The 144,179-nt window shown below is 35.8% G+C and overlaps 7 protein-coding genes and 1 long non-coding RNA gene across 17 annotated transcripts; 4 read left to right on the top strand and 4 right to left on the bottom strand.

The window, feature by feature from the left end:
• Window positions 1–9,306: 9,306 nt before the first annotated feature.
• Window positions 9,307–13,755, bottom strand: LOC130050579 (ankyrin-1-like). Its single transcript, XM_056150808.1, has 5 exons — window positions 13,634–13,755; window positions 13,182–13,387; window positions 12,421–12,593; window positions 10,497–12,320; window positions 9,307–10,285 (listed from the first exon to the last, which is right to left on the bottom strand). Exons 1-5 carry the CDS (start codon window positions 13,753–13,755, stop codon window positions 9,671–9,673), a joined length of 2,940 nt encoding a protein of 979 aa, XP_056006783.1. The 3' UTR covers window positions 9,307–9,670.
• On the bottom strand, window positions 13,310–32,929 carry LOC125658370 (uncharacterized). Its single transcript, XM_056149833.1, has 8 exons — window positions 32,493–32,929; window positions 26,577–26,846; window positions 25,590–25,718; window positions 22,339–22,791; window positions 21,296–21,487; window positions 18,221–18,456; window positions 14,271–14,433; window positions 13,310–14,159 (listed from the first exon to the last, which is right to left on the bottom strand). Exons 1-8 carry the CDS (start codon window positions 32,497–32,499, stop codon window positions 13,906–13,908), a joined length of 1,704 nt encoding a protein of 567 aa, XP_056005808.1. The 5' UTR covers window positions 32,500–32,929; the 3' UTR covers window positions 13,310–13,905.
• A 3,274-nt stretch (window positions 32,930–36,203) lies between these two features.
• LOC125659892 (C1q-related factor-like) lies at window positions 36,204–39,072 on the bottom strand. Its single transcript, XM_048891688.2, has 2 exons — window positions 38,726–39,072; window positions 36,204–37,169 (listed from the first exon to the last, which is right to left on the bottom strand). Exons 1-2 carry the CDS (start codon window positions 39,000–39,002, stop codon window positions 36,715–36,717), a joined length of 732 nt encoding a protein of 243 aa, XP_048747645.2. The 5' UTR covers window positions 39,003–39,072; the 3' UTR covers window positions 36,204–36,714.
• A 9,091-nt stretch (window positions 39,073–48,163) lies between these two features.
• Window positions 48,164–86,716, top strand: LOC125657844 (von Willebrand factor D and EGF domain-containing protein-like). Of its 2 annotated transcripts, XM_056149829.1 has the most exons (24): window positions 48,164–48,306; window positions 49,453–49,662; window positions 52,377–52,541; window positions 52,909–52,923; window positions 56,646–56,908; window positions 57,160–57,249; window positions 57,389–57,793; window positions 60,103–60,185; window positions 60,306–60,372; window positions 60,812–61,003; window positions 62,633–62,838; window positions 63,785–64,073; window positions 64,274–64,441; window positions 66,107–66,290; window positions 68,004–68,194; window positions 68,925–69,182; window positions 69,427–69,541; window positions 71,526–71,679; window positions 71,941–73,620; window positions 73,778–78,644; window positions 81,220–81,323; window positions 84,266–84,356; window positions 85,431–85,644; window positions 86,629–86,716. In XM_056149829.1, the coding sequence occupies exons 1-19, from the start codon at window positions 48,210–48,212 to the stop codon at window positions 72,008–72,010; spliced, it is 3,222 nt and encodes a 1,073-aa protein (XP_056005804.1). In that variant the 5' UTR covers window positions 48,164–48,209; the 3' UTR covers window positions 72,011–73,620; window positions 73,778–78,644; window positions 81,220–81,323; window positions 84,266–84,356; window positions 85,431–85,644; window positions 86,629–86,716. The 2 variants fall into 2 exon arrangements, with proteins under 2 accessions (XP_056005804.1, XP_056005803.1); XM_056149828.1 differs by having other exon boundaries at window positions 71,941–78,644.
• Window positions 86,717–88,539: 1,823 nt separating this feature from the next.
• On the top strand, window positions 88,540–93,997 carry LOC125657991 (perlucin-like). Its single transcript, XM_048888986.2, has 5 exons — window positions 88,540–88,817; window positions 89,716–89,819; window positions 92,097–92,187; window positions 92,965–93,178; window positions 93,914–93,997. Exons 1-5 carry the CDS (start codon window positions 88,772–88,774, stop codon window positions 93,942–93,944), a joined length of 486 nt encoding a protein of 161 aa, XP_048744943.1. The 5' UTR covers window positions 88,540–88,771; the 3' UTR covers window positions 93,945–93,997.
• Window positions 93,998–94,654: 657 nt separating this feature from the next.
• LOC125657989 (ras-related protein Rab6) lies at window positions 94,655–107,553 on the bottom strand. 9 transcript variants are annotated; one of them, XM_048888979.2, is made up of 8 exons: window positions 107,317–107,553; window positions 106,384–106,442; window positions 104,515–104,568; window positions 103,988–104,093; window positions 103,724–103,835; window positions 101,812–101,905; window positions 101,169–101,232; window positions 94,655–95,108 (listed from the first exon to the last, which is right to left on the bottom strand). In XM_048888979.2, exons 1-8 carry the CDS (start codon window positions 107,384–107,386, stop codon window positions 95,032–95,034), a joined length of 636 nt encoding a protein of 211 aa, XP_048744936.1. In that variant the 5' UTR covers window positions 107,387–107,553; the 3' UTR covers window positions 94,655–95,031. The 9 variants fall into 9 exon arrangements, with proteins under 9 accessions (XP_048744936.1, XP_048744937.1, XP_048744940.1 ...); XM_048888980.2 differs by having other exon boundaries at window positions 94,655–95,574; window positions 107,317–107,543; XM_048888983.2 differs by having other exon boundaries at window positions 94,655–95,568; window positions 107,317–107,543.
• Window positions 107,554–109,250: 1,697 nt separating this feature from the next.
• On the top strand, window positions 109,251–110,419 carry LOC130050250 (uncharacterized). Its single transcript, XR_008798687.1, has 2 exons — window positions 109,251–110,040; window positions 110,270–110,419. It is a non-coding gene; the product is annotated as an uncharacterized LOC130050250 (long non-coding RNA).
• A 16,010-nt stretch (window positions 110,420–126,429) lies between these two features.
• Window positions 126,430–143,781, top strand: LOC125659097 (DDB1- and CUL4-associated factor 10-like). Its single transcript, XM_048890645.2, has 6 exons — window positions 126,430–126,949; window positions 132,579–132,692; window positions 133,784–133,981; window positions 135,066–135,351; window positions 136,606–136,665; window positions 140,972–143,781. Exons 1-6 carry the CDS (start codon window positions 126,747–126,749, stop codon window positions 142,058–142,060), a joined length of 1,950 nt encoding a protein of 649 aa, XP_048746602.1. The 5' UTR covers window positions 126,430–126,746; the 3' UTR covers window positions 142,061–143,781.
• The last annotated feature ends 398 nt before the right edge of the window (window positions 143,782–144,179 follow it).

Here is a 144,179-nt window from a genome sequence, read left to right as displayed (position 1 = left end):
ATTTTGACCTTCTGAATGCAAGAATAAATGTAATATTTTAGCCTTAAAGGGACTGATTCACGATTTCCCCCAAAATTTTGTTTTTCACTTTTAATGATCAAAATCTACTGTTTGATATGTTTAAAAGATTTCACATGAAAAATAAAGTGATATATTAGCACAGAAGCTCATTTTAGGGAGTTTATAATTTGTTTTGTAAACAAAGATTGTGGTGTGTTATTGCTTACGTAATTTTCAAAAGAAATAGATATTGATCAAAGTTTATCATATCTTTCACATTTCGACCATTCTTTGGGTAAAATGTGTCATCTAAAAGTTAAAATTTGTGACTCTGCAGAATTAAAATGCTTTATATTACAAAATTATTGTTTCACTGGTTTGTTTGTATACATTAAAAGACTCGAATCTCTGTTTACATCACACAGATTTAAGGCTAAAATATTGCTTTTATTCTTGCATTTAGAAAGTCAAAATTTTGGCTGTCAACATTGAATGAGTTATATTTGTAATGTTTAACATCAAAAATGAAAAATATTTTTCCCAAAAATCGTGAACCAGTCCCTTTAAATATGTGTTATGTAAACAAAGACTCGAGTCTTTTTATGTAAACAAACAAACAAGTGAACTATTGATTTTGTAATATAATGCATCTTAATTTTGCATAGTCACAAATTAGATGACACATTTCACCCCAAAAATGCTTGAAATATGAGAGATATGATGATACTTAGATCGATATCCATTTCTTTTGAAAAATTCGTAAGCAATAGCATACCGCAATCTTTGTTTACAAAACAAATAATAAACTCTCTAAAATGAGCTATCACCTTAATTTTCATGTGAAATCTTTCAAACACATTAGACAGTAGATTTTGATCATTAAAAGTGAAAAACAAAATTTTTGGTAAAATCGTGAATCAGTCCCTTTAAAGTATTGAAAATCGGATAATATTCCATCCATTTAATGCCTTCTCAAGGCACTAGTAAGGGTGGAAGTATAGTTTAAACAGTTCCAAACTGTCTATTCCACACCCGCATCATTTTGTCGATGTGCCAGATTCTGTGGAAGGCTTTAATAGATAGATGATATAAAACCATACAGCAGTATTTGCCGTTGACAACAATTTCCGCCATTCTCTCACCAGAGGGCGCGTTACGCAAGCTTCAGTGCGAGGAGCGCACGGAACTCTGGGTAGAGAATGCAATTTCCGCAATACGTTGGTATGTTTTTAAATGTTGGGACACTGTAGACTGTCCGGTAAAAACCCTGCTTGATAGTTTTAAAATTTACATGTATTGTGTGAATGTAGGTAGTTGTAAAAATAATTCTCTTTCAAACATTTTAATTACTAGTATACAACTGAACAGTGACACTGACCTGTAGTTTGAGGTGATAGATGGGTCATCCTTCTTGTATAGTAATATATGGAAGAACATGTGCTAATTTCCAATAATCTGGAAAAATGCGTAGTGATAGCGATTTGTTGAATAATATGCAAATTGGTTTTGAAATGTCTTGTAAAGGTTCCATTTCATTTTATGACTAATGCTGTCAGGACCTACTGTTATATGGGCAGGAATTACCGAAATAATATCTGTAATTATATGTTCTTTTATTTTCATATCTGATATTATTATATTTTAGCTATACATTTAGAAGGTTATGCTTGCCATCATGAAAAGATGAAGACAACGAACAAGCGACCAATCTCATAACCCCTATAAGCAATACAGAATTAATAGTTGGGCACACAAGGATCCCTGGGTATTCCAGAGGTGGGATCAGGTACCTACATCTAGGATTCAAATTCTGTGATGGAAGTGAAATAAGTGTCTAAATGAGCAAAACAGTTTTTGCCACTGTCATCAGTATAATGAATAGGGGCATTTAATGTGATGGTTTAATGGGAAAGAAAAGATCCCTTTCTGCTCAAAGGCCGTAAGTACCGAACATAGACCTAAATTTTGCAGCCTTTCACCGGCAATGTTGACGTCTCCATATGAGTGCAAATTCCTGTATGGGAAGTTAAACAAAGCACGCTTACACCCTCCTCAGTTACCTACACCTTTTGATTCGAGTTACCATGAAATTTCAGCATTTTTGTGAATATATCAAGGAACCTGTGTTTAGATATTAGATATCTGACTAATTTACCATTACAAATTTGACAAGGAATGACATTAGATATCTTGATAGGTCATACATTTTTAGATATCACGCTTTACGACGTCAGCTACTTATACCTGAAATTTAAGGTATTCACGCAAACATAAAAATATCTGTGTACCTTGAATCAAAAGGTATAAGTAACTGATTTCCTTAATCGTGATTTCTGAAAATTGATGGCATATTAAGATACCCAATATCACTCCTCATCCTATGGATAGTTGTAAATTAGTCAGATATCTAATACAAACACAGATGCCTCTCAGTCATTCATGAAAAACTTGAAATTTCAAGCTCGAAATAAAAGACACCACAGAGTCGTCCACTTCTGCTTCATATTTAGATATTTTATTGAAAGTAGATATTAACGGCAAACTAACCACTCAACTTTATGACAAACATGATGATTTCAGCTTCTCCGACGTGAACTTCCCATATTTATGTAGCAATATTTCATTATCACCTGCATATGGAGTTTATATCGCTCAACTGATTCGATACGCAAGAGCTTGTTCTGCGTATGGTCAGTTTTTAAATCGAGACAAGCTACTGAAAAACAAGTTGATGATACATGGGTTTCATTGGTCTCGTTTAAAGTAAGCATTTCGCAAATTCTATTGTCGTATAACGATCTAGTTTGCCAATATCATTGGGTCAAATGCAGTCTGACATGTTTCATATCGATTGTTAGACTATTCGTGGCACACTGATTTTGACTACGGATAACTCCGTTTACCTGATTAAGATATAGGGCTCATGGCGGGTTTGACCGGTCGACAGGGGATGCTTACTTCTCCTAGGCACCTGATCCCACGTCTGGTGTGTCCAGGGGTCCATGTTTCCCCAACTATCTATTTTGTACTGCTCATGGAATTTATGAGATTGATCACTGTTCGTTATCTTCACCTTTCATTCGTTACATATCTAACACAGAGTTCCTTATGGTATTCACACAAATGTTGAAATTTTAGGGTAACTCGAATCAAATTGTAAAAGTGGCTGATATGGATGGTATATCAAATGAATGAAGGTCTGAATTCAATCCGAATCATTGTCAGCTGGAAATTTATATTCGTATTTTGCACTGTAAAGTTAAGTAATTTGAGAAAATTAAGCATGAAGTTTGGAATCCCATACGACTCCTCGTCATGTTTAGCTATAAACCTGGTAGATAATAATTTTCAAACCCAGTAACCTTTATCTGGAAGCTGGCTATCAGTAATTATAACTTTTAAATCTTGTAGTAGCTGGCTTCGAGTAGCTAATTTTTCTTACTTGTAGTAGCTACTAGTAACTAGCTAACTTTGCCTGGTTCAAGTAGCTGGCTACTAGTAACCAACTTTTCTCTTTTCAAGTAGCCAACTACTATTGTAATGTATTTACCTAACAAATGATTAGAAAATTTATATGAGTTCGCTTAGGTTTCCTTCCTAGGAAATTAAATTCAATTATAATACACTTACTGTCACGTATCTATCTTCGTTGCAGACGAACAGGAACAATAACATTAACGTTAATAAATAAACCAGGATAGGCTAACTGACTAAAGCCCGGAATAATATTTTCCTGGATGATCATTAAACAAACCATGAGCTAATAGTAAAAAATAATCAGACTAATCAATGCGAGAAATCAGAAATATAACTTAAGTAGTTACAGACTGAGTGGTATAACAAACAATTCTGTTGTTTCCCGACACAGTCTGCAGCCACCTAATTTAAGCTCTCTACCGTCCTATCACCCGGGAAAGTCACCGAGACACTATCCCTGAAACAAGTCACCAAGACACAGTTCTAAAGTCACAAAGACACAAAGGACCAAGCGTAGGAGCTGAGTGGCCTAGCTAACAATTCTGTTGCTTTCCGACATAACCCCAAGCTTGTCCTGAATACCAACTCAATACTACCAGTCAAACGACCTCAATTGAGTTCGAGTACCAACAAAACTAACTGAAGATGACAGGACGGCTCTATTTATACCCTTTGTTCTTAGGTTGCTCAACAATGATTGGCTACTTATACCAAGATTATGATTGGATGGCTATACAATGCTGATTGGATAAGAATTATACCATCTGATTGGTCTATCATAAAGTATGTTTCAATCCACTCTACGATACTTTCTTGACACTATAGTAGCTGGTTACGAGTAGCTAACTTTACCGATCTATGACTAACATACAATACACCAGAATCTTGCATTTGTATGTTTTCAGCAATGACAATATGGGATCTCTAACCATTATTACCGTTTATTATTGTGGGTTCTTTTATAATATTTGATATTCTACAGTTGTTAATGATACTGTGCACATATATTTCGTAAGAAGTAGTGAAGTTAAAAATCAATGTTAAGGTCACCAAGTATTAGGTACGTATATTGTACGAGATATTCACTTGCTTTGTCAACCGACCAAGATAACTTTGCCAGAAATTACTATTTGAATGATGTGGGCGATAAATACAACATGAAAGTAAATTAACTATATTTTGTGGTATTTCTATCCAGATAATTTCTGTATCGGTAGGCTCTGATTCTTCTCTACGACTGGCTTGTATTTATTTTAATATTTAGGGGAAAGATGGGTGGGTAAAATTTCTTAAAAGACGTTAACTTCGATCTATAAAACAGTGTCTCTGAGGGACTTGGTTATACTGTGCAATGTATATGAGATTCATGGTCTCAAGCATGTTTGACTGCGAACAAGGCTACAAGGCATTTATCACAATATGGTGATAAATGCCATTTTATTAGAATACAGAGTAAAATTTTATATCATTTGGTTTGTTGTTTGTTCATCTGCAAACTTGGGTACACTATGTTTAAAGTTCTATACCTTTACTCTTTAATAGAAAATTCGAAATCAAGCGATATAACTGTTTGTGATATAAAGAAGAGAAAAAACATTCATCAATTACACAGACGTTTTCCAAGTTAAAGCAAATAATGATATTCCGCCTAGACAATTTATTTCCGATAATGGTACCAATATGGTAGCGTTTTCAGATAAAGAAAAAAAGTATTAAATAGATATATTTCTTCAATATCAAATATCTTTTCCGTTTAACGCAGTGATAGTTTACGTTTAATCGCATTCTTTTGCATTTAATCGAAATAAATTTTGCGTTTAAAAGCAATGCGTGTAAACGCAATCTTTTGCGTTGAAAAGCAATGCGTGTAAACGCAATCTTGTGTGATTAAATGCAATAATTATGCTTTTAAACGCAATAAAAGAAAATTCTCTCTATGTATTGGCCTCGACAGGCTTACGTAGGGCTGGTCCCAGTATATAGTACGGCTTACAAAAAAACTAGGTCTTCTTAAAAAATCAAAATTCTCTTTAGGAAGAAACACTCTTTTAAAAATGTACACTACTTTCATAAGACCAGCTTTAGAATAAACCTCTGTTGTTTTGGGATGGATGTAGCTCATATGACAGTTTCAAGTTTTATTTTGTCTCATTTGCTGTTTACACAACATGGAGAACATATTAAACAAGCATTCAAAAACAATATTCACGCATGCATAAGTAATTCATATAAATATATATATCACAATATGGATAATGAATAAGTACAATAATAGACTATATACATTTAACCCGGAGGGTTTACTCTCTCAGTAATTAATTGTATGTATTTACACAATTTTAAAAGTAATTTTTCATTTTTGGTTGTGAATGGATTATGAAATGTTATAACATATTAGGTCTAGAATGAAGTATTTCTGGTATACAATGTCGCCTAATATCATATAAAGCAGAACAAATAAGAATATAATGCATCTCACTTCCAATATCAGAACTGCAAATGTTACATTTTTTTTTATTTCGATCTATATATCTAGCCACCTTCCCATTTCTATGGGTAATTTATGACAATGATCTGTTAGAAAAAGTCCAATTATGTGCAGCACGAATTATTACTGGCCTTCCTATACAAGGCTCTAGAGATTCTCTATATTTAGAAACTGGTTTAGAACCTCTATCTTCTAGACAAACAAATGCTAACTTAGGCATCATGTACAAGATTCATAACAAGGTTCCACAGTATCTAAAAGAAAGGTGAAGATAACAAACACTGATCAATCTCATAACAATACATAGTAAAATAAACAGTATGTCCAAATGTAATCTCCGTTATGGAGATACTGTAACTATTCAATACCAAAATGTAGACTCGAAGTTTACAAAAAATCATTTGTACCAGACGCTTTATTAAAGAGGACTTCTCTTAGTATCGAATGAAGACAGGCTTCTTCAATTAAACACTTTCGTAAAAGTGTTAGCTCTAATATCAGCAGTCCTCCCCTCCCCCGCATACTTTTCATATGGTTCTCATTTTTAAAAAATATAATACACACTAAACTTAATCACACCTGTGTTTTAAATTATGATCTTTATAGACGCAATATTGTTGATCCTCCATTATTTTCCTGTGGCATGCGTGAAGACACATATAACTTTTTCTTTATTTGTAAGAAATATTCAATTGCTAGATACCAATAGTTATTAAATATTTGATATCATTTTTTACATGGTTTCATATCATTTTATTCAGGTGTAAAATATCACAGACTATCATGATTATAAATTTAAAATCACAAATTGAAACCTGACATAATCTATAGCACTATACAATTATAACAATTAAAGAATAAGTGACGTGGATGCACGACATAGAATGATATGATGACATAAGGATAACCCATAAAAGCTGAAATTAGTTTATTTCTAATGCGGTCCATGACAAAGGATTCATCTACCAACATTCACAAATTCATGGGCTATACCTTATTTGGAGAGAATGCATTATTTAGTTTTGAAAAATCTTTTTCATGACTCCTGGCTCCGGGATCATGAAACTGTCTTAAACTTTAAGATTGTTTTAAATCAATAAAGTTGCACTTGAATCTTAAAACTGGTCTTAAAGTGGATCACAAAAAAATCACTTAGACTTAAGATTGGTATTTTGTCTTAAATTTTAAGACTGCCTTAGAGCTGTCTTAACTTTCTAAGACTGTCGCCAAGTTCATTCAAAATGGCCCCACTGGTTGCATTTTTGAGGCGAGTATCCGTCGTTGAAGACGTCTGCCCCGACCAAGAAGAGGACAAATCATTTCTTTAAGAAAAAATAGACCATCGGTAGATCGTAAACACAGAATCTTGACGTTAAAAATCATATAATGAAAAACATTGTAACACCGCTAGCCCGGAAAAATTGGGAGCGGGTGTATTCAAACATATAGGCATTTATAAAAATGACTTCTGTGATCAAAATATCGCAGGATTGATTGTCCGTTTCACTACCTGATCGTAGTTCGTAAAGTAGATGTAAACGTGAAAGTAGCACGTACATGCACGGTTGTTTCACTAAAAAGTTACGACTACAAAAGTACATGTATTTACCTGACTGAGTTTGTTGACAATGTGGAAGAAGAAAACAATCATTACTTGCAGACTGCATTTGCACACGAATAATGTGGAGTCCGAGCCCGAATTTGAAATAAATTAGAGTTATCCTTCTTTGCTACGCAAGCAGTCAACAAAATAAATACAGGCATTGAATCTAATAAAATTATCGCTTCAATCACTCTTACATTTCCACTTTCATTCATTATTACATGTACTTTTAAAAAGAGGGAGGCGACGGGGTCAATTCATCAAACTTTGTATGTAATAACGAAAAAAGTTTTGCTACATGTATGTGCCTGCGTCAGCAATAGTGATCATAAACTAGACGTTTTAGACACTGCCTATGTTGTTTAAGTCGTATATTTTTTATATCCTATTGTTACCTCTACACAAAAGAGTTCCTTGTTGTCATAGCAATTCAAGATTCTAGACTTAGACTTAAGTTAAGACAATCTTAGTTAAGATTTGCTTAAGTTCGTTTTGTGATCCATTTAACGTAGTTCCACACTCCTGTGACGTCATAGGATTTTGCAAAGTCAATGATTTAATGACAGGAACATAAATTTTGTTGGAGCCTTTTTCAATAGTTATTGTAAAAAATCTTGTTAGCCATAAAATATTTCAAAAGTCTTAGTTATATTTGAAAAGTCAATGATATGTTTCAAAATATTGAATCCAAGGACAATAACTCTGTTTTCATTAAATTATTTTATCAAGTTCATTATGTGATAGATTTCCTTTATTTTTGACAAACATTTTACCAAGGTGATAAGGAATCATTATCTGTGTCTTTTCATGAAATTACATAAAATTTTAATCCCGAGTGATTTTGAATAGCTCAACTGTATGGTGCCAGACTTCTTTTTTTTATGGGGGTATACATACTCTGGAAGCTATAGATTTGAAATTATTAAGGAAAGGTATGGATTTTTTTTCATAAATAAATATAACAGATGTACATCTACTAATATAAACAGAAAAAATGATATGTAAACCATGCAATAAGGAAAATGCGTCCACATTTGTTTGTTTTTTAACAGTTTGGAGAATAATGCTAATTCAATAATTTTGCACATATCATTCTAAAACTTGATGAACATATTGAAAATGACATGTGTTTTAGTTATTGACATGTTTCCCGATAAATAAATGCAATTCAAAAAATATTTTGTTGTTTTTATTTTAAAATAACAACAAAGAACTGTTTCCAATGAATTTCATAAAAATCTACATAGGGGTACACGACTTCAGTAGTGTCTGTAATGAAAATTAATATGGAAATCCTTAACTGTTTTGCCTTTTTTCATTACTCTGAATGTTAATTTATTGATTCCAAACAAAAAAATGCTACCTAAACCCCAAAATTCCAGGACTAAGGACCCACCTTAAGTCATCAATCTTAGCTAAGTTCAAATCTTAATTTAAAGTCAAAATTTTTACTTAACTTTAAGACAGTTTCATGATCCCGGAGCCTGGATATGTATATCTGGCACACGGTAATGATAAAGAGAAGCTGCTACCAGAATTATGAATTCAAATGACACGCTCGATTCCAACACTCAAAAGGAAAACGGACAGGAATATGATCAAGATACTCACGGGACACTCTGCTCACCTGAGAAAATTATCTGATACATATCGGTAGAATGACATAAAATCTACATTGAAATTAGTTAACATAGATACGTTTATTATAAAACAAAAATTGTTTCTATGTTAAATTTAGAAATTCTAGCTATTGTGATCCTGTAGTGCAATTTTTAAACTTTATGTATCATTTCACCTCAAGTACGAACCCAAAGGGAAATGGGGAACATGTGAATACACTCCAAAAGGTTTTTTAATTAGTTTTTTAACCTTAATTTTTAAATGAATGAAACAATATTGATCTGTAAAGAACCCGTATGTACTGTGTAGTAATGTGTTAATGCAGATTGTGATGGCGCATATTTGAAACCATATTATGACCACATCTAAGACAAACGGGGTCAAAATTTACTCCAACTTAAATTCACACAACCTCAAAGAAATCAATTTACTTGAATTTGTGCTTTTACGATTTTTAATCAGCTAAGACATAGTTTAAAAAGCTAACTACAGGATGGATTACAGTGCGGTGTAACAATGTCATCACTAGCACCATGTTCTACTAAATGTTTGACTATCTCAGTGTGTCCTTTATATGATGCCATATTGAGCGGTGTAACATTCTCGTCATTACAAATATTGACATCAGCACCATGTTCTACTAAATGTTTGAGTATTACAGTGTGTCCATTTTGTGATGCCATATTGAGCGGTGTAGCATTCCCATCATTACAAATATTGACATCAGCACCGTGTTCTACTAAATGTTTGACTATCTCAGTGTGTCCATTCTGTGATGCTATATTGAGCGGTGTAACATTCTCGTCATTACAAATATTGACATCAGCACCGTGTTCTACTAAATGTTTGACTATCTCAGTGTGTCCATTTTGTGATGCCATATTGAGCGGTGTAGCATTCTCGTCATTACAAATATTGACATCAGCACCATGTTCTACTAAATGTTTGACTATCTCAACGTGTCCATTCTCTGATGCTATAAAGAGCGGTGTAACATTCTCGTCATTACAAATATTGACATCAGCACCGTGTTCTACTAAATGTTTGACTATCTCAGTGTGTCCATTTTGTGATGCCATATTGAGCGGTGTAGCATTCTCGTCATTACAAATATTGACATCAGCACCGTGTTCTACTAAATGTTTGACTATCTCAATATGTCCTTCCTGTGATGCCATAGAGAGCGGTATAATATTTGTTACATCCGAAATATTGATCAGCACCGTGTTCTACTAAATGTTTGACTATCTCAGTGTGTCCATTCTGTGATGCTATACAGAGCGGTGTAACATTCTCGTAACCACAAACATTGACGTCAGCACTGTGTTCTACTAAATGTTTGACTATCTCAGTGTGTCCATTCTGTGATGCTATACAGAGCGGTGTAACATTCTCGTAATCACAAACATTGACGTCAGCACCGTATTGTACTAAATGTTTGACTATCTCAGTGTGTCCATTCTGTGATGCTATACAGAGCGGTGTAACATTCTCGTAATCACAAACATTGACGTCAGCACCGTATTGTACTAAATGTTTGACTATCTCAGTGTGTCCATTCTGTGATGCTATACAGAGCGGTGTAACATTCTCGTAACCACAAACATTGACGTCAGCACCGTATTGTACTAAATGTTTGACTATCTCAGTGTGTCCATTCTGTGATGCTATACAGAGCGGTGTAACATTCTCGTAATCACAAACATTGACGTCAGCACCGTATTGTACTAAATGTTTGACTATCTCAGTGTGTCCATTTTGCGATGCCAAAAAGAGTGGTGTAATATATCTCGCATTACAAATATTGACATCAGCACCGTGTTCTACTAAATGTTTGACTATCTCAGTGTGTCCTTTCTGTGATGCCATAACAAACGGTGTAGCACTTCTGACATTACATATTTTGACATCAGCACCGTGTTCTACTAAATGTTTGACTATCTCAGTGTGTCCATTCTCTGATGCAAAATTGAGCGGTGTAACATTCCCGTCATCACAAATATTGACATCAGCACCGTGTTCTACTAAATGTTTGACTATCTCAGTGTGTCCATTCTGTGATGCTATACAGAGCGGTGTAACATTCTCGTCATTACAAATATTGACATCAGCACCGTGTCCTACTAAATGTTTGACTATCTCAGTGTGTCCTTCCTGTGATGCTATACAGAGCGGTATAACATTCTTGTTATTACAAATATTGACATCAGCACCGTGTTCTACTAAATGTTTGACTATCTCAACGTGTCCATTCTCTGATGCTATTAAGAGCGGTGTAACATTCTCGTCATTACAAATATTGACATCAGCACCGTGTCCTACTAAATGTTTGACTATCTCAGTGTGTCCTTCCTGTGATGATATACAGAGCGGTGTAACATTCTTGTTATTACAAATATTGACATCAGCACCGTGTTCTACTAAATGTTTGACTATCTCAGTGTGTCCTTCCTGTGATGCTATACAGAGCGGTGTAACATTCTTGTTATTACAAATATTGACATCAGCACCGTGTTCTACTAAATGTTTGACTATCTCAGTATGTCCTTCCTGTGATGCTATACAGAGCGGTATAACATTCTTGTTATTACAAATATTGACATCAGCACCGTGTTCTACTAAATGTTTGACTATCTCAGTATGTCCTTCCTGTGATGCAGTAAACAATATTTTTTGAAAGGAAGGATTGATGCGACTGATGTGGTATCCATGACTTAATAAACACTTCAATGTAGATTGATGTCCTGTTGAAATATAATGGCGCAAACAGAGAGAATGCCAGTCCTGGGGTAAAGAATTATTTAATTCCGACATGGTGAGTACATCCAAAAGACACGAAAAGGGTTTGTCTGTTATACTGGTTGGTGTAGTTTCGGTTCTGTAGAATTTATCACTTATCATTTGTATTAGTTCTTGAATAAGCGTTTTGCAAAATGAGGTTGTATTTTTACACTGTGAGATGATCCGTGGTATTATGACGTTTGTATTTGATTTATTTGCAAGTGTAACGGCCAATATTCCATCCTTGTCTACCAAAGTTGTATCGTCCTTCTTCTCAACCAACAATTTCACAATATCACCAGAACCTCTTTCTTTTGCTTCATGCAATATGATTTCTGCCCACAGAGTCAGCTATATTAACATCACAGTTGTTCTGTATCAATAGCCTCACTATATCAGTTCTAGACATCCGTGATGCCCAAAACAATGGCGATCTCATTGTACCACTGACCTGGTTGATGTCTGCCTTGAAGCGTAAGAGTGTTTGTACCACTGTGGTATACCCCAGTCTGCAGGCTGTGGTGAGAGGGGTGTCCTCTTCAGCTGTGTGATCCTGCAGGTTTACGTCGGCTCCCTCTTCAACAAGGAATTCTATCACTGATTCATGTCCAGCAAAAGCAGCACCTGTTAAGGGAGTGAAACACAAGTGCTCATTGTAGGGATCATGTTTTTTATTTCGCGATCCATTGAGATATAGCATACCTAACCAACTGACAAGTCGCTGAACTACCTAACACCTTCAGATTCCCTTATGTCAGACAGCTGTTGCCTATCATCAAGTCTATCAAGAATATAAGACAGAAGTCTAATATGCCCATAATGAATCATCCAACTCAATGCAAGTATGCTATAGGGAGAACCATCATTGTTCTGTATGTACTTGTCATTTCCTTTTCCTATGATTGTACTTCTGATTATTTTTTCTCCTATGAGCAATTCAATTCTTTCCATTGCCTTTCCACTGTACTGAAGTAATTTCGAATCAGAAGGATGAACAGTTAAAATCAGATCTACAAGGTCATCTGTAGACACTGTGTCGAGATATGAAATAAAGAAATTCATGAACTCTTCACATTTTAGACTTTTCCCCATCAAAAACATCATGAAAATGTACATCTTTGATATCCTTTAAAAGTCTTCTTGCAAGGAATTCATAGTGTTTCCTTTTCAAGCAGATACATAAATTTTCATATCCCGATTCTGTAGTCTCACTCGTAACATGAACATTGTTTGCAATGTAACTACTTGGCAGTGAATCCACCACCTGTTCAGGGAATTCCAAAGCATGTAGGTAAGCAATGGTTTCAAACAAACGGTCATGTGATAAAGAATAAGCATCGTTATTCTTCACAACAAATGTTCCTGTCAATTGCTCAAGAGACTTCTGAATACAAACTGCATCAACATCAAAATTGGCACTGATTAGACAAATAAATTCAGCAATAGCTGTGTTTGTTAAATCATTTTCTCTTAACATACACAAAACAAGTGCTGCATATTGTGACTCCTTTTGATTTCTCATTTTCTTGAATTGGTCAATGATGCTTTTATTTGCCTTTTTAAAAAAAGTTCTTCCATATTTCTGATTTTCTCCATCGTTTGCAAATAAACGGCACAAAAGTGGGAACATTTTCATACCAGGATTTAGCGAAACGTTTGCATACCTTTTCTCCTTCACTCCTGCACGTTTGCAATGAGAAGCTAGCATGTCCTTCATTTCTTTTTCACTCAGCATAAGATCTAAACTTCCAATATCGATAATATTTCTAAGGAAACTGTGTTCCATATCTTTGCATTCATTGTAAACAGCTTTTCTGCAGGTAAAAATAAATTTGGTTGTATCTGAAGGAGAGAAAGCGTCAAATATTCTTTTTATAGCATTTGATGCTGATCGATCGAATCCAAATACTCCCACAGGATCGTCTAGAAGAAACACCTACTTGATACTGACAAGGCGATAGCTAGTCATCTCGTCTACGTGTTGAACGGGGATGATTTCCCAACCTTCATTTTGTAAATGAAGACATATCTGCTTAGCAATGAATGTTTTCCCCATTCCTGTGCCGCTTATTATTGTCACGTTATTTTTGGATTTGGACTCGATTGCTGATTTCACTCTGTAATAAGCTCTCGTTTTGCATAGCACTTCATATTCCTTTTCCCATTTATTCAATATCTCTTCATGTTGTTCTGCAAAAAATTGTTATTCTTAGGAGTAGCATATAAAATAACCAATCTAAGTGATGTGTATCTCTTCTTCTGAGTTGAAATTTTCTATTTTTATTAGATAACTTGAAATACCTCGGACATTAAAAGGAATATGTCTTCTCTCTAATTGTAGCAGCCTTTTTTTTAGAAGCAGGAAGTCATCCAATATGACCTGTTTCTCAGATTTATCAAACTTCCTTGTTGCTAAGGAGGCGACATCACCATTAAGGGAACCGCTACTCAGTCGGACAATCGCCTGTATAAAATAATTCACTATTAAGAAGACAAAAAGTATTAAAAATATATATACTATGACTTATTTGTGCTATATTCACCCATCTTTTTAGACTTGCATATTGTTAGTATTATAGGTGGTTAAATCTTTATGGTTTCTTTAACATCATTTTAACATGACTTTTTCAAGTGTATAATTGTATATTTATTTCAACTATTGTATTTTATATCATTTGATTGTACGGCGTGGAACTTTTTTCATGCATGTTTTAGATTTCAGTAATTTTACTTCACATTATTGATGTTTTTCTAGCATTGTTTTGATATTATCTGTCTTAATGCTATTATAATTTCCTTTTACTACGTTTATAACATGCTGTATCATTTTTGTTGTGTGCAGCGCTTTAGAGTGGTTATTTATAGTCATATAGGGCGCTATATAAATAAATATTATTATTATTATTATCCCAGTGTATATATTTGAAATTTCAGACTTGGTTTATTTTTTAATTCAGTCATCAGTTTATGGATTGACAGATTCATTTATATTAGGTTATGTTTCATTCCAATTGGTCAAAATACCTGTGTTAATTAATATTGATTACATTAATTGTTATGTTTAAGTCATGAGTGTACGGTTTCTACAGTTTTTATAAACAAATACGATCTATCAAGGAGTCTCTACAATTTTGTTATATTCATAGGAGTCAAAATCCACTTTTGTTTCCTTAAAATAACTTAGAGAATCTATGTCTCCCGCTTCATAACAGAATAAGTGAGTGGAATTCCAATAAATTATCTATTGGAGAGATATAATTTAGCCATTGTAACCCACATTACCAAATTACAAACAGTGGGGACGCCATTAAATCTGTTTATTAATGTATTAGGGTATATAGGGTTAAACACATTGTTGTTGAGCATCAATTATCACGATTTTCAATGAAAGATTGTAAATGAAAATCATTCCAATGCTGACTTAACTTTAGTCTGATCACCTACCCACAATTCCGTTCGTACATTCTACATTGAATGTAGAGAATGTGTGAACGAACGTATGGGAAGGGTACCAGACTAACTTAACTTAAAACTTGAAAAATGGGTAACTTCCGGTTTATTGGGGTTTGTTAACTTTTTCATCAATTAAGTAAGTGTTAAGTAATGTAAGTAAATAAGACTTTCCAGTTTGTAGATTTTCTTTAAACAATTCATCAATTTGATTACAATGTCATTTGGCATATTCAAACTTTTTACTGATGTATAAACTTTATTATTATTATCCTTTTAGTAAGATATGTTTGTAAAACGCTCGACCTCCAAGATCAAGGTCATTAGGTAAAATATGTTGGTATGAAGAGAAAGTCTTGTCACCAGGAATACACATGTTAAAGATGAAAACTCTAGCAATGACAGTTCAAACATTATGGTCAATGTTTTTCAAAAGATTGCTTAATTGACCTCTACTGCCGGATGATTGATGAAGTCGCTACATGTACCCATATCTAAAATTTGACGCTACGCCGGGATCAAGAATCAAATACGAGATAGACCTACTGGATGTTAAGTGAGCGCACGAACCACTGGGCCACCATAACCGGTGTTATTAATGTAATGCTTGTAAGAACAAATATCGTACTACCTTTCGTAGCCTTGTCATAGAATATGCAATTATCATGTCTGTTATTAGAATAGTTCATCAAATCGCTTGGGTTCAAGTTCCGCCTGCAATGGAATAACCCACTAAAAAGGTACTGTTTTAGCCGTTCCCTTTTCGAGTTCTTCGGAATTTAAAATGATCTTTGAGATGAGACATCAAAAGCCGGATACGGAAACCCATTTAGGACCTTTCAATAATATTTTTTGAATTTGAAATAACGAATTCCAGAATTCGTTACTACAGATTTAATTTGTTATTTCAAGCTTTTAAATCCGATATAACGGATTTTTTTTAACGAATTTGTTGAATTTATTATATCACATTTCAAAATTTGTTTTTACGAATTAAATTTGAAAACACGAATTTTAGAAATGGTTGTATAAAATTTTCAAATTCGATATAACGATTTATTAAACCGTTGATATCAAATTATAGATTTTTCATTAACTAGGATTTTATTTCGTTAATTAATAAAATGTAGTTGAAAGAAGATGTCGCAAGATCAGGCAACCGTTCTTTCCTTTGGTATATTCAGGGGTTCGTGTTTGTCCAACTAAACAATTAATTTTGAATTCGTTATTTGAGTTTTGAGATTGACCGCTGTTCCTTATTTTCACATTTTCATCAGAACATTTTTTTTTTGAATTCGTTGTAATGAATTAGGCAATTTGATAAAATGTATTTTAGATTTCATTACTTCAAATTTAATTCGTTATTTCAAATTTGAAATATATTTTTACGAAGTTTACAAATTTTGTTTTAATAGATTTAATTCATTGTAACGAATTTTAAAGTTTGAAATAACGAGTTAAAATCGAAATAACGAAATTCGTTATTTCAAATTAGAAATATATTTCTGAGAGGTCCTAAATGGGCTCATGTGTGGCTATTTGCAAGATAAAGAACCATTACCACAGTTCAACTCTAACAAACTAGATTTATGTTTAGGTGTTGACATGATAACTACAGTTCTGAGGTACTGTATCAAGAACATAGATGTAGGTATGATATAGGTAGATACAGTATGTTACCTAATTCATGGCACAAAACATGAGAACATGTTCTGCGTGTGACCATTTTTCAAATCGAAGCGTGGTCTAGAGGTTAAAGCGTTCGCCCCGCGTGCAGAAAGTCGGAGTTTGAATGCCGGCCGCAACAGACCTAAGTCGTTAAAACAGGTAGTGACAGTTCCATCGCCAAACGCTCAGTATCAGGTATGAATGTCACGGGTCCTCGGAGATGACCTTAAAAACGGGTGTCCCGTGTCACAGTAGGTGTGGCACGCTAAAGAATCTTCACTGCTCAATGACAGTAAGCGCCGAGCATAGGCCTAAATTTGAAAGCCTTCACCGGTCTTGGTGACGTCTCTATGTGAGTGAAAAAACCTCGAGAGAGAGAGAGACGTTAAACAAGATACAATCAAATCGAAGGAGGCTACTGACAAATAAATTAAAGCTATAGGGGTTTCAACATTCTCGTTTAAAGTCGACATTTTGCATATTATGTGGTCGTTATAATGATCTAAATTGCGAATACAACCTGCCATTGGGTTAAATGTTGTCTGACGTGTTTCATACCAATTGTTAGGCCGTTTTTTTAATTCAGATTTTAGCTAGGGATTACTATGTTTACCTTATCGAAAATACGGCAAACGGCTGATGTGACCAGTCAACATGGGATGTTTACTCCTTTAGGAACCTGATCTTACCTCTGTTGCTTCCAGAGGTCTATATTTGTTCTGTATATTTTATGTGATTTATGAGATTGATTACTCACTTTTCGTTATCTAAAGCTTCACGTTTCATCTAGTTGTGATGTTATCATAAGAATCATTTTATTCCCTATGGAATGTTTAACTACAGTCAAACAAACCCGTTATAAACAACTCACTTTTCTAGCATACACAATCGTTTTTATGGGATTAATCAAAAGCCACTCTTAGGTCCTGAATTCGGAATGTTGCTCCATTCCTTAAACGTTTATGTGTTATATTCTGGAATAAGTTTGAATGTTTCACCCCGTTACCACGATTACAAATTGCTTGCCTATAATACATTGTACGCACATGTACAAAATAAGGTTCATATTCATCAAATACCTCTCAAGGTGAATTCGACAGATAGAATGGTTTACTGAAGGAAAGAGCACAAACCTGAGAAAGACATGTCCATTTTGAATTGAATGTTGATTGATCCATGAACGTTTTACCATGACATAAAGAATTCCTAGCGAATCTTATTCTCTCCACATCGTCCCCTTGTGAGATTTCAGAAGGACTTGGTTCATTATTCCATCCACTTGTTGGAGGTGTGATTTTCACTGTGTTGCGCAGCAGGGTGTACAGAAGAGATGTATCAAAGTCTGCTGAGGTCACAGGTCCTCCGGCAACTACAGTAAATGTACATAAATGTACAAAAGAAAGAAATTAAAGTTCGTTGAGGTAACGGGTTCATTTCCATTTTCGGTGTCGGTATGGTATACACAATACATTTTGGGCCCGAACTCTATGATGCCATAAATATAGAAAGGGGTCTAACTCTGACCCAGATAAAAAAAACTACCCACTCGCTTCAAATGTCTAAAGAAATCATAAACATGGTGTGATATGCGTAATTTGCCGGTCTCGTTGAATAGATTAATGTTTTAACTACTTGCATTCCAAATTTCAAGCCACAGGTTCTTAAAATAACAGAGATATACGTCATCGTTTTTTCGATTTCACGTGTTTATTTTACAAGGACATTTAACAGTCCAGGTCACGGGGTCGTTTCTCGCCTATGACAGCAGCAAAATTCAGACAATGAAAATTTCACATCAAATGTACGCTACTTACTTCCTCGTACTTTAATAAAGTTCTCTATGTTTGCCATATCTGGGTCGCTTATTTTACAAAACATCAACTTCTGACTCTATCTGCCATTTTGAGAAAAGCTTATGTTTAAATTCATAATCAGTTAATATCAAGTTTGCTTAATTAATAAGCAAAGCTTGATAATGGGGGAAATTTACTGGTATTAACATACAATACTGTAGGAATGAATTTAATGTGATTTGTTAAGGGGGTAAGGGATATTACATAATTTTCTCATTAATCGAGTGATAATCGGAGTAAAATTGTATAAATCTTACAATTATACATATACAATCATTATGTATTCACTAAAAAATCACTTATACTTATAGACAGAATCCAGCAGTTGCCCAGAACTTCATTACCTTCAGCTGAGTGGAGAGAATCGGATTGCATTGATATCAATGGTATGGCATAATTACATTTATATATTTACATGTAAATTTAAATTCCTTAACTTGCATGTAGTAATAGTATTCTATAAGTATTTATGCAGATGACATGTAGTACAGTACTAGGTCTCTTAGAGTCACAGTATTTTCATGGTTTCTATCCATTGTTGTGGAAGATGCCCACTGCAATACATATTCTTTTTTATAACTGTACATGTACATATGTAGGATTGATTGATTGATTGATGTTTTCCGCCACACTCAACAAATTTCAGTTATCTGGTGGCGCCCAGTTTTTATTGGTGGAAGAGAGAACCCAGATACAATGTAACTGGGAAGAGACCACCGACCTTCCGAAAGTAAACTGGCAAACTTTCTCACGTACCGGTGCGAGCGGGATTCAAATCCGCGCCGACAGAGGTGAGAGGCCGTGTGATTTTGAGCGCGATGCTCTAATCTCTCGGCCACGGAGGCCCCTACATATGTAGGAAGAAAAACAATAAATATGTAGGAATAAAAACAATTGCACAACAAATTTATGATCCTCAAGACAAAGCTTACATCACTCATGATAATTTATAGGAAGAAATCCATTTATCAAATAACAAAATATTTCAACTAATAATGAATCGATAAGGGAATATTCAATATTAATTTAAAGAAATATCTCCTGTGAAACAACTATATCTGAACAAATGAAAACAGATTGAAACCGTTTGAAAGACCTTTAGGTCGAGAGAGAAAACCAAAGGGCGAAAACATCTTTGAATACAGTACATGTACACCAATTTATTCCTACGTAACTGAATCATCAGCACGTAAAACAGGTGTAGAATGAGGACATCAACGTCGGCTGAGGTGACTGGTCCACAGGTATACACAATAACCTATCTACTGATACCCACAGTCTGTTGAGGTAACTGATTCGCATACATCTTCATTATATCTTTGAAAAGACACACAGGTATGTTAATAGTAGGTTTGGGTAACTGTTTCAATGGTTTAAACAACAACAAACACAGCCATATGAATAATCAAAGATTCTTTTTATGAAAACAGTGTATCCCCAGCTCCCCAAAATTGGAACTGTTCCAAATGAAACCTCCTCCCCTTAATATACCGCATGATATGAAAGAGAAAACATGAGCAGGAACATAGACATTATAAACTCCGATAAGCCACATAAGAGAAGTGTTCACAAACCTCTATCCCTCAGATCCACTATAACTTTAAGGATAACTATTCGATCCTCCTGTCCCTAAAATATGTACATCTGCAAATGACATTAAAGGATTGCACAGTATTTCAATTCTATGGGATAAGCCATATAGGAGGAGAAGCGTTCACAAGCTATTTTAACATCCTCTACCCCTTACTTAAATCCACCATAACTTTTAGGAAAATAATTGGATCCCCTTGTCCCGACAATATGCACATCTACAAATGGTAATGACACATTTTACAAATTTTCAAATCTATCTGATAAGCCATATAGGAGAAGTGTTCACAAGCTATTCTATATCATCCACCCCTCTTAGATCCACTATAACATTTAGGAAAATAATTCGATCCTCCCGTCCCACCAATATGCACATCTTCAAATGGCAATGAAGCATAGTATAAAGTTTCAAATCTATCAGATAAGCCATATAGGAGGAGAAATGTTCACAAGCTATTTTACATTCTCCGCCCCTTTTAGATCCACTATAACCTTTAGGAAAATGATTGAATTCTCCTGTCCCACCAATACGCACATCTACAAATAGTAATGAAGCATTATATAAAGTTTCAAGTCTATCCGTAAGCCATATCGGAGAAGCGTTCACGAGATTTTGTGACAGACGGACGGACGGACAGAAAGTACAAAAACAATATGTCTCCCCCTTGAAAGAGGGGAGACATAATTATCACACTGTTCTAAATGAACATTAGATACCTAGATGTATTGATAATGGATTTATATATTCAATTATAAACTTCTTACCCGGATATAGGATGTCCTTCTGTTGCGCTGTACAGTGTTTTAATTTTGGTTTGAAATTCTGTAGGTGATTTGTCAGAGACATAGGTTTGACAATTGAGTCGAACAGAATCCGCAAGGCCTGGGTACCAAGCTGAGCCAGAAGAAAGTATCGTAGGAAATTGTTCTCTTCACCTGTAATTGTGTTTTGTGTACCTAAAATACATATGTATAAAGTACTATCAAAACAAAGACAGTGAATACTGTAGATGTTGTTAAGAGACGAATTCTTATAGATCGCATTTAAATATACTTATTAGGTTTCAAATACTTGAATTAAACTTTGTATCTACTATAGTAACTGGAGATAAGTAATTCGGACACTATTCTGTAGGATGGCTATGGTTTTCATTTAAATACACACACAAATACCCTGCCGTTAAAGGGACATGGCTGACATGTTAATGGGGCATGGGCACAATATGAACTGAACATTTTCTAATTTTATTTTTCCATTTTTAATGCTTACAATGCTTAATCAAGGTATTTATAATGGTGAACAAAAAATTACAAGAGAGTTACAAAAGAAATATAGAGTTCACAATTCTTTGTTATGTAAACAAGGCTCGTCTCATGTTTTTGTTTACATAGGTAAATATATAAGTAAAACTTTCGTTTTAAGCAGATTTTTCAATTTACAAGTTAATTTTGAAAACGATCAAACAATTTCTAGTGATTGTCACATCTCATTTTGTTTTAAACATGCTATTTTCTATGAAGCAATTTATATGTAAACAAAAACATGGTACGAGCCTTGTTTCCAAAACAAGGAATTGTGAGTGCTGTATTTCACTTGTAACTCAACATCTGACATTCAAATGTTTGTTGACCATTAGAAATACTTTAGTTAAGCATTATAAACAATAAAAATGTGGAAAATAAAATTTGAAAAATTTCAGTTCATGTTGTGTCCATGCCCCATTTTAAAACATGTCAGGAAACCTGGTGAAATTGAATCAAATTTGAAACAAGTCTGAGAGAAATCTCCAAGTTCTGTTGCTACTCACAATGTACGCAGATGGCAGGAACTGGTAAAACATTGCTTCCTGTCAGAGAAATTGACGATGCTGAAACACAAGATGAGCTGCATGTCGTTATTGCATGACTAGGTGTTGTTGTGTTTGTCAAAAGATTGACTCTAGAAGTTATGACCAGAGAGGGTGTTGTTGATGAACTAAATGTTGTTGTCGGTGCTGTTACGGAGGGATTCTGTATTATTGGCATTGCTGTTTGCACTGAGCAACCAATTGGTGTTACAGTCGTTGCTGTACCTGATAAAGTTAACGCTGGGATTGCTGTATTTCTTGCTGCTGATCCAACATTCAGTGAAGACAAGGAGGTATGTGTCTGAGAGGACTGACGTAGTGTCGTCTGACAAACAGAAGGACTGCTGTGTGTGACAGACGTGTGAGGCTGTATACTGGAGGCAGTGGAAACTACGACAGGTACTTCTGTGTGAACTACAGAAGTAAAATGTTTCTGAGATTTATTATAACATTCATCTTATAAACCGATAAGAAGAAGGCGAATACATCCTTATGGCAAGGGAAGTACGTTATTATACGGAAATAGATATAAACTAATGTAAAAATTGGTTCCTGGAATGTCGTATGTTCTGTTCTTCCAAACCTTTTCACTCATATTAGACGTCAACAGCTGTAGGTGAATTGCCTCAAAATTAAACCCATGCATGGCGCTCAAGACCACAATAGGAAGTGTCTTTATTTTGCCGATATCTACTTCGGCTTTTCAGTGTCATCAGAAACATCGAAGACTCTCAATTTTACATGCTGAAAATTTGTTACAGGAAGTCAAAAACTAATTTTACGTCTTAGACTTCATGCAGCCGGTTCGTAAAATGGAAAAATGAGAGAAAATCGTATGGCTGATCGTCATTTAAACTATTTCTACAGTTGGGAGTTTGGGTTTCTAATTTTAACATTACATAGTTGAATGTGTGTAGCTTGTAGATTATCTTCTCAGCTACAGTGTATCAGGGTTTCCAGTGTAACAATTATTCAGATAAATCAACTAATTGATCTCAATACAAAAGAAGGATATATTCTATCATTGGAGGTTATAGTTATTTTCAATTCCGTTCAAAGCACTTTATATTACAATGCACCACAAGTCATTTGAATCTACATCTTGTCTCGGCTCTCAGATTCTGTCTGGGTTCAAGATTCCAGTTGCTTCTCACCGAGGTATTGTTTTGAAGAGTACTAGTTGACCAAGTAAAACCTTTGTTTACAATAGGACATTTCAAAAGGATAAAGATGTAATCAACAACATGACTGAAGAATATATGAAATGTCGAAATGCACATCTGGTGCATCAAAATTGGTACCGTATAAGTTTTACATTATGACCCCTGGGTCGAGGCCTCTGCTGGTAGACTGTTAGTCCCCGAGGGTCTCTACAGCCCAGTAGCTAAGTACTTCGTTACTAGCTTGAAAATACGGATGTATATTTAATTGCTGTTACAAAATTTAGAAATTCATTTCAAAATTAAGGATTATCTCCCTCATGCATAGCTCTTATCCTTGGACGAATTTGGCTCCACTTTTTTGGCACGCTGGTTTTGGCTATATTTAGCTCTAACACTTCATAGTTATTTCGGATTTCAAAGATTTCGGTTGAGCATCACTGAAGAGACATTATTTGTCGAAATGCGCATCTGGTGCATCAAAATTGGTACCGTATAAGTTTTACATTATGACCCCTGGGTCGAGGCCTCTGCTGGTGGACTGTTAGTCCCCGAGGGTCTCTACAGCCCAGTAGCTAAGTACTTCGTTACTAGCTTGAAAATACGGATGTATATTTAATTGCTGTTACAAAATTTAGAAATTCATTTCAAAATTAAGGATTATCTCCCTCATGCATAGCTCTTATCCTTGGACGAATTTGGCTCCACTTTTTTGGCACGCTGGTTTTGGCTATATTTAGCTCTAACACTTCATAGTTATTTCGGATTTCAAAGATTTCGGTTGAGCATCACTGAAGAGACATTATTTGTCGAAATGCGCATCTGGTGCATCAAAATTGGTACCGTATAAGTTTTACATGAAGAACATTGCATTTCCACACTTTACAGTGTTGTGTCGGGTTTTATGTTGTATAGTTTCCGAAAACATGAATCTCTCGCGCATATCCATTGCCTTAGACACGTATCACGAAGGAGATGTTCAAAGGGGGTGATTTTAGCAGACGAATACATATCAAACACACATCGTCACAATCTCTAATTAGTCGTTGTTTTCTGGTCAAGACATCTCGAATTTTGTATGATTACAATTGTTCGGAAGTAATATTTTCATAGTAGTTACAGCGTTCACTACGTAACTGGGAAGTTATGAGTTCGATTCGTTGGTTGGTTGTTTTCCATCCCTTCGAGAAATTTTCCCTTCTATTTTGACATCATCAGTTGTAGGTGAAGTACCATAAATTTAGACCTATGTTTAGCGCTCAGGGCCGTAACAGTAAGGGTTTTGTAACGTGGAAATCTTAAACCTAACAACGAGACGGGATATCTGTTTTCAGGGTCCCGTGAATCTCACTTCTAAATGTCAAATGTTTGGTGAAGGAGCAATCACAATTCTATGTTTATGATTTAGGTTTGACGCGGTCATGGCACAACCTCCCTGGCACAAAGTGAACGCTCCACTACTGAGCTACTGTGACTCCCTCGTGTAAAACCCAAACGTAAAAGGTAGTGACCGTTTCTTTCGCCAAGCACCAACGTTATGGGTCTTTCGGGTATAACCTAAAAGTGGAAGTCCCATGTCATAAAAATGTTCGACGTTATTCAAGACCTCATTTTTATGACCTTGGGAACTAATCATATGTCTAAATTTGTAGTATTTCAACTACAACTTGTAACATTTCAATATGAGTGAAAAATTCTCGAAGGGAAACAACAAAATGAATTCATATACAAGAATAATGCGTATGCAAGCCCCGTCCGTCGCCTCAAATGACATATACATCGTTTGACACATTTCAATCTGAGGTGAATGAATCAGACGCATAGGTACATGTACGTACGTATCAAATTGGTGAATTACACATATAGGTGCATAACGAATCCAAACACTCTGGACTGGGTTGTTTCACAGCTCGCATCTGGTGCCCATTTTCCAGTGAGACAACGGAGTGTGATCAACTGATATACGCAATACCTATGTCCTTGAGTAATCACGACAAAGACAATGTAAACTGTAGACTTGTGTAATGGTTATAACAGCTAGTTAAACGTTACCATTTCTGACTCCTAGTCTCATTTTCTTTGTGAACAAACTTTGGTTTTCCAGCTTCCGTTTTCGCCCGGGACACGTGGTATTGAAGGGATGTAGTCTACATCGACAATTTGTGTTTCTCTGTCCTCTCTCTACAATGTTAAGTATTCTGTTTAAACACACAGGATATTACAAATATTGCGAGGCGTTGGTATTTGTTAATCAAGTATTCTTTCAACTTCCGTTCGTTGTGGATTCCTCAATAGGGCAAATGACCATTATGATGGAAATGACATACATTATAAGTGTCTATGTGTCCATTTTAAACACACAGAAGATTACCATTATTTGATGCTTTGTGATTGGTGTCAGTAAATCACGTGTTCCTTCAAATCTTATTTCCTATACAAGAGCAATGAGTAGAAACTGTTTATGATCGAAATGACACGAAATGTGTGTCAAAGGTAACGTAGAAAAAATATTATCATCCATTTATTCATGTATATAATTTCTAGACTCAGAAATTCATATATATCTCACTGATTTTGACTATAGATAACTCAGTTTATCTGATGAAGATATAGGTCTGACGGTGGGTGTGGCCGGTCGACAGGGGATGCTTACTCCTCCTAGGCACTGGATCCTACCTCTGGCATATCCAGGGGTCCGTGTTTGCCCAACCCTCTATTTTGTATTGCTTATTGGAGTTATGCGATTGATCACTGTTCGTTTTCTTCACCTTTCAACTATTCTAATACACGTATTTACATTTTCAACTGTTTTCTATGTGATCAAATGTGTTAACTTTCTCAGTTCATACAAAATGAAAGGTGAGTAGATGGGGACTATAGAAATCGACATCAAATGCAAATTGTATTTCAATTTTATATAACATTGTATATAAAGAATTACTGTCTAGTTTACATGGTATGCGAAGTCATTAAATGCAATGGAAAACGTGATTATTTAACGGTTTCGCGATTCCTTAAAATATATCCATATACATTTACCTCGCTTCAGTCGTGCTACATCCGTCAATATCTTATGTCTTTGACCAAATGTGTCGACCCCTACTTCACGAAGATCTGCATGACTTAGATCCATTAAGATCTCCATAGTGATGCATTGTTGGGAAAACAAAGGAATTAAACTTTTTTCACCCATCCTCCTTAAAAGTCTAGTTACGGCCTTGTCTTCAAATTCAGATTGTTTCCTCCTGTCCTTTGCATCATCGTCTTTATCATCGCTCGCTTCATCACTTTTGTTGTTCTCCATTCCACCTGTAAAGGAAAGGACGAACATACAATGGACAAAACAGAAATTTAAATTCGACACCAGGTCCCAGGATCATGTAGCAAAATCAGACTTAAGTCAGAATTTCAATCACCTGTAAGATGTTCATTGCTTTTGGACTGAGACTCTTATATTTACAGACACTAGAAATTTCATAAAGCAATACAGAATATCAATTTTATTTGGGATGGTTGTCTTCTCAATCATTTCATTGCAATATTCAGATTTTGACTTAAGCTTAAGATGTTTCATGATCCAGGGGCCAGGCCCCTCTGGGTATCTAGTTTGGTGTTCTACCAACTGAGGCATCTGGCAACAGGTGCTCAAACTTGGCTGACCTTTACACGAATAGAAGACCGACCTGTTATTGTTATAAAATGAAGATTAACAGTTCAACGTATATCATAAGATACTGGCTTGTTGCAGGGCTGGAAAATATGACTAGAGGAAATCAAGCCAGACTTAGATTATAACCCCTAAATGATAACCTTCAGAAGAGGAACAAAGCTGTAATTATACAAAAAAATTCAACTGTATACTTGGATTAGTGTAACAACCAGAAAACGATTGAAATCGATTTGATACATTAGGCCTATGGACCACAGCGCGCACCTGAACCTCGGAAGTTGCTAATATATCCTGTTATAAGACCACGGAGTGTTGCGTATAATTTTCACAAACTGTGGAAGTATCGTATTGCTGTTGGAAAAATTCTAAAGAATTCTCAAAGCGATCTTTATATATTTACTGTCATAGGGGGTTGTCCTCTGCCTTGTGGGGAAAAAGTAATAAGAGGCTCTTGGGTGTTAACGGTCACCTGGCTTCATTTGACTAAAAACTGATACATGTAATAGACTTAGGTCAAAATTTGGATTCCCTATATCATCAGATTTATCTAGCACATATGTTTAAAAACTGCTGGTTTATCAAAAAAAAAAAAAAAAAAAAATCAAATACAAACATATGGTGAAAATTTTATTTGTTCATGAAAATTCTTTCAAATGTTAATCTAATTCGAGATTTAAACTTAAATCTATTCTCAGTTTATGGTCTTGAGACCTGGGTATGTAAAATGTTTGGTCTACTGAAATCGTTGTGTTGCCTTCTTGTTTCTTATTCTTCTCCATTCCTATACTTTGAACTAGATGACAATTTTTTTAGAAAGACTATCATACACAATTGCTAATTATGTTCCTTAAATGAGGTCTTCGGAACGTAGTGTTTTTACTGTTTCTCATCATTATCATTTTTCTCCGGCACTTTTTTGTCCGGTGTTGTTCTTAGAAATTGCTCAAGGGATTTAGATGAAACCTTTTTAGGATGATAGTATATCATTTGTAGATAATTTTGTGTCCGCTTACACTACGTCATAGCCGTGGGTCTTTGATTAAGAAAAGCCTTGAATTCATGAATATTTATATTCACACACACATTTTCCCACCTCTGGTGTGTCCAGGGCTCCGTGTTTGCCCAACCATTTGTTGGTGCGTTAAAGAACCTCACTGTTACGGCCCTAGGCGCTAAGTGTTTGTCCAAATTTGAGGTACTTCAACTACAATAGATGACGTCTCAACATGGGGTTGGGGGATCCCCGAAGGTACGAAAAACAAACAACCAATCTGGGCGTACATGTACATGTGCTTTATTTTGATTGAATAATGCTAAAATAACTGTCTGTATCTCTCTTATTGATAAAGGGAATGGGAAGACATTTACAGCATTGATAGATAATGTAAATATCTATAGATGAATGTTACAAAACATGTTAATGCGTGAGCGCATGCACGTGCATTAATTTATATCTTTTGAACGTTCAATTCTTTGAAAGACCATAACGTTAATGTTTTATTACAATCTTTTGAAATTTATATTATATATGTAGCTTTGTACTTATTATGATTTGTTATGGTCAAAGAACCTGCTGGCCAGCAAATGCATGCACGTGTGCTAAATTCCAGTGGCGTAGCTTCCATTGAGGCAACCGAGGCAGCTGCCTCGGTAAAAAAACAAAAAAACAAACACCTTTTACGTTGTTAAAATGTCGATAGCTTCTGGGGGGCGCAGCCCCCCAGACCCCCTGCCTCGGTAATATTCGAACCCAAGCTACGCCTATGAATTCTGATTGGAAGATTTTAAAATCACTATAACTTTTTTATATCTGATACAAAAATGAAATTCCTACTATTTGTATATGATTTGAAATTCTGTTGATTTCATCTACATAAGTGCAAAATCGTATTAAAGTGGAGGTACGAGATTGTGAGTGCTGTATCTCACTTGTAATTCAAAAACGGATATTCAACTTTTGGTTACCATTAGAAATAATTTAGGTAAGCATTGTAAACATTAAATATAGAAAAATAAACTTTTCAGCTCAACCGTGTCCATGCCACTTTAAGTAAATGCTTGATATAGAAATTTGTTTAATAAATAGCTTATTCTCTTTTTAAAGAGCTAGGCGCATGCGCAAAACCTTAATACAATCAGAACAGGGAGAATCATCGTTCGGTCACATTCCTCTATGAGCCAAAAATACCTCAATGTAAACAAATGGAATTCACAATATTACCCCTTAACCTTGAGACATGTGGTAACACGATAAAGTTGAGGAATAAGGACATCAGGCAGAAATTCTAAATTCATTTAGAATACATGTACCACAAATGGTTGTAGAAGACAGTATAGATTGACAGACGATGATGTACTAATAATTAGATTATAATTATCAACACCAAACGAAGAATATAACGTCCAACTTTCTTTGGGTAACTATTGGTAAATTACAGAGTGGTATACCGCTTTTATATAAATAATTGCGTACAAGGATTTGGAGTTGGTCATGTGACACCATTGAATTTGAATATCAATGATATGTGTGGAATACCTGCTGCTCAATATACACCCCCTCTGTTATTCAGATTTATAGCATGTGGTTTTCATTGACCCATTCTAAGGTTAAAGGTCAGGTAAAGTTCCGCATTGAAGTGATGTGATTGATATACAATCACATCACAGCTACTGTCGTAAGATACATTACATTATAGTGAGCGAGATTTTATGTAGAAAACACCAAATCATCGAGTAATATTGACATTGTCGGCGAAATCAGTCTTCACGAAAACATTTAAAACTTGCTGGCCAGTCGAACCAGTGAATTGTCTGAATTTACTGGCCAACAGTGAAATTCGCTGGCCCCCCAAATTTGCATAGTACATGTTTATCACATACATTATGGAATGCATTGTAAAACTGTAGAATTAATTTACTGAACCTATGCTTATTACTCATATTCATATCCACCCTAAGACATCCTTTCTGTCGATAACAGAAAAACAACACCGTACACGGTATTTTCTCCCTCTCTTCCGCAAACAACAAGACTACAAATTCACGTATTTTTCACAAACATGAAAACAGCCCAAGTGCACCTTAGGAAGTAGCCTTCTCTACCAACATCAAATGTAAACGATTGATTAATTCTATAATTAAACTATTGAAATTGCATAAAATCAGAGATAGCTGCAATTGACGAAATTCATTTTAATTTGACAATGCAATAAAGCAGCAGTTACCGGTGTGCTGTGCGATACAGAACGCGGCTGTTTTTCTTGTTTCAATAAGTTGTTCGTTGAATATTCACGTGATCAACGTACAAGTTATCTTGACAATTACAAGTATAGACATAGTTATCGTTCTTTACTTTAAAGAAATAAACAAACCACGATGTCAAAACACTTACTTTATGTGCTATTTATTGATTGATTTTTATTTTGATGGTAAGTTAAGTAAATAAGACGTTTAGAATATCTAAATCCAACATTATTAGTTACACAGTTAGTTAGTGACCTGATACGGAAAAATACACGGTGTGAAATTCGCCTCGCCCGATACGGGTTTTCTTTTCACACCGTGTATTTTTCCGTATCAGGTCACTAACTAACTGTGTAACGAATTTATCACGTCGAAGACCTCTAACTGTATATGTGGGGGTCTATATCATACAACTTAGTCAAATGTCTTTCCTTTTGACACGGCTGCAAGTCGAACCCGACGATAAATAAAATTACTCGCCCAATACGGATTTTACTCGCATGATACGGTTTTTTTCACGGCGTCATGTGACCAAGATCTGACCAATTGGATTTCAACAATTTTGTCTGAGGCGTGATAATATATTTAATTTGACATACAGAAAGTCTACAAGCCCATCGGACTTCCTGATTTTTTATTTTCACTGACCCGACCCTAAATGTTTTCGTGAAGACTGCCGAAATGTTAAGACTTAAATTCTTAAATTTGAAATATCATTTTGATTTGAACATATTTTATTCCCAATTAAAGAGAAGGATTATTTCTTGGATGACGCTGATCTAACCACTGTTCTTTGACCAGGAGTGAAAGCTTGGAACTTTTTTATTGATGTGCCACCTTTTTTCTGATGGAGTGTTTTACTATGACTGGTAAATTTTGATATGCGGCTGGGAGGTCTTAGAATGTACGATCGATATTTGTGAAAACCTTCATCTCAGTTACTATGTTTTATTATATCATTGTTTACGTATAGTGTTGATGGGAGGAATTATTTGGAGTCTATTTTCAATGTCTCTTATTTATGTTAACCCCACCTCCCAGCTTTGCTTAAATTGTCAATTATTATTCAGGTATTTATTCAAGTATTTCTCTACAACCCTTTTATTTTTTAGTGAAATGTGTTGAAATTTGCTGTCTGACGTGTTTCATACCGATAGTTAGGCCGTTCTCGGCACACTGATTTTGACTACGGACAACTTCGTATACCTGATGACGGGTGTGTCCCATCGACAGGGGATGTTTACTTCTCCTAAGCACCTGATCCCACCCCTGTTGTGTGTTGTGTCCAGGGGTCCGTGTTTGTCCAACTATTTATTTTTTATTGCTTATAGGAATTATGAGATTAAACACTGTTCGTTATCTTCACCTTTCATTCAGGTTGTAGATATATTTTGTGACTTTACTGATCTGCGTGGTCAAAATTACTTACCAGCACGCTCAAACATGCACGTTGCATGTAGCCTAAATTATACTTAAACATCAGTCATTGAATTGTTTCATTATAAAATGGACTGAAAGTCATAATATAAACACACATTTCGGACGCATAATTAATTGGCATGGTCAAAATCATTTGTATCAATGCGCATGCACGTCCCTTGACGTTTAATTGGATAATTCTGAAACGTGGAAAACTTTCTTGCTTTCAATGAATTAGTTTAGAAATGATATTGTAGATATATATGGATACGTTTAACAGATTGACATGGTCAACATTATTCACCAGCAAGTGCGTGTACGTTCATTTCATTTGACAATCCTTTAACTTACATAGCTCTCATACAACTCAAGGAAATAAAGTCAAATTCATGTTGTTCTTCATTCAAGTATATGTTAAACGCTTCAATATAACTTAATCATACAAAAATGGCACCACCTTCTAAATGGGGGATCCAGATGTTCGAGGAACATTTGAAAGAGTCTTTTTATAAATATATTTTTACAGGAAAGTAAGTTTCATCACATCACAGCTGCACAATGTTATTTCATTATATTTTTAAAAAAAACCCCAGAATATTCAATACATTTATTAGAAAACCTACTGCTCATAAAGATGCATATACTAGTAGTGTGTGTACTTGATGTACAGGAATAAAGAAAAATTGGAACCTGGGCCTCAATCCACGTTCCATGGGTTTCAGAAGTTTGGTAGAGCAAACAGGGTTCATTATATGCCCAATTGTATCATACAAATAGTTGGACTGTTAACTTCAGAATTAAGGACGTCTTTTAAACATAATGCATCTTCATAAATGAACATCTTAGCCCCAACTCGGCCCTGAAGGCAGGACATGAATTTTTACAACCATGATCAATCTTCGCGGCATTTTTTATTCAGTTTAGTTTGAGACAATCAGGACGACGACAAATCATAAATCTAACGTTACAGAAATAGCCACTTCTACAGATCTAAGAATTACAATCTGACGTTACAGAAATAGCCACTTCTACAGATCTAAGAATTACAATCTGACGTTACAGAAATAGCCACTTCTACAGATCTAAGAATTACAATCTGACGTTACAGAAATAGCCACTTCTACAGATCTAAGAATTACAATCTGACGTTACAGAAATAGCCACTTCTACAGATCTAAGAATTACAATCTGACGTTACAGAAATAGCCACTTCTACAATCTAAGAATTACAATCTGACGTTACAGAAATAGCCACTTCTACAAATCTAAGAATTACAATCTGACGTTACAGAAATAGCCACTTCTACAATCTAAGAATTACAATCTGACGTTACAGAAATAGCCACTTCTACAAATCTAAGAATTACAATCTGACGTTACAGAAATAGCCACTTCTACAAATCTAAGAATTACAATCTGACGTTACAAAAATAGCCACTTCTATAATCTAAGAATTACAATCTGACGTTACAGAAATAGCCACTTCTACAATCTAAGAATTACAATCTGACGTTACAGAAATAGCCACTTCTACAAATCTAAGAATTACAATTGACGAAGCCATCGACAGGAATCGGCTTCACTTAAAAGAGAAACAGATTATGTTTCGTATGATTCGATTAACGTAAAAGTAATAGGTTTACTTACCATATAAAATGCAACATCACAATTTCTATGATGACTATTAGGAAATTACAGAGTGATAGTTTCGTTTTACACAAGCATTCCTGATTTAGTCATTCAGCACGTTAGATTTAAATATCTGTGACGTTTTCGGGATACCTTCCACCCGATACAGACAATTTGTAAATAAACTGATCACTGTGTACACGGGGAATGACGAGTATTAAGGTAGCTCCATCCTCATGTGACTTATCAATATTAATTGTTAAAAGTGGATAAACTTTATTAATTCCCACTCAATATACTTTAATTCAATTAATAACCAAAGAAAATGTATATGTTGCCACCTTTTTAAAGATGTCAGACATACAAAAAAAAGAAGAATATATCAACATCAGAAAATCACACATTTTCATTAAACAGAATAATAAAAATAGATAAAAACTTGTTGAAACGACAAAATTTAAATATCAACAGTTTTTTAAAAAAAACACCTGCTAATTCATAAATATGTATAGATTAATCATGGATATTAGGGAAACCAATCTATAATAGACATCCAGTTGAGGAAATTCCAACACAGGAGTTATTGCCCTTGACAACATTTTTAAAATCATAAATAATTGATTATATATGGAAAATATAATTTTTTCAGTATCAATAATTTACCAGATTTTTTATTATATCCAGTGAATAATATTCCTCAGAAAGATATATTTCTAACATGCGCAAAGTAAAAAAAAACTATCCAAACATACTACATTTGAAATGTATACATATGGTTCAAAGACCAAAATAAAGTCGCTGCAGCACCAATTATCACAAATGACGTTTTCTCTGCACGACTTCCGAATGAGGAAACAATTTATACCGATGAAGCAAAGGCTATACAGCTTGCGTTTTGGTACATTAAAATTTCTAATGACGAACATTTTACTATATTATCAGACTCCCTATCATGTCTGCAGTCAATAAACAACATGAAAAGTGAAGATAACGAAGAGTGATCAATCTCATAACTCCTATAAGCAATAAAAAAAATAGAGAGTTGGGCAAACACTGACCCCTGAATATATCAGGGGTGGGATCAGGTGCCTAGGACGAGTAAGAATCCCCTGTCGAACGGTCACATCCGCCGTGATCACTTTATCTTGGTCAGCTAAACGGAGTTATTCGAAGTCAAAATCAGTGTTCCACGAACGGCCCGACAATCACTAAAATGTTACTATTGTTAATAGATAAAACGTAGTTGATATATTTAAATGTCGAATGGAAGGCCATAGCAAGAGATTTTTCTTCACACGTAGAAGTCTGAGAATAAAATTCTGCTTAATGTGAATATAAAAACAGGTCAACTAACAAATTCGTACCCATGCACTGAAATGTCAGGTACTTCTGGACAGCTTTCTATGATTTGAAATTGTACAATACATATACAATAGTATGTTTCCCTGGACACTGAATTTTAAAACATAAGTGACCTAAAGTCATTTAGGTAACCTTTATCTGATGTATAACCATACAATAGCATATATTTCCGGGACATTTCGTAAAAACAAGGATGACTTAAGATCATTCACAAATTGAAATGTCTTTTTTTTCAAGAATGGTAAATTTTTAGCAATTTCTATCCCGACTATTAAAACCCGGATTCAGGAATCTTGAAAATTACAATTTATATGTCCCTTGTCCCAAACATGCTTCATGCCAAATGTAAAAAGAAATAGAATGATGGTTATTAAATTACCACTCTGTAATTTGTCTTTGGCAAATTCTATGGTCGTTTTAACGATCTAGTTTGCCAATACAACCTATGATTGGGTCAAATGCTGTCTGACGTGTTTCATAATGATTATTACACCGTTCTTGGCACACTCCTTTTGACTACGAATAATTACTTTTATCTGATCAAGATATAGTGACCAGTCGACAGGGGATGCTTACTCCTCCTGACCCCCATGTCTGGTGTGTCCAGGGGTCCGTGTATGTCTAACTATCTATTTTGTATTGCTTATAGGAGTTATGAGATTGATCATTGTTCGTTATCTTCACCTTTATAGGAGTTATGAGATTGATCACTGTTTGTTATCTTCACCTTTATACGAGTTATGACATTGATCACTGTTTGTTATCTTCACCTTTCATGGTTGACTTTAGGACACCCTGTTTTAATTAAGTATCCAGGGACATATAGTATAATTTCACATTATAGAAATGCGTCCGGTGACATATCAGTGTAAGGATGACCTTAGGTCACTATCATTTATATTCCTACTGCTATTTCAAATACATAGCCAAATAACAGGTAGTAACATGACCAACCTCCTGCTTTGTTCGAAATTAATACTTCCCGTTATCTCTTATACACATCTCACAAACACACCTTTATATCTATGCTTTAATTTCTATTCACAACAATTTTTTTCTTTGAACAACACAAAGTCAAAACATGACATAATTTAGACAAAAATACCCATGGACCATCTGAGAATGAATGTAGACCTAACGTTTGGTGAAAATATGTCCAACAGATAAAATTTTAAACTTTACAAACGGATAGATAAATGGGAAGTGATCAAAAAAGCTCTTATCATTCTTTTGGCTTAGGTGAGCTAAATGTTTCACCTTGACAATGCGGTAGTGCCAAAAGATCATACTATCTTAAAGTTATCTATAGATAAAGGACAAAAATCAAATGAATAAGACGATGGTATTCCCAGTTTGATATCACTGCATCGTATCGTTTATATGTTATGTTCATATCACATTCTGGTATTTTGGAAACTTTGTAATGGGAATGCTGATAACAATGAATGCTCATTCAAATTAGTGTATTTTTGGTTTTGTTTTTTGTTTTTTTTTTGTTTTTTTTTTTGTTTTTTTGGAAATGATGACATAAATGATCTATACAGCTTTGCTTACTTATTAAAGCTTAAGCAGGGTGTATTATCTTCGCAGATATCTGCATTGTGTTTTCACTTTTATCTGGGACTATTTTTATAGCTTAGTAAACTGTGTTGAAGGTAGTTAATAAAAATAGGGCCATACTAAAATAGGGTGACCCTGCGTCCTACTTTGGGTCCGAATTATCTCCATAAATTTAACTTTAAAATATTAGTAAAAATTGAACAGTCTAATCCGCGTGGTTTTTTATTTTTCAAAAAGCAAATCCCGGAAAAAATCTTTTAAAAAAGCTGTGAATGAATATCTAGATTTATCATTTTAAAATCCACCTATTTTCCATCCAGAAAATGTAGTTTTAGCCTGCCCAGAGCTCAAAACAGTGGCAGTACTTGCTTGAGTGGTACGAACATTGACGCTATCCCCGTTATTGAGAGAAGCAACAATAGTTGTTGTTTCGGAGTCATAGTCACCAGCGTCTTGAGTATCACTTATAGATCCACCATACATGTCTTCATTTACGAAAATGTTTAACGAGATGGCACCATGAACGTGAGAATATACGGTATATGTGAAGACGTATACCCCCGTCTCGGGAGCAACAAATGTTCCACTATGCTTATTATAAGCGTTTCCCACGTTGGTCTTTACGACGTCGAATTTGAAAGTGAAGTGATTACTTGGAGGTGCTTCATTGGCTGACATATAGGCATAAAACGCCACGGGCGTGACGGGAATCGTTGTCGGGGTATCTGTGTTCGGGAGGAGCAATCGCCCTACAAAGCAATACTCGGATTATAGGATTGTTTTTGTACCATATCGTCTAAACAGTGCATGAACAAGATAGGGCGCATTCTATTCATGTCTCCATCACGCATGTAGTTTATTGCAAAAAATAAGTATTAGTTAGTATAGTATAACAGTTGTTTTCACGAATTGTGTAATCTATTTAAAGGGATGGGTTCTCTGGCAAATTCTAGTTTTCACTGCTCGAGACTGGTTGGTCATTTCAGTGCTCTATATAATTTATCCTGATCTCACATCTCTGTTTTATGGATCCAACACCAAGGGGGGGGGGGGGACGGAGGATTCGAATCTCTTTAACTTCGACACAAAGAAATTCTGGGGAAAAATCTGAAGGTTTTGGAATCATTTCTAATTTTGCGTCAGTATAACATTCTGTAACTATCGTGTTAATAACATTCTGTAACTATCGTGTTAATAACATTCTGTAACTATCGTGTTAATAACATTCTGTAACTATCGTGTTAATAACATTCTGTAACTATCGTGTTAATAACATTCTGTAACTATCGTGTTAATAACATTCTGTAACTATCGTGTTAATAACATTCTGTAACTATCGTGTTAATAACATTCTGTAACTATCGTGTTAATTTTGTTGAAGTATAGAGGTAAGTGTGATATTTAACTCGGTATATGATAATGTCCAGACTTTGCCATCATTTATATACGAATGTGAAATTGAAATAAATAATGAGGGGTTTTTGTCTGCATCTCATAATTCAAGCCTGAACTTCTTCGCACTAGTAGAGTTTGTGGTAGAATGATTGATACCAAGTCCCGCCATTAATATATGTATGCTGTAAGATCATAGATAGTTTTCCCGATAAGATGGCACTTGTATGGGAGAAAATCCTCTTGTTTTATAAATGCTGGGAAAGTAGATGAGGATAGCTACTGGATTTCGTTATGCCGTATGTTGTCGTAGTGATAAAGAAGGCCTTAAGTGCTCGGCATAAGTCTGCGACACTTATCCTACATTTGTTGACATTCCTATAATAGTAAAAAAAAATCTCGAATGGGACATATAAACAACATACAATAATTTTAAATGCTTAACAAATCATTTCTCCGTAACCAGATATATAATTTTGAAGATTTATTGATCTAACCCTTTAAAAACTTTTTTATATATTAGTGCTATTTGTGGTTTTAGATGGTTACATTAGGAACTTATCGTTTTAGATATATATATATATAATATGCCCCCCTTTTTCTTGTTGTCAGATTAAAGGGCATTAAAGTTTGAAAACGTTTGCTTCTATAACATATTTCGGAATATCTATCTTACTAAAAATACATGTTAGACACAGTCCCATAATTCTCTTATGAACAATCGCTTTCAAGGGCCAATATATTTCTCCTCAATAATGTTCAACAAAATACAATTCCGTAATGAGGTATAAAACTTTGAGGACCTAAGGATCCAGCCCCTTAAAATCCCTAATTTTAAAGATTATGTTATTCTATAGGTTCTTATTAATTTCTTAACATCTCTTCTAGCAATTTTTCTTCCATAAACACTTACGTGTATCTTTCTTTGATAAGGTTTGCGATCCCGTCCAACCTTCGCTCTCGTCCTCTTGATTTGGGATGTGTTCACTAAATTTAGCCACAGTCTCTTTTAGTTCACCTACTTCCTTCTTCAAAACTTCGTTTTCGTTTTCGAGGATTTTGATTTTCGCGTTTTGTTTCTCCAAAAGTTTCCGAATCTCTTTAACTTCATCTCGAATGTCAATATCTGAATAAGCTACCGAGTACAGTATATGCCAAACTAAGAGAAAAAACGAAATTAATATCTTCATGTTAACAAGCTGTTCCGAGTGGCTCGTCTGATAAGAAATGTATAATTGTGAAATAATGGGTTGTGAATACGTAGACAACGGACGCACATAGATAAGAGATACACATTAGATATTGGATATTTGCCAAACAACCTATCATTGGGTCAAATGCTGTCTGACGTGTTTCATACCAATTGTTAGTCCTTTCTTGGCACAGTGATTTCGACTACGGATTACTCCGTTTACCTGATTAAGACATAGGGCTCACGGCGGATGTGACTTGTCGACAGGGGATGCTTACTCCTCCAAGGCACCTGATCCCACCTCTGTATATATATTCAGGGGTCCGTGTTTGCCCAACTTCTAATTTTTTATTCCTTGTATTGTTATCTTCACCTTTCATGTTAACGGCAAACTAACAACTCAACTTTATGACAAACGGTCTGCACGGAACGGAACGAAACGCTTTGGAGGTGTAGTAGCACGCGTCAGGGTCTGTAACCGATTGTTTATGTACTTTCTGGAATTTTACGGATTTCGTCTGTAACCGATTGTTTATGTACTTTCTGGAAATTTACGGATTTCGTACTCTCTGCTCTATAATTTTTGAGGTAAAAGGTGCCTGATATTTCGATTAAAAACAAAATTAAATCACTAAGATTCTCTTCATTTGAACACAACACTGAGGAACTTAAGAAATGAAACTTATAATTCTTTGTTTGATGCATGTATCAAACGAAACATTGGACGGAAAACTACATCAATGCGCGTAGCGCATTGATGAAAAAGTTTTCCGTCCAATGTTTCGTTTGATACATGCATCAAACAAAGAATTATAAGTTTCATTTCTTATCATTTAATTATGTTTTTAAGATAGAAAAACAAATAGTTTCTCCCATCAAAAAGCTTGAATTAACGTTTCTGAAATGGCGCGTAGGAATACATATAGGCAAGAATGAAAACAAAAACAAAACGGCATGGCTGTGCGTTCAGGGCAGGAACAATTACTGTGCAGATTTAAATGGATTATACGCCAAATTAAAGGTGCAATGGTTAAAAGCTGAATTAAATATACAGGAAGATAACAAGCGGTGACTGGATTTATGCTGCATCGTGTTGGAGGAGACGTTGAACACTGGTTGTGTCGTTGGAACGGTGGAATGCAACTCGGCTCCATTTCAATATCGAGGAAAACGTTCAAAACGCACTCGTTGACTGAGCCCCATATAACGCAGTTCAATTTCATTGATATTTACCAGATCAGAAGTCGCCACTTGCTCCGTCATGTTATCGATCTCGTAAAGCAGACGATTCATACCGGGAACTCGTGTAATCTGTCTACTTCTACCAGTAAGTGGTCTACGACATCAAATATTGACTATTCTGCTACGTCATCGCCTATGTATGTTGTTTCTTTAAATTAATTTGTATTTTATTCATATCTTTAGTTGTGCTGAGTTTTGATAGCAATGAAAAACAAAAATGAAACAAATGCATTTCGTTATATATAATGCTTGTGTGGAAAATCCCGTTCTATATAAATAGCGCTAAAATTAGAACGGGGAAGACGCATTCCAGAGAAAAGTAGTCCCGTGTGCTTAGTGCAGATGAACTCCGAACGAAATTTTGACAGAGAAATCAAACGAATTTTTCAACCAATCAGCATCGTTTATAAGTCATCACTTTAAAAGTTATTAAATGATAATAAAATTAAACATGAATTCGAAATTCATTTGGAATACCATTAACGGCTGTACTGCAAATGTAGAGATGAAATACGCACAATGAGGGAAACAGTTTGAGTACTAATTTTAACATTCTTTGTGTCATTTTTGGCTGAATTTAGAAAACCAACCTCTCCTCCTTCAATTACATGTTGTAATAGGAATTTCACAACTCTGAAATAAGTTTAACTTAGTATCAAACTTTCCGTCATTGATCACTTAGAGATACCTTATGTACAGTGGTTTACACTATCTACTAGTTTGACCAATATTTGAATGCTGAGTCCCCTTGCTATTGTGAGTAATGGACGATAATTAGCTGCAATAATGTAGCCCTATCCTATTTTTTTTATTCTGGCGTTTTCGGGATAGGGTTACAATTCCATAGGATTTCCGCAAAGGTGTAAAATAGGATTTCCGCAAAGGTGCAAAATAATTTGATGAATAACCGATAATAAGCTCCGTGTATTAGTCTCAAATGTTGTTTACACTATAAATGGAGAAACAACTTTGTGCTCGGGCATGTCTAATAAAGGTGTTATTCATTAAATATCTTGCTGTGGCCTTCAATTCGACATTTAGATATATCGATGACGTTTTGTCTATTAACAATAAAAATTTTCATTCATATGTCAATTCGATTTATCCCTGTGAACTCGAAATAAAAGATATCACAGAGTCGTCCACTTCTGCTTCATACTCAGATATTTTATTGACTTCAGCTTCTCCATCGTCAACTTCCATTATCTATTTAGCAATATTTCATTATCACCTGCATATGATGTTTATACATGTATATCTCAACTGATTCGATATGCCCCATATCCTTTTTTTTTATTCTGATGTTTTTGGGTTACAATTCCATAGGATTTCCGCAAAGGTGCCAAATAATTTGATGAATAACCGATAAGCTCCGTATACCAACGTTGTGCTCGGGTATGTCTAGTAAAGGTGTTATTCATTAATTATGTACAGCACGCAAAATTTTTCGTCTGCTCTGCCATGCTTGTTATCGTGAGATAAGGTGGATCAACTGAAAAATCTTAATCAGTGCGAAAATGTAGTTACTCGAGGCACTCCGACAAAGAAAGGAAAATCATATGGTTGCACTCTGCTGTTCCTTTTTTAACGTGGTATCAAATTTAAACTTTTTCAATACCGACGAAATATATTTCACCTCCTTACTCGCCAATGATGTAAATACTACCTTATATGGCATATGCAAATAACTTGACAATCGGAAGTTGAAACTTCAGTACATCAAACATGTCGCACAATATGAATCGAGAAATTGGAATATATCGAAATTGTTAAAAACGATAGAATAGAGCCTCTCAAATCGTAAGTTGTAGGTTGTAAATTTATATATTGACTAAAAAACATAGAATATCAATTCATTTACGTAAAGAAAGCCAGCAAATGTTTAGAATGATAAAAAATGTTGTGGGAGTGAATCACATATCCACCATTACAGAGATCTTGACGAGTTGTAGCCCTCTCCCACCAAAAAAAAAATCGGAGAGGGCTACATTATTGCAGCTAGACGATAATCACCGCAACTACGCTGTATACAGTCTGTTATCGCGAGTAATCAGTGATAATCACCGTCAATACGCTGTATACAGTCTTGTTATCACGAGTAATCAGTGATAATCACCGTCAATACGCTGTATACAGTCAGTTACCGCGAGTAATCAGTGATAATCACCGTCAATACGCTGTATACAGTCTTGTTATCGCGAGTAATCAGTGATAATCACCGTCAATACGCTGTATACAGTCTGTTATCGCGAGTAATCAGTGATAATCACCGTCAATACGCTGTATACAGTCTGTTATCGCGAGTAATCAGTGATAATCACCGTAAATATGCTGTATACAGTCAGTTATCGCGAATAATCAGTGATAATCACCGTCAATACGCTGTATACAGTCTTGTTATCACGAGTAATCAGTGATAATCACCGTCAATACGCTGTATACAGTCAGTTACCGCGAGTAATCAGTGATAATCACCGTCAATACGCTGTATACAGTCTTGTTATCGCGAGTAATCAGTGATAATCACCGTCAATACGCTGTATACAGTCAGTTACCGCGAGTAATCAGTGATAATCACAGTCAATACGCTGTATACAGTCTTGTTATCGCGAGTAATCAGTGATAATCACCGTCAATACGCTGTATACAGTCTGTTATCGCGAGTAATCAGTGATAATCACCGTCAATACGCTGTATACAGTCTGTTATCGCGAGTAATCAGTGATAATCACCGTAAATATGCTGTATACAGTCAGTTATCGCGAATAATCAGTGATAATCACCGTCAATACGCTGTATACAGTCTTGTTATCACGAGTAATCAGTGATAATCACCGTCAATACGCTGTATACAGTCAGTTACCGCGAGTAATCAGTGATAATCACAGTCAATACGCTGTATACAGTCTTGTTATCGCGAGTAATCAGTGATAATCACCGTCAATACGCTGTATACAGTCTGTTATCGCGAGTAATCAGTGATAATCACCGTCAATACGCTGTATACAGTCTGTTATCGCGAGTAATCAGTGATAATCACCGTAAATATGCTGTATACAGTCAGTTATCGCGAATAATCAGTGATAATCACCGTCAATACGCTGTATACAGTCAGTTATCGCGATTAATCAGTGATAATCACCGTTAATACGCTGTATACAGTCAGTTATCGCGATGAATCAGTGATAATCACCGTCAATACGCTCTACACAGTCTTGTTCTCGCGAGTAATCAGTGATAATCACCGTCAATACGCTGTATACAGTCAGTTATCGCGAGGAATCAGTGATAATCACCGTCAATACGCTCTACACAGTCTTGTTATCGCGAGTAATCAATGCTAATCACCGTCCATACGCTGTATACAGTCTTGTTATCGCGAGTAATCAGTGCTAATCACCGTCAATACGCTGTATACAGTCTTGTTATCGCGAGTAATCAGTGATAATCACCGTCAATACGCTGTATACAGTCAGTTATCGCGAGTAATCAGTGATAATCACCGTACATACGCTGTATACAGTCAGTTATCGCGATTAATCAGTGATAATCACCGTACATACGCTGTATACAGTCAGTTATCGCGATTAATCAGTGATAATCACCGTACATACGCTGTATACAGTCAGTTATCGCAAGTAATCAGTGATAATCACCGTAAATACGCTGTATACAGTCTGTTATCGCGAGCAATCAGTGATAATCACCGTCAATACACTGTATACAGTCTTGTTATCGCGAGCACCGTAAATACTCTGTATACAGTCTTACTATCGCGAGTAATCAGTGATAATCACCGTCAATACGCTATATACAGTCTTGAAATGGAAAAGAAACAAAGGACGTGTAGAACTCTTGCTTGGTCTTTAAATGTTTCTCTGCTTAGATTTGCAAACAAGAAACTGTTCAATAATCCCAAATAATGTTCCGCTGCTTTGTTTCGTAAACAAAAACTCTTCGATGACAACTGATGAGGCACAGCTTCAAACTGGCAGTTGTTTTCAGCAAGAGGGAGGGGGTGTTCAAAACAACTTGAATTAAATTATTTTCCCAGCAAATCAAAAGCATATTTAAAATTTGTCTATATGATAAAAAGGCATATGGAAAATTGTCTGTTGTTTTTGTTTGATTATGATCTGGTTTAGTTTTCCTTAATTTCTCTTCAATATATGTAAGACTGGTAATATTCTTTACACAAATTCATATTTACTTTGTAAGTATTCTAAATTTGATGAGGTATCGATGTATTTTCATCCTCAACTATACTAACCGTTCAGACATATCTGCGTCTTGGTATCCGATATTGTTGGGTTTTTCCACTGAAAGTAAGTAACACTTTTTATGGGAAGCACTTTATTGTGAATGCAGTATCTATATATATTGTTTCCAAATCAGAGTTATTCAGAGAGATAGTACATTTACATTGTATGTGAAAGTACAATGGTCATGTCCCTATTCCACGTGCTAAATCTTTACCTTTGATATTTAAACACAGAAAATATTTTGTTTAGATTTAGCTGAGTATCTTTAGGATTTCGCGGCTATTTTGCAATATCTTTGAAACATACATACGTTGAAATATAATATTTCTCTCTATGTAGCTTCATATAAATTTTCCTTGCTGTTTTTTTTACTTAATTGAGAAATCAACGGAATAAATTACATTCAGTTCGGTAGGTTGTATTCAATTTACTTAAAACACATATATTTAGATTCCTTTTCTTCATTCGGCTTTTTAAAAAGTTTGTTTGTAGTAAGAAGTGTATACAGATTGAGTTTGATGTGTAAAAATTATATTGCCACTCAAAAAAGACGGCGTACATTAGTAGCTTTAATTGACATCTGGCAGTTCCTTCAGCAATTACGCAGTGAAAACTGCACGTATTTAGGATGAGGGCTGATTAAAAGATAAGTAAGTTATGTAACACACTAAACAACAATCAACTACAGACAAGAGCAGATCTAAGTACCCTGTCTAAAGATACTGATGAAATATAGTATACATTAAATTTGGTTGTAACTGCTTTTATAAAATGGTCTTGTTGGTTTACAGCTCTACCAATGACAAGTGCTTCCAATTTTCAGAGACATTTGCGAATTGCTTTCAGTTTTATATTCTGTGATATAAACCTAAACATTATGAACCATAGATTCCAAAAATTATGCATACTCTCACACAGGTTTTGCCAAATTAAATACAGTGTACCAATGTTTGGAATCTTGATTTTTTTCCACGTGTTACAAAGAAAACCTAGATTTTATGTCATCAGTATTTATTCAAAATTTGATCGCCGGCGGCTAGATACCTCAGTTGGTAGAGCACCTGACTAGAGAACTCAGGGGTCCGGGTTCGAATCCCGGGCTGGTCCGTTGCATTTTCTCCCTTCCTGTTACATTTGGTGCCGTAGACCAGCCCCTGGAACAGACAGGTGAAAATGTCTGCCAGGGGATAAAGATCCTGAGTTGATATCTTCAGGTGTGAAGACATTTAAGGAGGGAGGAGCCGTCAGCCGGGATCGATCGCCGGTGGCCAGATAGCTCAGTTGGTAGAGCACCTGACTAGAGATTCAGGGGGCCCGGGTTTGAATTCCGGTTTGGTAAGTTGCAAATTCTCCCTTCCTGTTATAAATCTGCATAAAATGGTAAATATGGGCCTAGTCAAAACTATTATAAGTATAACTAACACTGAAACACCGACACAATTTTATGCTGATCGTGTAAACATATCGCAACTTCTCGGGTTGTTGATATGATATTGCCTCGTTCTGTGCGCTTCGTTCTGGAAATTCCCATAAACTGACTCAAGACTAAATCACGGAATGAAGAAACGAACAGTCATATTCTGTTTATTCAACGATTAGAAAAACATATTTCTCAGCAAGATCAAAATCAAGCACCGATAAACAACGGTCTTCTTCATATCGTATTAACTGGCTTAGATCTGCCAAAGCGTATCCGCCACCATACTCTCACTTTTGCTATTTCAGTGTACTTTATCGAAAACGAAAGCAGGTTTTTAATTAATTATACGATTTTTACAAATCAAGTAAGATTCAATTATATAGCTTACGGACTTTACCTTACATATGAAACAATATTAAAGGTGCAAGCAGTAATTCTTGGGCAAGCGTTTCGGAGTTTATAGGCAACATTTGTTAATTTGGAAATATAGAATCAGTAGAGCGTTTGCTTCGTAACCGGAAGGTCGTGAGTTTGATCCCCGCACGTGTCATGGCAGCGCCTAACCTAAGACGGAAAATAGGAAGTGATTGTTCCTTCACCATACGTTCGGCATTTAAAAGTGAGAATCACGGGTCTTTCGGATACCCCATTTAGAATACGGAGGTGCCGTGTCGCGGCAGGCGTTGACATGTAAATAACCTTCACTGCTACCGCCCTGAGCACTAATTTGTGGTACTTGATCTGCAGCTGATGACGTCTCAATTGCAGTTAAGAATTCACGAAAACAAATAAATAAACAAAGCTCTCTTGTACACCATACATACACTATCTGTACATTGTATACTATAACTGTACACATGTACATTGATCTATATATAGTATCACTACCTATATTTGACTGGCAATCAAAATTCAGATCTTCTCAAACAGTTACACTTGAGAAGGATCTGACTGCGTTTGAGGTCATGTTATTTAACCTTTCACACTTGACCAATCAAATGACAGTTTTCGCTAACGTGAAAATATTGCTGTTGTATCGGAACTGAGAAGCAATGGAGAAGTGAGGCTTTTTATCGTGCCCAACGCGTACCGTGACACGGGACCAGGTGACTTTCACTTTTAATGCCGCGGGCACTTGTCGTCGGAACTGCCACTTACCAGTTTTACAGGGCTTTGGGTTTGACGTGGCGATGGAGTGAAGAATCGATCCCCGGACCCCCTGTTGCGAAGCGAGCGGCTAAACCACCAGGATACAACAATTGATGTATTTACAAACTACTTGTAGACTGATACACGAACTGGGCTAATATTGTATGCAGTAGATTTGAACACCGGGCCAATTGTTGTTGGCAGTAAATTTGAACTTCAGGCCAATATACAGTAAATTTGAACTCCTGGCCACTAAGCAGTAAATTTGAACTCCGTGCCAATAAGCAGTAAATTTGAACTCCTGGCGACTTAGTAGTAAATTTGAACACCGGGCCAATTGTTAGCAGTAAATTTGAACTCCTGGCCAGTAAGCAGTATATTTGAACTTCGCGCCAAAAAGCAGTAAGGTTGAACTCCGGACCAATAAACAGTAAATTTGAACTCCTGGCCACTAAGCAGTAAATTTGAACTCCGCGCCTATTGTTAGAAGAAAATTTCAACTCCGGGCCAATTGTTAGCAGAAAATTTGAACTCCAGGCCAATAAGCAGTATATTTGAACTCCGTGCCAATAAGCAGTAAATTTGAACTCCGGGTCAATAAGCAGTGAATTTGAACTTCGGGCCAATAAGCAGTAAATTTGAACTCCGCGCCTATTAGTAGCAGTGAAATCAAGATTTGAAAATAAAAAATCGAACTACAATTGACATGCTTTACCGAGTTGGGATTTTCTTGTATATTATATGGGGGAGGGGGTAAGGGTTGTAAATATGATGTGTATGTTATTTGCAGTTTATTTTTATGCAAAGTATGAGATTCAATAAAACTGAAATCAGGCTGAAACCCGACACGCATACGTTTAAAGTTCACTGTGATAATAACTGTAATTCTAATGGTCTACGTTTTAAGAATTTGATTTTTTTTTTCATTTGAAAGCATACTGGTCAATCATCAATTAATTAAATCCAATGCTGAGAAAGGATGGTCGGGGGCTCTTATTTTACGATATGCGATTTACATGGACGGAAATATTACTCATGCTTTTCTCAATCGAAAAAAACACAAGTAATGACAGCAAGTCTATTATGTAATCTGCACACTGCACATGCGCGTCGGCTGCTCTTTAGATCGCAAATGCTATATTTACGCTTCAAAAGAGATTCTCAAACCATGGATTTCTGGTGGTGTCTATTTTTGATGATAACGAGTGTCCCAGTGCGGAGCGATGACGGTAGGGTTTTGTTTTACCTATCGTGGAATCAGCACATTTTTTCCTACATATCATGCATGTATAGCAGTGTTACCTGTATTTCGTATTCATTTTTGATAAAAGCATGTCGTGATGATGACTTTCTCATACAGTACAATTTCGTGCATATTATCGAGGCTATGCATGTCCACTCTTCTAAAGAGAATGTTTAATGCATTCCGTATTTTTCACAGTTATAGAACAGCATTGTATATCATGCGTATAAAACCGTGCTTTGAAAATCAAACATGCAGTATGAGTAATTTGATAACATTTATCGATCACGGCTTTTTTCTTTCTCTCCAAACTTTCTATTTTAATTCAAGCGACGCGGCTTCTGCTGTTTGTTTTGCGTTTCTCGTTTTGAGTTGGCACTAAAGGGTAACAACTACTACACAGTAAATAGTATACCGAAATCTGAATCATCTAACGATTGTACGATAATAAAATCAAGCAGTACATTGTACATTGCATTACAAGAAAACGTCTCAGTATTTTGAATTTTTGTTCCAGCACATTTCCGCTCTGTTTCACACAACCTCTTCACGTGTTTCCAAGATAAATTCATGTGATTATACACAGAACACGGAACAGAGTAAGGAATTTGTCTGCCTCCCACTAATTAGTAGAACTCCTCCATAATGATAAATAGGTCATAGATCAAAATTATAAATGATGAACACGAACAAAATAACACAGTAATCGTTACCTCCTGCGTTAAAATCATACTATATTTGTAAACAGGCTAACCGTTCGTGGAATAAAATGGTACATAAAAGCATATTACGCACTACCAAAACAAAACTATCTAGAACATATAAACATTAATGTTTTACCATACAATAATTGGGAATAGTTCATCAGAGAGACTATACTCACAGAACTAGGTGATCATTTGTTTCCCATGCCCACAGCATGTTTCTCTTGTCCTAAACCACTTATATATGTAATTTCATATATATATATATATATATATATCTGTGTGTGTTTTTTATTTTGTTGCCTTTGGGGTGTTTTGTTTTAACAATCTATATGTTGTATTTTTGAAATAGGTAAGTGATTTAGATAGATTAATTAAAACGTATTGTAAAATGAAAAATCAATACTTGTTCCATTCTCTGTGAACAGAACCCGTGGATCCCTGCACCACGGCCCACGTTCTCGATAAGATGGATCTCAGGTTTAAAGATAATATCGCCCCCAACGCCTCCATGCTGTTGTGTGATCGCTTCCGGTTGGGAAGTGGGACATGGGTGAGGGCAGACGGACAGGACCTGCTTCAAACAGAACCAAAACCACACGAAACGTGCGGAACTCGATATCCGATCTGGATGAAAGGTAGAGATATGAAAATATCTACATTTCAAATGTTTTTAACATTGCTATCATTACAAATTCTAATGATAGTTACATCCTAATGAATGCGCTACAGGTGTGAACTATCTTGGTAAATATAGTATGTCTATTTTAACGGCTGGGAATCCGACAAAAATAACAAAAGCCCCATGGGCCACATCGCTCACCTGAGTCACCTTGACCCATATGTAAAGATTTTCCCTATATACAGGTATTCGCAGGTAATACTTTGATCCCTATTGTGAGCCCAACCTACTCCCGGATTCATGATTTTTACAAACTTGAATCTGCACCATGTCAGGAAACTTTCATGTAAATGTAAACTTTTCTGGCCCAGTGATTTTTCATAAGAAGATTTTTAATGATTTTCCCTATGTATTTGTATGTACAATTTTGATCCCCTACTGTGGCCCCATCTTATCCCCGGGGACCATGATTTTTGCAAACTTGAATCTGCACAATGTCAGGAAGCTTTCGTGCAAATGTAATCTTCTTTGGCCCTATGGTTCTTACGAGAGAAGATTTTTAAAGATTTTTTGTTTTTATTATTTATGAGTTTCACAAATTTGAATCTGTGCTATGTCAGGAAGCTTTTACGTAAATCTCAGCTTTTCTTGCTCAGTGGTTCTTGAGAAGAATATTTAAAAAAGACTTTCCCTATATATTTGTATGTTAAACGTTGATCCCCTAATATTGCCTCATCTTACCCATGGAAGCCATGATTTTAACAAACTTGAATCTGCACTATGTTAAGAAGCATTCATTTAAATGTCCACTTTCCTGGCCCAGTGGCTTTGAGAAGATTTTCCCTATATATTTGTATGTAAAACTTTGATCCCATATTGCGGCCCCATCCTACTCTCATGGGCCATGATTTTAACAAACCTGAATCTACGCTTTGTCAAGAAGCTTTCATGTAAATCTAAGCTTTTCTGGCTCAGTGGTTCTTGAGAAGATTTTTAAATGACCCAACCCTATTTTTGCATTTTTGTGATTATCTCCCTTTGAAAGAAGCATGGCCCTTCATTTGAATAAAATTGAAAGCGCTTCACCCAAGGATTTTTTTTTTTTGGCCAAGTTTGGTTATAATTGGCCTTGTGGTTCTGAAGAAGTCGAAATGTAAAAAGTTTACAGACAGATAGACAGACGGACAGAGACATACAGACAGACGACGGACAACAGACGATCAGAAAAGCTCACTTGAGCTTTTAGCTCAGGTGAGCTTAAAATAGAATGTATGCATTAGAATAGTGATAAATTTCATTTTTGAAAATACATGAGGCTATGAACTGCAACATTTCACACAGGTACGTCATACCCTCACACGTCATACTCTCACACGTCATACCCTCACACGTCATACCCTCACACTGGCACGTCATACCCTCACACTGGCACGTCATACCCTCACACTGGCACGTCATACTCTCACACGTCATACCCTCACACTGGCACATCATACTCTCACACGTCATACCCTCACACTGGCACGTCATACCCTCACACCAGCACGTCATACCCTCACACGTCATACTCTCACACTGGCACGTCATACCCTCACACGGCATACCCTCAAACCAGCACGTCATACCCTCACACCAGCACGTCATACCCTCACACCGGCACGTCATACCCTTACACGTCATACCCTCACACGACATACTCTCACACTGGCACGTCATACCCTCACACCAGCACGCCATACCCTCACAGTGGCACGTCATACCCTCACACCAGCACGCCATACCCTCACAGTGGCACGTCATACCCTCACACGTCATACCCTCACACCGGCACGTCATACCCTCACACCGGCACGCCATACCCTCACAGTGACACGTCATACCCTCACATGGCATACTCTCACACTGGCACGTCATACCCTTACATGTCATACCCAATCGGATCACGCGCTCGTCATTTTCTGTAACCGGTAAGAAGACTCGGACGTGGATCGGCGCAAGAATTGCATCAAATCGATGCATTTCTTCGCCAGAAGCGCGCCCGTGGTTGAGTGTTAAAAGGCCAGAACCGAATCCCTGAATAATATGTTATTTATATTTTCACCACAGATTCACTTTTGGTATCATTAACGTCTTATTCACTCTAATACATAACATGTAAGTGGAAATTGATAGTGGTGCAATACCTTAGATGTGTATAATATCTTAGATGCATTTGAAAGTTCACGTTTCATAGTGTAGCGTACGACTGTGACGTCAAAGTTACGTTTATGTATACGTAGCAACCAACTCTGATGGCGTCGATCCACATACGAGGTTCATTTGCGGTTACGGAAATAGCTGAGTAGTTACGATTGACGTCATACCCCCACATCGACACGTCATACCCTCACACCGGCACGTCATACCCTCACACGTCATACCCTTACACCGGCACGTCATACCCTCACACGTCATACCCTCACATCGGCACGTCATACCCTCACAATGACACGTCATACTCTCACACCGGCACGTCATACCCTCATGTATTTTCAAAAATGAAATGATTTCAAGATGTAAATTACATGTATTCCAAATGAAGTAATACATGTATTGTCGAATATTAGATTTATACCTTAAAATTTTAAAAACTTCGTATCTTATTTTATCTTCACACAGGATTTGTACCTGAAAACGAAAGAAATATTTGATTGGTTGAGTTATAGATATAATTTTTGTTTTAATCCGCAGAACCTCTGCCCGATACTATTGGTAACCTGATAGAGACGGACGCTTGTGTTGTGGGCCTCAAAGGAACATGTACAAAAACACTTCCTATCAAGATTAAGAAATGTGTGGGATACAATGTCTATTTCCTGACCCCGCCCACTTCCTGTTCCAAAGCTTATTGTTTCCGTGAGTATTACGTCCAATCGTGTTTCTCGTTTGTTACGATTGGCGGGGGGGGGGGGGTGAAATACATGTATAGTTTGCTCTGCAACCCCCCCCCCCCCAAATGGTTCCAATGATATGTCCTGTCATAATCCATCAATCTTAAAAGATCTGCAATTATTGGCATTTTTAAAGAATTTATTTTGTATATCGTAATAAACTGCTGATCTGTATGTATGATCTGAATTTTGATTAAGTAATAGTTTTAAACAAATAATTTTAATTACAGCTGATTTCTTCAATTGTTTTTATTTTCTTCACTTTTAAGCACTGTACTGTAAAATAACTGGGGGGAAATGATTTTCACATTTTATAATTTTCGTATTTCCAGAATATGCTGCAAAAGGTATGTGAAACTATTTTGTACTCTGTGATTTCCCGCTCCTGCTAGCTATAGAGCGGTTGTAGAATGAACATTTAACGCTGACTAGTTGTTTTATTGTATGAAGTTTCAACTCCTGTTCTATGCAACGATTTGGGTGTATAAACTCAAATTATATTAGTTACATATGTAACTCTTTTGTCATGTCCATGTAAAACAAACACTTTCTCCTGCATTAGATAATAAGATATTTGGATTGAGTCATAGTTTTGGTTTGAATCGTTTTATAGCAAATCTGAGGAACTATCCTACTTTCTAGGTTACCTGAGTTACTTGGGTGACCTATTTTGAAATTGCTCTACAATTGAAGACTTAATTTCTTCTTAATAACTACCATTCCAGTTCTTGTCAAATTTTGTATGGACATCTTTGGGACGATGAAGGGGGGCATAACTTGGGAATTTCAGGACTCTTGCACCCAGAGGGCCTTAGGTGGGACAAAAGTGATGTAGAGCAGGAGGGCCTCTACCAAAATTGTAAATTTCATGATTCCAGTGTAGAGGTTCTGACTGCAGGGTGAGGCCAAACTTGGCATGTTGTGTTTATGTGTAAACATTTAAAAGACATCTTCTTTAAAGATATTGATACTAAATTGAAATTAAATGGTTTAGAAGAAGGTGCTAAAATTGTCAATTTCATGATCCAGATGACAGGGGTTTTGGTTCTAGGGTGGGCTAGCATTGTGATAGATATTATTGTAAACGTTTTTAATTTGTCATATGAAAGACTTCTTCATCCTTGCTGATACTGTATGAAAACTCAGCGCATATCTAGGAAAAACAGAAAAGGATGTACCAAAATTGTGAATTTCACAACCACATGATATTGACCGTAAGGCGGGTCCCAAAATAGTTATATAGTTTTAATATAACATATATAAAGTGTTTCATCGGTATGGACAATTAGGGGAGGGGATATTTGTGTTTTAAGAACACATCTTGTTTTATACTGCTGCTGAATATTAGAATCTACATGTAGCTTAGATATGCAGAACGGGTAAATTATTCAAATGCCATACATGTAGCCCTTGGAGCTATTCATACTTTTAACCAATACTCAGGTGACCGATAGGGCCCGTGAGCCATTTGGTTTGAATTGCAATCCACCTACTCTTATCAAAAAAGTGAAAATAACGAACAGTTATCAATCTCATAATCCTTGTAAAAATTAAGAGTAGGGTAAACACGGACCCTGGGCACACCAGAGGTGAGATCAGTTGCCAAAGAGGAGTAAGTTTCTACCGGTCACATCCGCCGTGATCCCTATATCTTGATCAGGTAAACGGAGTAATCCGTAGTCAAAATTGATACGTAAAGAACGGTCTAACAATTGGTATGAAATACGTTAGACAACATTCGACCCATGAGGTTGTAGAACTATTTGTAAATTAGATCCTCATGACGACGATATACATTTGCGAAATCCTGACTTTAAACGAGACAGTTCAAACCCCTTTAACATCCAACGTATTTGTCAGCAGCCTTCCTCGATTTAAAAACTGATCGTACGCAGAACATGCTCTTGGGTATATCGAAAACGTTGACAGTTATTAACACCACATGCAAGCAATAATGGAATATTGCTACGTAGATATCGGAAGTTGACGATGGAGAAGCTGAAGTCATCCCGTTCGTCATAAAGTTTATTGAGTTATTAGTTTGCCATTAACATTTATGTTCAAGAAAATATCCAAGTATAAAGCAGATGTTGAAATCTTTGTGGTGTCTTTTGTTTCGAGTTCACTGGTCTGGGATGTATCGAATCAAAACATCTGAAAATGTACACTTCAACTTGAATTGACTCGATGACTCCTTTATTTGTGATCTCTGTGAGTCTCATTGATATGTCTAGAGAATTTGAGGTGAATCAGGCCTTCTTTTCTCCCTTATAAAGTTTTTTGACTTCGAGAGATTTTGTGTGATAATTACACATCATACATAGGTTTGTTTTGTTGTTTGAGAAATAGTTATTACATTTTGTAGTACAATTTATCAACTTCAAATTCCATAGAACTTTAACAAAATCAACCTTGTAAATTGTAAATAAATTGTGAAAATCTAAATATTTCAAAATGGGAATTTCTCAAACACATCAACATGAAAATGCGTCGGTACGAGAATCCTTATTATTACAGCCCTAAGCAACATGTTTTGGTACATTATACTTCATCTACAGCTGGTGAAAATTTCTAAAATGGGACGTAAAACAAATATACAAACAGATATAAATACATGTAGATACTTTGCTGAATATCAACTGTCCGCTAGAGGTCTCTGCTGTATATCAACTGTCCGCTAGAGGTCTCTGCTGTATATCAACTGTCCGCTAGAGGTCTCTGTTGTATATCAAATGTCCGCTAGAGGTATCTGCTATGTATCAATTTAACTGTCCGCTAGAGGTCTCTGCTGTATATCAACTGTTCGCTAGAGGTCTCTGCTGTATATCAACTGTCCGCTAGAGGTCCCTGCTGTATATTAACTGTCCACTAGAGGTATCTGCTGTATATCAACTGTCCGCTAGAGGTCCCTGCTGTATATTAACTGTCCACTAGAGGTATCTGCTGTATATCAACTGTCCGCTAGAGGTCTCTTTTGTATATCAACTGTCCGCTAGAGGTCCTCTAATCATCGTGGAGATTTCAACTAATGATAATTGTATAAAAAAACAAAAAAACAACAACAAACAAACGTATTTTTGAGCATGAAATCTTAAAGCAATTTAAAAGACATTGAGGAAAAAGATAGCATCAAGTACAGTCAATCATAAAGAAACCAGATGCAGCCAGCATACGTTTCAGCCAAAATTACAGTAATTTTGGTATTGTAAAAAGCATGTGGAAGATCCACTTCATCATCCTGATAAGGTATAATTACGAGATAGTTTTACAACAGCCTAGAAAAGTACATGTACTTAGCGAAAATCAACCCCGGTTGGAGATTCTTTAGTCTTCCAGGAGAGTTCTGTAAACGCGGACCCCTGATCTAAGTTAAAGTCCAGGACCGCTGTCTCCTCACTTTAGTCTCGTGGACCCCTGATGATAGTGAAAGTTCAGAATCGCGATGTACTCGTTTAACTTGCATACCTATTCTGTTCACGTTTATACCTGTGTCACTCCTCTCTATTTAATCATGGAGGCATTTGTCATCATTCAAAATAGAAAAAAAAACCCACCTTAATTTAATAATAGCTCGGGAAATCACTCTTATCAGTTCATGTCATATTCATTGATATGTTGATGAAAGTGTTTACAAACATGGGGCACTTCAAGTAGAACTGGTGACGTCACTCCTACATGGGAGTGAGAAAATTGGAATGGAACATAAAGCAATAAACAAGGAAAAATACATTTTGGACGTGTACAGTCTACACAATTTGGTGGCATTTTGATGTTCTTTCTGAGAGACATTAATATATTTTGGAATATATATACAAATGATTAGGCTTTATTGTATTGCAAAAGAAATATACGTAGTAATTTTCCCCTATTCGCGACTTGAAACATTTTCAAAGTAATGATTGACTTTGTACATTCTACTATTTCATAATTTGTATTAGCACGTGAAGAATAAAATTGTTCTCTAACGTATGTTAAATTTTTGAACACTTTTTGTTAATTAAAGCGAAAAAAAAACTGAGTAAAAGAACCTACGTTTGTCCAAGTTATTTGAGGCCAGTGTTATATTTAGGTACCCCTCCAACTGAGGTGATTTCTCAGCCGGTGGTGAGGTATGAGTTGGTTACAAAGAAAAAGTATATAACGTACCAGGAACTGCAATTCTCGTGCCACTTCCCGCCGACAAAGACGGACTACTACTACCAAGTGATATGGTACGTAGAGGACACTCCCACCGTCATAACGGAACCCCTGAAGAAGAATGACCTGCGGAAGACAAACTTGGGCTACAGTGAAGGCGACCCCACCAAGGGATACACAAAGCTCGGAATAAACGTATGATCCACTGTTAAATCGGCAAAATTTGTGGGGGGGGGGGGGGGGGGGGGATTTACTGTTGTCTTGGCATGGACATATCTCGCAAATTCAAATCTTTTTTCAAACCGGTGAAAGTGATATACCATGAAATGAATTATTCTTTATTTAGGAAATAAAGATCACAAGAACATAGTATTTATATATTTCATGTGTATATCACATGCTGTTCCCATTGATGATGCATTAATTCAGAATATAAATTGCTTAAGGTGAAATGTTCCGTGAGGCTAAAAGTGACCCCGGAAGGGCCCCCAGGCCCTATGTCCAAGCTCAGTCAGAACTTCTTCGCCGGAATTGAGGTATGTATATCACGCCCTTTGAAAATCTTGAGTCAAAAGCCAATTTAAGAAGTCGATGTCAAAATATTCTATACAAACGAATACACCAGCACAGTGTTTTTGGTTATGATCAAAGTAATTTTTTTAAACGGATCTCTAGGTAGTTTCCACAACAGTGAACATAGACAGAGACAAACCTATGGGTAAGATTTTCGTTAAATTGACCGTCCCCTTCGGTTGTCCCATCATGCCGGATGGCAGTGTGGAAAAATGCGGGCTAGATATCGAAATGAACGTCCCCAGGGATCCGATGAAGTGTTCATCCGAAATCAAAGCTGCGAAAGCTGTGGACTTAATAGGCAAAGGGAGAAACTGTGGGTGCAAAATATGGAATGATGAGTGGGATGATACGAAGTCTATTCCTATAGCATTCATCGACAAACCAGAATATAAGTTAGACCTTCCAGACTCCGCAGATGGCGCTTTTCGGATTGGCTTGGTTACTGGCGGGAAGGAGGAGAATCCTGCATGGAGTGGAATTGAGCTTCAGGATGTCCACGTGCATGTGAGTACAAATGTATATCCGGTCTTCCGCTAAAAGGTAGTCCACCTGAAAGGATCGTGTGATATTGACATTAAATCATGTATCCTAAAAATTGTCTACAATGATTAATTTTGATCTATTCTTATTCTGCAAGTGAATATCACGGAAACCATGATGGATTTAGTATTTCGGTTGTGCATGAAGGGTCAGTTACAAAACTTTCTATTGCGTTCTCTGTGTCTGTCCTTTATGTAATTTATCTCGCACGCCCATGGCTCATACTGATATTCGTTAAAGTTGTATTTAAACACATCGACAGTGTATAAGGGAACAAAATTTTCAATTTGCCTTTTATGTGTTCAGCACTGGAAAGTCTTTTTAATGTCCTTAACAATGAACCTTGCGATCACAAGTTCAATGTACAGTTAGTACTAATTAAAGCTGACATGATTTTGTTACGTATTTTTATGTCGTCGGGTCGGAGTTGGCATCAAACTTTAAGGGGTAAACTTAAACCTTGACAATATCTATTGAACCAGTGAAGACAGGACTTCGATATTTCACATATACATGTAGATGCCTCATAGTCGGACCTTTCATTTGGTACCAAGACTTGGCTTTTATATTTCATAATGACATATATAAATTTCTCATAACCAGGTTCCATATGACCAAAACTAAGGAGAAACTAAAATCCAAAATTATATATTGTATGCCTTCTTGACTTGTTTAAATTACACAAATACTTTAAATGATATTTTAAATCGTCAAGGTACTATAGTATGCATAAAAAGGCCCAAAATTTTCTCTCTATAAAATGTGTTTTTTAAGAAAGTAAAATATATGCCAGGTATACTACGCCAACAAAATCAGATGATATTCCTAATTGGATAGCATTATGACATCATGAATAAGACATTTTCCGCTCTTATCAAAGTAAGCCTGAAAACTGTCAAATGCCATACAGATTATTGCTCAGGAAAAGATGTGCGCATTTGTCGAGCAAAATGAAAATGATATATATTGTGTATTATTTTAAGATGAAAAACATACTTGAATTAGAATTTGCTCGACACATGCGCTGTATGTTTTCCGATAGGAAAACCACCTGACTTTGTAGATATTTTCATTGAAAATGGCATTTTTGCAATTTTATGCCAACTTCTAGCTCTCGTCATAGACACAAATCATTTTTCTGATCAAACTGAGTGGATTTTGGGTTTGCTAATATATTCCTTATTTGAATTCCAGGGTTTGAGCTCCAAGTGAAATCATCGATATTTTGGGCCAAATGACTTTAGAAACTTCTTTGTTCTAAATATAACTTTCATTGGTTTATCAATATTTTATGGATTGATTCTGTTTCAAAATTATACTTAAGTGTATTCTTATTTTATGATCATGGAGCCAGATCGCTCATTTGGTACAATGATGTTTGACCTAGTGATGTTGAACTTGGACTTTGGTCTATAGCTACATTTTAAGAATTTTAACCTTGACAATATCTATTGAACCGGGGGGGGGGGATGTCATGTTTCTTCTAACAACTCTTGTTATTTGCATTAGTTTGCATGTTTACACATGGATTGAAATAGACAAAGGCAAACATTTATGTTTTTCAATATGAAATATACAGGGTCTCAACAAAATAACCCTAAATCAAATTAATGATTTCGTTTCTTTAGTTGCAGATTTTCAAACAAAAATGTCAATTGATCCATTCGTTAATATTTCTGTTTCATGACCACAATTAAGAACAACAGTTTCAACATTCCCAATAGTTTCAACAATCTCATTTAAAGTGAGTATTTCGCAAATTCTATGGTCGTTATAATGATCTAGTTTGCCAATACAACCTATCATTGCGTCAAATGCTGTCTGGCGTATTTCAGACCAATTGTTGTGCCATTCTTGGCACACTGATTTGACTACAGATTACTCGGTTTACCTGATCAAGATATTGGGCTCACGGCGGATTTGACCGCTCGACAGGGGATGCTTACTCCTCCTAGGTACCTGATCCCACCACTGGTAAATCCAAGGGACCGTGTTTGCCCAAGTCTCTATTTTGTATTCCTCCTAGGAGTTATGAGATTGATCACTGTTCGTTATCTACACCTTTCTTTCTTCTCGTTTGGTTGCAGTTTAAATATTCCAGGCATTATTATAGAAGATGATATGATCTAAATATGCTATATAGGTGCACGACATGTGGTAGGAAATAGAATGTACTTCATAGTGCTTTGATATTTTATAGGACCGTGATATATCTGATGTTTGGAAGGGCCGATATTATACCGGATGTTTAATAGTGTTTTGTTGTTTTACAGGTGCACGACAGTTCTGATATTTGGCAGGGTCGAAAGTGTGCTGCTTTAAACGATCCACACATGTATACGTTCGACGGAAAACCGTAACTATTAATATTCAACTACAATTTACGGAATGTGCAGAATTTCCAAATCTTTAGAAATAAGAAAAGCTTTTTAAAATGCAATTTGATGTTAGAATGACTTTTCTGTGTGATTTACAGCTACGAGAATCAGAATCCGGGAATGTTTATTCTTTATATTGGAAAGAGTGTTGAATACCCCATAGAGGTAAGTACATCAATACCCCACAGAGGTAAGTACATCAATATCCAACAGAGGTGAGTACATCAATACCCCCCCAGAGGTGAGTACATCAATATCCCACAGAGGTAAGTACATCAATACCCCACAGAGGTAAGTACATCAATACCCCCACAGAGGTGAGTACATCAATACCCCCACAGAGGTGAGTACATCAATACCCCACCGAGGTGAGTACATCGATACCCCACCGAGGTGAGTACATCGATACCTTACAGAGGTGAGGACATCAATACCCCACAGAGGTAAGTACATCAAACAAATCATGAAGAATATACATATACTGCATGTTTCATCTGTTCTATCAGATATGATTAAATATTTTCAAAGTATGAAACGTTATTGTGTGTAGGGTTTTCGTCTTACAACAGAATCATTGAATACATATTTTTCATTGGTATCTTAGGTCCAGATAGAAACTACTCTGTGCAACAAAAACCCTTCCAGTAAACCATTCTGTGTGTGTGCTATAGCAGTGCGAGCAGGGGGTGATGTTTTCATCATAGACAGATGCCCAGATAGACGCATTCAAATAAAATACTTGTCTTGCAGAGAGAATCTTTTAGACGCTCGTACGGAATCGGAAATGGAATACAAGGTTTGATATCTTGTGTGTATTTCATATATAGGGAATACCGTATAACGGGTATTTTCCACAGCCACCTGAAGTGCGGATAGCTTGTAAAGATCTTGTGTACGTAACACCCCCTCTAGAATGAATTATTTTATACAGAACCAAAAATGTACCCAAAATATGTTATTTTCCCACCGATCACCCTCATAAGTAGTTCTGGATAGTCAGTTTGTACCTTCTGTAAGCTTTTGAGATGATCACTTGTGAGATACTAGTTAATATATGTAAAGGTGTGCATTAAATCATGTAAACAAACAGGGGGTTACCTACTTCGATACCTATTCACGGGGTATAAATCAACTTTATCGAAGGAATTTCTGCAAATATCTCGTCAGGCTAATGTAGTTCTACTTATGTCTTTCGTCTAAACCCATGCCATCCGTTTTATTGTCGTATTCTGCCATTTATTTCATCGTACCCAAGCTTTTACGCCCATTGACAGCCTTAATGGAGGTTTTGACATCCCTTTGCGTCTCGTGTTATCAGATTGGCTCTTCAATCTTCCGACCACCTTGGCCTTTTTCTTAGCAATAAACGAAAATATATGAAAGAGCTATTTAAAATTTGTCAAAGGCGCCTGGTTTTAAAAACGAAAATAACTAAATAGAATAATCAATCAGATTATTTCATTGTAAAAAGCTAGTTTTGATATAACTTTATAGAATTAATTATTTGAAGATGATAATCAATCGAAATTATTTCAACTGAAATGCTTATCTGAAGTGTATTTTAGAAAGTCCATGCCAATCAGATAACACGAGACACAAAGTGATGTCATGACCTCCTTTAGGCTGTCAATGGACACAAAAGCTCGGGTACAATGAAATAAATGGCAGAGTACGACAAATAAAACGGAGGGCATGGGATTTGATAAAAGACATATAAGTAGAACTACATTAGCCTGTTGAGATATTCGCAGAAATTCCTTTGATAAAGTTGGTTTATACTCCGTGAATAGGTATCGAAGTAGGTAGCCCCCTGTTTGTTTACATGATTTGTTGCACACCTTTACATATATTAGTATCTCACAAGTGATCATCTCAAAAGCTTACAGAGGGTACAAACTGACTATCCAGAACAATTTACGAGGGTGATCAGTGGGGAAATAGCATATTTTGGATACATTTTTGGTTCTGTATAAAATAATTTCATTCTGGAAAGGGGGAGTATGTACTTAAGATCTATATAAGCTATCAACACTTCAGGTGCCTGTGATATTTTCTGTACTTGTCCATTTTTTGCAGAATTTTGCAAATAAGAAAAATCCGCAAAAATTACAATCGCAAAATATGTACATGCATACGGGTGCATATAGGTATATGCAACCGCAAAAATTGGAGACACGGAATATGATTTGCTACCATTAAAGCATCAAATCGAAGAAATATATCCGTTATACGGTATTCATTTGAGGAAACGTATTTCAAACGAGAAGGAAGGGGGGTTCGCTGGATCCGATCACAACCATGGGTCCAAATTTCTGAGTCATATCGAATTTATATTTAATACATCAGCTTCCATCCATGATATGTGGACTGTGATTGTTCATAAATGGATATAACATTGTTTTCCAGAAACTCGATCTGTTTGTAGATATATTTTCCTAGTGGTACATACGTCCACGCAATGTTACAAGACTATACCGGAGTAAGAACAATCAATGTTCATATTTACCCATCCAAAACCGATAAAGACGAGACTCTGGGGTTGTGTGGAACTCTAAACGGAAACCAGAACGACGACTTCATGGACAGAGATGGAAATTTATTAAGCAGAGAAAACTTTATTAAACATTGGAGGTAAGCGTTCAACAGTCTCGATTGAAGTCAGCATTTCGCAAATTCTATGGTCGTTATAACGATCTAGTTCGTCAATACAACCTCGCATTGGGTCAAATGCTGTCTGACGTGTTTCATACCGATTGTTAAGCCGTTCTTGGCACACTGATTTTGACTACGGATAACTCCGTTTACCTGATCAGGATTTGGGGCTCACGGTGGGTGTGACCGGTCAACAGGGGATGCTTACTCCTCCTAGGCACCTGATCCCACCTCTGGTGTGTCCAGGGGTCCGTGTTTGCCCAACTATCTATTTTGTATTGCTTGTAGGAGTTATGAGATTGATCACTGTTCGTTATCTTCACCTTGCATGTTCGTATCGAATGTGATCAATTGACATTTCCATCAAGCTAGGATTCAATTTGCTTGTTTCGATGTATTAGTGATGCAGTAACTGCCCTCCAAGTTCCAAGCTACCAACATTCCTTGTATTATTTGCTGTGGTTTAAAATTTACGCACTTGAATATTTCTCATTATTGCCATGATAGCATTAGCAATATTCGATATGGGTATGATATCACAGAAAAATCTAAACCCTCAAAACACAGTGAAATTTCCAAAAAGTACTTCTGTGATTACAAATTTACAGTATGTAAATGTTATCGTTTTGTATACTCACGGTAAAGTACGATGCTGTCTGAAGTGTTTCATACCGATTGTTAGGCAATTCTTGGCACACTGTTTTACCTGATCAAGATGTAATAGGGTTCACGACGGGTGTGATCGGTAGACAGGGGATGCTTACTCCTCCTAGGCACCTGATTCCACCTCTGGTATATCCAGGGGTCCGTGTTTGCCCTACTCTCTATTTTGTATTGCTTGTAGGAGTTATGAGATTGATCACTGTTCGTTATCTTCACCTTTCACAGTATGTAAATGTTATCGTTTTGTATATTCACATGACAGTATCACTAAGGAGGACTTTTTGGTGCTTATGAATGAAGATAAACTGTATGATCTGTCACCTTGGAAGGCCAGTGCACTCTACTGTACCTGTCCGCACGAAGATGTTCCCGGTGATCGGCCGGAAGACATTGGACAGTGCTCAGAGGACACCATTGTCAAGTGCGCCAAGGAAGATAACCCAGCTCTCAACAGGAACAAGTGTAAAATCCGTTCTAGACGGGCTGCCGTAAGACCGTTCTCCTACAAAATGGTGGAGATCTCAGACTATCAGTTCACAAACAAAGAGGAGGTATCTTTTATCAACATTTTACCCAATGAGCTTTAATATGTTTGGTTTTCTGGTGAGCAAATCACTTCATCAAAATCTGATTGTGGAGTTTTTTCAAAATGGAGAATCGACTTTTCCATTTCAAGTGATATATTTCAATGCAGTTGTTCTGTATTATACTGTAATGAATACATAATGTACTGCATTAAACTAACTCATAGGTAGACGTATATCGTAGTAAACGAGAGGCAGAAGTCCACTGGACACGGGAGACAGCCACGGAGTTCTGCAATACCTACATGAAAAAGTCACAGACATTCAATGCTTGTAGTGAGGTTCCTAGTGTCAGTTCTGACTTCTTGATAGAGAACTGTGTGCTGGATATATTGGTAAGGTATTCTGAAATAGTACATATCTTGTAGCGTTTGTTTTCTGGTTCAATGCCCGATCCTTCATATGCTGGTCAATAAATCTTTCATGGTGTGTGTCACATGATGAAACATTTTTGACGACGCATACCCAGTTGGAAAATTGTAGTAAATGTAGTAAAACTGTCGAAAATATAGTAAAACTGTAGTAAATGTAGTAAAACTGTATTAAAACTGTAGTAAATGTAGTAAAGGAACACATTTCGTGGATTTTTCACTACAATGTAACATAAGAATGAATGGAGACAAGCTTAATTTGCACTTCATATAAACAGAATGATTTTTAATTCATACAAATAGTGGCGTGCTGAACTTTGGCATTTTAAAACGTAGGTATCTTACATTATACAGTTACGGTTTATGTGATATAATAGTACTCTCTCGATCAATCGATCGATCGAACGAACGAACGAACGGACAAACGACAGAATGAAATGTGGTCTGCCCTAGAATTTGTAACCGGGAACTGCTTTGAAATCATAAATCCCAGAAACTTGTACATTTAGGAAGCCCATCATAGTTCTTATCAGCCGTGTATATACCCATTATATAGTTAACAAGTTCACGGATTTTAAAGGGGCATGGACACGATTTGAGATGAGAATTGTCAAATTTTAATTTTCCATTCTATTGTTTATAAAGCTTTACTAAAGTATTTCTAATGGTCAACCAAAATTTGAACATCAGTTGTTGAGTTACATGTGAGATACAGCCCTCGCAATTCTTTGTTATGTAAACAAGGCTCGTGTCGTGTTTGATTAGCATGCTTAAAACAAAATGAGATGTACTAAATACCTGAAACTATCTGATTGCGTTCAGAATTAACTTGTAAAATATAATAAATGAAACTTTTACTTGTATATTTAATCTATGTAAACAAAAACATGACAAGAGCCTTTTTTATATCATAAAGACTCGTGAGCTTTGTATCTCCTATGTACCTTGGCAACTAACATTCAAATTTTTGTACCATTTGAAAAACCTTAGTTAAGCATTCTAAACAATAAAAACGGAAAGATAGAATTTGAAAATTTTCAGCTCAAATCGCATCATGTCCCTCTAAAAAAGGACTGGTTCACGATTTTTGAACAAAAAATTTGTGAAACATTAAAAATATAACTCATTCAATGTTGAAAGCCAACATTTTGACCTTCTGAATGCATCAATAAAAGCAATATTTTAGCCTTAAATCTGTGTTAATTAAACAAAGACTCGAGTCTTTTTATGTATACAAACAAATCCGTAAAATATTAATTTTGCAATAAAAAACATCTTAATTTTGCACGGTCACAAATTCTAACTTTTAGATGACATATTTTACTCGGGGAATGCTTGAAATGTGAAAGATATATTAAACTTAGATCGATATCCATTTCTTTTGAAAATTTCGTAAACAGTAACATACCGCAATCTTTATTTACAAAACAAATAATAAAATCTCTAAAATGAGCTTCTGTGATAATGTATAACCTTAATTTTTATGTGATTTTTTTAAAACACATTAGACAGTTGATTCTGATCAATGAAAGTGAAATACAAAATTTTGGGGAAAATCGTGAATCAGTCCCTTTAAAGCTGATTAAAGAGAATATTACGCTTACCACTAAGACTTGTATCTATTCGTAGTTAACAAACTCCACTGTTTGGTCGGCTGGAAATCGTGAAGCCTTGCGGACTACTTGCATGAAAGAACTTTCCCAAAATACGACTCTCAAAGAGGAGAAAGAGGAAGGAAAACCGTCCATTGTACAACAGATCAAGAAGATAGCGTGTTTAAACGAATGCAGTGGACACGGCACGTGTGTTAATGGTAGATACATTCATTCTAACTCAAAATTAATATCAGTAAACTATGAATACCTTATATGATTGTATATTGTTTAATGTCCCTCTCGAGAATATTTCACTCATATGGAGACGTCACCACTGCCGTTGAAGGGCTGCAAAATTTAGGCCTATGCTCGGCATTTATGGCCTTTGAGCAGTGAGGGATCTTTATCGTGCCACACCTGTTGTGGCACGGGACTTCAGTTTTTGTGGTCTCATCTGAAGGACCGCCCCATTTAGTCGCCTTCTACGACAAGCAAGGGGTACTGAGGACCTATTCTAACCCGGATCCCCACGGGACTGAATACCTTATATACCGGACAATTGGTTTTTTTAAATCGACAATAATGGTCTCCCGATAAGCGACAAAAGCAACTATAAAGGGGAAATTTAGAAATCAACGGAAATTTTTTTGAGTTCATTTTGGTGACTTACTTGTAGTTACTGTTAAACATGTATCTCAGTCATAGACTGGTACAATTTGTTTATTTGAAAGGCATGTCTTTTATAGTAATTGTTTTATTTTAGCAATGGTCTAGTAATGGACTGGTATAATTTGTTTGTTTCAAATTTCATTGATATATGTCAGTCATGGACTGGTACAACTTGAGGTATATCCTGCTGGGGTACAAAAGACAGAGGTCCACGAACACATTAATGTTACATGTATCTAAGGAATGAATTTTAAGCTTGTCGGTATTATGGAGTAGATAAAAATGGAAGCATGGGATGATTTATATACATGTAAAACTTGTACGGTACCAATTTTGATGTACCAGATGCGCATTTCGACAAATATTGTCTCTTTGGTGATGCTCAACCGAAATGTTTGAAATCCGAAATAACAATAAACTTGTAAGAAATATAAAGAAAACAGAGTGCCAAAGACTGTTGTCAAATTCATCTATGGATCAGAGCTATGCATGAGGGAGATAATCCTTAATTTGAAATGAATTTCTAAATTTTATCACAGCAATAAAGAAAGCAACCCCCTGTTTGTTGCAATTGTTTTTATATTTCTCATGATACAAACAGCCTAAACATTCGTTCCATATATTTAATATATTTTACAATTTAACTTATTAGGATAGTATCTTTATCGATAAATATAAGGCATCTAATCAGAAACAAACCTAAGTAAATGCACATGTAAATATTCATGTTTTGAATTTCTAGAAGTTTTGTTCGTGTATAACCAATAGTTGGTATCGAAAAATGAGATTCTTCTAAATATTTTCAAATATTCACATTTCCAACTCTGTGATAACTTTTTAAAGTTACAGTATGTTAGTTTTCAATATATGTAAATTCTTCACTTGCTTGCAAATAAGCAACTTCTCATAAGTCAGTGGGCGGGGGCTATGGAAATTAACGTAGAATGCCATGTTGATTTCAATTTACAGAAATCACTGTCTAGTTTGTTCGGTATGTGAGGTGATTGTCTACGATGGAACACGTGATAATTTATGCTTAACGGCTATGCAACCATCACCTCACATACACTGTACCCAGCACACTAAAAAGTGATTCCTTATATACATAATGTATATATGTAGCACTGGACCAAATTCGAGTCATGCAAAAATAATGTCTTGTTGCTGAATGAAGACAAATTTGTAGATATATATACACCAGCATAAAATAAGTAGTTTGTATTTTTCCTTTGGTATTACAGATATTTGATTTAATGTTTAAGGAACATGTGATTGTGAAGAAGGCTATGGGGCAAAGGATTGTTCCATGGATTTGAACAAGCCCCCTGTTGTATATGGAGTTAACATGGATGAAGGTGGTCTTTGTGATAAGAGAACTTGCCAGAGGGCTCTGGTAGAGGGCTATGGATTCCTGGATCGGCAGACTCTGCAATGTTTACTGACGGTGTTCCAGGTAACCGGCAGAATTTTTCAGTTGCCAAATACAATTCAAAATTTTCAATATTGAATAATAAAATTAAAAACAGGATATTTTTCCCGTTTAGTAATCATTAATAGGTGTACGACTATATTTAATATTTAATGACATGGTTAAGACAAACCCTTAAATATTGAAATTGTAAAGCATTCATTGGTCTGGTAAAAGAATGCAAGATATAATTTCGCGTCACGAACTACGTCCAGGATGCTGCTTTCCACAAAATGATATATTTCGCTACAATATATACTGTGATGATGCATGTATTGCACTACATTTAGATATAGCGATATCGTTTCTTATTCCAAATTGAGTAACCAATAGCTTTTCATTTTTATGAAACCTTTTCTACACTATGTAAAACACCCAATACTGGTTATCAAGACTTTCTTCCATATACTGTAAATTTACTGAATATACTCCTCCTAGGCACCTGATCCCACCTCTGGTATATCCAGGGGTCCGTATTTGCTCAACTCTTTATTTTGTATTAATCCTTTTGGAAGTTATGGGATTGATCACTGTTCGTTATCTTCACCTTTCTTTGAGCATAAATTAAGGTTTTGCTTGTTTAATGTGGATTTTATTTTATGTTATTTTTTGTTTGTTTATTGCAACTATACCTAAGTTCTCTCTCTCTCTCTCTCTCTCTCTCTCTCTCTCTCTCTCTCTCTCTGTATGTTTCATGTCATGGTATAAATTGTAGGTGACAGAAAACAAGATGCTTGTAGGGGAGGTAACTCAGTATACAGTACCAGGTGAGCATGACAGTATAGCCGAAGTATTTTGTCCCCTGGGACCAGCAAGGAGAAGACGAGCTGTCAGTCAGGGGTTCGTGAGGGGGATAAACATCTCTGTAGCTAATAATGGCCGGAACTTCAGCTCCAGTCACGCTATTTATGTACTGGATGGAATTTGTCAGGACACCGTCAATGTATCAGGAGACATTCAGTTTACTCTTAGGGTGAGTTCACGGTTTTCACGAGTTCCTTCCAATGTTTGAATTGGTTGGTTGATTTTTTGTTTGTTAAATTACGTTCTGTCGAGAATTTTTTACTTATATCATCAGCTGTAGGTCAAGCAACACAACCTTCTTATACATTATAATTGATATCTAAATTGCTAGTTCACGAAAAAACTTCGATATTTATTGATATCAAACAGGTTTTTAAATAGTATTACTATGAATATAAATCTCTGTTTTGTAGAGAGGATACTGTTACATAGGAGGACGGTGTTTTGTGGATGGGACTGCTCATGAGACAGAAGAGTGCTTCAATTGCAACTTCAGTAAAAATACAAGAGGGTGGAGTAAAGTGGACGGTAAACTAATTTTTAAAAACATGTATAGAATATAATTTAATGTACCCTTTTCAATGTAAGTATGTGTCTTTTTAGATCATCTGAGTCATTTAGGTGACCACCTAGAATTGGTAGTTGCCTTAACATTTGAACATATTCACCTTCTTCTCTGGACATTTTTCATCAAATGTAGTATTGAATATCTGCGGTATATGTGGAACTAAAGTTATGAATTTCTTGGTCACCCCTTCGTCTTAAAGGGTGGGTCAAAACATTTTAAAAGGATGTAATATTTTTTTTTAAAAATCTTTACTCGGAGACATTTAGCAGAAAAATTGTATAGTCATGATGAGCAAAAATACTTCTACCAAACTTGTAATAATATATATATATATATATATATATATATATATATATATAAATGTATATATATTCACAATATATAACAAATAACACAAATGGTGACAAGGTTAATATATTATCACCGTGCTAATAGCAGAACTGTTGACAAGGTTGACATATTATCACCGTGCTAATAACAGAACTGTTGACATATTATCACCGTGCTAATAGCAGAACTGTTGACAAGGTTGACATATTATCACCGTGCTAATAGCAGAACTGTTGACAAGGTTGACATATTATCACCGTGCTAATAGCAGAACTGTTGACAAGGTTGAGATGTTATCACGGTGCTAATACCAGAACTGTTGATAAGATGGCATATTATCACAGTGCTAATAACGGAACTGGTGACAAGGCTGATATATTACCACAAAATTAATAACAGAACTGTTGACAAGGCTGACATTTTATCACAGTGCTAACAACAGAAGTTATGACAATGTTGACATTTTATCATAGTGCTAAGAACAGAACTGGTGACAATGTTCACATTTTATCACAGTGCTAATAACAGAAGTGGCGACAAGGTTGACATATTATCACCGTTCTAATAACAGAACTGTTGACAAGGTTGACATATTATCACCGTGCTAATAGCAGAACTGTTGACAAGGTTGACATATTATCACCGTGCTAATAGCAGAACTGTTGACAAGGTTGACATATTATCACCGTGCTAATAGCAGAACTGTTGACAAGGTTGACATATTATCACCGTGCTAATAGCAGAACTGTTGACAAGGTTGACATATTATCACAGTGCTAATAGCAGAACTGTTGACAAGGCTGACATATTGTCACCGTTCTAATAACAGAACTGTTGACAAGGCTGACATATTGTCGCAGTGCTAATAGCAGAACTGTTGACAAGGTTGACATATTATCACCGTTCTAATAACAGAACTGTTGACAAGGCTGACATATTGTCACCGTTCTAATAACAGAACTGTTGACAAGGCTGACATATTGTCACCGTTCTAATAACAGAACTGTTGACAAGGTTGACATATTATCACAGTGCTAATAGCAGAACTGTTGACAAGGTTGACATATTATCACAGTGCTAATAGCAGAACTGTTGACAAGGTTGACATATTATCACCGTTCTAATAACAGAACTGTTGACAAGGCTGACATATTGTCACCGTTCTAATAACAGAACTGTTGACAAGGTTGACATATTATCACCGTGCTAATAGCAGAACTGTTGACAAGGTTGACATATTATCACCGTGCTAATAGCAGAACTGTTGACAAGGTTGACATATTATCACCGTGCTAATAGCAGAACTGTTGACAAGGTTGACATATTATCACAGTGCTAATAGCAGAACTGTTGACAAGGTTGACATATTATCACCGTGCTAATAGCAGAACTGTTGACAAGGTTGACATATTATCACCGTGCTAATAGCAGAACTGTTGACAAGGCTGACATATTGTCACCGTTCTAATAACAGAACTGTTGACAAGGCTGACATATTGTCGCAGTGCTAATAACAGAAGTTGTGAAAAGGTTGATACTAATTTTCATTTGATGTGTTGTCAGAAGGAACACTTTCTGAAGAGTGTATCATTTCCCTGGTGCACTATATTGTAGATTGCCATGGTATGATGGATAAAACTGAACCAGAACCGGAACCGGAAGTAGAAGACTTTTCAACAGTAGTTATTGTAATAGTGATAGTGTGTGTTTTGGTTGTTTTTGCAATTGTGGTGGCAGTTGTCTTGTTTGTAAAGAGGAAAAAATCAGCGTACGTTGTATCAATTTTCTGAAATATGTTTAACACATAATGACTCGTTAGAATAAAAGTTTAGTTTAGATAATCACTTTTCTTTGTATGGAATTTTTTTAAATCTGAAAATCTATTAGTATGACAAAATATCGATATCGTTCAAGAACGTAAAACGTTGAGGGTGAAATATTTCATATAACAGTGTTCTTTTACATGAATGATAGATGAAATCAAAGGCCACAGAAAATTTAAATGCAGTTTTATTGAATTGTTTTGCAGACAATCATTCACAATAAAATCGGAAGAGAAAGTTGCCTACAGCGAGGTGGCCACGTCGGAGGATACCTGAGCCTGGGTGGTGCTGGGAGGAATCTGCTGTAGTTCTCCCACACTGAGCTTATAGCATTTTAACATTCGTTATATTGAAACTGAAAAACTAAAGAATCTGAAAGATTCTAAAACTGAAATAAGTGGGGGATAAAAAGTGTGAGAAAGGGAATGGGTGTTTTAAGTCTACGTGCTTGCGTACTACACATTTTATTCATTAATTAAGATTATGCTCGATCTAAATTTCGTCATGGTGCTTAAATCCTTTTATGAATTGTTTTCCAAAAAGTTACCTTTGGGCTTTCGTGGATTTGCATTGGTCTCTCATCAAGTAATTAGTTATAATATTTACTGTTGATAGCTAGAAAAATCATTTGTAAACATTTGTTCGTCGGTAATGTGCGTTACAATGAATGTTATTGGTTTTGTAACCTCAACTATTTGTTCATTTTTCGTGAATTAATCTCCTTGTACAGTGTATGTGTCAGTCTTAAATGTTAGGATCTAGATATAATTCTCCCAACTTCAAAACTTGACATAACTCTATATACCAAGTTCAAGAAATAGTCACCTAACATCATTAGCTCTCATCACGAATTTTTGCAGAGGGTGTTTAAATAAATTTCGTTTAACATGACTATAAGATCGAACTTTTTCTGAAGAACAGCTTCATGTCCTCCAGACTTTACAAACTTATTAGTCTGATCACTGATAGACAAAGCTTCATGTATTCCAGACTTTACAGACTCATTAGTCTGATCACTGATAGACAAAGCTTCAGGTACTCCAGACTTTACAGACTCATTAGTCTGATCACTGATAGACAAAGCTTCAGGTACTCCAGACTTTACAAACGCATTAGTCTGATTACTGATAGACAAAGCTTCAGGTACTCCAGACTGTACAAACTCATTAGTCTGATTACTGATAAACAAAGCTTTAGGTACTCCAGACTGTACAAACTCATTAGTCTGATCACTGATAGACAAAGCTTCAGGTACTCCAGACTTTACAGACTCATTAGTCTGATCACTGATAGACAAAGCTTCATGTCCTTCAGACTTTACAAACTCATTAGTCTGATTATTGATAGACAAAACTTCAGGTACTCCAGACTTTACAAACTTATTAGTCTGATTACTGATAGACAAAGCTTCATGTCCTCCAGACTGTACAAACTCATTAGTCTGATCACTGATAGACAAAGCTTCATGAACGCCAGACTTTACAAACTCATTAGTCTGATTACTGATAGACAAAGCTTCATGTCCTCCAGACTCTACAACTCATTAGTCTGATCACTGATAGACAAAGCTTCAGGTCCTCCAGACTCTACAACTCATTAGTCTGATCACTGAGAGACAAAGCTTCAGGTCCTCCAGACTCAACAACTCATTAGTCTGATCACTGAGAGACAAAGCTTCATGTCCTCCAGACTCTACAACTCATTAGTCTGATCACTGATAGACAAAGGTTCAGGTCCTCCAGACTCTACAACTCATTAGTCTGATCACTGAGAGACAAAGCTTCATGTCCTCCAAACTCTACAACTCATTAGTCTGACCACTGATAGACAAAGCTTCATGTCCTCCAGACTCTACAACTCATTAGTCTGATCACTGATAGACAAAGGTTCAGGTACTCCAGACTCTACAACTCATTAGTCTGATCACTGAGAGACAAAGCTTCCTGTCAGACTTTACAAACTCATTAGTCTGATCACTGAGAGACAAAGCTTCAGGTACTCCAGACATTACAAACTCATTAGTCTGATCACTGAGAGACAAAGCTTCCTGTCAGACTTTACAAACTCATTAGTCTGATCACTGAGAGACAAAGCTTCAGGTACTCCAGACATTACAAACTCATTAGTCTGATCACTGATAGACAAAGCTTCCTGTCAGACTCTACAACTCATTAGTCTGATCACTGATAGACACAGCTTCCTGTCAGACTCTACATCTCATTAGTCTTATCTCCGTTGGACACGGGTTTATTTCAGTTGTCTAGAGGTTTTAAAGGTGTCCCTTTGCAACTGGTGGCCCGGGTTCGATGGACCTGGTGATCCTGGTGACACGTTAAATTTAAGATCTATAATCTAGGTAGTGAGCATTTTTTCGCCAAGCGCTCGGCATTAGAAGTGAAGGTCACGGACGAGGACATGATCTTAAAACGGAGGTCTTATGTCACGATTTGTGTTGGCACAATGAAGAACCCTCATTGCTTTATATTATTACATTTAATTGAGATCAGAGAGAAAGTTACTGTTGTGTTGTTGTTGTTGTCTTTATTAACATGTACATGAATTTTATATCTTTGTATGGGTGTATAATGAAACCATATTCGTAGTGTATATGTGTATTTACTTTTTCTATTGCTCTTTGTTTCAATATCAAGGGACCGTAATTTCATTCGGACTTATCTCACTTTAGCAGTATTTCGTAAATTTATTTTCAGGTTGAGAGTCACTTGGACGATTTATTGCGAATATGTTTTTTCCGTTTATGATGGTGTGTTAGCTTGTAACATGAATTAATTTCTTAAGTCCTGTTTCCATTGATTGTTAGGAATGAGATCAAACTCCGCGTGTGTGTGTTAGGAATGACATCAAACTTCGTGTGTGTATTAGGAATGAGATCAAACTTCATGTGTGTGTTAGGGATGAGATCAAACTCCATGTGTGTGTTAGGGATGAGATCAAACTTCATGTGTGTGTTAGGGATGAGATCAAACTCCATGTGTGTGTTAGGGATGAGATCAAACTCCATGTGTGTGTTAGGAATGAGATCAAACTTCATGTGTGTGTTAGGAATGAGATCAAACTTCGTGTGTGTGTTAGGGATGAGATCAAACTTCGTGTGTGTGTTAGGGATGAGATCAAACTCCATGTGTGTGTTAGGGATGAGATCAAACTTCGTGTGTGTGTTGGGGATGAGATCAAACTTCATGTGTGTGTTAGGAATGAGATCAAACTTCGTGTGTGTGTTAGGGATGAGATCAAACTTCGTGTGTGTGTTAGGGATGAGATCAAACTCCATGTGTGTGTTAGGAATGAGATCAAACTTCGTGTGTGTGTTAGGGATGAGATCAAACTTCGTGTGTGTGTTAGGGATGAGATCAAACTTCGTGTGTGTGTTAGGGATGAGATCAAACTCCGTGTGTGTGTGTTAGGAATGAGATCAAACTTCGTGTGTGTGTTAGGGATGAGATCAAACTTCGTGTGTGTGTTAGGAATGAGATCAAACTTCGTGTGTGTGTTAGGGATGAGATCAAACTCCGTGTGTGTGTGTTAGGAATGAGATCAAACTTCGTGTGTGTGTTAGGGATGAGATCAAACTTCGTGTGTGTGTGTTAGGGATGAGATCAAACTCCAAGTGTGTGTTAAGGATGAGATCAAACTTCGTGTGTGTGTTAGGAATGAGATAAAACTCCGTGTGTGTGTTAGGGATGAGATCAAACTTCGTGTGTGTGTTAGGGATGAGATCAAACTCCATGTGTATGTTAGGAATGAGATCAAACTCCGTGTGTGTGTTAGGAATGAGATCAAACTCCGTGTGTGTGTTAGGGATGAGATCAAACTTCGTGTGTGTGTTAGGGATGAGATCAAACTCCATGTGTATGTTAGGAATGAGATCAAACTTCGTGTGTTTGTTAGGAATGAGATCAAACTCCGTGTGTGTGTGTTAGGGATGAGATCAAACTTCGTGTGTGTGTTAAGGATGAGATCAAACTTCGTGTGTGTGTTAGGAGTGAGATCAAACTCCATGTGTGTGTTAGGGATGAGATCAAACTTCGTGTGTGTGTTAGGGATGAGATCAAACTTCGTGTGTGTGTTAGGGATGAGATCAAACTCCATGTGTTTGTTAGGAATGAGATCAAACTTCGTGTGTGTGTTAGGAATGAGATCAAACTTCGTGTGTGTGTTAGGGATGAGATCAAACTTCGTGTGTGTGTTAGGGATGAGATCAAACTCCATGTGTATGTTAGGAATGAGATCAAACTCCGTGTGTGTGTTAGGAATGAGATCAAACTCCGTGTGTGTGTTAGGGATGAGATCAAACTTCGTGTGTGTGTTAGGGATGAGATCAAACTCCATGTGTTTGTTAGGAATGAGATCAAACTTCGTGTGTGTGTTAGGAATGAGATCAAACTTCGTGTGTGTGTTAGGGATGAGATCAAACTTCGTGTGTGTGTTAGGGATGAGATCAAACTCCATGTGTATGTTAGGAATGAGATCAAACTCCGTGTGTGTGTTAGGAATGAGATCAAACTCCGTGTGTGTGTTAGGGATGAGATCAAACTTCGTGTGTGTGTTAGGGATGAGATCAAACTCCATGTGTATGTTAGGAATGAGATCAAACTTCGTGTGTTTGTTAGGAATGAGATCAAACTCCGTGTGTGTGTGTTAGGGATGCGATCAAACTTCGTGTGTGTGTTAGGGATGAGATCAAACTTCGTGTGTGTGTTAGGGATGAGATCAAACTACATGTGTGTGTTAGGGATGAGATCAAACTTCGTGTGTGTGTTAGGGATGAGATCAAACTCCATGTGTGTGTTAGGAATGAGATCAAACTCCGTGTGTGTGTTATGGATGAGATCAAACTTCGTGTGTGTGTTAGGGATGAGATCAAACTTCGTGTGTGTGTTAGGGATGAGATCAAACTCCATGTGTGTGTTAGGGATGAGATCAAACTCCATGTGTGTGTTAGGAATGAGATCAAACTCCATGTGTGTGTTAGGGATGAGATCAAACTTCGTGTGTGTGTTAGGGATGAGATCAAACTTCGTGTGTGTGTTAGGGATGAGATCAAACTCCATGTGTATGTTAGGAATGAGATCAAACTCCGTGTGTGTGTTAGGAATGAGATCAAACTCCGTGTGTGTGTTAGGGATGAGATCAAACTTCGTGTGTGTGTTAGGGATGAGATCAAACTCCATGTGTATGTTAGGAATGAGATCAAACTTCGTGTGTTTGTTAGGAATGAAATCAAACTTCGTGTGTGTGTTAGGGATGAGATCAAACTTCGTGTGTGTGTTAGGAATGAGATCAAACTCCATGTGTGTGTTAGGGATGAGATCAAACTTCGTTTGTGTGTTAGGGATGAGATCAAACTCCGTGTGTGTGTTAGGAATGAGATCAAACTCCATGTGTGTGTGTTAGGGATGAGATCAAACTCCGTGTGTGTGTTAGGGATGAGATCAAACTCCGTGTGTGTGTTAGGGATGAGATCAAACTCCGTGTGTGTGTTAGGGATGAGATCAAACTTCGTGTGTGTGTTAGGGATGAGATCAAACTCCGTGTGTGTGTTAGGAATGAGATCAAACTTCATTTGTACTTCTTTGTTGCGTTGTCTCAATTTGTAATTTTTGGGGGTATATATTGTGTGGTATGAAGTCTCAAACTCATAAGAAGAAATAGTTTGCAAAATTTACCTTTGCAGCAGCTTTGATGCAGTGCAGCCTATCAGCCTTATAGGAAGTGGGTGGGATCATTATTAAGTGATTATGATGTCATATTTCACTTTTCATAAGAATTCTAAGTTGTACATAATAATATGTAAAATGTTACTTCAATGTGTCCTAAAAGTACGCTTTGATGTTATGCAATTCATGTGTTCGACTCGCCTCTTTCTCGCTTTAATCATTCGTACTCATCTGTCATCACACACAGCTTTTGACAAATTCATGTTTCTATTGTGATGAATGTAATCTGTAACCGGATAACAATAAATTCTTTGGCAGTCATATTTAGTCTTGATGGATGATGCAGTTTTGTACTTTATGAAAAAGTGGGTAGTTAGAAATTTTGGAAGCACATTTACGTAAATCTTAAAGTGTAGGAAACTTTTTATTGAGACAAATGGATTCTTTATAGGAGTTATCAGATTCGTCACTATTCGTTGTCTTCACTTATTTTGCAAAGTAAACAGTATTTGTCAAATTGTGTTTCTTGTGCTTTGTTTGCCATCAAAGAACAAACGTAACATACGGAGACAAGAAAGAAAAGTTTTGATTTTATTATTTCAGTATTTGTAATGCTTCATACGCTGGTAGATAATTTATCAAATGTTTATACTGAGTAAGTGTCAGTTACAAAGTGATACAAAGATATTCAGTCTGGTAGATTTGTCTTCAAAACAACAAAATGTAATGACTTCCCTTTAACATTTTAGGAATATCCCTACACCTGTACTTTTCATTATTTTCTTTTCTAACTCCAAATATCCAATTTGTTTCATGCCGAATTCGAAATGTTATTAGTGTTGAATCCAAGACCGCAAAAAGAGCACTTTTCATCACTCAGGAAGGGCAATTTGATATCGATTATATGTTACATTAAATTGAAATGCGCAAATGAAGTCATTTTAACTTCTTTACTTTTAAACACGATGTGGTCTCATTTACAGAGCTACGATGGAGATTTCTCTTCATCTGAAGTATAACTGGGTTGTTTTATCTACATGATGTGAAGATTCTTCGTAAAGAGTTCATGTTCAATATGCTAACTTGCACGTTTCAAGAAGGGTTGCATGCACTACGAAATAAATCACGTGACTCTTATCATGTTAATGCACAAAGTATAGCACTATAGTTACTATGAATGACTCCCGTTAACATGGGAAGATTTGTGGTTTTATTTCTTGTCATCGTTTGTGGTAAGATTTTTACAACATTCAGTATTTGATAGAGTTTAGTGGAACGATTTTGATGAATGACCACGACTAATGTATAGTGCAAGATACATGTACACGTGTCCCTGAGATTGAAGATCTGGAACACTTTGTTTTTGTTTTGTCTGGCTGTCTGTCCCAGTCTTTAATCTTAGCTGTAAATTTTGAATTATGCAAAATACCTATTTAGGGTTGGTTTAAAGACGTTTGTTCCGTTGTTGTCATTAGTCACTCTTAAAAATTAAACTCTGAACAAAAGTGAGAAAAGCGGTCCGTTTATGATTGATTGATTGAATATTGTTTTACGTCCCTCTCGAGAGTATTTCACTCATATTGAGACGTCACCACTGCCAGTGAAGGGCTGCAAAATTTATGCCTATGTTCGGTGCTAATGACCATTGAACAGGGAGAGATCTTTATCGTGCCACACCTGCTGTGACACGGGACCTCGGTTTTTGCGGTCTCATCCGAAGGTCCGCCCCATTTAGTCGCCTCTTACGACAAGCAAGGGAGTACTGAGGACTTATTCTAACCCGGATCTCCACTGGATCGGTTTGTCTAGCTTTGAGGATAGCTGTTTAGCAAAGGCATAGTAGCATTACTTGTTCATCTGTACTGAGTATGAAATATGATGTCACAATAGTGGTGGGTTTTCATATTTTTGTAAAATGTGTAGAAACATGGGGGTGTGTCAACGGATTTTTAAATATTTAACAAGGTCAATTCATCACAGATTTGAAATACAATGCATATGCATAGTGGGACAAATGCTATTACATATGAAAACAGTTGGTAATATGATGCAGACCTATTTCAAACCCATTGTATTAACTGTCTAGGCTATTGTGGTAAACATTTTTCATAATTATGACGTCACAATAGGAATATTATTACGTGTAAATATACTTCAATTATTGTGCATACATATTTATTTCACTGTAAAGTTGCTTGAATCTACTGACTTCACATTTGTAGTATTTTCGGGAGCAGATTGTTATATTCATTCATCGGTTGTAAGCTATCCCTGTCATCATAATCAACAGCATGGACTGCATGCCACATAACACCACTGTCTAGTTAAAATACTTTTAAAAACTATCGACAAGAATAGTTTTATTCTAAAGTATACATTTTGACTACGGATTACCCCCTTTACCAAATAGGCTTCACGATGGGTGTTACCGGTCAACAGAGAATGCTTACTTCCTAATAGACACTTGATCTTACCTCTGGTGTTTCCACGGGGGTCCGTGTTTGCCCTACACTCAATTTTGTATTCTTTATGGGAATTTTGAGACTGTTCACTGCTCGTTATTATATGCCCACGGAATTTCCAACAAACCGTTGGAAGACCTGATCACAAAAAAACGATGTAGATGTTGTCAATGAGGAACTCTAGCACCTTTTTAATATCAGCTTTATAATACTTGTGCGTAGAATCAGAATGCTGTATAACAAAGAAATTTTCTGGATAACTGTTTGAAAAATAGATATGAATTTCATTTTATTGAAGAAGTAGCTGACTATGATATCTAGTATTTAATGTATTATGAGGAATGGTGGCATGAAGTGTTGAAAAGTCACCATTTGATATATTTTTTTTCATTTTGAAAAGATTTCGAATTTATTAAAAATTATTTGAAATGTTTAATATTCCACAATTGGTTTACACCACTTCTCGCTTATGTTGTGGACCAATACGTCTGAGGATGCCCGTAAGAACAGTTTTATAAAATATTTTGTGAGGAGTAAAAATAGTAAAACAGTCGCTGTATTGACGGCATCTATTCCTTTGTTACTGAATATAAGTTAGGGAACTACTGCATGATTCGGAGGAATGATCATCCATACCCTGCGCTGATTTCAAGAGCCTGTGATGAGCAACATCGATAATCACATAAATCAGTCTGTATTCTGGTGTTGAACATTTTACGTTTGGACTAGCTTCAGCTTCTACTGTAGAGGTGTGTTGTATATGTAAATACTCCTTATCTAGTCTATCACAGGAACATCTCATCATTGTGTCCCGATCTATAGAGGTGTAAATACTCCTTACCTAGTCTATCACAGGATAATCTCATCATTATGTCCCGATCTATAGAGGTGTAAATACTCCTTACCTAGTCTATCACAGGATAATCTCATCATTATGTCCCGATCTATAGAGGTGTAAATACTCCTTACCTAGTCTATCACAGGACAATCTCATCATTATGTCCCGATCTATAGAGGTGTAAATACTCCTTACCTAGTCTATCACAGGACAATCTCATCATTATGTCCCGATCTATAGAGGTGTAAATACTCCTTACCTGTCCATCACAGGAACATCTCATCATTATGTCCCGATCAATAGAGGTGTAAATACTCCTTACCTAGTCTATCACAGGACAATCTCATCACTGTGTCCCGATCTATAGAGGTGTAAATCCTCCTTACCTAGTCTTTCACAGGACAATCTCAACATTGTGTCCCGATCTATAGAGGTGTGTGGATATGAATAATCTTTTCACTGTACTTAGTCAATTTCAAGGTACTTTCAGTGTTTCGTTTCTTGTAGAGGTGTGGTATGTGTCCGCGGATTGTCCCAATAACTGGACTCGACATCTCGATTCCTGCTATCTCTTTGTCACTCGGATCCCGTTGAAGTGGACGGCAGCTTGGGTATTATTACAGTTATACTTATTTTGATAACTATGATAAAAGTACTCACAAATAAAATAATCTCTATGATGTACATACACGACGATCACTTTAACAATAAAGTAACATAACAACCCTTATTCAATCATTGACAATTGCACAATGCGACTATCATATATACATTGTTTTACATATTCTATGAAACTTCGGAATGCATGTCATTTTACATTTGCATTGCATCCACTGCATGTACATTTTATTTCATGATTTATTACGCGGGTATGTTAAAGCGAGTCATGTTCCATTTATGCACGTAAACTGCATAATTTTTAAAATCTTCCAACACAGAGAGAGGGAGCTACTAACTTTTAAAAACTATTTTGGTTGTTTACATGAAAACATTTTGTATCATAACATGACAAACATGTGCTTCCGTATGACGTCATCGCATGGCTGTTATAAATAGATCACGGATGTACCTTAATAGAAAATGGAAAAGTAGCACACTACTCCAGGATTTAAATATTGGTCTGACTGGCGATAATGACGATAAAACACCCATAGTATATCAGAATTGCTGATAGAATCCTACCACTTTCAGTAAGAAATAATTATTAAACATTTAAAAACGAAACCATCTAGCCCATGATTTACATTTTGCAGCGAGATGAAAGGTCTAATTTTAATTAGATTGTGACCGGTCAACAGGGGATACTTACTCCTCTTAGGCTCTGGTGTGTCCAGGGTCCGTGTTTGTCTTACTCTTGATTTTGTATTCTTTGTGGGATTTATGAGATTTATCACAGTAAAACACTGTTTGTTATAGGAATTATATATATCTTATTGCATACAAACATACTGCTGTGTGTACATCTTATTACGTGTACAATGAAATTACTTAATTTACATCTTATAACATGTACAATAAAACTGCTCAATGTACATCTCATAACATGTACAATAAGATTGCTCAATGTACATCTTATTGCATGTACAATAAGATTACTCAATGCGCATCTTATTGCATGTACAAAACATGTACAGAGTGTGCATCTTATTACATATACAAAGAAACTATGAATGCATATCTTTTACCTGTACCTCTACAGTGATTTTACCTCTGGTTAACTGAATGTATATCTATTACTAGCTAATCTTTATAGGAAATTGATCATTGCCATTATCTTTATCCTTTTTAAGGTACAACGAATATACTGAGTGTATATCTTATTACGTATATATTGAATATACTGAGTGTATATCTTATTACATGTACATTGAATATACAGAGTGTACATCTTATTACATGTACATTGAATATACTGAGTGTATATCTTATTACATGTACATTGAATATACTGGGTGTACATCTTATTACATGTACATTGAATATACTGAGTGTATATCTTATTACATGTATATTGAATATACTGAGTGTACATCTTATTACATGTACATTGAATATACTGAGTGTATATCTTATTACATGTACATTGAATATACTGAGTGTACATCTTATTACAATTACATTGAATATACTGGGTGTATATCTTATTACATGTATATTGAATATACTGAGTGTACATCTTATTACGTATACATTGAATATACTGAGTGTACATATTGTTACATCAATCTAATTAAAATTAGATGTTAGATCCGCTCACATACTCGCTACACAAATATCTAACAACATCCCACAGAGGGTCACGTCAGAGGTCAAATTTGCATGAAAAAGTAACCAATCGCTAGAAAGACGAAAGTGATATCGGCATCCAATGAGAATCATCATTGTATACTGTGTTTGGTTACTTATTAAAGATGGCAACCGAAGAAGAAATGGAAGCGATTAAAACCGCTTTGAAGATATTTGATCTCGAGGCTTTGAAAAATGAACAAGAACAGATACTTAAATGTCTTTTTTGTTGAAGTATACATGAAAAGATCCCCCGATTTCGCCATAGTTTAAAATCCAAATAAAAACACGCGATAAACAAGTCACAATCGTGGGTGCCAACATTTTTTTACTTCCTTGCGTAAACAATACATGAAATTGTGGGATAATACCCTATCGATATGAAGAGAGAAATTTGATTGGCTGTTGCACATTTGACCTCTGACGTGACCCTCTACGGGATGTTGTTAGATGTTTGTGTAGCGAGTATGTGAGCGGATCTAACATCTAATTTTAATTAGATTGATTGTTATATGTACATTGAATATACAGAGTGTATATCTTATTACATGTACATTGAATAGACTGAGTGTACATCTTACTACATGTACATTGAATATACAGAGTGTACATCTTATTACATTTATATTGAATATACTGAGTGTACATTTTATTACGTGTACATTGAATATACAGAGTGTACATATTATTACATGTACATTGAATAGACTGAGTGTACATCTTACTACATGTACATTGAATATACAGAGTGTACATCTTATTACATTTATATTGAATATACTGAGTGTACATCTTACTACATTTACATTGAATATACTGAGTGTATATCTTATTACATTTACATTGAATATACTGAGTGTACATCTTATTACATGTACATTGAATATACTGAGTGTACACCTTATTACATGTACATTGGAAATACTGAGTGGACATCTTATTATAATTACATTGAATATACTGAGTGTACATATTGTTACATGTACATTGAATATACTGAGTGTATATCTTATTACATGTATATTGAATATACTGAGTGTACACCTTATTACATGTACATTGAATATACTGAGTGTACATCTTATTACATGTACATTGAATATACTGAGTGTACATATTGTTACATGTACATTGAATATACTGAGTGTATATCTTATTACATTTACTTTGAATATTCTGAGTGTACATGTTATCCCATGTACAATTAAACTACTGAATGTACATCTTATTACATACACATTGAAACTTCTGAATGTCAATTTTTAAGGACTTCTGCAAGAACTACGGAGGAGCGTTAGCAGAGGTAGACTCCATATCGGAAAACAACTTTCTCAAAAATCAGGCCAAGCAATTTGGAGGTTTGTTATTGTTTATCTTTAAAAATCTAAATCTGCAATATTTTCTTTTTTAAAGGGGGGGGGGTCAAGCTTCTGTTTTGTAGTATTGTCAATTTTTTGTTAGTATATTTTCAATTTCTACACTGAAGGAAAATTATGAAAACAAACAGAAAACCAGCAGTCACAGTGTCGTTATTGAGCTACAGTGTATTGAATTTGACCTTTTTGCACTGAGATCTATTCGCATGAGCTAGTTTTGTCAGTTGATGTCAACACAATATAACCAAATACAAATCAATAATTACAACAAATTAATAAATACTCTTGGGTATGATAAAAAAAAAAATGATAGCTAATATCTTCAATTTTTACAAAACGACCTATTTGCAATTAAAATGCAAAATAATTACAATATAGAATTTGATAGTTAAAAAAATTAATAGGAGTGTTGTCAGTTTATTTCTAAAATTTCGCACAAGTCACAATGTCTTATCTCAAAATGTAAGATGGGGTAGTTATGAATCAAATCCAGTGTATATCTCATCAGTGGTCAAAAAACTAAATCCTCATACAAAATTTTGGGCGAATTAATGTAGACGTGTCTGAAGGGGCAATATATACAAACAAAATTGATGAATTTACAACATTTTGATTTGTTCCAAGTCTCCACTTCTTTTATCCCAAATTACAACATTGATATACATTGTACATATCTATGGGTAAAAATATACACAATGAATCAGAAACGATAAAATCGATTAGATGTTAAGTAATACCAAGAGTAAACGTTTAGTATATTCGGACCAATAAAATCAGCATTACATCTGTACATACACAGTCATAGCAGCATGTGTGGTTAGGCTCAGAGGCTAACTTCCTTATAATGTAATGTAAAGCTAACTTCTGATCGATACTGCTCCAGGGGATGCATATGATCGGTACACTTAATTAAGATAAACTTAACTGTAAATTCATATCACGTTTGTGCAGAAAACTATACTTGCTATGCAATATCAAAAAAGTTTATCCATTCCATAGTAGTATTGCTATGAGATACACGCGATACTTATTATTATGTGTGGGGTTTTTATACAGGCAGTTTTTGGCTGGGAGGTACAGACATTATTGTTGAGGGGGAGTGGGAATGGATGAGCAGTCACAGACGCGTCTCTTTCACAGACTGGGGGCCGGGGGAGCCCAGTGACTCTGGAGGAACCACTGACCATTGTCTGGACCTGCACATAGGTCTTAACGAGGCCTGGAACGATGCCTCGTGCGGCACTAAGAATTATTTCATATGTGAAAGACTGTGAGTTTAAAGCCTAAAATGGTGTTACTTGTCAAGATATGATAGAAACTAACCTTTTTGAATAGCATTTTGAATATCAATTGTGCAAAGTTTCTGTCAGCATTTTGTTAACCTAAATCCTCCTGTGTCTGACATTTTGCTAACCTAATTCCTCCTATGTCTGACATTTTGTTGACCTAATTCCTCCTATGGCTGACATTTTGTTAACCTAATTCCTCCTATGTCTGACATTTTGTTAATCTAAATCCTCCTGTGTCTGACATTTTGTTAACCTAAATACTCCTATGTCTGACATTTTGTTAACCTAAATCCTCCTATGTCTGACATTTTGTTAATCTAAATACTTCTATGTCTGACAATATACAATTATTGCTGTTTTTTTAGGTCAAAACGATGATTTAGACACCTTCGATGTACAATATTCACCTCGCCCTTCGGACTCGGTGAATATTGTACTCCTCAGGTGTCTAAATCATCGTATTGACCTCAAAAACAGCAATAATTGTTTTATTATATGATTAAATGATTAAAAAAAAACTTACCTCGCCATTTTTCTAGAATTGCTGAAATCTTAGCCGAACCCAGTGAGAAACGCGGAATTTCATTGGACGGCAAAAATAAGTATATAATCGATCGTGTCAAATTGGAAGTTCACGACCTATTTTTTGGTCCTATGTGGAAAAAATAATTCCTTATGTTCACCTGGAAGGTCACGTGCAGGTAAACATAACGTAGTATGATTTCTACATTGTTGGATCTCAGCCAATTAGAGAGCTAGGAATTATTCAATCATATGATAAAGACTCTTATCTTACACTTATCTTGTCACGTGCTCCCTAAACTCAAGAAAAGTTTTGTTTAAATTCTGGTGGTTTGTTGTTGTTTTGGGTTTTTTGTTGGTTTTTAAAAAAAAAAATTTTTTTTTTTTTTTTTACGAATTATTAATCAAACTAACACCAAATACAATGAGCATTTTCGTTTCAGAGTCGAGCTTGGTGACGATTGATTGGATGGATTGTCATAGTTCTGAAATGAGGTTTTCCTAATGACAATAAACACGTGTGTAAATGTCTTTCTCTAGTGTTCCATTTCTGTTGCTCACATTCATGATTATTGATTAATCAAATGAATCTACAACTTTATATACTGACAAACAGTCCAATTTCAAGGATTGTGAAGCATTATGGGTAGGTGAGATGTAAGGCATTTCATGTTTTTTTTTATAGTCTATTCTAGTTTCTCGTCTACAAGTAGGTAAACCATCAGCCAATCTTTTGTAAGAGTTTTACTGCACCAAAGAAGTATGCATCAATTTCTCAGAATATTCGACAACAGTTTCCATAGTTACCGGCATATGATAGAAGTATAAAGAGGTGTGTCTTGAACGAAGATTTAATTATGCAGCAAATTTGCCTTAACCTGTCTTAAATATTGTATTTGGATATCACACTGGTATAGGATAGATTGGGAAATAGTTAACAGATGAAATACTCTGCTAAAAGCTCACTCAGGGAATGAACTTATATGTACATCAGATTCCATCAAACAGACTGGACTGCTTACACATGCAGTAACTGCAAGACAATTGATTTCAAATTTAATACGACTAAATGTGGTAAACGAAATCCTCTTTCTACGCGATGTTTCCAATAATACTTTTCCTGCATCACCCATTGAAAGAGGTTGGACCTATCATGTAGCCATCGAAAGACACTTCCCTACACATGCTGCCATGGGAAGAGGCTGGATTTCACAAGTAACCTTTGGAAGAGGCTTGACGTCACATATGTTGTTATTGGAGTAGGTTTGACGCCACATGTTGCGTTTGGAAGAGGCTTCATTATATGCACAGCTTACATCAAAAGTAGCCATTTGAATAGACCTAATTTCTCAGCCTCCATTGGAATAGGCCTGACTTGACGGCAGCCATTAGAAGAGGCTTGACTTCATAGCAGCCATTGGAAGAGATCTGACTTCACGGCAGCCGTTGGAAGAGGTCTAACTTCACTGCAGCCATTGGAAGAGATCTGACTTCACTGCACCATTAGAAGGGGCCCGACTTCACGGCAGACATTGGAAAAGGTCCGACTTCATGGCACCCATTGGAAGAGGACCGACTTCATGGCAGCCAATGGAAGAGGCCTGACCTCATGACACCCATTGGAAGAGATCTGACTTCATGGCATCCATTGGAAGAGATCTGACTTCACTGCACCCATTGGAAGAGGCTTTATTTTATGTGCAGTCATTTAAAGAATTCGATCTACTCTTACAGCTACTGAACATTAGTTCAATGGAGCCAATACGGGCCAATTGACATCAGATGTTAATCAAGTTATGCTGTGGATATTCAATCCGAGTTCCATAGAATCAGAGTAGGCAATGTCTTAATTTTACACACTGTGTTACTACATTGAGAACAACCTCAATAGACGTTACAATGTAACGGCAAATTAACAACTCAATTTTATGACGAAAGGCATTACTTCAGCTCCTCTATCGTCAGCTTCCCATATTTACAATAGAAATATCCCATTGTGACCTGCATATGGTGTTTACCTCTCAGCTGATTCGATACGCGAGAACATGTTTTGAGTATGATAAGTTTTTAAACCGAGGCCGGCTACTTACAGAATATCGAAACAACTGGAAGTTATAATGATTTCAACAATCTCGTGTTAAGTCAGTATTTGCGAACATAGTACTAATAGCATTTTTTAAATCACTATGTCAAGTGGTATTAAAACTGGTACTGTATGCCATCATAGCTTCCCTTTAAAACATTTCTCTAGAGTGAGCTTAAAAGTTTAATGGAAATACAGATGGAATATTTTCTTTGAAGTTCTCTTTCTTTATAATAATGGGGCGCAGGGTATCAATATGGATTTAGTGCTTAACAATACAGAGACAAACAAGTTACATACAAGCTATTTTGAATATACTTGTACTTGTATTTGGCAATGTTCGATAAAGATAAAACGTACGGAGAGGAGCTGCATACGAGTCTTATCTATACTGAGAGGAACTGCATACGAGTCTTACCTATACTGAGAGGAACTGCATACGAGTCTTATCTATACTGCACGCTTTGGAGTCAGTCTGCAGTTGGGAAGATAGAACTCGTGCAATGGACGTGACGAAGTGCATGGTTCTAACGTACTTCCTGGCTCTCGGTAAGTGATCGTATAACTAAGTAGAATGGCACTGTCCTGTGCATGGAATTACATGTGACCTAAACAGCCTGTTTATTGATTAAGGTGACGAACATGTAACAAAGACTATCATTTTAAACCGATGCTGTTGAATTGCAAACTTTCGCATGTATCATGACAGTTTTGTGGAATAATTTCTTGGACTCCCACATATTCAAAAAATGAAATGACGTTTCAGTGTACACAAAAAGTATCCATGAAATTGCTCCCCTCCAATAAAAAAACAACAACAAAAAAACACTAAGCAATCCATGAAAATTGACCCGGCACGAATATAAACCCACATATGTTATTGAGGGATATTTATCAAGGATATAGAAAACAGTTTAGTAATACCTTGTAGCAGTTTGATATGCTCATAAAAATGGAGGTCCCGTGTCGCCGCGGGTACGTTAAAAACTCTCACTGCTGCGGCCTTCAGCGCTAAGCTTAGGTCTAAAGTGGTATTTCACCTACAGCTGGCGACGTTTCAATATGAGTGAACAATTCTCGAAAGGGCGACAAAACCAAAAAAAAAAAAAAAAAACCCATTATGTTTTCTGTAGAGCTGTGTTGCGAGTCCATGAATATTCCTTCCGTGTGATACATACCACCTTGTTTTCTGTAGAGCTGAGTCTCGTGTCCGCGGAATATTCCTTCCGTGTGATAGATACCACCTTGTTTTCTGTAGAGCTGAGTCTCGTGTCCGCGGAATATTCCTTCCGTGTGATAGATACCACCTTGTTTTCTGTAGAGCTGAGTCTCGTGTCCGCGGAATATTCCTTCCGTGTGATAGATACCACCTTGTTTTCTGTAGAGCTGAGTCTCGTGTCCGCGGAATATTCCTTCCGTGTGATAGATACCATCTTGTTTTCTGTAGAGCTGAGTCTCGTCTCTGCGGAATGTCCCAGGAACTGGCATCGCCATGCGGACTCTTGTTATCTCTTTGTTACGAGGATGCGTTTGCAGTGGAACGAAGCATGGGTACGCGACATTCTCTCTCTCTCTCTCTCTCTCTCTCTCTCTCTCTCTCTCTCTCTCTCTCTCTCTTACATGATACTATTTGCTCTTTATGATACAGCATACACCAATTTATCTGTGAAAAGTGCCTTCTCAGTAAATCTATACATACACAGGCATCAGACGTATGGACTCGCATTCCATTTGATTGTCCTTTCTTTAAAATGTGCAAAACAAAACTAATCAAAATAATTTCCTAACAATCTGTGACTCTACTGATCAATTTTCCAATGCCCAATGCCTTTTTGCTCTTTTATTAAACTCTGTATATACAGGTTCGTACCTATTCATATTTTACAATTTGTCGATTAGTAAGAAACCCCAATATGTATGGAGCGCCAAATTAACATAAACTCAAATAATTGAAGATATCTTCAATTATTTGAAGATATCTTCAATTATTTGAAGATATCAATTCAATTATTGCTCTCTTTAATTGAATTAATGCGCGCTTCCATTCAATTATTGCTCTCATCAATTGAATTAATGCGCGCATCAATTGAATTAATGAGAGCAATAATTGATTTAATGTGCGCATTTATTCAATTATTGCTCTCTTCAATTCAATTGATGAGAGCATCAATTGAATTAATGAGAGCAATAATAGATTTAATGTGCGCATTTATTCAATTATTGCTCTCTTCAATTCAATTGATGAGAGCATCAATTGAATTAATGAGAGCAATAATTGATTTAATGTGCGCATTTATTCAATTATTGCTCTCTTCAATTCAATTGATGAGAGCATCAATTGAATTAATGAGAGCAATAATAGATTTGATGCGCGCATTAATTCAATTATTGCTCTCTTCAATTCAATTGATGAGAGCATCAATTTCGTAGAAATATTGCTCGCAATAATTGATTTAGAGCTCGGTATAAATAATTTGATGATCTCTTTAATTCAATTGAAGATATCTTTAATTATTTACAATGCTTTTGTATAAGGGATTAATGCGCACATCAATTCTTTTAAAAAGAGCAGCAATTCAATTAAAGAGATCATTAATTCAATTTGTGGATATGTTGAACAACTATATAATTAAAGATATCTTCAATATCTTTAATTATATAGTTGCTCTCTCTAAAAGAATTATTACTCTCTTCAAATGAATTAAAGATATCATTAATTCAATTGAAGAGAGCAATAATTGAATTAATGCGCGCATTAAATCCATTATTGCTCTCATCAAATGAATTAATGCGCGCATCAATTCAATTATTGTTCTCATCAATTGATTTAATGCGCGCATTATATCAATTATTGCTCTCTTCAATTGAATTGTAGCGCGCATCAATTCAATTGTTGATATCATTATTCATTTGAAGAGATCATTAATTCAATTAAAGCGCGCATCAATTCAGCAGAAGAATTAATGCTATCATCAATTCATATAAAGCGCGCAATAATTCAGAATTGAAGATATCATTAATTATTTGAAGAGATCTTTAATTAAATTGTTGTGCGCATCAAATGAATTGATGATATCTTCAATTATTTGAGTTTATGTTAATTTGGCGCTCCATAAATATGACACGATAGTACACCATACTGAGCATTAATTTATTTGGTCGATGATACATAATCTGAAAGATACACATGTATAGAAAGATATTAAGGGGGCATTAACTGCTAAAGTCATATTTGCTGATTGGAACCCAAATGACTAGGACAGCTTTTCAGTACATACGAATCACCACTGCCATATTAAAATTCTGACCTCTTGCAATCATTTGTTGTTACTTTAACATTACCATAATTTTACCATTTCTTTTTTGACCGAAACATTGTTGTGTGGAAGTTAATAATTTATTGTGGAGAAATTTTAAATAATTTTCATAAAATTCGATTTCAATATTTTTTTCTCTTGTCTGGGTTTTTGGTTGTTTTTTTTTTTTTTTGGGGGGGGGGGGGGGGGTCTTGTCTGGGGGCTTTTCAATTGTTGGGGGGGGGGGGGGGTGGGTGGGTGGGCAGGGTTTACTCTCAGATTTATTTTTCTTCGTTCTAGTATTTCGATCACGGTCCAGAATTAAAAATTATTTCACGGCGTAGTTAACAGATACAATCTAATTAAAATCAGACTTCTTAAATCCGCGCCGTATACTCTGCGTATCGATTGTGAGGGAATTTTAGGATCTGATTTTAATTAGATTGTTAATAGATAATGCCCCTTTCATATAAGGTTTTGGTTAATCAGCATCCATGTTAGCTTTTAAGATAAAATTTTGCATGTATTGAAGAACTTCTGCAAGAACTACGGAGGAATGTTAGCGGAGATAGACTCAGCATCGGAAAATACATTTCTTAAGAGTCAAGCCAAGAAGATCGGAGGTGTGTAAAAGTATAGATATCTTCTTATCAAAATGTAAATAGTCTTGTGTGCAATGATCATATCAAAAACGTCTAATACTGTTGATAAGTAATTTGCTTTTTAATTACCAAATGTCATCCAATTTAACAAATATATAATGAGAAGAGTTTTCAATATTTCATTTATCTCTTGTCTCAGTTGTGCTGAAAATGTTTATGAATTTTACGCTTCAAATTTCTATATTGCTATATATTATCAAACTTGTAAACTATTTTTTGAAACTTATATAATTAACATCGTTATTTCCTAAAAATAAAATCAAGGGGTCCAAATTTAAATTATTGAAATAGAGAGGTGAGATTCAATGGTGAAAATTTACATGAAGGCTACATAAACTCGGGTCAATAATAATTTCTTAGTGTCAAACCTTTCTTTAAAGTATAAAAACATTTTACTTAATTCGAAATCCAAAGAATTCATCTTATCAATATCTCCACATGGAGGAAAAATAAAAAATGAATGAACTATGAAAGTGAAAATTGTACCAATTTCCGCTGGAGATGCTTTCTTCCAGTCGATGATTCAATGGAGGTCGATTTATCACACTTACACTTTATGCAATAATTAATCATATAATTATCATAAGAGACTATGACGCCTGCGCAGTTGAGTCTATAGAGCGAATAGGTATAGGCTATTTGGTTACGATAACATAATATCAACATACAAGTGCTGATAATCTGATAGGAAATCCCCATTATCTTTTATACTGTCTGTACAGTGTGTTCGTTTTACAGATAGTTTTTGGCTGGGAGGTGCAGACATCATTGTTGAGGGGGAGTGGGAATGGATGAGCAGTCACAGACGAGTCTCTTTCACAGACTGGGGGCCGGGGGAGCCTAGTGACGCTGGAGGAACCACTGAACACTGCCTGGATATGCACATCGGCTTACACGAGGCTTGGAACGATGTGTCGTGCGGCATCAATTATTTCTTCATATGTGAAAGAGCGTGAGTTGAAAGATAACCATTTACTCAGATCTGGCGATAAGAATGCCGTACATAGTGTATAAAGGTCCAAAACATTTGGAAACACCGAGTGCTCGAGTATTAATTTAAGTAGAAGTCAAAAGTACCATAATTCAAATACATTATCACATGTATAGTGTTTCAAGTTGCGTGGGCCGGTCTGAGGTGATGTCACGTAGTGTTGATAGCACGTGGATTTTATTGCCTCCTGCTTCACATCATCCACAAACACTGAACATATTGTCGTCTGAACGTCAATTCCATTACTAACAATAGCTAGCACACTGTTGCTAGCACATAGTCTGAACGTCATTTCCATTACTAATAATAGCTAGCACACTGTTGCTAGCACATAGTCTGAACGTCAAAAGATTGAAAAGAAAGAACAGGAATTAAACGTTACCCAATTCTTCGTATTTATTAAGTCATCATTTGCACCCGGCCCGTTTGAATTGTTACTGAACCAAATCCAACATTCTCGTGCTTTCTAGCCCCGTGAATCCCATATCATAATTAACCAAACTCAAATTAAAATAAAGCATTTAGACTTGCATCGACGTTTTGTACTAAATAGAAATGTAGAATAGCAAAACATTTTGAAAAGCGACTGTCCACAAACCGTTTTGGACGATCCTCGAATATACGAGTAGATTATTATGTATATATAGCAAAACATTATGTACATGAATATATACAGTACTGATTTTTTTTTTTCAGAGTCGGGCTTGGAGGTAATATATTTGGATGAAATTTCACTTGAGAGTCATCCGTGACGACAATAAACAGGATTTTGGTACTCCTTATCTTTGTCTTATATTGCAAGCACGTGGTCGTCTATCATTGCCAATATGGATAAATTCCACTTGAAGTTTTCCGTTTCAATTCGCAACGGCGACAGACCTAATTAAGTCGTTAAAACAGGCAGTGACAGTTCCATCGCCAACCGCTCGGCATCAGGTGTGAATATCACGAGGTCACGGATGTCCTGTGTCACAGTAAGTGTGACACGCTAACGAACCCTCACTGCTCGATGGCCGTAACCGCCGAGCAATTAGGCCTAAAAAGCCCTTCATCGGTATTGGCGACGTCTCCATTTATACGAGTGAAAAATTCTCGATAGAGACGTTAAATAAGACACAATCAATTAATTCGCTGTCATGTGTACAAAATTTCTAGTAGAATAAAGTATTTACTTGCATTTATGGCATCACTTTATTATATAAACACACCGTACTAAGTAGTACAATTCAGTGCGCTGTTGATGCCATCATTGAGGATATGACAGTATTGTAGGCTGGACACGTTTGCTTTGTATATCATCAGATTCTCAATACCAAAAAAATCGGACCTGCATCCCCTGGTCGAGTTGTATTAACGTAATCTAATATTGACCACACATATTACCTCATCCTGTACGCTAATGCACACGGAGGATTAGACAAACTAATAGCAGCATTGTTTTCAATTAATGGTTAACTGCTTTATTTTGGAAAATACAACAAAGAATGTTATACGATAAAAGCATAAAACTGTATGTCTTCAAAGAATTTGTCCTGTCTAGACTGATGGATAAATAGCATTACCACTTAGCGGCTTAGTGTCCCATGGACATCACAATGATACAGAGATGGTAGTCTGAAAGACGAATAACAAAATACATAGCCCTATAGAGATCAACCAAATTCTCCACAGAAAAGAAGAGTGAACGGTCAAATTCACAGAGGAGAGACTTAATGGCGTACTCGGCCAACGAAAGATGAACCACCAGAAGAGGATTAACCACACGTGCAGCATCCGGAAGAGGCTTAACCACACGTGCAACAACCGGAAGGGGCTTAACCACACGTACAGCCACCTGACACCAGCTCCGCAGTGCCTATAGTTCTCAGGGGCATCGGTTGCAGCTCCACATCTAGCAACAGTCAAGGATTAGTTCTGAATATTCATCGTAGATTTCACATAACACACAATGCAAATGGAATTCTAGACATATCTATATTTCATAAGATGGAGACAAATATCACATGATATTCGGTGTGCATACAAAACACTGACACATTAATAGCAGTAAAAAAATCAAACAGATACACACTCTCACACTGTTTCCAAAACAGCTTCCATCGTCACATCCGACAATTCCATCATTAACGATTGCATACGGTCAAATACCAAACTAGTTAACGCGTGTAACTTATGGTTTTAAAGCGTTTGGCACAAAACACAAATATAACTTTTTGTCTGATTGGACTCTTTAAAACAACTGTTGTATATATGACGACAGTCTGCGCACGCACACTGCTTTCAGCAGGAACATCCACCCCCTTCCGGTTCTTGGCCCACGTGGTCTATGGACGACGGAAGTAGTTCTATATCTGAAGCTGTCGTCAAGGATATCATAATATTTCAACATTAACATTAATTTGGGGGTATTTTACTCCATGCAGGAATTTAAAATCGACAATAAAATGTATTCTCAACGGCATGCAAAGGAAAACTCGTGTTTGATGTTCCTATCCTTTTTATTAATGGACAAATCTTGTAATGTTTATCGTTTAGGTTTGAAGGCTTGCACAATCAAGAAAGTGGTATACGATTTTATGTAATACAATGTAGTAATGTTCCTCGTGTATATATGAACTTGTGGTCATCTCTGGTCAGCTTTTTAATAGCAATTTCACCTTTGCCGTCTTGCTGATGAAGAGTACATCACATTACCCATTTCCAGTTCAGAGCAAAATCAGCAGACGACTCAATAATTTTTTTTATAACAACCCTGCTCTACGTCTTATACTACCCATGTGAATTTCACATTTCTCTCATGAAATTTTTATGACACTCATGTGAATATGAACATCTATTCCATCTGGTCAACATGTGCAACGCAAATTTTCCATTACAAAGTCCATGCTCTTGGGAAAACTTAATCAATGCCAGTTCCATGAAACCAGAAATATGTATGGCTTTCATGGTAAGTATATTGAGGCGTAACCAGCTAAATATGTGAAGGGTCACATAGGTCATCTTGTAGTTCTGACCCAAATGTACAACAGCACTATTTCCACTTTTATTTAAGGAGGTGTGCTACACCAGAGAAATTTGATGTAGATGAAAAGAGGAGGATATGTACAATATTTTGAAGTTGAAAATTTTCAAATTCACTTTATTTTGTCAAAAAATGCAGTTTTAGTAGAAGATATTCTGAAGAAAAAAATTAAAATCCCTGCTAGACTCGAACCTGCGACCTACAGTTCACCAATAGGTACGCTAACCTACTCGGCTAGGTATTTACACTGTAAATTGAAAAGGAAAAGTCAAATATTGCTGATATTGATTTTTTCCTCCATGTTTTTAATGGAAGTCAGTCATGATGACGATGTAGAGTACATCCTTAAACAATAAAATGCTGTCTTTGTTGTTTCATCGGGTGATGAAGGTAGCTAGCACTGCAGAAACAAGAGGCCCATGGGCCACATCGCTCACCTGAGTCACCTTGGTCCATATCAGAAGATTTTCCATATCTATTTGCATGTAAAACCGTAGTCCCTATTATGGCCCCAAACCTACCCCTGGAGGCCATGGTTTTTGAATCTACACTATGTCAGAAAGCTTTCATGTAAATATGAACTTCTTTGGCCCAATGGTTCTTGAGAAGAAGATTTTTAAAGATTTTCCCTAGATATTTGTATGTAAAACTTTGATCCCCTATTGTGGCCCCATCCGACCCCCGGGGGCCATGATTTTAACAATTTAGAATCTGCACTACCTAATAAAGCTTATCTATAAATTTCATCTTTTCTGGCACAGTGGTTCTTGAGAAGATTTTTTAATGACCCTACCCTATTTTTACCTTTTCTTGATTATCTCCCCTTGGAAGGTGGCCTGGCCCTTTATTTTAACAATTTAGAATTCCCTTTACCTAAGGATGTTTTGTGCCAACTTTGGTTGAAATTGGCCCAGTGGTTGTTGAGAAGAAGTTGAAAATGTGAAAAGTTTACAGACAGACGGACGGACGGACGCCGGAATACGGGTGATCAGAAAAGCTCACTTGAGCTTTCAGCTCAGGTGAGCTAAAAAATATTACGTAACCCGCGTACTACCTTCATCGCCCAACGAAACAACAAAGAAATCCATTTTATTGTTTACATTTTTATGCTTTTCAAAAAATATAAACTAGATTCAAAAACTAGATAAAATATCACATGGTTGACCCATTCATTGCGTTAGAGCCAATGTACCCTTTGACCTTGATGACGTTCCACATTTTGGTAATGATTACAGACAGGTGGTACTAAAAACCAGATCGAACTAGTTAGCAAGAAACATACATTCATTGTCGCAGATGAAAGCAATTTCAATAGAAATATGAGAAAAGATTCGGTGAATGTAAATATTACCAATGGAATCAATTGCAGCCCAATTCAAAAACTTTCGTCTTCGTCTATCGTAGCATAACCTTCTGATCAAAAGCCAGCTAGTATATATATCTGTAAGATTAATGACTGCTCTCAGCCACAAATATTCCATAGCCAACAATGAAAGCCTACAATTAGCGTCTTCATCGAGAAATTATTGCCCGAGAACGGAGTGCGACATGTACATATATTAATAAAATACTTCATCTTTGTTAAAACAAGGCTATCTATAACCCCACCCCGTCCCCAAATCTAATTCAAAGCACTCAAATTGTTTTTCACCCTCGACATGAAAGACAGGAGTAGGGCGATACTGCTTTTATACCCATTCTTGTTATATTTCATCATGTAAAACGTCATGGGGTTACAAATGTAAGTCAGGTTAAGTCAAGGTCATATCAAGTGAAATTATAGCGAGTCTTTTGAATCGCACAAACACATCTTGTTAAAAAGCTTCCCGTGCTGTTAAGGACTTGGATCTACTCAACAAAAAACTTTAGTGTATCATCAACATTAATCTGCAACAACCACATGAAAACATAATTTAATAATTTCAGTAATTTTTCAGTTGATCACAAGCATACACAACATACATGCTAAAAATGCAATCATACAAAACAAATATATGTATTAAATAAACGCATTAAAATCAAAACTGATGCTTAGGACGTTAATGAAAAGTGATAAATGCATAGATAACGATAGTGCATTTAATATATGTTCTGAATTCATTCACAGAATTTACATGAACGTGGACAATATTCAGATTCGCATCCCCCTATAGTACCATCAACACGATTCTGATTATCAATTACATAATACCCATCTACCATTGCTTTAACAGCAATTAAACAATTGTTTAACAGATAAAAAATATTCTTTTATATATGTCAAATACTGTAAATTTAACTAACAAAAAAATAAACAATAAGAATTCTCCTGAAGGGATACTGAATTATCATTGTTTTATTAATTCCAGCTGCTGGTGGTGACAAAATAATGAAACACAAACTAAAATGAAGCACAAAAAAAAAACTTAGGGAGCTTTGTCATATACTTCCAATCTGATGAGAAAATTCTGCTTTAGGCATACAGCAAAATTAGAGGGATATTCTCATTGTTACATTTCTTTCAGCTGATGGTGGTGACAAAATTAATGCCACACAAACTAAAGTGAAGCAAATTACTTGAGGGAGCATTGTCAATACTTCCAAATTAATGAAAAAATAAACACATACATTTATAATTCAAATATCACTGCAGGAAAAGAGATGGTTGCTTCTGTATTTCTTTTGTGTAATCATAAGTTACTATGTAATCATAAGTTACTATGTAATCATAAGTTACCATGCTGGTGGCACTATTAACAGAATTTGATCACTGTTTTTAACATGCAAGGAAGAAATGGTTGTATACATCACAGGCATAACATATACAGGCAGTATTATGGAAAAAGAGTATGTACTATTTTTTCTTCACATAACAGCACCTATTACAAAATTTCATTATAACAACTTAGCAGAATATCGGAGGGTCTGTTTAAATAGTCTGTCTAGTCTCTCCATTTAGCGGGGTTTTCCCGACTGAATTCCTTTGTCACATACACAGTTATCCTCCCCTGCCCAGTAACTACACCCACAGCACTAAGGTCTGGCCTCAGCACGAACACCCGCCTTCTTTGTGCTCCGGTTCTGTGGGGCCAGTGTCCTTCAGTTTAACCTCCGTCACTACGGTAACAGGTTAAGGAAACAAAAAAGATAAACAAAAGATATATAAGCGTTCAAAACAAATAGTCCACAACATCTGACCGAGGTTTCTACATGTTTATCTCCAACAGTTTCTCCAATGATCTTGTAATATCAATTCTTTCTTTTATAATCTGCAATCTTTATCATGCCACACTGTAGTGGGACATGCAAATCTGGGTACCCTTAACCAAAAGCCTTTATAGAAATATTGAGCAAAATTTTGTAACACACTACAGTACTTTTATAAAATAATTCTTTTGTGGAACATAAATACCCCTCGAGTTTGAAGTTTTATATTTATTTTCAAAGGGTGTTAAACTTCTTCCCAACAATTCAAGATATCACTAAACTTCTTTAAATTTCAGAATTTGGTTTGATCTAGCGCATGCACAATCTAGTTTTATGAATGTGTTGCATATAATCAGGCATTTGATGATCTAATACAGTAGAATATTCAATTTCCATGGGGTCATATTTGCATGATTTTCAGAAAAATAAGCATGATTTGGTGGTGAAGTTTCTTCTTTACAGAATTTTAATACATAGTTAAGTGTATACCATGAAAACAAAGGAAATTAAAATCCCATGAAAATTTGATATTCTACCATATCTATGGATGTTCATGAAAATGGCCATGCATAATGAAAACAAAGCAACTGCATGCAAGATTGCAAACCATTACAACAACAAAGTATATTTTTCATTCACCGATGTCTCCAGCAGTGATTAAATCAACTGTTCGTTTGGTGCTTCAGTTCTTAACCACAAGTGATTTTGAATTCTTGTAAGATGCAATCCATGTCCGCTGTAATGCACTACAAATAATCTATTCTTATTTCCATATGAAAAAATTATTTCCCCAAAATAACATTCCACCATCAGGCATTGACGTTTTTCAGCAATGTTTAAGATTCTCATTTCAAATCCCTTCTATAATTGCTTTCACAAGATCAAATATGCAGCACTTCTTTTAATGCATTAAAATACAGACATCCAACTTTCTCAACCAATTTCTGAAAATCCTTTGTTTCACAACTACTGTAAATGTATTACATTTGGCTGTGTATTCTATCTAGCGCCTTTGGCGGAATGCAGCTTCCGCTAAATTTAGTACATCGCTAAATGCCATCCGTAAATCTAGATGTTTAAAGTAATTCAGGAATGCGCTAAATCAAATCTACGCTAACTTGTTGAAAAAACGATTTCTGCCAAATATCGTACACGCCAAATATAATACGTTTACAGTAATTTGTATTTGATATTTTGTTCAAGGCTTTTATGTAGCCTGTCCTTCAGCTGTTTTTTTGTTCTGTTTTTTTTAAATATATTTTTTAACATTGAAATTTCTCTCTGTTTATATCATACACATGCTTATTGCTTAAACCTTCCTGACTTACTGGATGCCTAATCATTGGAGGTGTATAATGATAAAAATATAGAGTAGCTACTGGATGGATATCAAATGTGAAAGTAGTTTAAACTGAGATCCAACACAGCATATGAAACCAGCAGGACTCCTCCAGCACCAAACAATACCTACCCTGAAGCACCTGAATGACCAATGATTAATGCCAAGGACCCAATCTCAACAGTACCTACCTTTAAACACTTGAATGGTCAACTCTAATAATAGACAGTCATTAATGCCAAAGACCCAATCTCAACAGTACCTACCTTTGAGCACCTGAATGGTCAGCTCTAATAACAGATCCAGTAATTAACATCAAGGACTCATACTACACAACACAGGTACCTACCTCTGAGCACCTACATGACTAGCTGTTATAACACAGTAATTAAAGTAAAGGATACTTTCTCCTTTCTTTGTCTCAGTTTGTTCCATTCCTGGTAATGCTGCGGCCACTCTCCTGAACAACTGTTGACAAATATACATCTCTTATTTCACAAAATCAACAAAATAGTACTCCATTATCAAATGACTGGACCTGAGTGGACCAACAGGTGAAATATTTTCCACACATCTATGCTGATAAATTGTATGCACAGTTTTTATGCATGTCATGTATGATTCCATGAATATCAAATATACAGAAGGAGAAGCAGACATATATAGCTTTGTGCATCAGTTTTATTTTCATACACAGTAACACAGAATTTTGAGAACATTTCTTAAATGAGCAATTGCAGCTTTGTTGTGAACTTGTACATGGATTTAGCAAAATGGGGTAACTTAAGATGCATTTGAAATCTTGTTTTCACACAACAGAACATCATCAATAAAATAAGACCATCACGAATACTATTTTGACCAACTACAGGACAAGAGTATAATTATACAAGTCCCTGAAAATCAAAAGGTACCTTAAAATACCCCGTAAGTACTAAAGATTGACATTCTTGACATCATGACCCACCTTTATAAATTAATACTGAAGGTTCCCAGAATATTTCCTCTATTTGACAAATTGGATTATACACAGTTTAAAATACTTGCCTGCTTGACGTTGTAACCAGCTTTTGCGCTTGTCTCAATAAACATGACACTTAGTTCTTTTGCTTTCCTCTCACCTTCCTCCGTAGTGATTTGCCTGAAATATTATAATGAAATAATCACTACAGGGAAATCACCAAAACAAACTGTGTGCACATCGAAACATAATGTTAACATAATACAATCCATCTAAAGATATATAAAAACCACACAAGGGTTCATAACAATGACTGGATACCACACAGACAAAACCACATCAAGGTTCAAGATGGCTTACTCGGGGTCACACTGGTAAACCCACAATAAGGTCAAGGTCAACAGCTTGTTTGGGGCATTACAGACAAAGCCAAAGAAGGGTTCATGACAACAGCTGATTGGTGGCCACAGGAAACTTTAGGACAACAGTTTGTTAGGGACCACAAGGGACAAAGGCCCATGGACCACATCCACATCATTCATCTGAGTTACCTTGGCCCATATGTAAAAGATTTTCTCTATATATTTGTATGTAAAACTTTGATTCCTATTGTGGCCCCAACCTATCCCCGGGGGCCATGATTTTTACAAATTTAAATCTACACTGTCAAGAAGCTTTCATGAAAAAGTAAACTTCTTTGACCCAGTGGTTCTTGAGAAGAAGATTTTTAGAGATTTTATCTGTTTTATATTTGTATGTAAAACTTTAATCCCCTATTGTGGCCCCATCCTACCCCAGGAAGTATGATTTTAACAAACATGAATCTGCACTATGTCAGGAAGCTTTCATTTAAATATAAACTTTTCTGGCCAAGTGATTCTTAACAAAAAGATTTTTAATGATTTTCCCTATAATAGTGTATTTCTATGTAAAACTTTGATCCCCTATTGTGGCCCCATCCTACCCCCTGAGTATGATTTTAACAAACTTGAATCTGCACTATGTCAGGAAGTTTTCATTTTTAAAATGTAAACTTTTCTGACCCAGTGATTCTTTAGAAGAAGATTTTTAATGAATTTACCTGTATATTTGAATGTAAAACTTGGATCCCCTATTGCGGCCCCATCCTACTCCACGGGGCCCTGATTTTAACATACCTCAATCTGCACTATGTCAGGAAGCTTTCATGTAAATTTGTAGTTTTCCAGCCCAGTGGTTCTTCAGAAGAGGATATTGAAAAGATGTTCTCTATATATTTGTATGTAAAACTTTGACCCCCTATTGTGGCCCCATCCTACCCCCAGGGGTTATGATTTTTACAAACTTGAATCTGCACTATGTCAGGAAGCTTTCATGTAAATTTGTACTTTCCTAAACCCAGCGTTTCTTGAGAAGATTTTTAAAGCTTTACCCTTTATATTTGTATGTAAAACTTTGATCCCCTATTGTGGCCCCATCCTAACCCCCAGGGTCATGATTTTTACAAACTTGAATTTCCACTACATCAGGAAGGTTTCATGTAAATTTCAGCTCTTCTGGGCCAGTGGTTCTTGAGAAGAAGATTTTTAAAACTTTTCACTATAATATAATTATGTACATGTATGTAAAACTTTGAACCCCTATTGTGCCCCCCCCCCCCCCCCCCCCCCCCCCCCCCGCGAATCATAATTTTAACAAACTTGAATCTGCACTATATCTTTCATGTAAATGTCAGTTCTTCTGGCCCAGTGGTTCTCAAGAAGATTTTTAAATGACCCCACCCTATTTTTACATTTTTGTGATTATATCCACCTTGAAGGGGGCATGGCCCTTCATTTGAACAAACTTGAAAGCCCTTCACCTAGATGACTGACCACAGGCGATCAGAAAAGCTAACGATCTTTCAGCTCAGGTGAGCTAGAAACCCTAGAAAAGTTCAAACAAACTCCTATGAGACAGAGGCTTGCTCCTGTGGCTGCCAACAAGCTGTTAATCTAACAACACTTGGGTATGTGATACCTTTTGTCTGATAGGTCTGTTTTATTTCCCACCAACATAATTATGACATCACTTCCCCTTTCCGTCCTAACATCATCAATCCATTTTGATGTTTGTTGAAAAGAGTTAGCATCTGCAAAAATAATATCAAAACCCATACAATCTCTTAATATACTGTAATCATAGACATTAGCAATCCCCAATGTTAGTCAAATAAATAATTTTCTAATTGTGAGAGGAATCCCTCATATCTACAAGTCTATCGCTATATACTACACAACTCACTAGTTATATCATAGACCACCACAGCTACAGAGGAATCCCTTATATAGCTGGGAATTAAACTTCGGAACCGCTCCTGTCCAGCTGTGTCCCATAATTGTAGTCGTATCTAAAAATACAAACAAACAAATAAAAACATGCATTCAATTTTCAGACATATCTTTTTCATGATTTAACTCTAAATTTTAGATAACAAATCTTGTTTGTACATAGAGCCATTGTTTGTAACTGCCAATATCATTGAAATTGGAATTGTATATGCCCCTCCTTTACAGTACACATGTATTGAAGTTGAAGAGGAATGGAATATACAACTTCTAATTTTATTTAGATTTGTATAACTGTCTATCAAACACAGAATATACAAAAGTCTAGATCAAACATGTTAATAATATACTGAATTGTAAATAGCACTAAGAATCCTGCCACATAATCTACAATTGAAATTGTTTAGATTTCGTATAGGAACTTAGTGAAGAATTTATCATGGACTGTGGTTTGCTTCGTTCTGGGACACAAAAAATACTTACAGTTCTGTCTTCCAGGTACATTGTTTTTGATAAAAAGTCAATTCCAATTGTTGCCTGGAAACACAAACAGTAATACATTAGAATCAGCAACAACATATCGTTCAATGAAAGGCGAAGATAACGAACAGTGATCAATCTCATACTTCTATAAGCAATACAAAATAGTATGTTGGGCAAACACAGACCCTGGACACACCAGAGGTGGGATCGGGTGCCTAGGAGGAGTAAGCATCCCCTGTTGACCGGTCACACCCGCCCGTGTCTCGTTAAATCACCAGGGTTTTTTTTGGGTTGTTTTTTTTTTTTGTGATTTGGAAAATGCGGTATGGCGAATTTCACAATGAATTAAATGTTGAGAGTATCAATTGCTGGTTTGTCTGTACAAGTTATGGGTACACTTCAAAATTTATTTGCCCATCGTTTATCATACATATGCTTACAATAAACATATCTATTATAAATTATGTAATATATTTTGTTCAACAACAAAATGCATCTGCTGTTGAATCTAAAATAAATGTTTCACCATATGATTTATCCAAAAAATCAATCTTTATTAACTATGCTGGGGTGTTTTTTTTCACAATGGAATTTAACATGTTTTGTGAATGATAATACAGTAAGGTAATTTAACATCATGTTTTGTGAATGATAATACAGTAAGGTAATTTAACATAATGTTTTGTGAATGATAGTACGATAAGGTGATTCAACATCATGTCTTCTTAAACCCTGTTACCCGTCCTATCATTCTGTCTTACACGAAAAACCTAGTTTCAAAACATATTTTGCATAATGGAACAAGTATTCAGTGACACATTTATAATATTTCCTCTAAAATTCAAAGCACTCACTTTTGTGATAATGCATCTAGCTGAAATTAAAAAATTTCTTTCCAAAAGAAAACACTAATCCTTATAAAAAAAATACCTCATCAAGTCTTTAACAAAATTATCTGATAACTAGCCTGTTTGACATTTCACCCACGATCTAAGGGAGCAACTAATTAACAGCTTCACTGCATGCCTTTGACAGTATACAATTGACACTTTAATTATAGTGTTAAATCTAAAGCAAACTAGCATGGTGTCGCGCCCTGCCCTTTTTAATTACAACATGCCCTTTATTCTCTATAAATTTTTTTAAAAAAAAAATATTTGTTAATATAAACAATTGTTCTTTATTTCACAAGGTTGATTGAAAAGTTTAAAATCAAGACAGCAGGTATTAACTTTTAAAGAGGCTAAATGATTATTCTATTACTATCATAGTATGATACAATGAAAGTGCCCCAAAATTGTCTTGCCGGGACAAAAAGTGCTCTTTTGAACATATTATATGTGTGCCCTCTTCTAGATCCTAGATTTAACACTAAATTAATAAGGACATCTATTTTGAAAACAAGGTGGCTGGTGGCAGTAAGTGAATTTGGTGTTATAGCACGAGAGTTACACAAAGAGAAAAACATTTCTGACAAAACATGGCAGCATAGTGAAAATGGCAAATTGAGTGGCAATAACTCAAGAATCAGCTGTATTTAAGCCATTGTGATATAAATTACCTTAATTATTCATAGACATTGAAATTTTTCAGTATTCAAAACTCATGACAAAATTGTTTTTTTTTTTTAAATCTTAATCACCTAAATTTGATATGTGAAATAATATGAATGTACAGCAAGATTTAAATACAGATACATTGTGATCCCAAATCTTCAGCAGATCTATCTAAAATGCAAAAAGCACATACAGACTTATCCATTGATTTTTCTAGAAGCATGCAGTAAATTTTTAATCTCTTCCCTTCCTCAATTCTTGATGGAGGCTTGGGCCTCAAAATCTCAAATTTCATTGTATCAAAGTAGCATACCTGATAGGTGTTGTCGAAACTGTCATACATAAATCTGGTGATCAGGGAGGTCTTCCCAACTAAAAATAATACTGGTAATCTCAATACAGAAAATAATACTGGTATTAAATCTCAATACAAAATGAATAGCAAGTTCAGATCAAGGGAAAAACATCAGAAAAGGAAGAATGTGTTAAGATTTCTTAAATATTTTCAAAGAAACTATCTATGGAACCTTTCAAACTTGTCATATTTAACATATGATAATTAAGCAATTTCAAACTGTAACATCACATGCCTTAACACCCCCTCAAGCCACATCGGACCCTTGAAAGTCAACACAAAAATCTTTAGGATAATATTTGGATGTTAGTAGTTACTGGGCTTTTAATACCTGAGGAATTTCATAAATAATATATGTAAAAGTGAGAGAATATTTCTCATTTACCTTACTTTACTAAATATTGACACATGGTATATGTCAATGATCATTTCATCGACATGCTTTGCTCCATCCAACAATATTAGTCGAATATATACATTCACTAGTTAAATGAAATCTATCTTAAAGAATTTTACAAGTGATTTAATAAGAAGAAAAAAAATACCTTACCTCCCATTTCACCAAATAATGACAATTTGAATTTGTTAATTCGACTCCAAGTGTTCATTTTGAATAGATTATAAACTTTCTGAGAGTTTACTCATGTCTCCACGCTGGAAGTAGGCAACGAAACACAAGCTTATGACTCACAACTAGCTCGTGTTTTGTTTACAAAACAGTGTCCTCATTAACATAGAGAATTGGGGCATCCGGAGTTGAAATATTCCAAACCCTTCTATTTCTTCTGGAGGATCGTAAAAAATGACTGTGAAGGACCCAGCCTTTCGCTGGAGACGTAGCAGGATACATGACGGGGAATATTTGACACATAAATTGACAAGTCTACTTACCACTCTGTTCTCCCAGAAAAACAAGCTTGAATTTCCTCAACGGGTTCCCAAATTCACCCGAGGAACTCATTGTAAAATTTTTAAAATGTTTTTATCACAGAATATGGCACAAAATTTACAAATAAGTCACAAATCTCATATATATTAAATTAATTATAATCAGTATTGACGTAGACACGTTTGGGAACCAATTCCTGTACAATGCGCTTGCGTACAAAATGCCGGATATCCCGTCTTAGTCATTACAGCGCTTGGAATGTTTTAGCAGCGCGAAATTTAAAAATAGTTTAAAACTCCTCTCGAGGACTTATTTTATATCATCTTCCCACGCTAAGGGTTTTCGAACCATTCTGCTTTTACACAATTTATTTCAATATGTTTTACGGTGTGACCGTGTTTGAGGGCGAAGCAAACAAATTTTGGCATTAGTATCTATCCTGATAGGGGAACCAGGGGGCTTTGCACCCGAAAGTTTCTGGGTTTTACTACTGAATGAAATTTAAAATGTTTAAATACCTATTTTTTTTTTTTCTACATCGATACAGTGTTTCTTGTCAATCTCCAAAACAAAAAGAATTCACCAAATTATTTTCTAAACTGTTTGATATATTTTTTTGTAGATACTTAATTCATAGTCTTGCTTGGGACCCTAGCTGTACGGAAATTGGAATATATATAGTGGTCCCTGCAACTCATTCCTTTGGTGTCCGGATAGGGCCATTTGCAAAAGCGTGACTGAGCGTAAGTCACAACACGCCAACAAGCTATTAACGCGCCTTTGAGCTCTCACGACAACAAGCAACGCGCTTTCGCGCAGACAAGCAACGCGCCTAGCTTAAATTCGCGCTCTCATGCCAACAAGCAATGCGCCTTTGCGCAGACAAGCAACGTGCCGTCACCCCAACAAGTAACACGCCTTCGCACCGTGTTGCTTGTTAGCGTAACGGCGCAAAGGTGCGTTGCCTGTCGGTGCGAAGGCAAGTTGTGTTATCATGAAGGCGCGTTGCTTGTTGCGCGAAAGCGCGTTGCTTGTTGGCGTGAGAGCTCGAAGGCACGTTGCAATTTGTTGGTGTGACGGTGTGTTGTGACTAAAGTTACAATGGATCTAAGGGAGATGGAGGATGTAAAATAGCTTATGAACACTTCTCCTATATGACTTACCAAATTGATTTGAAACTTTGTACAATGCTTCATTTTCATTTGTAGATGTGCATTGTCGGGACAGGAGGATCCAATTATTTTCCTAAAAATTATAGTGGATCTAAGGGGGATGGAGGATGTAAAATAGCTTAATATGAACACTTCTCCTATATGATTTATCACATAGATTTGAAACTTTGTACAAAGCTTCATCGCCATTTGTAGATGTGCATATTTGTGGGACGGTGGATACAATTACTTTTCGTAAAATTTATATAGTGGATCTCAGAGGGATGAAGGATATTAAAATAAAATGTAAACGCACTTCTCCTCCTATATGGCTTATCAGATAGACTTGAAATTTTGTACAATACTTCAATGACATTTGCAAATTTGCATATTGTAGGGACAGGAGGGTCCAATTGTTTTCCTTAAACTGAAGTTATAGTGGATCTGAAGGGTGGAGGGTGTAAAATATTTTGTGAACACTTCTATGTGGGTATGGGAGTTCACAATGTCTATGTCCCTGCTCATGCTTTCTCCTCGATACCATGTAGTACATTAAGGGGAGGAGGTTTCATTCGGATTACTTCTATTTTGGAGAGCTGGGGAGACATTATAGTTTTCATAAAAATAATCTCTAGTTTCCTTCCTGTTTGGCGGCCTTCGTTCCTTGGCCAAACATCATGAACCGTTTTTTCACTTCCTCCTTCGATCTGTTTCGGATGATTTTGATTTTTTGTTTCCGAGTTTTTGAATTTGGCAATAACTGGCCTGGTTTTTCCTTCTGCCCCGGGAATCCTGTGGATGGCTAGTACATCTGAAGGGTCGATTGCCACGCCCACCGTTTCTTTCAATATGGCGCGTAACTCTTCACGAAGATTTCCCTGCGCCTTTTCCTTCCACCCTAGAAATTGGATGTTGTTTTTCTGGGAATATTGCTGATAAGGGTTCGCCAAGGTTAATGCAGATTCTGTCAGTGTTTGATATCGTTTCATTGTGTTTTGCAATGATCTTAATTCTTCCATGTGCTCTTGGAATTTTTCTCTAATGTTCACACTAAATCTGTTATCTCTGTAGTTTCAAACACAAACTCTTTAACTTTTAGGTCAATTTTGTTTTCTAATTCATCTTTAACCTGGGCTTTGACACTATCTACGATTTCTTTTTTCAATGCCTCTTTAACGTCTTTAATAATTTCTTTCTTTATGTAATAGTGTTTATTAATTGATTTAAATTAATAAATCTACACAAATTTGTATATAGATTTCAAATTAAACATTATATGAATAACCACTACATTGAGATGTGTTTTATGCTCATCCAAGTAGAACAGGCAGTACCTGTTCTGATTTATTGAATTTTGCCTTAGGTCATTATAATCAAACTTTTGTAAATAGGTTTGAAAGTGTTCGAAGTTCCTATTGGTTTTAGTGTTGTTAGCTGGTGTTTTATTGGTCAGTTCTTTTTCCCTCCAAAAGTTCTTGGTGGTGTTCAGTCATTCTTTGTCTAGTTGGTTTATAGAGAAGTTGGTGAAAATATATGACAGATATTTGACTGTTGACTGATCATTTCTTTAACAAGGTAAGCTTATTTTCTAACTTTAATATTATTTCTAATTTGCAGTAAACGTAATAATTTGGTAGATTTAATTCCATAGCACTTGCACAGTGAGAAAGATATTTTGTGAGGCATAAATCAGTTGGCTTGAAATAAGTTAAATTTATGTGTTTCACAGATTTGGTATATTTTTAAATACATGCTTGATATTTTTATGATGCAAGTTTATTTATGTAAACTTCATAATTTACAGTCAATCTCCATGGACATTTTTGTTAAATGAGGGATTATTGCCACATCACTTATTCCCATAGAATGAGTGTCATACACATACATATACATGTATATCTAAAGCTTAGATTCTGGCAATAAAATGGAGGTGATCGACATCTAAGAACCCATACAGGACTTTGTTGTTTAATTCGACAGAAACCCTGTTACAAAATGGCGCCCACGTTGGGACTCCTCCACCTGTAAAATCCCTAGAGGACTTTTCTGGAAAAACAACAGTCTGCGGAGGTGACGAGTGTTCGAATAGTAAGACCGGTCCTTGGCTTTGGTGCGGTGTGCTACGTTCAGTAGACGACCTACATAACTGTCACGCGTGAATGGACACAACTGTGCATTGTTTTGGAACATCGTCCATGACTTACTTCGTCAATATTCATTTTGGATATTATATTTGTGACGCATGTTGTAAGCATTGTGTGTTATATGTGCTGTGTGATGTGTGTTTTCATTCTTTGTGTTTGTGCAATTTTGGTTTACGTCACGTGACATCTGAATCAGCTGATCGGTGAGTGTTTCAATTGTTACATTTTTCATTGTATCTTCTGTTTATACTGGTTTATTATTACAAAGTGTGTGCAAGCTAGTTTAGCTCTTATATAGACTTCGTATTTTTACTGCAGTATAGAACCATGTAATTGATCGATCAAATAAGCAAACTTATATAAGATTGTCAGGGTCAAGTTTGACAAGAATATATCTTTTGTGGGTTTTTTTTTTAAGGTAATATCGTAGAAAATTTGTGCAACTATAGGTACATTTTTTTTAGTTTAAAAAGAAATAAGTATATAATTTTTTCTTCTGAATTCCGAGTGCCACCATCGAGAGAAAGATGGGTAAGTGAGGTATCACGTATTTGCACACTAATTATTACCTATATATCCTTATCAGTTACTAAACCGTAATATCATAGTGTAATATCTATATCTTTTGACCAAGACACCTTGACAATTTGACAGATTATATTGATTTGGTTGAAGTTGTTCAGAGCCGTAGTTTCGTTTGATTCGCAGTACTTTATTTGTCTGGGTTGGAATGTAGTAGCAGTTGTTCAGTTATCTATATAGCAAGTTAGATTTATTGGGAGTTGATCTGAGTGACAAATTGTTCATATAGTAATTGTCAGTTAGTATATTTATATTATTTTTCTCAACAGCTATTATTTAAGAATTTCGCGCTTCGCGTTTCGGATTCATAATTCCATCGAGATCGGTTTATTTTATACTGCGCAATTCCAGTCGAGCTCGATATTCGCTTTAATAGTTACACCGGAAAACGTAAGTTTGTATACGAGAAATCAAATTTGAGCTAAATATTGCTTAATAACTCTAGTGTTTGTTGTTTATTTTACATAAAAGTTAAGCCTCAGGTAAAGGGTCTATAGTTCAACACACTTGTAGTTCCTTTGTAGGAGAAACTCGGTACAATATCAGTTATTTACACTTCGAACTGTGTGTCAGCTGATGTGTTATTTTTCAGATCAACCATTTCCATTTCAGCAGTATGCATTGAATTATTATAAGTATTTGTATCTGCGTTTCAAAACCCGTATTCGTCGTTCAACTATGAACGCCCCACTGTAGATAACTTATACGTATTTGATATTATTGCTGTTACAAGTCTGTTTTCAATAGTTCAAAGTGAACTACCCTCCTATACATGCAATTTCCTTTATTTTTTGTACATATTTGTTTCTTATTTCAATTGTACTGCATTACAATGTCAAATCCAAGTATAGACACGAAGGATACAACTAATACTACAACAGAAACTAAACCAGATGTCAAACTGCCAGTCACTGACAGTGAAATGTCAACAGAGGATATGAATCAATTTTGGAAAACATTGGAGAAAATGAAAATCAATCCACAGAAATTCATGCATTGGGCAGTTAATCATGATGAGGAAAAGCATTCTGTGAAAGAATCTATGACGACGTTTAAAGAACCAATGGCAGCAGCATCGCCGCTAGCATCTGGCTATTATAAAGCTCCTTTACGGATTTCCACTTTCTCAGGTGATGGGAAATCAGACTCTTCATATGACTTGTGGAAGTATGAGGTGACTTGTCTAATGAAGGAGTCTCAGTCAGAAGAAGCTCTACTTCAGGCAATTAGAAGGTCTGTGAAGGGGGAAGCAGCCAAAGTTATTATGCGACTAGGTGTTGGTGCTTCTGTTGAAGAAATTTTATTCAAATTAGACAGCATATATGGGAATGTTTTGGAAAAGGAGGATATATTAGCTGAATTTTATTGTGCTAAGCAAAAAGAGGATGAAACTTGTTCAGCTTGGAGCTGTCATTTAGAAGAAATTTTTTGTACTGCTTTGAGGTTAGGCAAGGTTCAGAATTATTCTGTGAACGAGATGTTGCGCACAATGTTTTACAAAGGTTTGCGACAAGAATTGAAAAACGTTTGCGGACATCTGTATCACACAATTAGTGATTTCGATAGACTAAGAGTAGAAGTCAGGAAAATAGAGTCTGAACGCACAGTGCAGATCAAGTCATCAAAGGGCAAACAAGGCACAGTAAAGGCAGCAATCTCTTCAAAGACAGACTCATCTGATGATGACAAGTTAAAGGATTTGCAGGCTCAGATTAATCAACTAAAGGCAATGCAGCAGCCATATTACATGCCTCCTGCACAGAAACCATATGGTAATAAGGGTAAACAATCTTTTCAAAAGGGAAAGAAAGGAAAGCATTCAAACAAAGGATATTCTTACCCAATGCCTGAAGCTAGATCTACTGCAGCATGCCCTGATGACCAGCAATCGAGTCATAGATCTGACCAAATCATATGTTATAGATGCGGTCAAGAAGGCCACATAGCTATTGGTTGCAGAGTCAGAGTTGACCACAAAAAGGATTTAAACTTCAGATTGCCAAATCCTGGGGACAAGGGTCTGGCAGAAGGAAGAACAGTCCCACCAACTTATCAGAGGAATTAGTTGGAACATCAAATGAGGTTCAAGTGGCTATTAATGGTGTTCCGTGCCTATCATTACTCGATACAGGAGCCACAGTCTCTACAATATCAGAATCCTTTTATATAACATATTTAAAGGATAAAACGGCGCTTAATTCAATAGATGAACAAATTGACATTGAATGTGCTGATGGTCAATTGATGCCATATTTAGGATATGTCATGGTGAATTTAGCCCCATATGGACTGTCATCAGTAGAAATTCTACAAGATTGCATCTTTTTAGTTGTTCCAAACAGTAATTACAACTCAAAAGTTCCTGTTTTGATTGGAACAAATATTTTACACAGACTGATTGACATTACAAGATCAGAGTATGGGTCAAGGTTTTTGCAGGATGCAGATTTACACGCTTCATGGCACTTGGCATTTAGATGTCTGACATTACGTGAAAGGCAGCTGGAAAGAAATGGGAATCGACTTGCTATATTGAAGTCCGCTGAGTCTTGCAGGATTTTAATTCCACCCAATGGGAAAGTTGTTATTAAAGCTTGCTCAGACAGGAAGATTCCTTATCAGAAAGTTTTAGCTATGCTGCATTCAACTCCAAAGTCTAGCATTCCACTTGACTTAGATATCACCCCAAGTTTACATTATTATGACTTTGAGGATTCTAACATAATACCAGTGGAAATAAGCAATGTCACGACGCGAACAGTATCAGTTTCACCAAGAGCAGTTATATGCGAGATGCAGCCTGTTACAATTGCAGATACATCTATTCCTTTGTCAACTTCAGAATTTGAACAAATTTTAGAGAAAGTTCATATATCTGACACATTAGCAGAGACGGAGAAAGAGCGATGTAGAGGACTTGTTTCTGAATACCAGGATATATTTTCCACAAATTCTACAGATATTGGAACTACTGACAAGGTGTACCATCATATAGAACTGTCAGATACAACACCTTTTAAGCAGAAATACAGACGCATACCACCAGCGATGGTAGAAGAAGTAAGAAACCACATACAAGAGTTGCTAGCCAGTGGAATCATCAGACCATCTCATTCACCATTTTCCTCTAATGTGGTATTAGTCAGGAAACATGATGGGTCCTTATGCATGTGTGTGGATTATAGACAGCTGAATTTACGGACTGTGAGGGATAACTACGCACTGCCAAGAATAGATGAAATATTAGATTCACTTGCTGGGAATTGTTACTTTTCTGTATTAAATATGAAATCTGGGTACCATCAAATCGAAATTTTAGAACAGCATAAGCAGCGAATAGCTTTTACAGTTGGGCCATTAGGATTCTTTGAATTCAATAAAATGCCATTTGGACTTGCGAATGCCCCGGCTACGTATCAAAGACTACAAGAACAATGTTTAGGAGATCTTCATTGAAAAGTGTGTTTTATTTATTTAGATGATGTAATAGTTTTCTCTAGGACATTTGACGAACATCTTGACCGCCTTAAGCAAGTTTTTGATAGGTTTAGGACATTTAGTCTGAAGCTCTCCCCTAAGAAGTGTTCTTTCTTCATGAAAAAGGTAAAGTATATAGGTCACATTGTTTCTGAAGATGGGGTACAGGCGGACCCAGACAAGGTAGACAAAGTCTTAAACTGGCCTACTCCTAAAACTCCTGAAGATGTACGACAGTTTTTAGGCTTCGCAGGATACTACAGGAAATTTATCCAGGATTTTTCAAAGATTGCACGACCATTGATAGATATCATGGCAACTGGAAAGAAACCCAGAGGAAAAAAGAAACTGCCTCCATTGACATGGCATTGGGGACCATCTCAAGACAAAGCATTCACTATATTGAAAGAGAAATTAACATCATCGCCAGTGCTTGCATATCCTGATTTCAGCAGTCCATTTGAGTTACACACTGATGCATGTCAAAGTGGACTCGGAGCGATATTGTATCAAGAACAGGATGGGATTAAACGCGTTATTGCATATGCCAGCAGGGGACTTAGTAAATCTGAAAGAAATTATCCTACTCATAAACTGGAATTTTTAGCTTTAAAATGGGCAATTACGGAAAAGTTTTCAGATTACCTTACAGGACAGACATTTTCAGCGTTTACAGAAAACAACCCCCTCACATATGTTTTAACTACAGCAAAATTAGATGCAACTGGCCACAGATGGATTGCCGCTCTGTCTTCATACAACTTCAGTATTACATACAAGCCAGGTAAATTGAACACCGATGCAGATATATTGTCTAGATTACCAGCGAAGACCGAGACCATGGATACTGAAGCTGTCAGAGCGATAGTCAATGCTGATGATAAGCCACCATATATCAAGACACTACCAGTTTTGCCTGCTGTGTGTCAGCAGTTACATCTGCCTTCAAATATTAAGGACATTCGGCACATTGACATTCAGCAAATTCAGGCTGAGGATGCTACCATTTCGGCTATAATAGGTTATGTCAAAGCTGGAAAGAAACCTCCAAGGAACTCTGCAAGTTGCGAGGTTGAGGCAGTTCTTCATCAAAACTTTAAGAAGCTGAAGATGAAAGATGACATACTTATTAGAGAGACACAGAATGCAGATGGTACCTGTCATCAACAATACGTTGTGCCACATACATTTAGTCCTGTGATCCTGCACTATTTGCACAACGATATGGGTCATCCAGGCAGAGACAAAACTATAGCTTTAGTCCGAAGTAGATTTTACTGGCCAAGGATGCACACAGATGTATTGAAGTGGGTTGACGAGTGTGAGAGATGCATCAAGTTCAAGACACCTAACAACCAGAAAGCATCATTAGTAAACATCACAACTACTCAACCTTTAGAGTTAGTTTGTATGGATTACATGACGTTAGAACCATCCAAAGGAAACATACAGAACATATTAGTCCTGACAGACCATTTTACCAAATATGCAGTAGCAGTACCAACGAAGAATCAAACAGCAAGGACTACAGCTGAGGCAATTTTTAACAACTTCATTGTCCATTATGGTCTGCCGCAGAAACTTCATTCAGATCAAGGAGCGAACTTCTGTAGTAATTTGATTAAAGAATTATGCCAAATTACTGGGATATCCAAATCCAGAACTACACCATATCATCCCATGGGCAACGGAATAACAGAACGCTTTAACAGAACCATTCTTTCTATGTTAGGCACTTTGGATCTAGAACAGAAACATAATTGGAAAAAACATGTCTCTCCATTAGTACATGCGTACAACTGTACTATACATGATTCGACAGGATTCTCTCCATATTATTTGATGTTTGGGCGAGAACCAAATCTTCCTGTAGATCTCATTTTTGGAATCGAGCGAAATTGCCAATTTAAATTGACTTCTTCATACATTGAAACCCTACAGGAAAATCTCAGAAATGCATATCATCAAGCTGAAACAGCAATTAAGAATTCTCAGACGAAACAGAAGTTGCATTATGACACCAAGATAAGAGGAGTAATCTTGAATGAAGGAGATCAAGTTTTAGTTAAGGTTGTCAGTTTTGATGGGAAACACAAAATTCAGGATAAATGGGAGGAAAATCCCTACATCATCATTAGTCAGCCAAATGTTTCAATTCCGGTTTATAAGGTGAGACGAGAAATTGGCCAAGGCAGAATAAGAATTCTACATAGGAATTTATTATTGCCCATTGGTTCCAAGTTATCTTCACCTGTTCCAGCACCTAGATTTAGAACCAAGAGAAGTGAAAAGTCTCAAGATAGAGAAAAGAGATCTGCCATCCAGGATCAGTTGGAAGGATCTGATGATGATGCAGACAGCATGTATGTTACAGTGGAATGCCCGGTACCATTTAGTGATGCACTGTCTGAGGATGTTGCAGATAGTACTCACACTATTACTGGTGATGATCAGAGTGGTGTTGAGTACCTGGAGGACGGATCAGGGGAGGACGCTCCCAATCAGAGTACTCAGGAACTACCTGATGATCTTGATTCCAGCAGTTCTCATATGGATGATTTACATAAACCTGTAGCTGAGGTTCCTGATGAACATGATGATGATGATGATGATAACCAAGATGATGATAATGAGACCGATTTGCCTAGAAGGTCGACAAGAATCAGAAAGAAGCCACAATGGATGGAACATTATGCCTGTAGTCTACAGACGTCTCAGCAACCCGAATTGAAGGATAAGGCAATGTGTTTTAAAGAAATGGCTTCTCAGTTGAGAATGATGGACAAAGAAATGTCGAAAGCTCTTTTAAAAATGTTTACCGAAAAATTCTGAGTTTTTATTTTTAATAAATTATCATGCATTTTTTCAGTATTTCAACACTACATGACAGAGGGTAAGTCTTCCTTTAAATGACGTGGAAGTCATTTTAAAAGGAGGGGAAGTGTGTAATAGTGTTTATTAATTGATTTAAATTAATAAATCTACACAAATTTGTATATAGATTTCAAATTAAACATTATATGAATAACCACTACATTGAGATGTGTTTTATGCTCATCCAAGTAGAACAGGCAGTACCTGTTCTGATTTATTGAATTTTGCCTTAGGTCATTATAATCAAACTTTTGTAAATAGGTTTGAAAGTGTTCGAAGTTCCTATTGGTTTTAGTGTTGTTAGCTGGTGTTTTATTGGTCAGTTCTTTTTCCCTCCAAAAGTTCTTGGTGGTGTTCAGTCATTCTTTGTCTAGTTGGTTTATAGAGAAGTTGGTGAAAATATATGACAGATATTTGACTGTTGACTGATCATTTCTTTAACAAGGTAAGCTTATTTTCTAACTTTAATATTATTTCTAATTTGCAGTAAACGTAATAATTTGGTAGATTTAATTCCATAGCACTTGCACAGTGAGAAAGATATTTTGTGAGGCATAAATCAGTTGGCTTGAAATAAGTTAAATTTATGTGTTTCACAGATTTGGTATATTTTTAAATACATGCTTGATATTTTTATGATGCAAGTTTATTTATGTAAACTTCATAATTTACAGTCAATCTCCATGGACATTTTTGTTAAATGAGGGATTATTGCCACATCACTTACTCCCATAGAATGAGTGTCATACACATACATATACATGTATATCTAAAGCTTAGATTCTGGCAATAAAATGGAGGTGATCGACATCTAAGAACCCATACAGGACTTTGTTGTTTAATTCGACAGAAACCCTGTTACATTTATTTCCCCCTTCCGACAGAATTGTTCTTAATTAGTATATGCTTTGTATATCTTCATTTTATCACCACTGACTCCCTGATTTCCGATAAACTTTCATGAATGAGTCTTAATTCATCTGATAAGCCGGTACCCGGAGTGAGAGGTTCGATGTCGGAGCTGTTAGTACGTTGTTGTTTTAACGGCCTTTTATCTGAGACAATGGAACTTTTTACATATGATGAAACCGATTGTAAATCTACATTAGATTAACACTCTAAACTTTTAAATATTTGTAAATGTTGAAGAAATACGGGTCGGTGTAATGACCTGATAAGTGTAATGACCTGATTGACCTGATGGGCAATAATTCTATCTACACTAAAGCATATTTTAAAAATATGATATTTTAAGATTTGATCTAATTATGTTCCCCAAACAAAGTTTGGGAACATATTGGTTTTACTCTGTTTCTTATTAGGGTCTTCCGTCTTCAGCGGAAGACCCTTCTATTATTCTATTGTTGATTTTTCACTTTTCTTATTATTATTATTATTATTCTTTTTTTTTCTCCTTACCGATTTTTGTGCAGAAGATTTCTCGGAGATGGCTGGATCAATTTGCTTCAAATTTTCAGGATTGATGCGTTGCCATTTGAAGTTTGTACCGCCGTTTCAATTTTTGAAAAATCACTTCCGGTTGGAAGTTATCCCCCTTTTATCGATTTTCAGATGACCATTTTGTCCAGACAAAAACTCAAAAACGATAAAAGCTAGAGTGCTGAAATTTTCAGTGATGTTAGACGACATGTTGTAGTTGTGCACCTGGGTTTTCAAAATTTCCGGAAGTGCCTAGTATGGAAGCTCGGTAGGGGTCGAAAATGGGGTTTAAAAAAGTGTCTCATTTTTCTCAACGTTTTAAATCATAACTATTTACTCGTAAATATTTTGCTTAGACATATATAACAAAAGTTGTACAGTTTATTGAGATCTTTCGTGTCATATCAAGAAATGGGCCCATAGGCCTCATGGCTCGCCTGAACCATTGAATTTCTGTTACAATGATTAACTTTTTTCTCACGAAACTTTTGATAAGACATGTAGAATAAAAGTTGTTCAGGTTTGCAAGATCTATCTAATGATATCAAAAACTAGGCCTCAGGGCGTCATGGCTCGCCTGAACAGTCGAATTTGTATCACAATTAATAACATTAATAACTTTTTTCTCGAGAAACTTTTGACAAGACATGTAGAACAAAAGTTGTTCAGTTTCGCAAGGGTTAACTAACGATGTTAATAAATAGGCTTTCGGGTCTCATGGCTCACCTGAACAGTTGGGTTATTGTTGCAATCTATAACATTTTTGTCAAGAAACTTTTAATAAGACATCTTGAACAAAAGTTGTTCAGTTTTGCAAGATCTTTCGAACAACATCATGAAAAAGGCCAACGGGCCTCATGGCTCGCCTGAACAGTTTGATCAGTGTCACAATTACAAAATTTTCTCGAGAATCTTTTGATAAGACATGTAGAACAAACGTTGTTCAGTTTTGCAAGATCTTTCAAACGATATCAAGAAAAAGGCCCACGGGCCTTATGACTCGCCTTAACAGTGATAAATGTCGCATAACGTTATACTTGTAAATATTTTTTTTAGACATATATAACAAAAGTTGTACAGTTTATTGAGATCTTTCGTGCCGTATCAAGAAATGGGCTCATGGGCCTCATGGCTCGCCTGAACCATTGAATTTTTGTTACAATGATTAACTTTTTCCTCACGAAACTTTGATAAAACATGTAGAATAAAAGTTGTTCAGTTTTGCAAGATCTATCTAATGATATAAAAAAAAATAGACCTACGGGCCTGAACAGTCGAATTTGTATCACAATTAATAACATTAATAACTTTTTTCTCGAGAAACTTTTGATAAGACATGTAGAACGAAAGTTGTTCAGATTCGCAGGCGTTACTAACGATGTTAAGAATAAGGCCTGCGGGTCTCATGGCTCACCTGAACAGTTGGGTTATTGTTGTAATCTATAACATTTTAGTCGAGTAACTTTTAATGAGACATCTAGAGCAAAAGTTGTTCAGTTTTGCAAGATGTTTCAAACAACATCATGAAAAAGGCGAACGGGCCTCATGGCTCGCCTGAAGAGTTTGATTAGTGTCACAATCAATAGCTTTTTTCTGGAGAAACTTTTGATAAAACATGTAGACCAAAAGTTGTTCAGGTTTGCAAGATCTTTCAAACGATATCAAGAAAAAGGCCCACGGGCCTTATGACTTGCCTTAACAGTCTGATAAATGTCGCAATCAATAACTTTTTTCTTAAGAAAATTTCCATAGGACATGTAGAACAAAATTTGTTCAGTTTTGCGAGATATATCTAGAATGATATAAAAAAATAGGCCTCCGGGCGGCATGACTCGCCTGATCAGTCGAATCTGTATTGCAGTAAATAGCATTATTAACTTTTTTCTCGAAAAAAAGCTGACCCCTTTAATTAGTTGCCGAGAGGTAGAGAGAGTCTTTAATTTATAACATTTAAATGATCAATATTTGTAAAACAATACCAAAGCTAAATTGTACGTCTAGACAATATATTTGTATCATTATTTATGAACGAAAATGTCAGTCAAATTCTTATCTAATCACATCTAAATTTGGACGGAAGACCCACTCGTTGCTCGCAACGAGATCGAATCTAGTTATTATTATTTTCTTTATTCTTGTCACACTTTTTTGTCCACGAGTGTTCTCAGAAACTACTGAAGGGATCAAGACGAAACCTTTTTAGGATGATAGAATACTCTTTGTAGATGTGCGGAACGAACGTCATTTTGTCTGAAAATGCATGCATGTGCATGCACGTGCATTGGATTTTTTGTTTACAAACTTTGGAATGCGTCTAACTTTTATTATTTTTCAATGAAATCGTTTGATATTTATATTGCAGGTATAACTTGAGACCCTTAACCGTTTCACATCGTCAAAATTTCAATTCTGCACGCGCATGCACGTGTGCTTCAATTTGATTGGATAATACAAAACCGTTTATAACATTCATACCAATTAAGGAAATTTAATGATATTTACAGGATAGGTAGACATGCCAAATATCTACAGATCGATGTAATAAAAATTGCAAACGCGCATGCGCACGCACGTGCATTGTCTTTTGAATGTTCAATTCTTTCAATGACCATAACTTTTTTGTTTTTTGTCAAAATCATTTCAAACTTGTATTGTATATGTATCTTGATATTTTTAACAAAAGTGTACAGTCATAATTACCATCCGGCACGTGAATGCACGTGTGCTAAATTGTGATTGGACGATTTTCAAATCGCCATAACTTTCTTATAAATGATGGAAACAATATGAAATTTATACTGTAAGTATATCTATCAAATGTCAATTGAATGACATCAACATTGATGCCGAGTCATACTCACGTGCCCGTGTATGCACGTGCATATCTTTTCTTTCATTTTTTGGGTACTAAAATGGTCATAACTATTGAATTAAAAACTGAAATGAATTCAAATTTACCCTGAGGATCTATGATATGAATGTCTGTGAAATGGTGTCAACAAATTTTCCATTATCAAAATCGCGTGCGCGTGAATGCGCGTGCATTGTAATTTTTGACGTCTAAATTTGAGTATTGGTCTATAACATTTTGAGATTGCAATGAATAGGTTTGAAAATTAGGTTGCAGGTATGTTTTGGGCCTGTCAATTTATTAATAGTCTCAAAATCACTTCCCTGCACGCGAATGCACGTGCGCTTAATTCTGATTGGACGATTTTGAAATCCCAATAACTTTCTTAAGAGTGAAGCGATCGATACCAAATTCATATAGTAAGTATATTGTTCAAATGTCTATTGATTAGCATCAACAAAATTGTTGTGTGGTACTCACGCGCACGTGTATGCACGTGCATTGATTAAGGTCTTTGTAGTTTTGAGTTGCCGTTAATTTCTCGTTTTTCATTGAACAGTTGTGAAACTTCTCTTGTACTCATATAGTAAGACTTCTAATGTATCGAGATGGTCGAATTATGTATATGCACGTACGTGCACAAAACTCTCAGATCTTTATAACTGATTTGTATTAGCATGAAATGGACTGAACGTTATAAAATAGTTATATATTCACATGTTTCACAGTTTGCAATGGTCAAAACCACTTGTACTGAAATAAATGTCACCACTTGCTAAATGGGGAAATGTTTGGGGAACATCTGTAACGGTCCCCGTTACAATAAGCACTAGTTAAATATACGTTTTCCTTTCATAAAATACTAATTTTTTTAAAAATATATATGCATTTTAATGCATAGTAATTCATCATTTTCAAACCCGAGGGGTGTAATGTCCTGATATTTAGTGTAATGTCCTGATGAGACATTTCTACAAAAATGATACATTTTTACGATGTTTTATGCATCCAAATTAATTATGTTTATGAGTTGGTATATATCTTAAGATATTTAGCTATTATTTTTAATATTTGTTGGTTATTTTTCATTATTTTAGGTTTGAAATACACCAAGGGTGTAATGTCCTGATATCGGAATGACCTGATGACACAGTAGAGCGTTATTGAGTAATGTCCTGATGTGTTATTTTATTGTCACAAAGCTTCTTTTGATGATATTTGTTTTCATATTGAATTCTTTCACAAACATACATTTGTCAAATGATATTTAAAAAATCATTAATCAATAATATGGTAGCATTTGTTATTTTAAATTTATACTACATCAACTGATATCAGAATGACCTGATGAAAACTGATATGAGTATTATGGATAAACCAAAATTAAATGATAGATTTGTTCATTATCAATATTAATATAATGGCTGTACAATGTAAGTAGTTATAAAGTATTGGGTGAAAGGAGACATTTGTTTTCGAAATTTCGAAAATATTAGAAGATCTTTACATGCACAATTATTAATGATGTTAGGAGATGAGAGTCACGTTTTACTACATTGTACTGCATACTTGAAAATATCAGAACAGAATTCTTTACTACTATTGGTTGTAAAACCACACTGTCTATGTCAAATTCAGGTTGTATTATTTTTCTATTAACGAATTTCCCTTGACACACCGCCCAATTTATACGTTATATTTATACAGTCTTTGATGTACAGAAAACGCTATAATGTGTAATATATTATATTTGTAGTGTTATTATTTCTTTATTCATATATATATATATATATATTACAATGATAAAACAATTCAGGTACTTTTATACATGAATTTCCAAATTAGAACCATTTAGAATCGGCATTCAATGGCTTTAAATAATTATAATTTTGAGCACTTGATAGTCGTGAAAAAAGAAACCCATCCCGGTAGTCCAGCAACCCAAGCAAAATAATTGATTGAGGGCCGTAGACGCCTTCAAGGCTAAAATACCGCGATATACAAACAAATTAATTTTAATATAACAATTTATTTTTGGAATATCATTATCATTTGAAGCCACTCCTGTAAATGCTGAACTTAAATAAGTTATCGCATATACCAACCCCCAAGAACAGTTTATATATAATACTTTAGAAAATAATAAATGATACATACATGTAAATATGATATATCTAGTTCTTTTTCACAACATTCAGATCAACTGTAACATAATAAAGCACTACAACACGTGTTATCAGGTCATTCTTTTTTATGAATTTTTATATAAAATGGTTTTCCGCTAATATGAATGTTTGGTTTATAAAATAACGGTGCATCAGCAGCAACATCATAATTGTCACTGAGGTTACTTAATATAAGCCATGCTTTGAATACATCTATCCAAAATTTATTTTTCAATATTTTTAAGAATGTCAATGTAATATAATCAATTCCGCAGTTTATCAATTTGTAAAGTCCAACTTTAGAATAAAATGTTCCATCCCTCTATTTGAAAACATGAGATATCTTATCAAGAATAATTTCATAGACGCTATGAATTCCATTAGGTTACCATTTTCAATCCCCCATCTTCATATTTTTAACAATGACCTCAATTTTTACCCTCTGTGTTGAATTATTCCATATTAACAAGAAATATATCTTTTCTAATTCCTTAAGGTAGCATTCAGATGGGTTTAGGATTGCCATAAAAATATGAATTAGTAATGCTTTGATAACTAATTTTCCCAACGGGAGTTTAAAACCTTTTCTCCCATTGTTTGATTATAGAATTTTGTTTCATAATATTATTCAATTGTAGTATCTTTTCCAATTCCACATCAAATATGTATTTCTAACAAAGTAAATCTGGTAGTACCCCACCTTAAAGCCTGGGCAGCAAAGTTTCCTTACTTTACTTTTTTTTTTAACCTAACTATCTTACTGGTACATGAGTTTTTTTCATAATTAATATGAAGTCCAGACATTTCTGAATTTCCCCCCAAAGTTTCTGTGAGAGAGTCTTCACCGCCATCAAGAATAAGTGAGGTATCATAAGTCAATTTTTTTCTACATTATTCACAGTAATGCCTTTAGAATTCGTAATCATTCTAATTTGAATATCTAATATTTCTGCATGCATATTAAAAATATATCCCCCCCCCCAGTCTGCAACATCTCTGAATAGTTATTCTATATCAGATAGAGATTTATTGCAGATGTAATATCTGTAATAAAAAGGATATCCAATCTGAAAAAGAAGAAAACTCTTTATAACACTTATTTTAGCAACGGTTGATAATTATGTCTTACAACATAAGAATTATAAGCAATAAACCATTCAAACAAAGTAATCACTCACTTCACTAATTATCAGGACATTACAATATTCGCTTTTGCTAAATAGTAAGTAAGTATAAGAAAATTTTATTTAAAGTCGGCACTGAATGCAATAGTAACAAATAACATGAGCTCTACAGAGCTCGTAAACTGGCTAAATACGATAAATTGGGTATAAGATAATCTTTTTGTACTTTTTTGTTTTGTAATATATAAAGAATGACAAAACAAGTTATAAGAAACAATAACTACAGTATTTCATTTCAAAGTTTATTTCCTTATCAATAATTAGTATAAGTTTTAAAATAACAAATAACCATTATTGATTTATTTTATATCATTTTGATAGATACGTGCTTGTGAAAGAATTCAATATGAAAACAAATATCATCAAAAGAAGCTTTGTGACAATAAAATAACACATCAGGACATTACTCAATAACGCTCTACTGTGTCATCAGGTCATTCCGATATCAGGACATTACACCCTTGGTGTATTTCAAACCTAAAATAATGAAAAATAACCAACAAATATTAAAAATAATAGCTAAATATCTTAAGATATATACCAACTCATAAACATAATTAATTTGGATGCATAAAACATCGTAAAAATGTATCATTTTTGTAGAAATGTCTCATCAGGACATTACACTAAATATCAGGACATTACACCCCTCGGGTTTGAAAATGATGAATTACTATGCATTAAAATGCATATATTTTTAAAAAAATTAGTATTTTATGAAAGGAAAACGTATATTTAATTAGATCAAATCTTAAAATATCATATTTTTAAAATATGCTTTAGTGTAGATAGTGTAACGGGAAGGGAGAAAATGCAACGGAGAAAATGCAACGGACCAGGCCGGGATTCGAACCCGGCCCCCCTGAACTCTAGTCAGGTGCTCTACCAACTGAGCTAACTGGCCACCTGTGATCGAACCCGGCCGACCGCTACATTCCTCCCTCCTTAAATATCTTCACACCCTGAAGATATCAACCCAAGTTCTTATTTGCCCCTGGGAGGACTTTCACCTCCAAGGGTGGTCAACGGCACCAAATCTGTAACGGGAAGGGAGAAAATGCAACGGACCAGACCGGGATTCGAACCCGGGCCCCCTGAATCTCTAGTCAGGTGCTCTACCAACTGAGCTAACTGGCCACCTGTGATCGAACCCGGCCGACCGCTACATTAGAATTATTGCCCATCAGGTCAATCAGGTCATTACACTTATCAGGTCATTACACCGACCCAAGAAATACGGGGCAAAAGCATATACACAGACGAAAAATGGAGATTTAAAGTTTTATAGGAGTCTAAGGAGATGCAAATGGCCAGGTGAGCGATGCGACACATAAGCTTCTTGTCGTGTTGGCAAAAGTCTTTTTAGACAAAACGAAGTCATGTTCTACGCATTACCTCCCTTAGAAATCTTTTGAAGAAGGAGGTACGAAAAGTCATTCCAGCGACAACCATATTTTACTGGATTTCATCTCACATGATGATGATGATGGTTATATCGTTATCATTTTCTTGAGGAAGTACACACGTTAGTGCCCAGTAGGTGAACAGATGTAAAGACTGTAGTATGACGTGTAAAGATGCCAAATTTACTCCTCTATTCTGGTTGACGAAGAGAGAACTGGGACACAAGGTGTCCAGCGTAGAATCGAGAAGTTTCCGCGGAGGCATATATTCTTCACTTAAAGCTGTTCACAAGTGGGATCCACAGAAAACAGTAGATTCTACGCATCACGGGGGGATTTTTAACTTCGATTTTTCCCCCGATGGGTAAGACTCTGTTGCAATATTGTTTGTTTTTGGTATATTTTTAAACAGATGGAGATGTTAGCCAGCAATAACAAATCACGAACACTTGTTCTTACAGATAGAACAGGTGGATAGAAAGTATGCTCTATCGTTAAAATGATAGATGTCATGTGAGCCTGGTTCGGTAATTTGATGACAGGGTCTTTTTGTATCAAGATAGTTACTCTATACTTAGATAGAATGTTCTATCGTTAAAATGATAATGTCCTACGGACCCGATTTAACGATTTAACGTCCTATATACCTGCAATGTAGCAAAATGAAAATTGCACACAGTGCATGTCCTATATACCTGCAATGTAGCAAAATGAAAATTGCACACAGTGCATGTTTCGGTAAAATTATGTAACACATCACTCATATGCATTTGGAAAGTTATCTTAACGACCCACTTGGGCCGTTCTTATTTGCAAATTAGGTAAGCGTTCGTTTTTGGAAAACAGCATGCAGCAGGGTGTTCCGATGGCAGTTTCCGGTAAAATGGCAGTCAGTTCGAATCGAGAAAAGTGACATTTCAAAGTGTTGAGTTTACAATATTATTATACGATTTTTTACAGTGTTAAGGACTTACAAATTACCAATGAGGTTAGTTGTATATAAATTTAACTTTAAATGTACGCGTTTATTCTTTGATAAGTTTAAAATCGTTTTGGAGCGATTCCGCAATTTTCTGCTACATTACGGGTATATGGGAGGTATTCTAACTGTGGTGAGGGCCTGTCCCGAGACACAGTTAGATTATTCTAACTACTCTATACTTAGCTAGATGTAGCTTAATCCGAGATTCCTTGGACTCTTACCCCCGCTTTTATATTGTTACAGTAAAATGTGCGGGGGAGAGTCAGAGCAGATTCCATATTGAAAAGTGTTCAGCGACACCAGCTGGTATTGCTGCTTTACCTACCCCTTACAACTTTATTTCGCGGATCTATCTTCCAAAACGTGAGGATTCAGTTATCAGAAGATTATTCTACAAATAGATCATGATTAATACGATGCTATACCCATTTAAACGGCCCTAACACCGACAAATGAAGCATCACTTGAAATACGTCACCACCTCACCATTTGATTTCTTTACGCATGATGTCAGCACATGAACACACAAAATTCCATCGTTTAAACAGCGATAGCATCGTGTTAATCATGATCTATTTGTAGAATAATCTTCCAATAACTGAATCCTCGTGTCTTGGAAGATAGATCCGCGAAATAAAGTCGTAAGAGGTAGGTACAGCAGCGACATCAGAATTCCCACTTTTCAATATGGAGTCCACTCCGACTCTCCCCCGCACATGTCACAATATAAAAGCGGGGGTAAGAGTCAGAGGAATCTTGGATTAGATATAGCTTTATTAAGCTATATAACTTTATAAAGCTATTTGAAATAGCTTGATTTAGCTACTTTAAACTGAATTAGATTGAATTTCTCAAGTGCAATGGCATAGCAAAAAAGTCACATGATAATTTCTAACATGCTTATAAACAGGTTGGGAACACTTCTCCCATGGTGAGATCTTCTTGCTAAAACGCAATTATCCCTATTTAGTGAGAAGGTAAACATTGCCATAAACAGGTGTTTTGGTGTCTTTATTGAAAATAATGGCAAATTCTGTGCAATGCTGAATTAAGTGCAACACACACTCAGCATGACAGGAATTGTCTCTACAAAATTTACAACACAGTTAAGAAATTTCATATCAATGCTGCTACATAAGAGGGAAGGAGGCTGAAATCCAATACACATCGTGAGTGTTTTCATTTTGCAGTTCTAAGTATCAGACATTTTAGCACTTTTTCTTCTTTTCACATGAAACACGAAGAGATATACTACATGGGTGTTTTTTTTTCGGTTGTAAAGGATATATTTACTCTCGCTAGAGAGGGATAATCACGTTTTTGCAAGAATATCTTGCTACAGGGGAAGTGTTCCTAACTAGCTGATAAATACTATAAACTAATCAAAACACTGTTCTTATTAGAGTTCATAGCAATACTATGTCTTAAAAATTTTCATGAAAAGATAATTTCTTTTTTGTTAAAGCTGTATGACCCGATGTTCATGTATTATTTTTGTACATAATTACTTTAAAGGAGATTAATTACTTTACAAAGTTATCAATTTCCCCATAATTACATGCTTAAATCCATCTGCATGTAAAAGAAAACAGTGAGAATATTATTTAGAAAGTAAATATAGCGTGGTACATATATAAATCATCCGGAAAACCTCGGGCCTTTCACCCAAAGCACGGTGTATTCGGTGAAAGGCCCGAGGTGTTCTGGATAACGCATAAATTATACAGTGTTAGACGTCTATAAATAGCCCCACACACGTCGGGGGGGAATCCCAACATGATGTATTAATTCAGACGCAACTGTCTAGTTTTAAGGCTGAAAGAGCGTAAAACAACGAATTACTAAGAGGTATTTGATATTTTTATTTCTATTAAACTTATGACACGGTACTTTTATAACAAAATACACAACTTTACCCAGATAAGACCACCGATGAACTGAAAATTTGAACTGGTCACGTGACTGTCACTTGAAATGGCAGAGTGACGCGGTTGTTTGTAAACACTGATTTAGAATTAAATAATTTTGGTTAAATCAGGTGAAATAATGTATGACATGTCATACAGCCTCATAACTACATACGTTCGATGATTTAATAGCATTTTTACAAGATGGAAAAAAATGTTGTAATTCGGACCATACAGCTTTAACTGTATATATTATATATATATACAAACCCTTTGTGTGTTGAAGCATAAATAAGTATGATGACATATTACAATGTGGAATCGGATTGCCAGTCCATTATTCTTTTTATCCTCCTCGACTTTTATTAGATATGCTGATTGGATAACTCTTACTTAATAACCCTAAACATTTGAGAATTTTGAAGAAAAATTCTTCCTATTAGGGACATAGTTCCAGAAGTATTTCTTGTTTTAATACAATGTGTTGTATGGAGTACAAGGATGAAATATTTTTACTCAGTGGAATTCTATTTTTATGCTTTTGAAAATTAATTTGATAAAAGATTTAAAATAGCTAAATCAAGCTACATGTATATAGCTAAATCAAGCTACATGTACGTGTATATAGCTAAATCAAGCTATGTGTAAATAGCTAAATCGAGCTACGTGTAAATAGCTAAATAAAACTGCAGAGATGCCATCTGTTCTGATTTTGGTGGAGCGTCTCCAATTTTAATTTTGGTGGAGCGTCTCCAATTTTAAGCCTCAAAATCCACTCTCCGATTTGACATATTGAATGTTTTCCGATTTTTTTTCCATCGGGTTTGTAAATATGATAGAAAGTGAAAGCAAATGTTTTGGTGTAATGGAAACGGAGAACAATAGGGATTAATACGGCAATAGTACCCCGCCAAAGGAGAAGTATAAGTGACACCACAATCAAACTCACTCACTTCCAGCAATGGTTTATAGGACACTCGGAACAAACTCACTCACTTCCAGCAATGGTTTATAGGACACTCGGAACAAACTCACTCACTTCCAGCAATGGTTTATAGGACACTCGGAACAAACTCACTCACTTCCAGCAATGGTTTTATAGAACACTCAGAACAAACTCGCTCACTCTCAGCAATGGTTTTATAGAACACTCAGAACAAACTCACTCACTTCCAGCAATGGTTTATAGGACATTCGGAACAAACTCACTCACTTCCAGCAATGGTTTTATAGAACACTCAGAACAAACTCGCTCACTCTCAGCAATGGTTTTATAGAACACTCAGAACAAACTCACTCACTTCCAGCAATGGTTTATAGGACACTCGGAACAAACTCACTCACTCTCAGCAATTGTTTATAGGACACTCGGAACAAACTCACTCACTCTCAGCAATTGTTTATAGGACACTCAGAACAAACTCGCTCACTCTCAGCAATTGTTTTATAGGACACTCGGAACAAACTCACTCACTCTCAGCAATTGTTTTATAGGAAACTCGGAACAAACTCACTCACTCTCAGCAATTGTTTTATAGGAAACTCGGAACAAACTCGCTCACTCTCAGCAATTGTTTTATAGGACACTCGGAACAAACTCACTCACTCTCAGCAATTGTTTTATAGGAAACTCGGAACAAACTCACTCACTCTCAGCAATTGTTTTATAGGAAACTCGGAACAAACTCGCTCACTCTCAGCAATTGTTTTATAGGATACTCAGAACAAACTCACTCACTCTCAGCAATTGTTTTATAGGACACTCGGAACAAACTCACTCACTCTCAGCAATTGTTTTATAGGAAACTCGGAACAAACTCACTCACTCTCAGCAATTGTTTTATTGGACACTCGGAACAAACTCAATCACTCTCAGCAATTGTTTTATAGGAAACTCGGAACAAACTCACTCACTTTCAGCAATTGTTTTATAGGAAACTCGGAACAAACTCACTCACTCTCAGTAATTGTTTTATAGGATACTCGGAACAAACTCACTCACTCTCAGCAATTGTTTATAGGAAACTCAGAACAAACTCACTCACTCTCAGCAATTGTTTTATAGGACACTCGGAACAAACTCACTCACTCTCAGCAATTGTTTTATAGGACATTCGGAACAAACTCACTCACTTCCAACAATTGTGTTATTCACAACTGGGTCTGGACTTGCCTTTACATATACACTTTAATCTGCAATTCTTGTACATAATTATACTGGTGGCTACCAATGTATAATGCTGCATTCATATATATTAATTATATGATGATTACCAGCTGCTAAGCAACCAACACACTTTCATAACTTTAATCATTATTGACATAACCAGTCTATAGCATATGTACACACCCAGTTCTCACCTAAACAATTGTAGTGGTGCCGGGTTCGATCGCCGGTGGCCAGTTGTCTCAGTTGGTAGAGCACCTGACTAGAGATTCAGTGGGCCCGGGTTCGAATCCCTGTCTGGTCCGTTGCATTTTCTCCCTTCCTGTTACACAATCAATAGGTTACTGACCGTACTTTCGTCTCATTGCACGGTATCTAAGATGCATATGGGAGATTCATGGGTCACGGGGGGAGAAATAATTCAACGGCATGGTTGGAACCGCATTTTCCAGTGCCGGAAGCCATTTTTACAACATGATTTTAAAGCCAAATTGGACGGTTTGAATTAATCGAGACCTAGAATACCAAGCTGCGGTATAGTGTAAGGTATCATGAATTGAACTGTAGTGTAATATTATTGTGACATGTTGTCTCGCGGATTATCGTTGCACCCTTATGTCAGGATAATTTGGAGGACTACACTTCTGCAGGTAGATTATTATAAAATGAAACCTGTCTTATCCGACATGCACCAGGAGAGATATGTTTTGTTGGAATACACAGTGCCCAGTGAAACGGGTTGTACAGGTATAAAGGCAGTTTTCGATGTGTAGTTTTCAATGTGTATTGTATGAAAAAAATGCCATTGCAGATTTTTTTTTTTTTTTTTTACTTTGCTTGTGTATGATCTTGGCTATTGTCATGGTCCATCGGGTTGCAATGTTTTCATAATGTAAGGTTGTGGTAGATTGGACTGTAGAATTTATTTTATTTGTAGGTCATTGTTAGCTGCGGCTTGTGAGGGTCAAAGCATCCTGCTGTTTGATCCATTCAATGGACGCCTGATTGGAGAAAAGAGTAAAGCACACACAGACTGTGTAAACATTGTCAAGTAATTAGATTTCAATTTCAATTCATGTAGTATGTAAATAACTAATACTCATTGTAGTAATCACCTGTATGATGGAAATTTTGGATTAGAAAATGGCATTTAGTTTTTAGACAGCCAACTGTTAGGCATAACTACAGTCAAACCTTGTTATCTTGAACTCAATGGTGCCACAAAAACATTTGAGATATCTGAGGGTCCGAGATATTGCAGGTCAAATACCCAAAGGGCATGCAGTTGGACTTCCAACTCACTTATTCATATCCATGGTATTCGAGATATCGATGTTTGAGATAACGAAGTTTATATTTGAGATCTTTTGTGGTATCATGGTATGAATTACTGGAACTGAATTTAAGCTATATGATTTGGTGAGATCCATTTGCTCCTTATTGACTAATTTTCTGGAATAATTACTTATTATTACAAGCTAACACATAAAAGCCTTTCACACCGAACTTGTACCCTCAAGTAAACAGGAAAAACAAAATTGTTGTTGGACCGAAACAGGCAAACAAAACAGAACAAGTGATGTATATATATTATACTAGATACATGTTTATACACCAACATAACCTATAGATGTCTAATGATTGAATTCTGTAGATGCCCCCCCCCCCCCCCCCCCCCCCCCAGTTAGTATTATAGTGTGATGTGATGGAATTTAGTATCATTTGTGTAATTCTAAAGAATCATTTTAAAGTACATGTGACTGATTTTTCTATTTCATGTGATTATTTCTAATATTTCTATTTCCCTGTTAGATTTCTCGACTACAGACTCTTTGCCACATCATGTGATTATTTCTAATATTTCTATTTCCCTGTTAGATTTCTCGACTGCAGACTCTTTGCCACATCATGTGATTAATTCTAATGTTTCTATTTCCCTGTTAGATTTCTCGACTGCAGACTCTTTGCCACATCATGTGATTAATTCTAATGTTTCTATTTCCCTGTTAGATTTCTCGACTGCAGACTCTTTGCCACATCATGTGATTATTTCTAATATTTCTATTTCCCTGTTAGATTTCTCGACTGCAGACTCTTTGCCACATCATGTGATTATTTCTAATATTTCTATTTCCCTGTTAGATTTCTCGACTGCAGACTCTTTGCCACATGTTCCGATGATTCAACTGTTGCACTCTGGGATGTAAGATTTCTGAAACATAAACTACATGAACTTAAAGGTCACACAAACTGGGTCAAGAACATTGAGTATGACCGCAACACAGGCCTCCTGGTTACCTCTGGATTTGATGGCAACATTTTTACCTGGGACATCAACAGGTAAAGATTTCTGGAAACCATACAATCAGTACCTACTGTGTTAATTTAATCAAGGAGAGGGATGCATATCCCAATCCATTTATGTATTTTGATTCATACATAGTAAAAAAGATAGTGTTTGAATTAAAGTTAGCGTAAATCATTTTAGGGGATGGGATGGTATTCATTTTCTTTGTTTCAGAATCATGGAGTCCTCACAAACAGTCATGCTTATTTTTCTCTAACCACAGAAATTTAAGTGATTCGACAGTAGTTTTATAAAAATGTTCCATAATTTAAGTTTTGGGGTTTGATAGAACATTTTCTGATTGTCATTTTGTCATCTGTCATTTTTCCAAGCTATGTGGATTATCTGTATATACACTTCCTATAACAGTAATGTTTTGCGTTTTTCATCATTGTAACAAATTTTCTTGTTATCATCCCCATTTCCTTACCATCAGTACTACAAGTTTTACAATATTTGTTTGTGGAAGTTCAGAATTTTATAATAGCTTGTAAGTCAGCTTAGATGTAGATAGTTTCAGACATTATAATAGCTAAAAGGAGGAAATTCATGTATTTATCAGATACGTGTAAATTGAAGGATACATATATGTATTAGTACTACAGTAACTTGATCTGAAGGGTCGGATCACGTCTCGTTGACAGGCGCGGAACATCAGATCACATGAGACACGAAGCGTCAAGTTTGATCTGGTGATCCGTGCCTGTCAGTGGGATGTGATCCAACTCTTCGGATCAAGTTACTGTAGTCCTGTGATGATAAATTTATTATGTTTTTTAAATCCATATTTATGAGATAGTAAACGTAATCCAAATTACACAGACATACAGCAAAATGATATTTTGTGTATGCAGTTTTGTTTGTGACACGGTCGATGTTTTCCACCAAAAACGATGCATTGTGACGGCATCAGTTTCAGAGGATACTGATACGGAATCAGAAAACCACAGTGTGGTGATCCGGAAATCGTATCACACGCTGTGAAATCAACAGTATAAAAAACGATACGCTATGATGGGTGTATAATATTATTCAAACTTCAATGTATTTTGATAAAAACTTAACTTGCACCTGCAGGTATTCCGAGACAGAAACTAAAGGGACGAAGGTCTTCACATACAAGCTGTTGATGCGTTCCAAGCTTTCTCCAGACTCCTCCAAACTTGTTGTTTCAACGCAGAATGGATACATAATTGTTATCCATGACCTTGACCTCCTGACCTTGGCAGATGACCTTAAAAATTTCCCAGCCTATGGGTCACCAGCATCTTTTCCATTCCAAAGAAATCAGAGGCGAAACAGAGTGGAGTTGATTCGAGAATGGCCATCAGGAGATAATGCTAGTGATATTGCCTCATTACAGGTAAGTGACCTTGACTTATAATTATCCTGCCTCTAAGTTAATTGAAGCTTTGACCTTGACTGTTGATGGTCTCCAGATTTAAGGTTACTATACCTATCCCCCCTGTGCCCCTGAGGACCCACGAGCCTACATAGCAATTTTCACCCCTTTCTCCGATCACTGGCAGTAAGGTCAACCTCTCTTCAGTTTTCCATCCAAGATCTTCTTCTTTCTCACCCCCAGGTATTTCTAGGCCTGCCGTGTTTTTGTCTCCCCTTAGGAGTCCATGATAGGGAGGTTGTTATTGTTGTCTCTTCTAAGAACATGGCCTATCCACTTGCCACGTTGACGTTGTTCTTCGATTGTTGTTGATGATGGTATGATACAGCTTCTCTTGTATAGTTTGTCATTCAAAATTATGATAGGTCAGCATAACATTTATATTATCTGTTGCCATTTTCTATGGATCATATCTACCCCGGGGGGTCCCTCGACACCCCTCTCCATCTTCCTCCTTGTCACCAGTCCTCTTTGATGTAGTAAACAATAAGAATGCTTTCTTGTTGCCCTAGTTTTGCTCACGATTGGCGCGGATCTGACTGTGTTAATTTTTTTTACTGTGTCGCAGATGTAGTTAATGTGTCTGGAGAACATTATACTGTGTCGGAGCTGCAAAGTAAAACCTCTGATGGAGAATCTGGAGGAAATCCTTATTCATTATATTTGTTAGGCACTGGAAAAACCTGTATATTTTGATGATACTGTTCAATATTTGACAAAATACAAAAATGTGAAAGATCAAAGCTGATGATGTTTTTCTTCAAATCAAGTTCTAAATAGCCCTGTTTGTCAGTGATATAATGATGAAGTGGTATAAGAATTTATGTATACAGTTTCAATGTGTGGTAATCTTCAGTTAGTAGATCTCATACTTAGATTCTGACCTTGAATTTCACCTTGACCCTCTCTAGAATTACTTCATAGCAGTATATCATGACCTTAAAATGTCACCTTGACCCTCTCTTAGAATTATTTCATCACAGTACTGTAGATCATGACCTGAAAATGCTACTTTGACCCCTATAGAATTACTTCATCGCAGTAGATCATGACCTTAAAATATCGCCTTGACCCCTATAGAATTACTCGATTGCCGTAGATCATGAGCTAAATGTCACTTTGACCCCCCACCCCCCACCCCCACATTATAAGAAATATAAAAAGATGATCGCAGCACTCTCTGATTGTTGTTTTATAGTTTATCATTCATTGTAGATTCATCCACAAGGTTGGTGTGTCATGTCCAGAAATGTTAGTCGAGACAAGAAATCAGAGGTAGGAAAGCTGCTGTTCATTTCATTTTTTAAAGCGCTAAGCGTAAGAGTAGCTACATTTTTGTTATAGCGTGCTACGTTTGTGTCCAGTAGATGTAACACAGTATACACAGTGCATTTATATGTTCATTAGGAATAACAGAGTACATTTATGTTCGTTAGGAATAACAGAGTACATTTACGTTCATTAGGAATAACAGAGTACATTTACGTTCATTAGGAATAACAGAATACATTTATGTTCATTAGGAATAACAGAATACATTTATGTTCCGTAGGAATAACAGAGGACATTTAGGTTCATTAGGAATAACAGAGTACATTTATGTTCATTAGGAATAACAGAGTACATTTATGTTCATTAGGAATAACAGAGGACATTTATGTTCATTAGGAATAACAGAGTACATTTATGTTCGTTAGGAATAACAGAGTACATTTACGTTCATTAGGAATAACAGAGTACATTTACGTTCATTAGGAATAACAGAGTACATTTATGTTCATTAGGAATAACAGAATACATTTATGTTCCGTAGGAATAACAGAGGACATTTAGGTTCATTAGGAATAACAGAGTACATTTATGTTCATTAGGAATAACAGAGTACATTTATGTTCATTAGGAATAACAGAGGACATTTACGTTCATTAGGAATAACAGAGTACATTTACGTTCATTAGGAATAACAGAGTACATTTAGGTTCATTAGGAAAAACAGAGTACATTTACGTTCATTAGGAATAACAGAGGACATTTATGTTCATTAGGAATAACAGAGTACATTTACGTTCATTAGGAATAACAGAGTACATTTATGTTCATTAGGAATAACAGAGGACATTTATGTTCATTAGGAATAACAGAGGACATTTATGTTCATTAGGAATAACAGAATACATTTACGTTCATTAGGAATAACAGAATACATTTACGTTCATTAGGAATAACAGAGGACATTTACGTTCATTAGGAATAACAGAGGACATTTATGTTCATTAGGAATAACGGAGTACATTTACGTTCATTAGGAATAACAGAGTACATTTATGTTCCGTAGGAATAACAGAGTACATTTATATGTTCATTAGGAATAACAGAGGACATTTATGTTCATTAGGAATAACAGAGTACATTTACGTTCATTAGGAATAACAGAGTACATTTATGTTCATTAGGAATAACAGAGTACATTTACGTTCATTAGGAATAACAGAGTACATTTAAGTTCATTAGGAATAACAGAGGACATTTAGGTTCATTAGGAATAACAGAGTACATTTATATGTTCATTAGGAATAACAGAGTACATTTACGTTCATTAGGAATAACGGAGTACATTTAAGTTCATTAGGAATAACAGAGGACATTTACGTTCATTAGGAATAACAGAGTACATTTACGTTCATTAGGAATAACAGAGTACATTTATGTTCATTAGGAATAACAGAATACATTTCTGTTCGTTAGGAATAACAGAGGACATTTATGTTCATTAGGAATAACAGAGTACATTTATGTTCATTAGGAATAACACAGTACATTTACGTTCATTAGGAATAACAGAGGACATTTATGTTCATTAGGAATAACACAGTACATTTACGTTCATTAGGAATAACACAGTACATTTACGTTCATTAGGAATAACACAGTACATTTACGTTCATTAGGAATAACAGAGTACATTTACGTTCATTAGGAATAACAGAGTACATTTATATGTTCATTAGGAATAACAGAGTACATTTACGTTCATAAGGAATAATGGAGGACATTTATGTTCATTAGGAATAACGGAGGACATTTATGTTCATTAGGAATAACGGAGGACATTTATGTTCATTAGGAATAACGGAGGACATTTACGTTCATTAGGAATAACAGAGTACATTTACGTTCATTAGGAATAACAGAGGACATTTAGGTTCATTAGGAATAACAGAGTACATTTATATGTTCATTAGGAATAACAGAGTACATTTATACATTCATTAGGAATAACAGGACATTTAGGTTCATTAGGAATAACAGAGGACATTTATGTTCATTAGGAATAACAGAGTACATTTATGTTCATTAGGAATAACAGAGTACATTTATGTTCATTAGGAATAACAGAGGACATTTAGGTTCATTAGGAATAACAGAGTACATTTATATGTTCATTAGGAATAACAGAGTACATTTACGTTCATTAGGAATAACAGAGGACATTTAGGTTCATTAGGAATAACAGAGTACATTTATATGTTCATTAGGAATAACAGAGTACATTTATACATTCATTAGGAATAACAGGACATTTAGGTTCATTAGGAATAACAGAGGACATTTATGTTCATTAGGAATAACAGAGTACATTTATGTTCATTAGGAATAACAGAGTACATTTATGTTCATTAGGAATAACAGAGGACATTTAGGTTCATTAGGAATAACAGAGTACATTTATATGTTCATTAGGAATAACAGAATACATTTCTGTTCGTTAGGAATAACAGAGGACATTTATGTTCATTAGGAATAACAGAGTACATTTATGTTCATTAGGAATAACACAGTACATTTACGTTCATTAGGAATAACAGAGGACATTTATGTTCATTAGGAATAACACAGTACATTTACGTTCATTAGGAATAACACAGTACATTTACGTTCATTAGGAATAACACAGTACATTTACGTTCATTAGGAATAACAGAGTACATTTACGTTCATTAGGAATAACAGAGTACATTTATATGTTCATTAGGAATAACAGAGTACATTTACGTTCATAAGGAATAATGGAGGACATTTATGTTCATTAGGAATAACGGAGGACATTTATGTTCATTAGGAATAACGGAGGACATTTATGTTCATTAGGAATAACGGAGGACATTTACGTTCATTAGGAATAACAGAGTACATTTACGTTCATTAGGAATAACAGAGGACATTTAGGTTCATTAGGAATAACAGAGTACATTTATATGTTCATTAGGAATAACAGAGTACATTTATACATTCATTAGGAATAACAGGACATTTAGGTTCATTAGGAATAACAGAGGACATTTATGTTCATTAGGAATAACAGAGTACATTTATGTTCATTAGGAATAACAGAGTACATTTATGTTCATTAGGAATAACAGAGGACATTTAGGTTCATTAGGAATAACAGAGTACATTTATATGTTCATTAGGAATAACAGAGTACATTTACGTTCATTAGGAATAACAGAGGACATTTAGGTTCATTAGGAATAACAGAGTACATTTATATGTTCATTAGGAATAACAGAGTACATTTATACATTCATTAGGAATAACAGGACATTTAGGTTCATTAGGAATAACAGAGGACATTTATGTTCATTAGGAATAACAGAGTACATTTATGTTCATTAGGAATAACAGAGTACATTTATGTTCATTAGGAATAACAGAGGACATTTAGGTTCATTAGGAATAACAGAGTACATTTATATGTTCATTAGGAATAACAGAGTACATTTACGTTCATTAGGAATAACAGAGGACATTTAGGTTCATTAGGAATAACAGAGTACATTTATATGTTCATTAGGAATAACAGAGTACATTTATACATTCATTAGGAATAACAGGACATTTAGGTTCATTAGGAATAACAGAGTACATTTATGTTCATTAGGAATAACAGAGTACATTTATGTTCATTAGGAATAACAGAGTACATTTATGTTCATTAGGAATAACAGAGGACATTTAGGTTCATTAGGAATAACAGAGGACATTTATGTTCATTAGGAATAACAGAGTACATTTATGTTCATTAGGAATAACAGAGGACATTTAGGTTCATTAGGAATAACAGAGGACATTTAGGTTCATTAGGAATAACAGAGTACATTTATGTTCATTAGGAATAACAGAGTACATTTATGTTCATTAGGAATAACAGAGGACATTTAGGTTCATTAGGAATAACAGAGGACATTTAGGTTCATTAGGAATAACAGAGGACATTTACGTTCATTAGGAATAACAGAGGACATTTAGGTTCATTAGGAATAACAGAGGACATTTACGTTCAGTAGATACACGTAACACAGTACATTTGTGTTCAGGAAGAATAACAATAACAGCGCCGGGTTAATTTTGAAGTTTAATAGATACAAAATTTTGGTAAATGAATTTATTATTCATGCTGTCCTTTGGTACAGACAGAATTTAGGTGTCATTGGTGTAGCAGTATTCTTATTCCTTAATAGTGAGAAAAACATGCGACATACAGAATAAACCCTGACTGTTATGTTTTTCCTTTTTATAGTGGACCTGTATACACGACCTTCAGGAGCCAATCAAGAGACGCGACTCCCAGGAATTTTCTGTGATGCCTCATACTTCCTGTGGTCAGTCTTCATCTACATACACCCCGGCATCCGCTTCCACAGCGCCAACCACGCTGGTCACCACCGCCCCTCGCACCTCTACCTCTCCAGGTGCGTCCATTAGAACGCAGACAACGCCCTCTATCATCATCAACCCCACCTTCTCGGAAGACAGTGCTATGGGTACAGTCAGCGCCCCCTCCATTGTCATCAATCCACCGACCTTTAGCGTGGAAGGTCGTCAAGTGGGAGACAACTCCCATAGAACCGTAAGAAATGGACCGTCTGCTTTAGTTATAAATTCCAACCCTTCTAGTGGAGCAGAAGATTTCCAGTCTTCAGTGACAATTCACATTACAACTCAAGCAGGAACCTCCACTAGTCAGCTCGGGAGGAGAAACCTCTTAACCGCCTCAGACTTGTCGCCATCAAGTTCAGTCGACTCCAATCCTCATCTGGAGTGGGCGCTGAATCACCCCAGTGATAGAGAAATCGAGTCATTGCTTCACGACGAATTGAGTTCTGAATCGAGTGCTGATGATAGCGACAGCGAGTTTATGGCTCCAGAAGTTCGAAGGGGCCTGGACAGTTCGTCTGACAATCCTCAATATCAGGATCTAGTGGCTCTGATTGTTCGGTATGACGTGAATAGGGGCATTATTGACGTCAACCACAGGGTACGATTTGGGAGTGCTTACGAAAACCCGACATCTCGGACGACGGACAGACTCTTGTATTACACTGAAGAACCGAATGTGGCCCGAGGATTCATTAAGGAGCTGTGCTTTAGTTCGGACGGACGCCTTATTTGCTCTCCGTTCGGGTTTGGTGTTCGATTGCTTGGATTTGACCCAGTGTGTAGTGAACTTTGTGATGTGGTGCCAAGTCAGCCGATCAGGTTGTATGAAGTTGCTAACTGCCTGTCACACAGTAATATTGTGGTCACGTGTAAGTTCTCACCCCGACATTGTATGTTTGTGTCGGGCTGTCTGAGCGGAAAAGTCATGTTTCATCAACCTGTGCTCTGAGAATCTCATGGAGACTTCATGTTGTTGAGTTTTCTGATTTGTTACATTTTTTTCTCCCTTTGTTTTCTGTTCTTGATTAGCCATGTTAGAGGAGGAATGATCTATGTTTACACATTTGACAGTACTTCAGAACTTCAGAGATGTTGTGTATTTTAACATTGTTTTAATAGAATATGTCTGTATTTTTTGTTTTGTCATTGTCCAATATGATTCATTCCAACAAGTAATTTAACATATAGTTTAGAAGGAATAACACAGTACTGCAAATGTTTCAATCAGAACTATACCAGACATGTGAAAATCGGAAATATAGTCTTTGTCCTATTGAAATTTTACACACGAGGATCTGGTTCGTTCAGTAGATTAAGTTGCTTTGGCAATAATATGTAGGTCCTGCAGGGATTTTTAAATAATTTTTTTCTCAAACAATTTTTCACTTGAATTGCTTTTTTTCGCTACATGAGGTAAAATTTAGAATTTTAGAACATTACCATGTTATTACACATATCCTAAAGTTCTCATTCACGACAATTTTAGTGTTTTATTCTTTTAAACAGTCAATAATTTATTTCGTTATTTAGGATTCTTCAGCTTAGTTCAAGATTTAAGTCATTTGTGAATAATTATGATTTTATCCTACTATAAATTTGGGTTCGTAATTAGCCATGGATACATTTTGAGTCGGTAGTTGTGTTGGGTTGATATGATGACACTTCCTTCTTACACATTTCACACACACCATACTGCACTACAACTAAGGTCAGGACATTTATTATCATACCTTGTCTAAACTGATTAAGACAATGTTATAAAATGAGTAGGAAAAATGTGTGAATGCTGTGGATTATGTGTTAATTGCCATGTGTATGCTGTATAACTGAATGCTCCCATGATCCGATATTTGGGGGGGGGGGGGACATACATGTAGTGTTTAACTCATATATCTGTATATCTATGGCAAAGCGGTTGAATATCGCTTCAAACTTTTGAACTCAAGGTGTGAAGGCACTAACAAAACCTTTGCAATGATTTCATGTTTGACAACTTTGACCCTTGACACTTAAGAGATAGTTATTATATTTCCAACAATTTTACATTTCATAGAGAGTTCAGATGAAGAGATAACCCTCCATGTGCAATTGTTTGAAAGGTTGGCAAACGTCTCTTATTTCATCATCAAAATGTGTACTTCCAGAATTAGATGACTCAACCCCTCGATTCTGATTTGCTTGAATAATGAAATGTGTTTATCATTGATTACAGCTGTGCATGGAAATTTATTTTTCTTTATTATGTACTGTATTTTTTCAATGTCAGTTTGTGTTCATCATATTTAATGATTCTGCAATTCCCAACAATCACATGTGACGTGGGCAGAGCCTCTAGTAAAGTTCTCACATTTCTGGAGAGATTTGCTGAAGTGTGTGATGTGGAGCATCTATTTTGATATTGTACAGAGAGATTGTTATTTTAGTCGCTGTTCCGATTGATTTGCAAGAAGAGAGACATGTTAGTGGAAATCACACTCTATAGCATTCCTTGCTTTTATGTGGATTTCATTTCCTTATGATAAATTGTCAAACCAACATCAGGTGAAATTTATATGTGATTATTTTATATTTTCAAGATTTAAACTAGTATTTTTTTTTCAACCTATTCCACTGTCAACTTTGAATGGAAACACTTTGGAATGTTATGACTTTAATAAAATTTGATTTTATTATCTTTCTTAATTTCTGGAGTGTGTGTCAAAAATATTAGTGATACTTATATCCCTAATGATTAAGGAAGCCATGGGAATCTAAAACAACTGCTGCTGAGATTTTTAAAAATAGTGTCCAAATATTAGAATGTGTATGCAGAAATTAATGAGATTATGGTCAGATGGCATGTACACGTAGGTCATTTGGTTAAGGTCAACAAAAACACATCAGAAATTTTTTTCTCGCCCATGACTTTATTATGAGTAGTATAACCCCTCCCGATAGGGGGTTCAACTGAGTGCACTTTTTATGCAAATGAGGTCAAGCAAGGGCGTCTTTTGATTGGTCAAGCGGTGTTGGGGTTAACGGAGTGCACTAGGACGGGGTCAACCCCAGCAGGGGTTGTAGGACCCGGT

The sequence above is a fragment of the Ostrea edulis genome, chromosome 9, assembly GCF_947568905.1.
Source record: "Ostrea edulis chromosome 9, xbOstEdul1.1, whole genome shotgun sequence".
Classification (NCBI taxonomy): Eukaryota; Metazoa; Mollusca; class Bivalvia; order Ostreida; family Ostreidae; genus Ostrea; species Ostrea edulis.
Note: the sequence above shows the minus strand (reverse complement) of the source record. Positions and strands in the feature narration are given on the sequence as shown.

Bases quoted from the DNA above. Each gene is read 5' to 3' on its own strand.
- LOC125659892 (XM_048891688.2), bottom strand. From the start codon at position 39,002: ATGAAGATATTAATTTCGTTTTTTCTCTTAGTTTGGCATATACTGTAC. The intron at 37,170-38,725 runs GTAAGTGTTTAT...ATTGCTTTGTAG, and splicing joins CTTATCAAAGAAAGATACAC to GGCGATTGCTCCTCCCGAAC.
- LOC125658370 (XM_056149833.1), bottom strand. The intron at 25,719-26,576 runs GTAAATGTATAT...TTAACATTGTAG, and splicing joins TGTAGCACGACTGAAGCGAG to AGAGAGGACAGAGAAACACA. The intron at 18,457-21,295 runs GTAAGAAGTTTA...CATTTACTGTAG, and splicing joins GAAGGACATCCTATATCCGG to TTGCCGGAGGACCTGTGACC.
- LOC130050579 (XM_056150808.1), bottom strand. From the start codon at position 13,755: ATGGAACACAGTTTCCTTAGAAATATTATCGATATTGGAAGTTTAGAT. The intron at 13,388-13,633 runs GTATGCAAACGT...TTGTCTAATCAG, and splicing joins GCAGGAGTGAAGGAGAAAAG to TGCCAATTTTGATGTTGATG. The intron at 12,321-12,420 runs GTCAGTGGTACA...ATGTTAATATAG, and splicing joins TCAAGGCAGACATCAACCAG to CTGACTCTGTGGGCAGAAAT.
- LOC125657989 (XM_048888979.2), bottom strand. From the start codon at position 107,386: ATGAGTTCCTCGGGTGAATTTGGGAACCCGTTGAGGAAATTCAAGCTT. The intron at 104,569-106,383 runs GTATGCTACTTT...TTGTGTTTCCAG, and splicing joins GTTTCGACAACACCTATCAG to GCAACAATTGGAATTGACTT. The intron at 95,109-101,168 runs GTATCCTTTACT...GACTGTTGCTAG, and splicing joins TGAGACAAAGAAAGGAGAAA to ATGTGGAGCTGCAACCGATG.
- LOC125657991 (XM_048888986.2), top strand. From the start codon at position 88,772: ATGGACGTGACGAAGTGCATGGTTCTAACGTACTTCCTGGCTCTCG. The intron at 89,820-92,096 runs GTACGCGACATT...CATGTATTGAAG, and splicing joins TGCAGTGGAACGAAGCATGG to AACTTCTGCAAGAACTACGG. The intron at 92,188-92,964 runs GTGTGTAAAAGT...TTCGTTTTACAG, and splicing joins TCAAGCCAAGAAGATCGGAG to ATAGTTTTTGGCTGGGAGGT.
- LOC125657844 (XM_056149829.1), top strand. From the start codon at position 48,210: ATGCTATATTTACGCTTCAAAAGAGATTCTCAAACCATGGATTTCTGG. The intron at 48,307-49,452 runs GTAGGGTTTTGT...CTCTGTGAACAG, and splicing joins CCCAGTGCGGAGCGATGACG to AACCCGTGGATCCCTGCACC. The intron at 68,195-68,924 runs GTAACCGGCAGA...TATAAATTGTAG, and splicing joins GTTTACTGACGGTGTTCCAG to GTGACAGAAAACAAGATGCT.
- LOC125659097 (XM_048890645.2), top strand. From the start codon at position 126,747: ATGACGTGTAAAGATGCCAAATTTACTCCTCTATTCTGGTTGACGAAG. The intron at 133,982-135,065 runs GTAAAGATTTCT...TTGCACCTGCAG, and splicing joins TTTACCTGGGACATCAACAG to GTATTCCGAGACAGAAACTA. The intron at 136,666-140,971 runs GTAGGAAAGCTG...TCCTTTTTATAG, and splicing joins GTCGAGACAAGAAATCAGAG to TGGACCTGTATACACGACCT.